Raw genomic sequence first — 144179 nt, 5'->3', positions numbered from 1 at the left:
CTATCCTTATCTTTTTATGCTGAAATTGAACATAAGAGACTAGACTAATATCACTCTGAACAGTGAATAGTAGTATTGCTAGATTTTATATCATAAGGCTATAGAATTAGCATTGGGTTTCTTAGCGTCTCCTCTTCTTCAGAGTATCTGTTCATTACATTGTGCATTATATAATCTGTTCCCGTAAACTGTTTACAAAGTCTCCACATGTGTGAATCTCTACATGTATAACTATCATCTTTGTACTATAGGGAAAAACAGATCAAAACAAGACAACAAAACAAACTCCTAAAAAATGAGAAAAAATATAAAACCACAATATTAGGTGATCTACAGTAGCTACTATGATGGTTCTTGTTATTTTCAATAGGATTGTCTATATCATCAGGCATAGTATAATTGAGCATAGCATTACATAGCACATTAATAAAAACACAACTTTGGAGACATTGTAGGACTTCAAAAGCAGTTAATAATCAAACCGGAATGGGTATCATTACATCTTGTCATCTTTAGAGTACATGCCTTTACTCTTAGACTTGATACTATCAAGAATATCTAGTTCAAATAAAATCAGTCAAGGCAAAACAGCAGTCTAACAAACCAGCTTCAAACAATATCACTCATAGTAAGACAATGTAAGTAATACAGGGCTTCAGTTTAAGTTAGTAGGAAATTAAGGATAATTACCATGTTATAGCCTGCTATTTTTGGGATAGCTGTCTGTGCCCTTAAATCTAGTACTGGTAGACAGAATGGAACAAAATAAAAATCAAACTAAACAGAGTGAAAAGACTATTGTGGCTTTTTAATCCTGATACACTATTAACAATGTCCTCTGCCTTCCTTTTTTAGGCAATTCCTCACCTTTCCCTTTCTCAGGGTGCTTTGTATATTTTGGGTCCCACTAGTTCCTTTAGTTTTTAGATTAGGGGGCCAACCAGTTATTTATCTGATTGGTGCTGAACCTTGTTACCCGTGAGCTGATCTTGAACTGTATTCCTTTGCTTACTAAAGCCACAAGGTTTTCCTTCCTTCTCGCTGTGTAGTTCTACACTGTACAAAAGCGTCATAACTTTCCAACCTATCTGCGACTGCTGGATGAGTTGAACCTATTTCTCTCTGGTTCCCTGTTACATAGAGCATCATTTTCTCATCTTACTTACTTATTAACCCTCTTTCGGGTTGCGTATATTTCCTTCAGAGCATCTCGATGGATCCTGTTTCCTAATCTACTCTGCCTGAGTTTCTTTTTGTTAGTGAATCAAGGCTATCTATATTAGAGATTCTTTGCCTCATCTCTGCTATTCTATTTTTCTGCTATTATTTGTCCACTTTTCTCCTTCATTCCACTGTCTGCCTGTTCCTTGAGGCCTCTCTTCCACTGTGGGTGGAATCCTGGTATTTTTTTTCTCTTTCTCTAGAATGTCCTTCAGTATTTTTTGTAAGGTTGAATTGGTGGCCATGAACTCCCACAGTTCCTCCTTGTCTTGGAAACATCTTATTTCTCCATTAATTTTGAGAGAGAGTTTTTCAGGGTACATCAACCTGGGTTGGAGGTTATTTTCTTTCAGGGCTTTTGACTATTTCCCCCCAGGCTCTTCTCGATTTGATAGTTTATGTTGATAAGTCTGTCGTTATTTTGATGATTTTTTCCTTTGTAGGTGATCTATGTCTTTTCTCAGACTGCTTTCAGTATTCTGTTCTTGTGGTGGTTTTCTGGGATCTTGATTATTATATGTCTGGGTGTATATCTGTTTTGGCTGTAGTTGGTTGGAGTTCTGTATGCCTCATTTATCTGGATATCATTTCTTTTTCCTATGCTTGGGAAGTTTTCCTTAATTATTTCTGTGAATAGCCTTGTAATTCATTTGTGGTTACTCCTACTTTTTCACTCATATTTTTTATTCTTAAGCTATAGATCCTCTTGTCATCTTTTAGCCTTTGAATTGTTACTTCCTGGTTCCTTGTTATTTTTAATAGGTCTTTTCTTTCAAGATCATACATTGTAAATCTCTCTTCCAATTTCGAAAGGCTAACTTTAGTTTCTGTCAAGGCATTTTGCCAGCTTTCAATGGAGTTTTTAATTTCCTGGTAATCTCTTTTGATCTGTTTCATGTATTCTAGATTTTGTTTATATTCTTCACCAAAGGTTTTTCTTTCTTTTCTGGGTTCCTCCATTCTTCCATCTGTGTCTTCTTGAGAGGGGATTAGAATTTCTTTAATTAATCTTTTTATATCTTGCCTCATTTGGATTAGAATTTCAGTTTTAAGGTCATCTATGAGGTCACGAATGTATTTCTTTATGTCTGCTAATGTTGTGGCCAATATTGCATAACTGCTGCAATGGTTCTCTTCTGTATTCACTTCTCCTGGACTTATTTTCCCAGAGTCAGTGGCTGGAGGTTTGTTCTTGTTTCTTTCTCTCATCATGTTTCTGATTTCTTTCAGACAGGTGTGTGGTGGAGGTCTCAAGCCCTTTCTGTATTGCTTACAGTTTTTCCGAAGTGTGCTGGCTGGGGTTTTGTTGCCCTCCCCAGTTTGCTGTTATCTGATGTGTCTGCAGTGACTGTGGGCTAACTGCTCTTCTCTGAGCCATCAACTGGCAAGTACCTTCAGCAACTTAGGCTGTGCTGAGGCTGAAGTCACAGGGTCGGGACAGTTTCATCCCTGGCTATTGGGTCCCAACCAGGGGTGTGACTCAGCCCAAGCACATCCCACCAGTCCTCTCTGATCCAGGGACAGCTGACTGAGGTCACCACAGTGCTGTACTCTGCCCCACTCCAAGATATCTTCCAGCAGGCCTCATCCACCATGGGACTCAGTTTCCAGCACTCACTGAGAATTAATGCAACTCTCCACCTTGGCTACACTCCATGCTGTGCCACGACCTCCCACCAAGGGCCCAGAACTCAACAACTCCTGTTATCGGTGGTCTTGGTTTCAGTGCAACTTGAATCATCCAACTCCAAGGCACTCAGCATAGCGAGGGATGGGTCTCAGTGAGCACATCCGGCTCCAACCCTCCACCTGCATTTTCTTCCTATTTTTCTTTTTCCTTCAGTTTCCTCCGGGGGTAGTAAGAATCCCTTTCCACTCATCTGGACCTCTCCATGTTTTCAAATTCTAGCGTCTGAGCTGTTTTTCCCAGATAGGCTCTCTGCCCAGCTACCTAGCAAGCCACCATCTTCTTGTCTCAATCCAGAAATACTTCTTAAGATCAACTATGCTAGAACACTACCATTATTTTGGGTCAATGATCCTGCACCATGATTAAGGTTAGCTACAAGTGACAGAGAACAAAAATAACTAGTTTAAACTTGATTGGGTTTATTTTTCTCTCATATGTGGAGTCCTAACCAATCTTGAGTCTTAGGCTGACAAGGAGTCTCCACCATCATCAGGGATCTAGGCTGTGCCTAACTTTATCATTTTACTACCTTTAAAACATGCCTAACACATCACGATCCCATATGGTTTCTTGAACTTCAGTCCTTATGTTTATTTCCAAGTTAGCAAAAGAATTGAAGATGTTTACTCTCCCCTTTATAATGATGCTTATTCTTGTAGTCTATTGATGAGAACTTAGTAAAAATTTCATCTAACTGCAAAGGGGGTTGAGAACTGTCAGGCATCAATATACTCCATTAAAGTTTGTAAGTTCTGTTAGAAGAGAAAAAGGAGAGCATGGATATTTATTTACACACTTCATACACACACACACACACACACATTCTTTCTAAGGGTGATAAACCCAAATCCCCAACTAGTTATTACACCCATACCAGCTATGTCTTAGACCTATAATGTTCCCCCAAACCTTTACGTATTTGGATCATAGGGCCACTGGTAAGTTCAGTAGCTGAATATGTTATTATTAAGTGGAACCTGGTTAGAGGTGGGTCACTGGGGTGTGGCCTGGAAAGTGTGTTCTTGTTCCTGGCTGCTGCTTTCTCTCTGCTTTCTGACTGCTATGATTTAGGCAGTTTACTTGCTTAGCCCCTTCTACCATGCCCCTTTTCCTTTGGAATCAGTTAACTATGGACTGAACCTTCAAAAAACTGCAATCCAAAATTAACTTCTCCTTCTTTAAATTGAGGGTGTCAAATATTTTGTCCCAGGGAGATTCTCTCTCTCTCTCTCTCTCTCTCTCTCTCTCTCTCTCTCTCTCTCTCTGTCTGTCTCACACATAGTACTAGAGATTGAATCCAGGGTCTACTGAGCTACATTGCCAGCTCTTGTTTCATTTATTTATTTATTTATTTATTTATTTATTTTTGAAATAAGATCTTGCTAAATAACAAAGTTGCCTAGACTGGGCTCAAACTCACCATTCTCCTGCCTCAGCTTTCGATAGTGGTGTCATTACAGGTATGTGCTACCATGGCCAGCTGGAGCTACCTCTTAAAGACTAAAAGAATAACTTATGCATATTCATGTTCTGAAAACCCTATGAACACATAATTTGAAGTAGAAGCACAGTGTTAAGGTAGTTTAGTTACAAGGGAGGATGGGAAAAAGTACATTTATCCTAGAAGTCTTAAAACAAAGTAAAATCAATGGATTTATCTTTCTAAGGAAGAATTGTAGAATAAATATTGTGGCAACATTGTCTGTAATCTCTGTCACAAACTTCAAATCATGTATTGACTTTTTAAAAATTTTTGTTACTGGGGATAGAACTCACAATCAGGTGCTTACAACACTGAGCTAAATCCCCAGCCCTCATTCATGTGTTGACTTTTATATATGCATATTGAAATGTTCCATACATCAGGACATTAAAATGTGCATTAATTTTGTCTTTTAATATTTCAGACAACCTATGAGATTTCTGGAAAACCAGATTAGATAAACTATTTCATGGTTGCGTTATTGTAACTCTTTCCCTGACATATGATGGGTCACTAATGAATTCTGCTTTGAAATAGATTATGTATTCAAGCCTGCAACTGTTTTTTAAGGAACATCTCAGCTCACCTCCACACCAAGATGGTTTTATAATACAGGGTAGAGTTAATATTAAATCAACCCTCCACTAGGTTAAGTGGTTAAGCATTCAAGCATCCAAGTCTATTTTTAATCCTGTACTCGATGCATGAATCATCCTGCTTTCATATTCACTCCTTTTTCTAAGGAAATCTACCAACTCATGGTCTCTATGTGAGCTAATCAGGACTCTTGATTTCTAAGTGACAGAAACTCAAATCAAACTAGCTCAAGCAGGAAAAGATTTTTTCTACTGGCTCACATGATTTAGCAACCTAGGAATGGCTGGTTTTATGTGTTCAGTCATTTACAAGATATGTATAATAAAAAACTATAGTAAATGTTTTAAAATTTTAAAAAATATTACAGTGAAAGGCACAATGCCATCAGTCCCTCTCGGAATGCTCTCCCTTGATTCTAACACACTCATGCTGCATTCTTGCTACTTTCTGTAGCAGTTGTGAAAGTTTCCTTTCATGAGTATCTTCAGTTTCACTGTCCTGACTGCACTGATATCCTAACTAGGTTGAAACAAGTTACTTTTTATGGTCATTGTGACACTGGAGAAGAGACAGAAGTAACATAGTGGCAGATCTAGTGAATAAGATGGATGAGGACACACTATAAAATTTTTAGGAATCTGCTTTTATATTGGATGATACTCAACAATAGTACTCACTGTGTGACTGCTCATACCTCATAAATACATGAAAGAGGATTTCTAGAACTGCTTTAGAAAGTGGCAAAAATGATGAGGTAAATGTATTAAAGAAACAAGGGGTGTGCTGAGGGGGATTGATGGCAATATGTTTTTTACTGTCAAAAGTTTTTAAGTTTAAACACTCACTGTATATTTCATTCTCAGCTTGTGCCTACGTGGTTATTCAGTTTTCTGTCTATGATGTATATTGTCTGGTGGCCTTCAACCTGCCATATAAAAATCCTCAGTCTTTGTGGTCCTTCCATAAATCTATCTCCAGCTTTAACCCATGTTTCTTTGTTACAAATATTTTGATACTTTTTTCCTTTTTTGCTTCCTATTTATTTGGCCAAGGCATTTTCCACTGCCTGTGACCCTATTTTCAGATTTCAGGAAAGATGCTCTTCTTGGATTTCTGCCCATTGGAAAGATTTTTGTTTCCTGAAAGTGTGTGTACATGTGTGTATGGTACTAGAGATTGAAACTAGGACGTTTTCTACTGAACTACATCCCCAGCCCAGTTTGTTTGTATGTTTTAAGACAGGGTCTTACTAAATTACTGTGTTAAGGTACCCAGGCTGTGATCAAACTTGTGATATTCCTGCCTCAGTCATCCATAGGCTAGGTTTATAGGCATACACCACCACACCTGTTCACCACTGTCTTTAAATGCTATCTCAAGCATGACTATAGTGCAACTACTATACATTTTTACTGTGTATCTACATACTGAGCTAGACCATATATAACCTACAGTCAGACATTTTTGTACTCTGATTGGTTGATTCTATAGGACCTACATAGGGCTATAAGTGCCAGCTAAGGACAGGATGAAGATACAACCATGATGGCTGACATGGAATCTGGCTTACATACTCGAGTAGTTTGCTCATATCCTTTGGGCCTGTGTGGGCTTGATTCTGGATGGATAATTTTCTTCTTTCGATGGATTGCTGCTGGCCCTACTCAATATTATGACTCTGTGAGAGAACCCAGCTTATACGGGTAGATCTTGACACATGTCCATGGTAAATCCTCAGCATCCATCCAGTTTCTCCAGGGGTCAGATTAACAAATCAATGAATTCATGATCCTTTAAGGGTAGCACTAGTCACTGCTATTCTCCTGGGATGTAAGATTGTCTGGGTAATACCTTAGCTGCTGGGAGGGGTAGGTTTCATCTGTTTGGCCTTCTCCACTCCAGTAACTCTTGGCCCTATAAAACCTAAGAACCCAATGTCGGTGTCAAATCAATCGCCCAGCACACTAATACCAAGTATACATTCAGGGGTTAGGAGAGTGATCATTTTGTGGGTCCATAAACCAGTAGGAAAACTGTAGCTAGATTTTTGGCTCCCGTAGGCCTCTGCTACAACAGAGTGCCATGATGATATTCTGGAGCTCAACGTCAACTCAAATCTTCTGTCTTAAAATTCTCAAATTTCCTTTATTTTACCCTTTCCCAGTGTAACTGACACCTGAGTTAACAACCAGTTCTTTGGGGAAAGTTCTGGGGAAATTGCCATGCTGTAAACTACCTGTAGTGTTATAGGATCCTTTCTCCTGGGAACCTAGATACCAGGCACCCTGGCCACCTCTTCAGGCAGTGGGTTTGGGTTTCGAAAACCAGTTCAAATCCAGGAAATGGGCAATGAATTAGGACTTTTTATTAGCGTGACATACTTCTTTGCATATACTTTGCTTCCTTTTGATTAAGCAGCTCCCTGGTTCAATGCCCATCAGTTTTGCCCCTAGGGAGCTGGAGCTTTTTAACTATCTTCACAATTCTCTGCTGGTTAAGCTTCCTTGGCAGCAACTCCAGCCTTCCTGGCCATAATGATAATTGCACCCCTATGGCTTCTGGTGATTAAGCACCACCACCTGCCTTGCTTTTGAGTCCCATCATTGTGTTGTTATCAAAAAGCCAAGCTTTGTGATAGCCTCTCTGTTTTTACTCAGGCCAGCATGCAGAGGAAGCCACCACCAGTGTTTTAATAATGTAGATAACCATGTCACCAGTGGCTTTTTGATGGCCTTTGCCAATGATATGTCTTTTTAGCTTTTCATGCGCATAACCCATTGATGGATGTTTTGGCCTGTCATAATGTATGTATTGGCATCTGCAAACTTTTCTCATACTCTTTATTCCTTGTTCTACCACTTGTTGTGACACTTTAGGCATTTCAATTTAGCTGAGTACGTACTACCACTTTCTCTGAATATCTGCGAGCCATCTAGCAATGAGTTTGCCCCATTTCCTAAGGTTCTTGCCAGAGTGTCCCAAAATAATGATATGAAGTCAATCCAGTGTTCATTTTCTGCCTCATTCATCAATCACCCTCAAAATCCAGGGCACTGTTATTCTTCTAGCTCTTGTCAGTACCTGCTTAATTGCAACAGGTCTTGCAACTCCTTTGGAATAGGTCTCTTTCTGGAACCTTATCAGAGCCAGCACTTCTCTAGTTAATGATGCTTGCATAAGTGATTAACAAGGAGGAGTAGGCTAATTCTGAAGGCTCTCAGTGTTCAAAAGAGCTGGGTAGACAAAAGTTACTGGGGACATGTGTCTATCCCATGTTTCAGAGTCCAAGGTTTCTACAAACAAGGCTATGGCCTTGGTATAATAGAACGCCTCAGCTGAGTCTTCAAACATCTTTTAAGGCCAATGAACATAGCCATTATATCAGTTTTGTCCTCAACTTTTTCTGCTCTTCCACTGCAGGAGATAAGTTTCCCTCTGTAAACTACCAAAGAAGCTTTCTGACCTTCATAGCCATTTTTCAATTGTTCATTAACTACACTCGGTTTTTATTATCTCTGAAGGGTGTCATTGAAAGATTGTGATTACCCCACCAAAGGCCATTGCACGAGCCAGATCCTTGCACTAGCCAGAGTATGCCCCTCTAACAGAACTTTTGCCAGACCACCACTAGGTGAAGTTTTAGCAACAAGATTGCAACATTACGCCAGGAGTCATCTTAGTACCCAAAAGGGGTTCTCAATGCTAGTCAAGGGGGTGAGTGACTCAGTCCCTACTCCCTGCTCCTTTTAGTGATAACCAGGGACTAAACCCATACCACCTTTCTTCTGCTCTCTCATACTATATCTGGCATCACCATGTCACTTCAGGTCCCCTGAGAAGCAAGTGGTGAGATGAAGTGAAGCATGCAAAAGGTTAACACGGGAAAAATAAACAGGGATGGAAGCTCAACAGAGGAAGTCTTCAAATAGTGATATATATCTGACACTTGGTTTTTAAAAAAAATGTGAAGGAGGAAATGGAATCTGGCAGAGAGCTTCAGACTGCAGTGCAGATCTGACAAGTCTCAGCCAACACAATGGGGAGCTCTGGACAAAGATCATCTGCCAGTGAAGACCTATGTTCAGCAGAAATGATCACACATTGCTGAGCGACATTCTGCCATCATTGAAAGAATAGGGCTTCTCAATTATGTGCTGAGACAGATCCTGAAGACACTACAGGTGGAAGCTGCCAGCTAACTGCACAATTTGCAGCTGATAAACAAGTCCTTTATTGAAGGGAGATACAAGTGGCATATCTCCTTGTTTGCCACAGTAAGCAGAAACAACAGATGTCCCTCTCATTTTCATCAGTAATGTGAATACCTTCTATAGTAAACAAATAAGTCAGAAAGAGATATTCTCCAAGTTCCTTTTTAAAAGCAAAACTGCCTTATCTACAACGTGCACTGAGAAAAACTAGATAAAAAGTATAACTGCCATTTCTTTAGCACCTGCTGTTTTTAAACAACAAACAAGTGCCTGATATAAAATTTCTTTAATCTTTATACACCGCCTTGTCCTAAGGTCACTTTAATTTCCAAGAATGTGCCATCTGACTCTATTGGCAAAATTGAATAAAAGCCACTACCTTCATGACTCAGGTTCAGGTTCTCTCTCAGCTCCTTTTCCCCACTATTTTATTTTTTGAACACCAAACTTGTGTGTGCTTTTGGCTGACACATACACCTGGATTTATCAATGAGGTTCTAAGTTTCTTTTTGTTTTGTTTTTGTAGCACTAGTGATCTAAACCAGGGCCTCAAGCATGTTAGGCAAGCACTCTAACACTGAGATATACACACCCCAGGTTATAACTCTGGTTTCTTCTCCTTTTGACACCTTAAATTTCCTCTTCTTTTCCATCTGGTATTCCTTCTAGGAGTCCCATCCTCCAGATGTGACAGTCCAGACTCCATTTTCTGACCTATATTCTAATATCTTCAGGTATTTATGCTTAGCCATGGGTATAAATTGTAACCATATTCAGTTTCTTCCTGCCAAGGGATTATCCTCACTTGGTCTCCATTATGTGACATGCAATAAAAAAATAAAATAACCAAGGTATATATCATCATACCAGTTTTACAAGTAAAGAAAATGAGTCCTGGAGAATTTAGGTAATTCCTTAAACACTAGTATATTGCATTTATAAGGACTCCCAGTTATTGTTAAGAAACATTATTTAAAACATGAGAAATGGGGGGGGGGGATTTAACTGCATGTTTTCTAGTTCTACCTGGAGTGACAGAATCACTCAAGCACTGTTGTATCTAGGGTGTGTATCCCTGTGTAATTTTGCTACTATTTAAAGATTCAGGCTCTGCATTTACATGTTAATTTTCTGTCCAGTAAAAAATTTTTCTGTCCAGCCAAGTTTACAGTTTTATCGCTCCTTTGAGTATCAACTATTTTGTTTTTTAACTTTGTACTTATTTCAAAGTATTTTTCCTGATGAACTATAAATATTCCAGTGCTCAAAATGCTCTTTGATTCAGGCTTACCATATTATTGATTTTCCCATTCACAGATTAAATAACAGCTTTGACACATGCTCATTCTGTATTTGTATGAAGGTCCTGATTTTAACTTTTGAAACTCACTCTGGCATTATAATGTTTGATTTCAAAACCCTTGGCTTTTCCATATCCTTGATTACATTTGAAGATGGTAATGGCACTAGATGGAAAAGAGCCGTGATTTTCTATGATTGATGGAATTGGGTGAGAAATCTTATACTATATCTCTCCTCAAGTCAAATTTGATTCTTGGCTGCATTTTAGGAAACAGTTTTCTTCTGAGCAGAGATTTCTGGAGAAAGAAACAACTCAGGTATCTTGACCATGAGTTCTGCTTAGAAAATTGTTCTTTGAAGTTTTGAAATCTTGAAAAAAATCCAAAGTGCTTAAAGCAGAGCCTTTAACTACTTTTTGAGGGCTTTTTGCTTTGAGAAGACTCTTGGAAGTATAAAAGTAAAGTCAAAGTCCACTTCCAGAATAGACTAGGATTGGCTAATCCATTCTACTTAATGCAAAAAATCATCTTGATTATGAGCAAGGTGATATGCAGAGAGCTTATGCTTATTGGACTCATGGAAATTATCATTGCCTGGCAAGATACTGGAATTCCTTTTTCTAGTCCTAAAATGTAGAATTGTTAGGTAAAATATGAAAAAAGTTTTTTAAACATAGTTGAGCTTAAAGCAAATTCCAGTGAGTCAAGGTAGTTGGAAGAAACTAAAACCAGACAGCTTTTGAATATTGGGCTAGGCATGTTGGCACATACCAATAATTCCAGCACTCAGGAGGCTGAGGCAGGAAGAGTGTCATGAGTTAGAGGCCAGTGTAGGTTACATAGTGAATTCAAGACCAATGTGAATTATGTAATGAGACTGTCTCAAAAGAAAAAAATAATATTGGTCCTGAATATACACTACAGGGACTTAGAATCTAGGGTACAGAACCCAATCAAATCAGGAAACTGGACCTTGGTTCTCTAAATATAGGTAGGCGCCATGAAGGGACTTCCCTACTGTTGTAGTCAGGGGTTGTACACAGAGAACAATTCAGATCAGGACATGGAGTTTATAATATTTTTATAATGGTCACCGGAAGTTAACACAGGAGAATGCAGGAAATCTATCTGCAACACCAACGACACAGATTATTTAGTCAAGAGTCTAAACCCCACGGCAATGTCCCACATGAGTCCAGATAAAAACCCAGAGCTCAGGACAACGCCTCCACAAGTCCAACTGGAAATCCAGAGCCCACAAGAAGGACTCACGCCAGTCTCTTTTATGGATTCGTGCCGGGAAGACCCAAGGGTCAGCAGTGGAAGCCAAAAAGTCTATGCCAGCAGGATGAAGGAGCTGTGCTAGTGGGATGAGGGTTCTACGCTGGAGCCGAGAAGTCACACTCACAACAAAGAGCGGGGCTGTCCTGAAAGGCACCACAGCTGTCCTCAGCGACACGGAGGCCCCGAGCTCCTCCGACAACAAGCACAATCAGGTATGTGCCAGGAAGCAGCGTGAAGAGTTCATCCTGGAGACCAAGCAGCACATGTCTTCCCCTCCGGAGCCAGGAAGCAATGCTTGATGTGAAGACCAAAGCTTCTCCAAGAGAACCAACAACTCAGACAGCAACTCATAGAAGAACCCACAATGCCTCCTTCACGCCTCAATCCCTCCCAACACCTCTCTTCTTCTCCATCTATTTATCCTGGCAACCCTCCTCAGGTGGAGCATCTTCTCTCAATGCATGCTGGTGTAATCCAGCTGGCGTTAAGTTGACCACCAGTTCTCAAACCATAACACCTACCCTTTATCAAAGAGTAAGTGTAGAATGCACACAGTGTGGATAGTCGGGCCATTGATAGAAACAGACTTATCTATAAGAAACTGAAGTCCCTAGTTTGAGTTCTGTCTTGGTGTAGAAACAAGATTTTATACCTTGGTATGGGAGTATCCTCCGCTGAGAAACTTAATTAAAAATTGATCCTGAATCTATGAAATTTGCAAGATTAGAGCAGAGATAAATGTTAAACCATCCAGTTGTAACACTTCCTTGATCTGGGGTATACAGAGGACTCATAGGGAAGATAATTCTCACTGAAAGTGAGTTCACAGCAAAAAAAAAATTAAAAAGCACATTGGCACACTCTCTCTTGTGAGTATTAGTTAATGCTATTAATCAAAGAATCCATTGCAAGGAACCACAGAAAACTCTAACAAGTAAATATGTTAACCATCCTGTCCTGTTTTCTTGAGTCAGTTAAAGATGAACTTTTGCGTCTTAAAGTCATTGGGAAGAATTTTGCCTCAATTTGGGTACCTCAAAAAGCAGACTCTGAGACAAGAATTCAATTGTTAGTATTTATCTGAGAGTTACACAAATCATCTATAGGCAAGGGTTTGGTGGGAGTTGTGAGAGTTGCAGGAAATGTAAGACAGATAAAATATGTTTTTAAGTTAGGTATTACAACAAGTATCTGGAGTTCAACCTCGTAAGGCAACCCTGAAGGAAATGTGTAAAGCATACATACAGAATTATCCCATTAAAGGGTTAAAGAATTTAGGACATAAACAGTCAGGTAGAATTTATAATGAAAGGTCCCAATTATAAGAGTTTTTGGCTGAGAGTTTATTCCCTGGCACTTCTGGCTTGGCGCACAAGAACAGAGTAGTCTGGGAGGACCACAGATTCAGGTGCAGGGATGCAGGCACTGCCCAGTGGATATCACAGGGAGTCCTATGAAATGATGCCTGCCAAAGGATCAGGTAAAGGGTGCTAAGAGTATCTGTGAAAAGCAACTTTTCCCCATGTCTCTGGCCCTTCATGCTCATTGCCTAGGTGGGGATGGAGGGGATGTGCACAGAGAATACAGTCCATCTCAGAAACACATTTATAAATTTCTTTTCCCCCTGACTATCTCCTCTGTTAGTCCTGGGAAGCCTTTATATATAGCTCTAGGTGGCACTGGCTGATCTGTTCTTCTATACATTTCTGTGTCTATCCCGAAGCCTTAAGGGCCTTTCTTTTGCTACCCAAACCACTCAGGCTCTTGCAACCCAAACACCTTTTCTCTCATAAGTATCAGCTTTACAAAAAGCTTCAAAAGGCTATTTTGTAGCAAAAATTAAATGATATTCTTTTCTTTACATTCATTTTATAAAGGAAGGTCTATGAGGATAAAAAAGGTATTACCTATATTAAAAACACATTGATTTACATATCAAAATACTGTCCTGATATATCAAATACACGGACAATATGTCATAATTTTGTTTTCTATGAATCACCTTAAGTTTTGCTTTGAGTCTCTATTTCCATGAGGCAGATGATCTCATTGAAACAGCTACCCTCTTACTGTTACTTGAAAATCTAGGAATTTTTTAAAGAAAAAGAAAAGAAAGGTCTTGTGTAGCAAAGAATTTGTTCTTGACCAACAAGAGTGGCCTGGCCTTTGTCAGGCTCCTAGAGGTAAACTGTAAGTCTTTCAAATTTATGGTGAAATGGGAGTGTTTTTGTTACTCACGGTGGACCACTTGGGCTTCACCTGCTAATTTATGATGTGGAGATGACTCACTCATGAAGAGTAACTCATGATAAATAGTCATTCTGTGGAGACTGGACTCACCAGAAAGACCAGCAGTGTGATAAGGGAATAGGAACTGGAGATTGGACTATAATTTTATCAATCATAACTACATCATAAAGCCCCAGTAAAATCTCTGGACACCAAAGCTTGGGTGAACTTCCTGGGTGGGCAGTATACATATAGAATTACTTATAATGCTCCATGCTCATTGTTACACAGCAGTGTCAGAAGAGTAATATGTCCTGAGGACAATGGGAGCTTCCAGTTAGGACGTGTCTAGACCCCTCCACCACTCTGTCCTATGCATCTTTGGTTAATTATGATGAAGACTTTTCTTGACACAAATGTAGCTATGAGGATCACAGGTTTCAGTGAACTCTGTAAATCTTTTTGGTGAATTTTTGAAACTAAGAGTGATTTGGGGGAAACCATTAAACTTATAGTTGGTATAAGAGTCTTGGTTATATCCAGCAGTCTGGAAGTCCATGCTGTCAGCCTCACAGTTTGGCTAACTCTGTGTAGCATTTTACCTTCAGTTCATTGTGGCTAATTGGCCATTGCCAAAGATGAGTTTTCCTTGAGGTGTCGTAATTCCTGCTTTAGTGCCTGCCTGGGCCACAGTATTCGCAGAGGTGAAAAACCTGCATAGCTAGGGCCTAAGCTTGACTGTCTTCTTTGTACTTACCCTTTTGAGTGTTGCTACCTCCCTGAGGTTTAGCCAAATACCAGCTTTTCTTCTTCCTTACCATCAAAAGCATTCATAGTAGTACAGTTCATAATAGCCCCAAAGTTGAAATAATCCAAATGTCCATCAAAAGCAGAATAGAGGGGCTGGGGATTTAGCTCAGTGGCATAAGCGCCTGCCTTGCAAGCATGCAGTCATGAGTTCAATCCCTGGTACCGATAAAATTTAAAAAAAATAAAATAAATAAAGCAAAATAGAGCCAAGTATGGTATTATATGCCTGTAATCTTAGCTATTCAGGAAGCTGAGGCTGAAGGATAGCAAGTCCAAGCCCAATTTAGGCAATTTAATGAAACCTTATCTCAAAATAAAAAAAACATAAAAAGGGCTAGGGATGTAGTTCAGTGCTAAAGTACTTGCCTAGCATGCATGAGGCCCTGGGTTCAGTCCCCAGCACTGAAAAAACAAAAGTAGATAGATAAGTAAATTTTTATTTGGGATATTATACAGCAACAAGAATGAGCAAAGTAAATGACATACATCATGAAGAAATCTCGTAAACTTAATGTTAAGTGAAAGAAACTAAAAATGAAAGTATAATAGGCATGTGAGTATCCATAATAGGCAACTATAAAGTATTTTAAGATAAGTGTCATAATTGCTATTCAAGAGGATAGTGACCGAGGATGTACAAGGGAGCTTCACAGATGCTGGAAATAATATTTTTGTTGACCTGAATATCACTTACACGACTTTTCACTTGGTAAAAATGAATGGAACAGAACAGTTACAAATTGTGAAATTTTTATGTTGTCTGTTATATTTTAATTAGACATTTACATAAACATAAAACTCCTTTTTCCCAAAGAGACACCTCTCTCCGGTGAATTCAGCATTTAGAAAAAAAAATCAAGATGGGAAATATCTGTCATTTTAAAAAATTTGGTACCAGGAATTGAACTCAGGACCTCAGGACACATGCTTGCCAAGCAGGTGTTATGCCACCTGAGCTATATCCCCAGCCCTGCATATGTCTTCTTCCGAGGGTTACCAATTTATCTTGGCTTTTCAGCATCTATTCTAGTTTCATTACTAAATGTCCCAGGTACCAGAAAATGTTACCCACCCCCATATGCTGGGCAAACGGACATAATTAGTGCTATGGTTTGAATGTGTTCCTCAAAGTTCATATACTGAAAATTTAATCTCCAATTCCAAATGTTGATAATAATTGTTTTTTTTTAATTTTATTTAAAAGGAAAAAGAGAAAAAACAAACAAAAAAAAAAGCGGTGTAAGGGTACAAGTAATACAGAACTACAAAAAAAAAAACAGTAAGAAATCACCAGTTAATAGATTACATATTATCATCTTAGAGATAGTTGCTCAAGTCACAGTATCAAAGTATACAAAGTGGACATTCAAACAGTGAGACTGCAAAAGTTGTGTTCAATGATCCAATCAAAAACATTAATATGGTCAGCTATTTAACACCCTTAAACACACTTGCTGTTGTATCTTTTACAGCACTTTTTTTCCTTCTCTTTTTTACAACAAAATTTACACATTTTGGGTTTTATTACTCCTTAGTTCTTATTACTTTTTTTCGGATAGATAAAGTCAAATATGGCAAAACAAAGCTGTCAGTCAAAACCAAGGATAGCCATAGCACATGATGTAAAAACAGAGTACAAGGTTATCAACAATGGTTACCATAATGTCTCTTGTTTCCTTAAAAAGAATTGTCTATCTCATTAGGTATTATGAAGTTGAACAAAACAGTAGAGAACAAGACCAATAAAACTTAAGCAGTGCAAACATTATAGGACTTCCAAAGGAGACAATAGTCAAACCAGAATGGGAATCTTAGTGAATTTGAGCTTTTTCTTCCCTTTTTTAAATAAGGTTGGCTAGGGGCTTATCGATTTTATTTACTCTTTCAAAGAACCAACTTTTTGATTCGTTGATTCTTTGGAAGGTTTTCTTAGTCTCTATTGCATTGATTTCTGCTCGATTTTTATAATTTCCTCCCTTCTTTTGGCTTTGGGCTTGACTTGCTCTTCTTTTTCTAGCTGTTTGAGGTGTAGCATCAAGTTATTTATTTGTATTCATTCTGATTTCCTGATGTGGGAACTCAGTGCAATAAATTTTCCTCTGAGGACGGCTTTCATTGCATCCCACAAATTCCAGTAAGTTGTATCTGCATTTTCATTTTCTTTTAGGTATTGTTTAATTTCTTCTTTAATTTCTTCTGTGACCCACTGATTACTCAAGAGTATGTTATTCAGTTTCCATGTGTTTGCAGGATTTTTGCAGGATCTTTTATCATTAATTTCTAATTTCAGAGTGCTGTGATCCGATAACATGCAAGGGATGATTTCAACTCTTTTGCATTTGTTTAAATATGTTCTGTGAGCTAATATATGGTCTATTTTAGAGAATGATCCATGTACTGCTGAGAAGAATGTGTATTCTGATGTTGTTGGGTGGAACATTCTGTATATGCCTATCAAATCCATTTGTTCGCAGGTGTTATTCAGCTCTGTTATTTCTTTGCTCATTTTCTGTCTGGTTGACCTGTCCCTTGGTGTCAATGGCGTATTAAGGGCTCCTGTTACAATTGTGTTACTGATAATTTGAGTTTTCATTTCTGTTAATAGTTGTTTTATATAACTGGGTGCTCTGGAGTTTGGTGCATATATATTTAAGATAGTTATCTCTTCCTCTTGGAGTTTTCCCCTAACGAGTATGTAGTGACCTTCTTTGTCCTTTGTGGTCATTTTGGTTTAAAGTTCACGTTGTCTGCAAACAGAATGGCTTCTCCTGCTTTTTTTTGGATTCCTGCTGCATGAAGTATTGTTTTCCACCCTTTGACTTTCAATCTGTGAGTATCCTTCTGGGTTAGATGGGTTTCCTGTAAACAGCATATGGTTGGATTTTGTTTCTTGATCCATTCTGCTAGTCTGTTTCTTTTGATTGGTGCATTGAGACCATTTACATTAACGGTTATAACTGTTAAATGCTGGTTTATTGTTGACATGTTATCTCTCTGCTGTTGCATCTTTATCTTTCTGTTCTGTTTAATTATCTGCTTTGCTTAGTGGTTTTTGCCTTTGTGTATCTAAACTGTCTCTCAATATTTTTTGCAGGGTTGGTTTGGTGTTCATGAAGTTCTTCAGCTGTTCTTTGTCATGGAAGTATCGTATTTCACCATCAATTTTGAATGATAGTTTTGCAGGATACATGAGTCTAGGTTGGAAATCATTTTGCTTTAGGATCTGGAATACTTCACTCCATGCTCTTCTTGACTTTATTGTTTGTGCTCAGAAGTCTGCTGTGATTCTGATAGGTTTTCCTTTATAAGTGATCTGTCTTTTCTAACAGCTTTTAATAATCTATTCTTGTGTTGGATTTCTGGAATGGTGATTATTATATGTCTGGGTGTAGTTTTATTTTGGTTATGACTATTTGGAGTTCTATAGGCTTCACTGATCCTGATGTCGGTTTCTGATCTCATGCTTGGGAAATTTTCAGCTATTCTCTAAATATCCTCTTCACATCCTTTATGTTGTCTCCTTCTTTTTCTGTAATCCCTATATATTATTTTTATCCCTATATGTTATTTTATCCCTATATGTTATTTTAATCCCTATATGTTATTTTAATCCCTATTATGTTATTTTTCTTTGCATCATCTTGCAGTTGTTGAATTGTTGTTTCCTGATTGCTTGTTATTTTTAAAAGATCTTTCCTTTCCTGTTCACTAGCTGCAATCCTGTCTTCAATGTCTGAAATTCTATCTTCACTTTCACTGAGGCGGTTTTTACAACTTTCAGTGGAGTTTTTTTTATTTCCTGTATATCTCTGTGCATCTGCATTATGTATTCTGTTTGTTTCTTATATTGCTCGTCTAGGGATTCTATCTTTTTGTTTAGTTCCTCTAATTTTTAACTGTGTTTTCTTTAGATATATTCAGAATCTCTTTCATTTCTTTTATCATTTCTTCTTTTACCTGGGAGATTATTTCAAGTTTGAATTTCTTTAAAGCTTTCTGGAATTGCTTGTTAATTTCAGTAGCTATTGTGTCTGATATTTGAGGTGAATGGCATATTTTCTTCTATATACATTGCTCCTAGGGTTTCTTGAGATGGGCTGGAGGCTTGAGTTTGTAATTTGGTCTTTCCTTTTGTCATTTTCCTATATTTCTGTGTTTCAAGTGTTATTTGAAAGCTTCCTCAAGGTCTGTTGGAAATCCCCTTCTATGTTCGCAGCTCCTGAGACTCTGGCACCCCGTTACCCCAAGCCACTGGGCCTGTAGAACCAATGGCCCTCTTCTGCCTGTTTAGAACTCCATAGTTCCAGATAAGCTGGGCTTCAGGGACACTGTGCGCCCCCATGCTTGTTGGAAGCTCCACAGTTCTCCAAGCGCAGCCGGGATGGGGAGCCGGATGTAGGTGCCTCAAACCCACTTATCCACTTCACTGCACCCGGAAGCCTGGAGGGTCCCAAACAGTCTGGGCTTTGGGCAGAGTGCGCTGAGCACTTACCACAGGCTGAGGGGCCTCTGGAACCTGTGATGCTCCCCTGCTTACTGAGATATCTTCAGTCCTCCAGACACACGGGGAGCATGTTGATAATATTTGGAGGCTGGGATTTTGAGAGGTGATTAAGTGATGTTATGAAAGTGGGGGTCCATAATGAAATTAGTGGTTTTATAAGAAGTGGAACAGAACTTTCCTAGTGGCACATACTTGTAATCCCAGCTACTCAGGTGGCTGAAGCAAAGGGATTGCTAGTTGAAGGCCAACTTGAGCAACTTAGCAAAAGACTATTTCATGATAACCTTTAAAAAAGGGAGCTGGGATATAGCTCAGTGGTAGAGCACTTGCTTAGCATATACAAGGCCCTACTACTGCCAAACAAAACAGCAAAACACAAGACAGAGGCTTGAGCTGATACTCTCCCTTTCTCTCATCATATGATACTCTCTGCCATGTTATGACACAGCAAGAAAGCCTTCATGAGCATCTTGGTCTTGCACTATTAGGTCCCAGAATAATGAGAAGTAAGCTGGTTTTCTTTGTAAATTACCCACTCTTTGGTATTTGGTTACAGTAGCCTAAAGTGGATGAAGACAATCACTCTATTTTTGCTTACAAATAAAATACTGTATAAACCCTTCTCTGAAAAAGTGCAAGAAAAATATTGACTAACTTTCTGGAATAGGGAAGGAAGAAACTTTATGATCTTAATACATTGTCCTGCTGCAATACTTGTAAACTTGTAGTTTACTCATCATTGCAAGCAAAAGGTTTCTCTGGAAAATCAAAGACATGCCACCTTGAGAAGTTAGAATCTACATTAACCTAAAAATTCAACACACACACACACACACACACACACACACATCCTAGATCCACAGGGAGATACTCAGTTGAAAAGTTTACTTTTAAAAAGGTCAAGTTATTCTCCCTGAAATTCCTATAGACAAGTGATTTTAGAGATAGCAGTCTCCTGAGATCGAAAGGAAATAGTATGATAATACAAATAAACCTTCATGCAACCCTGCTGTGACATTTGATACAAGAGGGAATATGACTGAAAACACACAACACCACTCTGGCTTTTCTCAAACAAAAAGGAAATTGTCAGAGACAACTATAACTTTCAAGGGCAAAACCAAAACACAGGGAATTTCCATTTATAGTTCAAAGTATGATGATGATGGAGGTGGGTGGTAGCAGTGGGCTGCAGAACAGTTACCAAACAGATATATTAAGATCAATCTTTGCCAAATTGCTCCAAAATGGAAAGCCAAAGAAGATAAGGAGTAAGAAGACCCTGTTTAAGTTAACTTTAGTCAATAACTCTCTTAAAGTGTTCCTTTAAAATCTTCTATTATACAGTGATTAAATGTGCTCCCACATATCTCTGATTAAAAATGCTTTGTGGGGCCCATTTCTCCAATCCAGTACTATAGTACTGAATGTTCCCTCCAAAATTGCTTTGGGGAAAGCAATCTCATTTCAGGGAAATGAATTCAAAAGTGTTTCCCTACAAGGGTTGAAGGAAATTCACACCTTCAATCCACAACTCGGAAAATATCAGACTTTAGATTGCTTCTGGAAGTTTGCAAAATAAATTCAAAAAGAGGCTCAATATTGAATGAGGTAATCTTTAGACAGTTCACATATACACTTAGTCTTTAAAACTATCATTACTGGTATTTTTCAGGAGAATGTGTGTGTTATCCAAGTGAACTATCCGAATAGCTTCTTTTGTAAGTATTATCTTTTATAAAACTACCTCCTTTTCAGAGAGCAGTATTTTAACTTTTTGCCTTTCCAACTATATGCTTACATTCTCAGCATGTACAACTTAGTATTCAGGCACAAACTGAAAAAGACTCCATGCAGGTTTCTGAATCCTTTCTGCCTTGTTCTTTCCTCCAATATTCACCTAGCATACACACATCCCACTTCTGGACAATCCTTCTGGACTCATGAACAATGATGTGTATTGGGAGAGATTGTTTGATCTTATAATCCACTAGGAACAGGCCCCTCACAGCTTCTTTCATACATGACCATGTTTTTCTTTCCTTTAAATTGATTCTCTGTCAAAAGCCATAGCTTGACATAAACTCAGGAAACACTATTAGCATATATGATTCAGTTAGAGTTCCATTATATCTAAATCCTGTTTACTCTCCTGTCCTTATCTATGTTCACCTGAAATAAGGACTAGGTACTTACCCATATTTTCCTGAAGACATAATATCTATGCTTTTCATTCATTATTTGTTTCATCAATAAAAAGTTTTGACCACTCTTCTGTATATATACATATATTTATGTATAAAATATATGGACATGCATACACAACACATATGTAATAAATATATATAATACATTAGAGAACTTTTAGAAGTTTGAGCAAATAAATATAAATAGAACTCCAAATACTTTTTGAAATCATCAGATAGAAAAAGCATGACTCAGGAATGCTGCCTCAGAGAAATTCCTTTAGACTTTAAAGATGCAAATAGGTTAAAAGTAAAAGCATAGACAATAGATAACTGTGTTAGTTGGCTTTCTGTCACTGTGACAAAATCTTGGAGGTAAATGACTTAAAGGAGGAAAGGTTTATTTTGTCTTATAATTTTACAGGTCTCAGTCCATGACCAGCCAGACTCCAAGATAGAAACATCATGATGGAAGGGTGTGGTAGTGCAGAGATACTCACTGTAAGACAGCCATGAAGTAGAGAAAGCGAAAGCACATGCAGTGGACTTCCTTCTCTATCTGTTTTTGTTCCATTCAGGCCTTGACCCTATTTGATGGTGATGTGCACATTCAGGGTGGGTCTTCCCCCTCAGTTTGCTGACTCACATGCCATTCTTCTCTGGAAATAGCCTTAAAGACACACCCAGAAGAGTGCCTTACTAATCTTTTTGTCATCTGTCAATCCAATCAAGTTGATGATCAAGATTAACCATCACAATACTATACTAACACCAATGAAAATAGAGCTGAAGTGGCTATGTTAATATCAAAATAGATTTCAGAGCAAGGACTGATGTCAGGGATAAAGAGAGTCATTTTATAACGATAAAAAGTCAATTCATGAAGACTATATTGTGATTAAAAATGTTTATGAGCTTAATAGCAGAGTTTCAAATTACCTAAGCAAAACCTGATAGAAGTGAAAATTGAAATGGGTAATTCTACAGTTACGGCTAGAGATTTAAATACTTCATTCTTAATAATCAATAGAATAAGAAAATAGTAAATCAGCAAGTATATACTATGACCACAATGGTATTAAATTAATAAAAATGTTGATAAATATTTCTGCAATAAATCATAGGAGAACCTAAAATATATTTAAACCATATATAAGTGAAAATATGACAAGTTAAACTTTGTAGGATACATCTAAAGCAGTACCTAAAAGAAAGGCTATAGTACCTGTATTGTTATATTGTTATGTCCTGTTTTATCTCAATCTCTCCCTTACTCTTGAAAAAAATTATTTAGTTATTTCTTATGTTTGTTTTAATTAAGGGGAAAATTTAAAAAAATTAGTAGGATATATAATAGTAACTCTTTTTGATTTCCTATTAAATTGTTTTGAAGTCCTGTAATACTCCCACGATCTTGTTTTGACTGATTAGACTCTGTTCCATTCTGCATGATAGTATCAAGTTTGAGGGTATAGGGAACTACTTTGAAGGCAATAAGATTCACTAAGATGCCCATTCTGGTTTGACTATTGTTTCCTTTGGAAGTCCTGTAATGTTTACAATGCCTAAGTTTTATTGGTCTTGTTCTCTACTGTTTTGTTCAACTTTATAATATCTAATGAGATAGACAAATCTTTTTAAGGAAACAAGAGACATTGTTGATAACCATTGTTGATAACCTTGTACTCTGTTTTTACATCATGTGCTATGTCTATCCTTGGTTTTGACTGACAGCTTTGTTTTGCCAAATTTGACTTTATTCTCTCCCCCCCAAAAAAGTAATAAGAACTAAGGAGTAATAAAATCCAAAATGTGTAAATTTTGTTGTAAAAAAGAGAGGGGAAAAAAAGAGCTCTAACGGATATAACAGCAAGTGTGTTTAGGGGTGTTAAATAGCTGACTATATTAATGTTTTTGGATCATTGAACACAGCTGTTTGTAGTCTCTCTGTTTGAATGTCCACTTTGTATTCTTTGATACTGTGATTTGAGCAACTATTTCTAAGATGATAATATGTAATCTATTAACAGGTGATTTCTTACTGGTTTTTTTTTTTTTTTGTAGTTCTGTATTACGTGTACCCTTACACCGCTTTGTTTTGTTTTGTGTTTTTCTCTTTTTCCTTTTAAATAAAATTTTAAAAAAGAGAAAGGCTATAGTACTATATTAGATAAGTAGAAAGATCTCAGATCAATAACTTGGACTTCCATGATGGGCTACAGAGCTAAATGACTATACAATCCATTGAAATTCTTCCTCTGGGCACAATCCCAAAAATAGCAGGCTATACCATGGTAACTATCCTTAATTTCCTATTAACTTAAACTGAAGCCCTGTATCACAAACATTGTTTGACTATGACTGATCTTATTTGAAGCTTGTTTGTTAGACCACTGTTTTGCCTTGACTGATTTTATTCGAATTTGGTATTCTTGATAGTATCAAGTCTAAGAGCAGAGGTAACTACTCTGAAGATGACAAGATGTAATAAGATACCCATTCTGGTTTGATTATTAACTGCTTTTGAAGTCCTACAATGTCTCCAAAGTTGTGGTTTTATTAAAATAGCTATGTAATGCTATGTTCAATTATAGTATGTCTGATGATGTGGACAATTACATTGAAAATAGCAAAAGAAAGCATAGTGACTACTGTAGATCACCTATTATTGTGGTTTTGTATGTCGTTTTAATTTCATGTTTTTCTAGGAATTTGTTTTGTCTTGTTATGATCTGTTTTTCCCTATAATACAGAAGGGATAGATATACATGTAGAGATTCACACATGGGGAGAATTTCTAAACAGTTTACAGGAACAGATTATATAATGCATGATGTAATGAACAGATACTCTGAAGAAGAGGAGACACTAAGATATCTGGTGCTAATTCTGTAGCATTATGATATAAAATTTAGCAATACTGTTATTCACTGTTCAGAGTGGTATTAATCTAGTCTCTTCTGTTCAATTTCAGCATACATAAAGATAAGGACAGGTACTACGAAGAGAATGAGACACATTATGGTAGCCATTATTGACTTCCCCAATGTCAGGTCTTGAAGACCTAAAAAGCCTTCATCATCCTGTAATGATTATATTAGTTTTATAATGTTCAGTATGTATTCAATGTGTGTGAAGATGGGGATAATTATTTAGAAAAAAACTAGAGACAATAAAATAGACAGTGAAGATCTCCAGTGAACTTGCTTTAAAATCCGTGTTTCTTAAAATTGTTTCCTTATGATCTGTTTTGTTCTGTTTTGTTATTTTAATCTTACCCTCTTTATAATAAAAAAAGAACTGAAAGCAAAGACAAGAAAAAAAAAGAAATTGTTCCTCTGGATTCCCTTTTTGGAGATTCTTGCTCAAATTCTTATTATTGGCCTCTTTCTATGAGTGGTACTGACAAATGGGCTATATTACTTTTTTCCACACACCAGCTAGAAACAAAACCTCTACCCCAAGAACCTCTTCCCCTAAGAAGCTTGAGCAGAAACCAGTATCAGGCTGAAGAGAGAAGATACCTAGGAAAGGCAACTTAGGCTACCTTCTAGTCTGGGCAAAACAGTGTTCACTGTGTTTTAGTGATCCAGTCTACTTCCCCTGGGCTGAAATGCCCACTAAGAGTTTTGGGAAGCCAAAGAACCTTAGAATATGTGTTTATCAGCTTTCACTACCATCACAAAATACTATATACTAGATGATTTAAAGAACAGACATTTGAAATTTCACAGTTTTGAAGGTTGGGAAGTCCAAGATCAAGGTGGTGAAAGATATGATGTCTAGTGAAGGCTTTCTCCTTGGACTTCAGATGGCCGATTTCTCACTCTTTCATCATCACTCTTCTCCCCTCCTTCTCACCCTCCTCAAGGCTCCTTACCTTGTACAAGTCCCATAATAAGAGTCTCACTCTTATGATCATTTAATTCTAATTACTTCTCAAAGGTCCCACTTCCAAATACCATCTGATTTGGAGTTAAGCCTTTAACATATGAATTTTGGCAGTACATAAGCATTCAATCCATAGGGTATTCTTTTTTTATTTTAAAGAGATCAAGACAAAAAATGACATACCAAATAGCTTTCTCAGAAATTTGTGACACTGCAGGATGCTAGTATAGAATTTTGGACTTTAGTCTCAGTTGTCATCATTTCCTTCTTGAAGATCCAGCAACCCATATTATGGGGGACCCTTGCAGTAAGTCCCCATTTTCCTGTAAGATGTTACAGCACACAGAGAAAATAAAGAGCAAGAGACAAAATGGTGATACAATGTGGATCTGGAATGACCAGTTGTTCACATGGAGCAAAAGGCCACGAGGCAGCCAGAACCTTGGTATTTATCAGTCATATTTACATCAATGAAAATGGTGAGGGGATTATCAGATGATTCAGAGGGTGGTAATGGTGTTAAGCTAATGAGGGTCCTATGAGGAGAGATGGTGGGTTAATAAGTTTGTCCTTTTCCTTAGGTGAAACCTTTTTTTTTTAACTACTCTGTTCTCCAGGAACCAAGATGTTATCAGCTGATATACTCTTGCCCTGAAGCATGACAGCATCACTGGACTGTTGAGGGCTCAACGGTGACCAATGACACACAGAGTTACATTTCCACATACCATAGCCAGCTTGCATAGCAAGATACTAGGCCTCCGACAAGCCCTAATCACAATTTAATTACGAAATTATTTTTCCCAAAATTATATAGAAAGGCCCTCAACACAATTATGTGTCACCTTGGATAGTGGAAGAGAAAAGAAACTCTTTATTAACTCAGGATACATAATGACATTATAGCCTTAGGATACTATCCTTAAAAAGATGAAAAGGAGATAGACTGTACAAGATGATGAGTGGAAAACAGAATCACAGAGTAGCTCAATGCCAATAGAAGATATGAATTTTTTGGTCAGTGTTGGGGATTGAACCTAGGGCCTCATACATTTAAGGCATGTGCTCTACTACGGAGTTACACCCTAGCCCCAACACTTGACTTCTTTAGCTAATATGACATTTTGTATCAAAGGTCTTCATGCCCTAGTTCTGCTACCAATCAACAAATTCAGACAAATTACTCATTTCTTTGAAGTGCAATTTCCATATTTGTAAAATTAGAATAATCATATTAAGCATTTTTCAGATTTCTCATGAGACCAGAAGACTTTTTGAGGAACACAAGAAAGTGCTCTCTCACAACTAATGTTGCCACTCATGTGGCTAAGTGTCTCCTCAGCCATCATCTCCCATCAGAAACACATGTCTGAGACATTTTAACCCATAACAGCATTCTTACACTTTGTGCCACTTCTCTCTCCTGGTATAAATATTCAGACATCAAGCTGAGGTTAATTGCACTTTTACCTGGTCTGAATGTTTTCATGAATTTAATTATATAAACTCATCTTGTCAGAAGGCAGGTTAGACTCAAAAAAGAAAAAAATATCTCTCTCATAAATACTTTGCTTAAATATTTACTTGAGTATTTTAGGATTATTAAACAGAAAAATCTATGAATTCATTAATTTAGTATATATTTATTGAAAGGCCACCAACTACTGTTTTAGACTCCAGATAACAAGTAGCACAACAGAAAAATGTCCCCTATATTTAAAAAATCTATTAATTCATTACTGTAATATATATTTGTTAAATATTCACCAACTACTATCCTAAGTACCAGATAACAGTAAACAAAATAAACAAATGTCCCCTATATTTTATCATGGTACATACAACTATAATAATATAAACTTCTCAAAGACTGTTGGCTGTGTTCTAGAACTCCTGCTTAGAATGGTCATTGTCTCCATTCTCAAATAAAATTGATATTTAATTTATATTCTGACAGTGCAGACTAATGAAAGTATCTTTAGCTCTGTATATTTAGCTCTACAGATCAATTAATCTGGAGTGCATTTATTAAACTGAACTTCAAGAAAATGACAAAGTACATGAACATGCTGAGAAGAGAAAGAAAAATCTCTTTGTGACAATCATGAATTTTTTATTCTCTTTAAAGGTTTATTTTATAATGTCAGAAGGGAGGAAACATCATGAAGTTAGAATATGTTACAAGCTCCAAATCTGCACCAAATATATCTAAAAGAGAATAAAAGCAGTTCAGAAGTTAACTTGTAATCTGACAATCACATTGATAATTTATAATGCAAGGGTTTGCTCATCTTTGCAGGTTTTAGAATCAATGTGTAGCTGATTTGCTTGACTTTCAAAATCAAGCTCTTCATTTCATTTTGACAGGGCCTATAAAGTCAATTTCGTTGCTAGTTATGAGATTTAGGCATCTATACAAATCATATCAAAACTAGCAAAAGTTTAGCTATAATTTTTTTACATGGGGGAGGATGTTTGGGTTTCTTTCCTCAGTGAGTCCTTTCATACTGTACCATATAGCAATCTGAGGGTGCCAGCTTTATATTTCACTGGGCCCTTGGCTTCTACAAGATGCTGACTTACTTTCTGGGTAGAATTAAGTACCAGTTAGAATCAGCTGGTATTTGTGTCAGAAAGTTAGGTTTTCCCAATATCTATTTTATCTTTCTTCTAAGGAAATAGAAATTGTTGCTAGATAGATACAGCATCAAAACAAAGGTCAGCAGTATCTTGGAAGAAATCTCACAGGCACTGAAAGCAATAGAATTTGTATAGATGATAAGGAAATTTTAAAACATTGGGGGGAATAAATGCTGCATTTTGCTACCTGTAGAAACTTCCTTCATAGGGGACAGACCCTGGTTAGAGCCAGAAAGACAGAAAAAAAAGGAAAGGAACATAGCTATGTCGAGAGTATATCTCTTGCCTATGGTTGGTAATTTCAGTGCTCCACATAGCTGCAAAAGCCAACTGCTTTCTGCAACTCCATAAGGCAGTAGTTTAAAGAAGCTGCAAAAAAGGAAGACAACGAGATAATGCAGTGATTCCTTAAGCACTTTCCTTCTTGACTAATAAATGAGAGACAGAGCAAAGGTAAAGATCATATTAAGAGTTTCAAGTTCCCACCCAACCCTATTAAGAAGACCGTAAAGAAACAGCTATTAAGTTGAACAAAAGGAAGACAAGGCAGTGTGGAGAACAGTGAGACAATGAGAGAATTTACCTAGAAGATATCAGAGACTATGGTTACTCCTGTGAGTAACTGATAAGTAAAAATAGACCAAATGGTATTAGAAGGAATCGAAAAGGCAAAGATACCAAAAGCTGGACTTACAAATGCCTAAGATAATTAGAATCCCCACACAGTGTTAGGGTCTCCAAACTGCTCAGCAGCAAACAGGTTATGAAAACTGAGCAATCTTTGATAAATGCCCACTGCCAATGTGGCCATAATAATCAATAGAAATGAACTTTCCAGAAGGCAGGTAGATTCAAGGATTACAATGGACAATGGACAAGGAGTTCCTTTAACAAAGGACTGAGGGTTGTCAGATGAGCTAACTAAGAACTTTAAAGCTAGGACAAGGAGGTTTTGCATTTCCAAGAAATGGGTCTTAACAATTATTATAAATCATAGCTGAGTGGTTCCACTTCTCTCTCTTCAGTAACAGTGTTTCTGTCCTTGTTAGCTTACTTTCACTCCAGCATTATGTTGTGGATGAGGCACGTCCTATTTTTTATAAATCCCTGTCACAAAGAGATACCTCTGAACCTAATACAGGGGACTGATTACACACTACTCAAAGATCCGGCACTCTGAGATGTAGTTACAGGACTGAACTTGGAGTAATCTCTCCTGGTGACTACTGAGTGTGTTCCATGTGGGGGGCAGGGTGTGTGTGCTGGGGGGTTGGGGAGAAGAAGGGCTCATATAGCTGCTTGTGTGGACAGAACAGCAGAACGGTAGAGGTTAACAGTTCTCCCCAAACACCCACTTGCCATTTCTATAATAGAACTTTGAGCAGCATATATGGCCACCTACACTTAAACTTTATATTTCAGTCTGTCTTGAATTATTTCAGTCTGTCTTGAATGTGGTCATAGGACTAAATTCTAGTCAGTAGTATGTGATATAGTGGTATGTGCAACTTTCCTGCTCCTGGGACCCTAGCTTTTAGCAGAAAGCTTAGTGTCACTGGGCCTTATACATAATATAACTTTTGAATGAATGAATGAATGAATGAATGAATGAGGAAAAGAGGCAAATAATTATGTTACACTGGTAGAATTACTGATCATTTTGCTTAATGTCATAAATTATCAATGTACTTTTGACTATAAACTAATATGCTTCATTTGTAGTTTTCTAGCTAAATACAGATAATAAGTAAACCTTGTTATTATTATTCACTATTATGCCTCAGCCTCATCTTTTGGTCATTATCCATCTTATTAATTTTATGGGTTCAAAGCCAGTTTATTTTTGTTTCCTTATTGAGAAATGTGCTTGGCAGAACAGAAAAAGGAGATTTTAATAAACTATATAACTTGCCCTTTTCTTCTAACATTCCAATGAGCATTTTAAATAGAAGTGAGGAAAAGATGTCATAAAATGAAAATATGAGTGAACTTTCAAGCATCTCAATCCATAGGCATTTATTTTTTTCCCAATTTGAAATCCTGATTTATTTAGGAAAAATGTAAGTTTTTTCATGCTTAGAAAACAATCACAATTGTATTCAAGTTGTGCATTATGTCATAGAAATTCACAGTTCATGAGAAGATTCAGTATGTTAGTCCATGAGACTCACGGAAGTCATGTAAGGGAAATGGGTCAGGACACAGACTCATTTCATGGGAAATCTTGCTCAGAGCCTTGGCCAAATTTCCCATCCTAGCCATGGAATTGGGACTAGGCCTAGGTTTCTAATTCCTAAACCCATATGAAACTAGTGTTTAATCCATCCTAGTTCAAAATAACTATATAGTTTATCAGCTACTCCAAAACTACCTCCTGACCAAAGAATGTAGTTGCATTTTGGCTCATGATAAAGTTCCTACCTGATAAACCCACTGTAAATTTCAAATATCATAGGTTGAAAATATATTCACTATTCTTAACTTTCAACGTGGTATACTATAGAGCATTAGTTGCTTTCCCTCTTGATCCCTCATTATTTACTCCATGGCTGACAGGGAGGTATGCTTGCTGTTAGAGGGTATCAGAGCACATACACAGGCTGGAGTGTGAGGAACCCTCAAAACTTCAAATATGGTTCCTAATGAATGTATATATGCTTTGCATCATCATAATTTTTTTTAAATTGTAAATTGAATCATGATATCAGGGACCATCAGTATATTGAAAACTTACTACCAAGTACCTGATTTACCTTCACCCAGTTATTCCCTCACATCACTGCACTCATAATGACTCAGATTACTGAATGAAATCTAGAAATAGTTCTGGTATTTTCACCACATTATGATTTGGAGTATGGGATTAGGCATAAATAAATGATCTTTTTACATAACAAAGAGGACATTTAAAATCCTACATGAAATTTTTCCTTGTAAGATTTCACTTCAAAACTGAACCCAGGGCATTGCATATGCTAGGTAAGTGCTTTCACACTGAACTATGTCCTCAGCTTTGCTATTTCATTTATAACAATTGAATGTGTACTTACTCATTTTTATTGTGAGCTTACATATTAATTTTCTTTGGACACACAGCTCTTTCCTTTCCATAACTTTCCTCAGCCCCTACTCTCCCAAGTATTTCCAGACTCAAAGCTTCTAGAACACCAAAGAGATGAGATATAGCTTTATTTGCTAGATTCCACTGTGCTATTTGTTATGTGGTATTTTTTCTTGAGTAGACTGGAAATACTGTGAAGTCATGGACTTCATGACATTCATCTTTGTGTCCTCAGAAACTGGCCCCATAAATGTATGCTGAATAATAAATGAATCCTTAAGGCTATAGGTAAATGATATTTACTGGCTCTGGTGTTCCTGGCAGGGGGATAATTGCATTGGGAAGATAGGCACCAAATTCCTATTACCTTGGGCAATTCTCTTAACCTAAATTTTCATCTGTTATGTCTCTTTGTACTATTACATGTTTAGTGGAAAAGGAAGCTGTGCTTAGAATGACCTCAAGATCATTTGGCAAAGAAAACAGCTAAAACAAGCCATTTTGTGTGTATTAAGGAGGTTATCTATAGCCTTGCCATGGACAAAGAATACTCTCATCTATACTGTTTTGTAAGCAGTACTGATACTTATGCCATTTGAGTGATTTAAGTGATGTTTGAGTGGAGAGATTTAAATACTGTCTCTGTCCATACTCACTATGACACCTTATGTTCTCTAGGTTTCTTTCCTTTTGTGGAATTATAATTAATTTAACAGAGGCTTATTAAGCATCTATGCCTTAAGTACTTATTCTATGTTGAGCACTAAACACTATGCATCAGTTAGGTTTTAGTAATACAACTATAAATAATTTGGGTTACTTCGACTTCTGTATATTGTCATGCTGTTCAGATCATTCATTTCTTTATACCCATTCTTTCATGATACAGTGTATAATTTGAGATTATTCTGTTTGCAAGTGACCAAAAATTTCTCTGAGGCTCTGCAACAGGAGAATGTATTAGTTCATTTTATTTAATAGTGTGTAAATTAGAAAGCTGGTTTTGGATACTCTGCGATACAGGAGTTCAAATAATGTTCCTCTGAATTAGTTGTTTATCTCTGTGTCTCTGTCTGTCTGTCTGTCTCTCCATCTTTCATGTCACTTCCTTTGGAGCTGGCACAATTCTTTCAACAGTTTCTACTGTATTTCTGAGTTGCTGTAACAATTCTGGATGTTATATTCTCTCAGGAAAAAAAGTGAGTATGTGCCCCTGGATGTCTCATTGAATGTATCTCTAAATCTGACTACCTCTAGCTGAGTTGTGCTCATTCCTGAGCCATTACTGTGGTGTGAGAAACGTGAGGCTCTCATTGACCAGGACTGAGTAATACGACCACCCCTAGAAAGAGTTGTAGGTTACTTCCGCAGATGCACATACACTTCAAGAGGAGAGCAGTCTCCTCCAACTCTCAGTAAAAGAAGTCTGGGACAGTGTTTGAAGGTGAAAGGAGGGAGAAAAGAGTGAAGGAGAAAGAGATGGAGGCCAACTAGTTATTTTATGAGAAACCCATTCCCACAATAACAGCATAGCTCATTGATAAAAATGAATCTCTGATAGCCTAATCGCCTCTTAAAGGCCCAACTTCTTAATACTGTTGCAATAACGAATTCCACCATGAGTTTGGTTATTTTTATTAGTACATGTTTTCACTATATAATGAACACATTCATCATGTGTGATTTATACATGTACGTAACACATCTCAATTCTTTCTTCTTTTTCTTCCTCGCTCTTTCCTCCAATCCTTCTTCCCTCCATTTCCATTTTTTTTCAATTATTTTTTTCCTTTAAATCACTTTTCACTTTCTTCCTTCTCATACTCCACCTGGTTTCAGGGAGGGACATTTAAATCTTAGCATCAACTAAGATGTGAGCTTTAGATTGGGTTCTCTGGAGGCAGATTTTGAGATGGTAACTGAATGCAGTTTATTGAGACACTCCCTTAGAAAATACACCTGAAAGGAAGTGAGGAAGACAGACTAGGACAAAAGGAGAGAAGCTCCAACCTATGTCACATAGAGGTCTGACATTGAGTAATTCATCAAAGCTGTCCCAGGACAAAAAGCGGTGCCTGGCCTCTATATCTATGCATCAGCCAGTAACTGGCTAAGGTCACTTATTATGAGAGTGCATAACCTCTGTGTGGAAATTCCTTGAAGGCAAAGATAACTCTTAGTTAGGGACATAGATGTAAACTGTTAGGAGCCAATCGTTAGGGATAGGTATATTGCCCTGAAGTAAAGATCGTGGTACCCATTCTGCACGCTCTCTACCATTGCTAAAAATCTTAGCGAGGTCACTCTTATGAACGCTTCTTAGTTCATCTACCTACTCATTTGGTTCTATTTACCTACCCAAAATAGTGTTCCTCTTGTGTGTCTCCTCCTAGCACTCATTGGATCTATAGTAATTCTGTTTTGCTGGCTCATTAGAAGAGAAATTTTCTTAAATATCTACTTTTGATTTCTTCGATTTGGAAATTGAAGAAAATGGGCAACTGTCAGCAAGAGTATGAGAATTCTTTTAGACTACTGTTGAAATTATCTAGCATTAAGGGGAGGTAAGTTGAAGCAACACACTGAATTTATTTAGATTTGTTGAGCATGTTTTGTATTTGAAATGTATCTTTGGAAAAAAGGTAGAGATTAGTGTGTACTAGTGAAATTTACATTGCCTCCCAAATATTTTTATTGTTATAAACTTTGACTTCAAAAAGAGAGAAATTGAACCAATTAAATTCTTCCTTCTCAGAGATAGGTTGTCATTTCTGAGGTGACAGCCTTGGTAGCAATGAGCTAGTGAGGAATTGACCTTTTCCCGCTGGATGAAGGCATAGGTGGTCAGGACTGCTAATCAGAGTAGGGAAGGGATGGGAAAGAGCTAATCATGTTCCTCACCTGGAAAGGCTGAAGTTGGTGCCTTCTATCAGAGCAGTTCAGAATTTTCTGGCTTGTTTGAAAAGAGTCCTGTTGGGTGTAGGTGATTCATATTTCATGAGGAACATTAATCCATTATCTGATCCCAAGTACAAAATTCTTAAATCAGAGAATAATGTGAGACAATGAGTGTGTCCTGCTATGGTTCTGGGAGGGAGACTGTGACAGAAAATTGGTATCTCTTCTTTGTCATTTGTACCCAGTTAATAATATTATGTTCTCTCTTTCAATGTCTTAGCATAAGTGGGCTCAATTCATTAGCTCCTTGGGGTTATGACAAGGAAAATCAGAATAGGCTGTCCTTAATTCTTCTAGCAAGCTCAGAAGGCATTCTGATTTCTGATAGGGTATTAGCCAGGACAGGAACAAATACTAACTAAATGAATGGTGGGAAGCAGAGTAGTTAATAGAATAAATGCAAAGAATTACACTACTTGAGACTTGGGGCCAGGGCCAGGGATTTAGCTCAGTGGCACAAGCGCCTGCCTGGTAAGTGCAAGGTCGTGAGTTCAATTCCTGGTTACCCCCCCAAGAAAGATTATGAAAGACTCCTGTTTTATTGAGAATCACAAAGTCACAAGGCAAAAATCTAATTAGAACTGGGGATCTGCCCTTTTCCCAAAGGGAAAAGCAGCACGCAAGCGCAACTTCCCATGATACCACCCCCTCCACAGGACAACTGCAATCGCCCATTAATTCCAAGGTCCCAGACAAGACTTATAAAACAGCTGGCACCCCAAATTCAAACTGTGTGGCATTAAGCAGTCTGAGTAGTCCAACACTGACAAGGTTTTCTTAGGCTTATACCATTAGAATGGACAGTAAGGGACCAAGGGAGCCCCTCGATAGAACCCAATATCACTCTGGTGCAGAAGGGCTGACTCTCCCCAACATTCACATAACTACTTAGCAGCAGCAGCAACCAACACTGAGCCTATGTTATGGCAACATTTCTCAAGATGACCAGCAAGCCATTTTGACAGACTGCTTTGGATCCCTTCCACAGTGGGTATGTGGCTCTGGGGCAGGAATTCATTCTTTCCAGAACTGATGCACACTCTTCATAAGAGTTTTCCTTGGCTATCCACAGTTCTCCCACAAGCACGATCATTCAAACATTTACAGAATGGTCATCTTCAAAGACAAATGTACTTGACTATGAGATCCGGAGCACCCATCATATCCTTCATCATTTAGAAGCAGGCAGCCTAATGAAATGGTCTATTAAAGTCTCAGCCATATTTTTAGCTTTTAGAACATAGCTTGTGGAGTTGGGAGCGACACTACATGTTAGTTCCACAAATAGCCTCCATTCTTGCCACCATAAGTGACCCCAGGTGAGACCAGAAGGAGAACTGCCAGGCTGAGCCCACATCATGTTCCTGGTCCACTGCATAATAAGCCAATAAAATAACTGGCACAATATGTTTTCAAATGGTTACATTAAGATAGGTTATTGATACAACAGGTGAGGTCAACTATATCTGAAATGGTATATAAAATGTGTCTGATACAGGTGAAGAGAATACCTGCCAAATTCTACCATGTTCTAAAGAAAGCTGCTAGGCTTTTCTCTACAGGACACACCAAGGAGTGGCAAAACCAGTTCTATGACTATCAAACACTTCCTGCAAACTAAGTAAGACTGCAAGGGAGATGTTTATTAGTTATCATCTTTGAAGGAGTGTTACAGATATTTTTTTTCCAACTGGGGAAGGGTAAGCCAAGTAAGGGGCCCTCTGAGAGCTGAGTTAGAAGTGTCTTGACGATGTATTACCCCCACCCCTACCTGCTTGTTCACAGAACTGTAGCTGGAACAAACTGGAGAGATCAAACCTGGAGAGAGAGTTTTGAGGTAAACCTGCCAAGTTTCCTTGGAATCTGGGTGCCTGCATCAATATAGACACTTGCTGCTGGCCTCTTATCAGAATACTGAATTCGGGAGGCTTGCTGGAGCAGCAACAACAGGGCATCATGTCTGTTGTTCAGTATTGCAGGAGCATATGAGTTTCCCATGGATCCTATGAGTGTCACAGAAGAAAATAAACTTCGAATTCTTTGCTTGTAGCCTAAGGTTCTTGAATGGGTGAGGGGATCCTAGCAGTAAGAAACTGTGGGTATTCCACAAGAGGCAGGGATTGAGAAATTAGAAGAGATACAAAGGGCTCCGAAGGATCACTCTTATCTCTGAGGGGGCAGGATTTAGATACCGGTTACAGGCAAGGCATCCAGAACCATGAGAATTTGTAACTCCACTGAAAAGTAAGAGAAACCAGGGGCTGAGGAGAAAGGGAGCAGACAGAGGAAAGATCATCACTTGTGTCTTGGGATGAGTTACTGAATCTTCCCAGTGTAAACCAGAGAAGAAATAAAGAAATGAACGTAGAAAGAGTCAAATGTAGATTTCTGCCAATCCACAGTGGACAGAGCCATCTTATGACAGTTTAGTGAATTATTAACTTGGCCAGTTCCATTCCCATCCTCTTCAGCCCTGGAGAAAAAAGTCATGGTTAGCAAGATGGAGGAGATAAAGTAGATACTTGAAGGGCAGAAAGAGAAGGATTCCCCCAACCCTGCTTCCTTAATTTCAAGCTTTTCATTGGTAGCAGGATTCAACTTAGAGACAGGATAAGATATAACTTCAAATCAAATTGAGTTTTGTAAGAACAGAACTTTGTGAAGCAACACTGCTGTATTTTTCTGTTTTTGCCACGTAGTAAGCAAAAGTCTCAGTTCCATACTACAATAAGCATTTATTTTTCACTCATAAATTTATAAATGGCTGGGGCATCTCTGCTTGGCATGAAAGTGTGATCTTGAAGCAGCTTTTCTACAAATATTTTAGCATGATGGTCTTTATTACATGAGGTGTGAGGCACAAGAGAACGCCCCCCACCCAATCATAATCAGCTTGCACAATTAGTGCATATGGATGCTGGAGCTGCTGTTTCAAGACACGGATCTAATTCAGTTCTAATTCACGTTTCATTGTCTTCCCCAGTCTGGAGAGAGATTGGAAGCTCCTACAGGGAGAGGGGCCCTTCCTCCCCACAGCAGCAGTTGGATGCAGTTTGCAGTTTCCCCCAATTGCAAATCCAGTGTCATGAGACTTCCGCAGAGATGCCAGCATGAGTAGCTGCTTCTCTCTGAGATCTGAGGTTTACTTTCACAAGACCTTCCTCTAATTCTACCTGTAATAATTCCAGCATTTTTCCTTCATCCCCCTTGCTCTAGACATCTTATCTGCCTCCTACAGTTTCTACCTCTGTGATACAGTGCATTCTTCTCTGGAATTTTCAGTTATTTAATAAGTTCTACATTAAATTTTTTCTGTTAAAATGATCAGGGTGCTTTGTTTCTTGACATCTTGACTGAGTCAGTGGACTAAATTGGATGCCTGTGAGATATCTCCAAGAATTTCTTTTTTAGTTTGCAAAGATGTGAAACAGTTGTATGTGAGGCAGGGATGGAGGCGCTTGTTTTGATAATGGTTTTATGCTTTGTGGTTACTATATTTTGATGTATAATAAAACTATAAAGAAATATAGTTTTTAAATTTAAAAAGAATTTCCTCTTTGCTGAGGATGTAGCTCAGTGGTAGAGCACTGGCCTAGCATGCATGAGGTCCTAGGTTCTGTTAACACAATGAAGTAAAATTTCCTCTGAGATTTTTTTTCACGATATCCTCTCTTCTCTGTATTTCTTTCTTTCAGAAATTACTACGATAAACTGTCGGGTTTTTTTCTCATCTATTTCCAAACAAGGTAATAGCTCTCTGAGGTCAGAGCATATTTGTTTTTGCAGTACTTGGCACATAAGAAATTCTAAACAACACATATTTGAATAAATAAATGTGCGAGGAAAAATAAATCGGGAAAAGGAGTGATTAGCATGAGATTTGAAAGGCTCATGTAGCACCAAAATGAAAGAGAAGTTTAGATGGTGAAGGAAAACTGTGGCTGCCAGCTGTAAGCCCATCTCTACCTACAGGGGAATCTCTTGATAAATGACGCGAACCAACAACAGAATGAAGAAAGGGCATTTAAGACTGCAATACTGTCACAAGGAGGACTGGGAGGAGCAAAGGGCTGGAGGATTCCCAGCGATGCAAAAGTGTGTTGGCTGTTCAAGCTTCTGAGGAAATGGCCAATCCTTAAGGGACGCCTCTCACTTTGGCACCTAGTCCTGCCAAGCCCTTTACCAGTTTCACTCCCGGTTCCTCCTCCCGCCTTTAGAGGAAACAGGTAAAACCCGGAGAACTGGGTCCCACCTTACGGATCGTTCTGAGCACGCGCGTTCCCAGCACGCTTGCGCAAGCGCAGTAACTTCGTTCTCGTAGCTGGTACTGCCCATTTCCGATATGGGGGAGCATTTGCTCTGGCTAATTTATCACCTTCCTTGTGGTCCCCCGCCCTCCGGTTCCTGTGGGAGAAGCCTCGCGAGATTGCCTACAGCAGTCCCCAGCGGCGCCATCTTTGTGCCTGGCGAGGTACGGCGCCCGACGGAAGTCCTAAAGCCGGCGGCAGCCCTAAAACTGGCGGCTCGCTTGCCAAATTCTCCCCTAGACCGGATCCAGGAAATACTAGGCGGGCCTCGGTGGGAGGGACGCACTGAGGGCGGAGGGAGGGAAGGGGGCGGCGGCGGCTCACACCGGATCCGGGCTCAGCGCAGCGCGCACCCGAGGGGGGTCGGGCGGGGAAGCGGCGCCGGCCCAGACCCCCCGCCCCCGCGGGAGCGGGCGACGGGTGTGAGGGCGAAGTGGTGGCAACGGACAGGGAGCGGCGTCTACCGGGTGAGTGTCTGCGGGGAGGCCCGGCACCTGCCTGAGCCTGGGCGTCGTGGGTACCCTGGGTTCGTTCTGGTGACCCCGCGTCCGGGTCGGTGCTTGTGTGCGCTATCGCTGGTGTCCAGCGGACTCGGCTCGGCCCGAAGCTGGGGTGGCCACCGGGAACTGCAGGGCTGCCGGAGGTCTGCGCAGGGCCTGGCGCGCTCGCGCCCGCCTGGGACGCCCCAGGAGGCGGAGGGGAGAGGGAGTGGCTGGGGTGCGGGGTGCTTGCTGGCTTGGCATTCTCCTCTCAGTGGAGGGGATGGTGCTTTTCCTCGACTCTTCCTGGACAGTATGAAGTGTAAGCCTTTGAGAGCGGGCTTCAAGCCCCAGCAAGATGTTTAGAAATGAAAACTGTCAGCACTAGGGTTGAGTCTGTGGAGGGTATTGAGACAGTGGGGAAGGTTAGTTATAGTAGCAATTGTTGCAGAAGTGCTTTGCAAATAATTGTTGGCAGGTGTTGAGTAAGGAGACAGTATTGTCTGCGTTCATTTAAAGATAACGCCAACAGTCCTTTGAGATCCTACAACGGGTTGGAGTTTTCCCTGCATGGAGTTGTGTAGTTAGCATCTTTTGCCTGCCCCTAAAGTACATAAAAGCAGGATGAGAGGTGGTGGTGGTAATGATGAGATGGAGGCAAATGAGGTATAAAGTGAGCTAGCTCCCTATAAAATAAAGTTCATAGTGTTAATATCTTAAAATGTAAAGCATTTTCTATCGTCACTGAAACGTAATTTCTTGAAATTGTTTTTAAAAATTTGCTGATTTTGGTCTAGACAGGGGTTTCCAGTTCAGTGTGTTCCTCAGTGATGTTTACTTATCATAAAATAATTTTGCCATATATTTGCTTACATTTTCTAAAAGAAATACAGGTTCACAAACTGATCTTGCTTTGCACAAGATCTTTGCTTTGTTTTGGAAGGATAGGAGTTTACTTTCTTTCCTTTAGGAGCGATTTGTAGTAGTATACAAAAACATTGTAAGAAAAAATATGTTGATCGAGGCATGCTTTTGAGACGCCAGTTTAGTTTAGCAGTGTTAAATTATAAAATGTCATCGTCATCCCTGGTGTTTTTTTTTTCTTTAATTTTTTATGTTTTTATCGGTACCAGAGATCAAACTCACGACCGCCTGCTTGCAAGGCAGGTGCTTATGCCGCTGAGCTAAATCCCCAGCCCCATCCCTGGTGTTTTGTAGTGGTGTCTTTTTGTGAATACTGGAATAATGCAAGCATATATGTATACATAGTTTTACATCAGCCTGTGATACGAGATTTTACAACTTTAATCATCCCACCTCTCCATTACCCCTTTAACTGGCTTTTGAATCAGGGAAAAATTAGACTTCAGTGAAGGTGCATGTTAAACACTGTATATAATTTTCATCGTTACATCCTACAGACTCTAATCTATGTTCAATCACCTTGAATTTTCTTCTTTATGTTTATTTGACACATTCTTTTCTTTTAATTATAGGGCATACTGTACAGTTTGTGTTGGAGCTGGCACTGGGTATATTCAGGCACTGGACTTGGTGGGTAATGTGCATTTGTATTTGATTCTTACAGCTACTATGTGCTAAAATGTTATTATTCCTGTTGAACAGCTAAAGACATTAACCTCTAGTATTATTCTGTAACTTACATAGCTGGTTAAGTTGTAGATGCAGAATTCAAACTCCTGTGTCTGATTCTAGAGCGTGTGTTCTTCCTGTTGTACTTTGCATAAGTTTATGTGCTGACTTACACATTGCATGAAAATGAAATTTTTGTTACAAAGAAATCTTTTAGTTCTGTTGATAATCTTGAGAGCTTTCAGTGTCATTTACTCAAGATAATCTCACAATTTTTTCTTTTTATATGTGTTTGTTTTCCAGCCAGAGGTAACATTTGAGCAAAATTCTGCTGATTTGTAAAGATTCCTGAGAACCCATAGTGACCTATCTGAAATTCAGATGTTTTCAGTAACTTTGCCTCCTGTTACAGCATACCTAGGATGCTTCAAAAATGAAATACTTCGTTTATGCAGATCCTGAATAGTATTTGAAATGACATTACTGTAATGAAGTAGCAACTATTTGTAAGCATTTGAATTAGCTTTCTGGGCGTTTAGAGGGATACACACCCAAACCTCTACCTTCTCCAGCAAGTGGAGTACTTGACAGCTGCTTCTGTTTTTCTTCTTTTAAATTGTAGTACAGCAGTTTTGGATTCAAGTCATGGTTTGCAGAAAATATGGCAGCTGTCATGGGAACCAGCATAATTCTTTATGGGGGTAGGAACTGAAAAACCTTAGAATGGTATCTTAGGCAAGATCTGAGATGTTGGTGAAATAGCAGGAACATTTTGCAGGTTGTCACTTTTGTCACCCACTGGTCTCTGCTGTGCTGGTGCTGACTCTTAACTCTCTGCTTAAGAGAGAGGGCCCACATCTGGAAGAACAGCTGTAGAAATCAGTATGGGGGAAATACTAGAAGCGTTCATCTGCCAACCGGGTCATTTGGTTAGGTTTACCTGTGTGTTTGTCTCTGACTTGAAATTTTAGAAAAGCTATTAACACAGTCTGAGATTTTGTGCTCCATTTTTTAAGAAGTAAATTGTTTGGGGGCCTTCAGAGAAGTATCCCTGTCTCAGGGAAATGGAAAAAGAAATTGAAAACTCTTGTGTTTTCAGTATATGTCAGCATGCATGTATGGCATGGAGTGTGGGACTGTGGTTTGAATAATGCCTTGAAGTCTTCACGAGCAATCTTTGGTCTGAATGAGCAAGTTTTTAATTATAGTTATACTCTTAAGAAATAGTTAAATATACTTCATTTACTTATGAAAGTTATTACTCATGGTATTAAGATTTTAAAAAAACCTGACAAATGATAACATTAGTAAATGCTTAGTGAGTAAATAAAAAACCTTTCTAAAAATGATTTATATTGTCAGTATAAAGCAAAAAAAGCATCAGAAAGTCACCTTGTATTTATTAAGTTTATTTTCATATCATCTGCATAATAAACCTCAAATTTTTGCCATGGTCACAAATACTTGTTTTAAAGTAGAGTGGCCCTGATGAAATATTTCCAACTCTCAAACTGAATCCTAAATATTAAATCACATTTATTAGAGTTTAATTCATTGACAGCTCTATTACTTTTTTGTCCAGCTCAAAATTTCTCACCTTATTTTCCTTCCTTTCTTTCTTTCTGAGAGTGTTCCTGTCATTACCTGGATCCTTCCCTTAGTTCTCCTTTGACAGTGAAGTTTTTGACAGGGATGCTAGCAGAAAGATCAGCAAAACTTCTCTAAGTTCATTGCCCTTCTCCAAATTTCCATGCAGCAAGAGATCAAGAAGGATGTGGATATGGTACCTTAACCCAGGCCATTTTTTTTCTTGAAAAGGAGAGTGAGAATAACCAGAGTGAAGGAGGCAGTGTCAAGACACCTGCTGTAGTTTCTCTTTTTCCCTCTCCTTAAGCATTAAAAATAAAGGTTTGTAACAGCTCATGTGCTGCTGGAGCAGGCGCTGTTCCCAGTTCCTCTTCCTCAGCCCACTCCACAGACATGCATTTTCCTCTTTTCAACTGCTATCCCGCTCTTTTTTCCCAAGTAGGTTTTGCCTTTCTCTTCCCCATCTCCTCCTATACTATCTCTGCCTTTTTGCCCTGGTTACATGCTTTTCCTCCTGATCTGCCTTGATGGGGGAGGTTGAGGCTGTGGTCCTATGGAAGCTCACACCCCAATTAGAGAAGGAAAGATTTCCTTTTTTTGCTTCCAGGACTCAGTGGGATAGGGATAGTTGCCTCCTAAGATGGAATGCAAAATGGGTTTTCCCATAGAAACATTGCCTGCACAGGTTTGTTTTGTCAATTCTTTGTAACCTTATGGATGTTCAGGCTTTTCTGGGCTGGATTGGAAATCTAGTCCAATGACTATTGTTTGTATGAAATCTAAGACCTGAGGTTTATAGATGATTTTAAAAACCAGCTGGTGTTCCAGAAGTTGTTGGAGGTTGCCTCCTGTTTTTTTTTTTCAAGAGCAAGATGGTAGGTAGCTCATCTTTAGCTATTTAGAATTAAGTTTGTTAATGTGGATCAAATGGCTGTCTTGGGAAATGCACTAAACAGATAGGCTTCTTACATTATCAGTGAAGAATTCTGTACTTAAGCATATGTTTTGAAATATAATTTAAGTTCAGTCCATTTCAGCTTAATGTTTGTTGTTAACGTAGATCTTACAGTATTGTTGAAAGAACAGTTTTAGCTTATAAAAGGAATATCTTGTTCCCACAATTTCTTGCAGATGTTTTCAAACTTTTCATAGGCATTGGATCTCTTACAGTTATTTTATCGTAGTTTACTTAGTGGTAAATATGGACAGTGTCTTTTTTTACCTGAATATTTGAAAATAAAGTTTTATTAATTTGTTGACATTATATACTGTCACCCTTGTGGTGTTGAGACAATTAAGTGAAAGATTTCAAAGTGCTAAAAGCAAAGCCAAATGTGTTTTAAATTTGTTTCGATAAATGTGTTTAATCTTAGCTAGGTTGAAGGAAGTGTTTCTAATAAAAGGCAAGATGGTTTGTTTTTTCCTTCTAACCACTGTCTTATTTCAAAAATGAATTTGACTAAGCATGCCATTCATTGTAGTTTAAGTTTACTGAATTCTTTACATATAGTGTGGTGATTAAAAACAAGGTCTCTTGGGGTAAAATGCTCAGATGTTCCAATCTTCTGACATTAACTAGCTGTCTGTTCTTGGACACATTGCTTAATCTCTGATCTGTTTCCTCATTTTTTGAAATAGGGATAATGTAATATCTACCTCATGTGAGCACTGAGTGAGCTAGAAGACGAATTGTATTTAAATGTGACTAGCAATGGTAAATGCTCCCTAGAAGTTATTCTTACTACATTGTGATTACTACTGTTACTATTTTAGTTACCTTGTGAGATGATACTCATTCTTTCCTAGTGGTTATTTTCCTTGGTAGTAATTTCTTTCTTTTCTTTTTCAATTTATTTATTCATTGAGCCAGGGTCTCATTATATAGTTCAGGCTGGCCTTGAACTCACTGTGCAGCCCAGGGTGGCTTCAATCTTGTGGTAATCCTCCTGCCTCAGGGTTGGAATTACAGGCATGTGCCACCATGCCTGGTTCTTGCTAGTAGTTTCTTAAAGGAAAAGTTGTTGAGGCTGCCAAGGAAAATAGTATATTAACTTCTAGATATAGCCACACTTGGCCATAATGAAAGAAATTTGTAGAATATTAAGCTAATTTATTTCAGTGGCACTATTCCTATCATGTTAGATATAAAGAACTATGCCTTTTTGATATATGAGCAAAAGTAGATTGAGTAACTGTGCCTTCATTAAAATTTAATGGTCTTGACATCTATGAGGCTAGAGTCTGTTAACGTAGATCTTACAGTATTGTAAGAGGGAGCCTCAGTTTCTAAATACTAGTCCATAAATATTTTAAATTCTATATTGAAATCATTTTCCTGCAGAAAAAAGGTCACATAGCGTTTTCAGATTCCCAGGCCAACCCAATATACCTGAATTTGAATACTGACAGTACTATAAAAACTTCCGTGTATGTGTAGCAGTATCGCAGCAAGAACACAAAGTGCATCAGGTACTAAACGATGATTGCAGTCTTGCAGATGATTTTCTGCAGTTTTGGCAGGGATTCCCACATCTTAGGTAGTAAGTTTTCTTACCTGGGGAGCCTGAGGATACTGGGACTGTGAGTGCTTGTCTGTAGGCAGCTGAGGCTTTTTTACTGACTTAACTTCTCAAAAGACCATACTGTAGGATACATTGGTAAGAGACTATATGCCCAGAGTGCTTGCCTTCAAAACTCTGTTCCATTACTGACAGAATGTCTCATCTGTAAGATATAGATGAAAATAGTGTCTTCCCTGCAGGGTTCTTAGGAGGATTAAAAGTGTGAATATGTGTGAAGCCCTTAAAACATCCCCTAGCCCATAAGTGAGTGCATAAGAATATTTATAAAAAATTTAATATATAAATATTTATAAGAATATTTATAAAAACAAATGCTGTGTATTTATTTTAATTAAGCTTCACTGTTTTAGAACCTCTGAAACACCCTTTTCTACTTGGTCATCCACTGCCTACATCTACTGGACTTAACCAGCATTCTTCTTTTCATTTTCCACTGGTGAATCATTTTAGATATTTCCTTTTTATTTCTGTTCTTTTTTGAAGCTCTTTTGGGACTGATTTTATTTTTATAATGTTGGAGAAAAAGGTAGCATTTAAAGCATTTTTTCTGTGAATCTGCATCATCCCCAGTGTGGAACTTGTGTGGATGGAGATAAATTAGTTGGTGACTGTGGATATCTGATTGGCTCCAGATATTTTTGGCAGTTTTTGCTAAGTCATTTCTTTATAGGTAAACTTTACTTTGAAATAATTTAGAATTGACAATTTTGATGTTACTGTTTCCCAAACTGCACATGTTACTGTTATCTAAACTGCACATTTTATTCAGTTTCATCACTTTCTTGGTTACTTTTCTCATTGCTAAGACAAAATACCCAACACCCAAAGTTAAAGGAGGAAAGGTGTATTTAGCTTACAGTTCATAGAGGGTTCAGTTCATAGTTGACTGGCTCCAAGACAGGGTGTCATGGCAGAGGGGTATATCAGAGGAAAAAGAGTTCATGGTGGGCAGAAGACAGCAAAGTAGTAAAGAAACAAAGCAGCAAGCTGTGACAGCAGGGCCCTGTGTGTCTCTCCACGCTACCCACCTTTAGCCTTTGCCTTATCCACTCCCAGAACTATGGCAAATCCAGTGGAGTAATTTAGTAATTACACACTCTGGATCCAGGCATCTCTGAAAAGCCATATCTAAGAACACATGAGGCTTTGGGGGAGTATCTAGACCCAAACTATAACAATCACTGTCCCACTAATGTCCTTTTTCTAGTCTAGATGCCATGTTACATATAGCCACTAAGTATTTTGGTGCATATTGTGGTTTCTAGTTCTTTAGTGAATACATATCTGTAACTATAAATCCATTTTTTGATTTATTTTTCAGTTTTCTGTAGGTACTCAAAAGCCAGGTGTTTCCTTTAGAGATCGCAAAGGCAGGAATTCATCTTGGCACTGAACTCTATAGTTTGAAATAAAATGAGAATCCTATGATAATGGAAAAAAGCCTATGGTTTTGAGGTTGAGACTAAAACATTTCTCTAATTTAAAAACTTTTCACAGGACTAAATGATTTACTTTATGTACTGTGCACTTTTGATGGGTTTAACTTCAAAATGAAATCAATCTTTTGAAATTGTTTTTCTCTTTCTTTTCTGTCCTTTTTTTTTGTTTGAAACAGGGTCTCATGTAGTTCAGGCTGGCTTTGAACTCACTCATGAGTGCTGAGATTACAGGCATATGCCACCATGCCTGGCTTTCTTGAAATGTTAAGCATGCTTCTTACTTTGGATATAGAAGTGATTTGTGATTAATTAGAGAGATCAGGTTTTTAGGTTTTAAAATCTATTTAATAAAAATTAGTATTGTTAGTATAATAATTTAATATCAACAGTCTAGCATGTTTGTGTATATATCAGCTTTAAAAATATCCTTGGTTCCATATTGTGACTATAATTGATTTTTAAAAGTCGTTTTCTTGGATACCAAGAAACTATATGGAGGGGAGCACATTGTTACTCTTAAATTGTCACACATGCCTTAAATTGGATGTCAAAATCTTTATTTAGTGTACACAGAATATTATCTTTAGGCTACACATCTTGAACTTTACTTTTAAAAGTCTTATCTTTCTTGCCACAGAAATAACTTTTGGCTATCACTCATGGATGACAAAGATATTAATTTTGAGTCATTTGGATGAAAATATTTCAGTTGAATATGGTGTGCATTGAGAGACCCTGCCAATAAACAAACTCTCCTGGTGGGGTGGAAATCCCCTGGAACTTAGAAAATTGGAAGGGGGTGGACCTAATTAAATAACTTTGTTTATACTTATTCAGAGCTTTTTATGACTTTGAACAAATCATCCAACTTCAAAGAAAGTTCGTCTCTTTATTTGTAAAATTAGAGGGTTTGGCTAGATGTTTCAGTCCTTTGATTAGTTAATTTCTAAGATTTAAAAACTTATTTAACAAAAGCTTGCAAGATCAAGTTGCTTGTCTGAGATCACTATGAATCAACACTTGTTACTAAGTCTAGATGTGTTGGTTTCTCCTGTTTGATTCAAATAATTTCAGACCAGTATTACTGTAAGTTTGAGAGTCACTAGTTGGTTTTGACACCTCCATGAATATATTTGGTAATTAGCATAATGATTTAAAAATGATTATTTGATTTTTTGCAAGCAATGCATTTGAGACTTTTTTGCTATGTTGTTACCAAACAGCTTTGAAAACTATACTCCCCCACACTTAAAAAGAACCTAAAAGCCGTTTACTGAGCTTTAACATAAAGTACACATTATCAGTAGTAAACAGTCTGGTGAATTTTTAACAATTAAATATATGTGAGTACCAGTAACTATTTCAACTAATTGAATATCATAAGCACCTGAGAAGTCCTGTTCACCACCCTGTTGCCCAGCCATTTTTAACACCAGAGATTAGTTATACTTCCTTTTGTACTTTATGTAAGTAGAATCCTTAGCTCTTTTGTGTCTTTTGGATCTGACTTTTGTGCAAGTTAGTCAGTAAAAGGTATCTATATTTAGAGTAATTGTATATTATTCATTCTTATCACTGTACACTATTCCATTATAAGGATATATCACTACACATGCAGGTTGATGGATATTGTTGTTGAACTAATTACCAGTTTTAGGAGAATGTATTTGTGACCTTGGCATAGAAAAAGATTTCTTAAACAAGACTCCCCAATGATAATTATTTCTTTTAGTGTTCAGATTTGAGGGGTGGGAGAACAAGTTTATTGAAATATGAACATTTACAAAGTTTTTTAGAGTGTCACTATATAGTTAAAAACTTTTGCTCTGTAAATCTCAGGGAGAACCAGTATTTTGAGTCATTTGAATGAAAATACTTCAGCTAAATCTTTCAGGTAAATATTTGTGCTCTCATAACTATTTTGAGTAGAATTCCTTAAAAAATGTGCCATGTACTTCCTTGCTTTTTGACTGGCTGATTTGTAGGGTTTCTTAATTATATGCTGAAAATGAGCCTTTGCTGGTTGGAAATACATTCTCTCCTTGTGTGGTATGCTATTTAATTTTTCATTGTCTTTTTGTAAACTACAAATAACGTCAATATTTTCATATGTTTTATATGATTAATTAGATTCAGTTTAAAATACTGTTTCTTATCCCATGGTCTTGAAGATACTTTATCTCATCTTCCAGAAGCCTGAAAATGATTTTTTTGTGTATCTTGTGAGGTAGAAGACATATTACTTTATGTTTTTGTAGTTTTTTTTTTCTAAATGGATAATGTTAGTGAAACAGCATTGTGTCTTTTTCTTAATATTGTGAGAAATCAAATGTCCATATCTATTTGTTTTCTTTTTCTCTGTCCTGTTCCAGTGGTCCATCCTTGCTCTGATACCACATTGTCTTGTTTTATTAATAGCCTTGTAATAAGACTTGATAATTTCTCCCACCATCTCCTTTGAGAAACTATGTTGGCTATTCTTACTCTTTGCATATTTATATAAATTTTAGTATCATCATGTCATTTTCCACACACAAATACATGAAAACTCATTGTTTTGATTGAAATCGTGTAGGCTCTATAGAGAATTGGCATGTTTATAATACTGTTTTCTGCTTTTGTGAATAGGATATACTACTCCATTTATTTAGGCCCTCATTAACTTTTATCAGTGTTCATAAATTTCTCCAAAAAGTCACTCATGACTTTGGAGTTTAATTCCTAGATATTTGATGTTTTTTGATACAATACAAATGTATAGACTTTTTTGTTTATTTCTAATTTATTTTGACCTTGTAGTTATGCTAACTTTGATTACTTTTGGTAGTTATCTTTATATTTATTATATATTCCATCTTCTCTACCAATGAAGAAAATTTATTTCTTTCTTTTAAATCCTTTATACTGTGTGTGTGTGTGTGTGTGTGTGTGTGTGTGTGTGTGTGTGTGTATGGTTATGTGGATTTGAACCCAGGACTTCATACTGAGCTACCTCCCCATCCTTGTTATTGTTATAAAAATCCTTTTGTTTTCAGACAGGGACTCAATAAGTCTCTTAAGTAGCCCCAATATGGGCTCAAACTTGGAATCCTCCTGCCTCAGCCTTCCAGAGTGCTGGGATTATGAGCATGCACCTCACACTCAGCCCACTTCTTACACTTTTCTTTGATTCTTTTCTTCACAGACTAGTACTTTGGTTATAATACTGAATAGAAGTAGTATTAGTGGGCATCATTCTTGCTCCCCATTTCAGTAGAAAACATTTCTCCATGAAATATGATGTTTGCTTTAATGTTTTCCTAGATAAGAAAATTTTATTCTATTCTTACTTTGCTAAGAGTTTATATCATAAGTGGATATTGAATTTTATATGCTTTCCTAATATTAAAATAACCATGTGATTTTTGTCCCTCATCAAATTATATTAATTTCCTATTGCTAAATCATCTTTGCATTCTTTTATTTTACTTTGGAATTTTAGATCTCTTTAACTAGTGAGTTTGGCCTCTAATTTTTTTTTGTTTGACCTTGTCAAGTTTTTTTTTTTCTTTCATTATTTTCTTCAAGACAGGATCTCATTATGTAGTTCAGGCTGGCCTTGAATTCACTATGTATCTCAGACTGGCCTAGAACTCACGGCAGTCATTTTGCCTCGCCTCTTGAGTGCTGGAATTACAGTTGTGCACTACCACACTGGGCCCTTGTCAATTTTATACCTGTCTTTCATTCTCTGAGTTTATGTTTTAATCGACTTTTAAGCCCAGTGTGATGGTACAAGCCTAAAGTCTCAGTACTCTGGGAGGCTGAGGCAGGAGAATCCCAAGTTGAAGCTCAGTTTGGGGAACTTAGAAACTTGGCAAGACCTTGTCTTAGAACAAAAAGCATTTTAAATGGTGTCTGTTTTGTAGCTTAGTGCAGAGGCCCTGGTTTTGATCCCCAGTACTGTGTTGGAAGGTGTCTTTAAATGGATGATAGAATTGAGCAATGAATAATTTTTTTTTGTGGGAAAACTTTTAACTACAGTTTCAGTTTTTAAAAACAGTATTCTTCAGTCAGTCTTATTTCTGCTTATGAGCATTTCAGTAAATTACGTGGTGCCTCAGTTCAAGAATGCTTTTGTTTGCAAACAGTTTGGTTTGAAAACAGAACGTTTGGCAGAATTTTGTTTTTGTTTGCAAACTTTGCATTGGGTGACAAACACAGCCGAAGCCATCTTTCCAACACAAGCAGAAATGTGGCCGTCTTTTCCAAAATCATAAAAGAAATTAAGTTCATGAACCAAGGCACCATGTATATTGTTATAAAAATTTGTCTATGTCATTTTAAGTTTTGAATACATTTTTATTGTATTTAGACATATCATTGAATGACAGCAGAATCCTTCATGATGGTTCCCTTTTTTATTTATACAATTCAGCCATCTTGAATGTCCAGGTTAGTGGATTTTAATATAACATTTCTGTCACCCTGGAAAGAATCAGTGCATTAATTAGCAGTTACTCTCATCTCTTGCCCTGCAGGTCAATCTTAGGCAGTCACAGATCTTTTTATATCTATAGATTTGCTTACTCTGAAAATTTTATATAAATGGTGTTATACAATATATAGTCTTTTATAACTGAGCCTCTTTCACTTAGCATAATATTTTCAAGATTCACCTGCATTGCAGTGTGCATCAATACTTTCTATTTTTATTGACAAATCATATTCTGTTTATGTATACCATGTTTTATTTATTAATCAATTGATGGACATTTGGGGTTGTTTTCCTTTTGACAATTATGAATAATGCTGCTATGGACGTTTGTGTACAAGTTTTTGTTGAGAAATTTGTTTTCATTTCTCTTAGGCCTTTTAAATTCTTGATACTAGATATATGCATCTTTTTTCCATCTGTTTTTAATGAATAATTTTACCACAGGCTTAGTAATTGTAGTGGTTTCTCCAAAAACTTTCAACTTTGTTGACTTTGTCTTACATGCATAGTTTTATGTCTTGTTAATATCTGTTTTTATACTTATTTTATAAGGGATTATTTTCCTTTATCTTCTTGAAATAATTAGATAGGTATTTGCGTGTTTATTTTCTTCCTATCATGCATTTAAAACTACACATTTGTTTCATTTTATCTGTGTCATGTAATTTTTGATATGTAATATTTTCATTAATTTCACAGTATTTTCTAATTTCCATTGTGATTTTTTGATCCATGAGTTATTTAAAAGTATATTTCTTAATTTCCAGTAATAATGATTTTCTATGTATTTTCCTGTAATAGCTTGGTGGCTTTTATTACATTTTCTTAGAGTGATTGAAATCTTTTACAGCTTCATGAGTTCTAGCTTTTGACTGAGCACATGCTCAGTTTGTGTAACTAAGCACTTGTAAAACATAGTCTCTGATTTTTAATTATAGAATTTTCTATATGCTCATTGATCAAGTTTGTTAATTCTATCATCTGTAAGTATATAAATAAATCCTCCTGATTTTTATATTCTTATCTTTCAGTTTTTGAGAAAGTGATTGTAAAGTATGCCAATATGATACTGATTTGACATACTATATATTTATTTCTCCTAGTAATGTTGTCAACGTTGCTTTAAATATAATTTGAAGCCATGCTATGAATTGTATGCAAATTTAGTCTGTTCTGGTAAATTAAACCTTTTATTGTGCAGTGACTCTTTTAAACTTTAGTGATGCTTTGTCTATTTTATCTGAAACTAATATAGCTATGTATCTTCATTCTGGCTGTTTCCATGATGCATATCTTTCTATTTTAACCTTTTTTCTTATGTTCTCATTGGGTCGCTTGATAACGGCAAACTTTGCCAATGTGTTGTTAATTTAGTCTTATAGTCATTCTCTTTTGAAATAGTTAATCAATTTACATTTAACCTAAATTTAGTATAATTACTGGTATTTGTAGATTTATAGCATTACATTTTTGTTCCCCTAGCTGTTTCCTTTTCTCACCCTTTGACTTATTTTTATATCAAATCATTAACATAGTATTAGTTCAGATGTATTAGTGCGTGTATTACTAGTTTAGATATCACATATACATTCTTCATTCTTTTTATGATTACCCTGTAATTTCTACAATGCAGTTTTTACTTTTCAAAGCAAGTTCTTTCTAGATATTTTTACCTTTCTCCTGATTGAAACAAGTACATTGAAATGGTTTATCTACTTCCTGGCACTCATGGTGTGGTTGTCTTATAATTTAATCATCTGTGTATATTTTAATCTTCACTAGACTTTTTAAAATTAATTTTACTGGTACATTTTAGATCTACATAATGATCACATTCATCATAGACAGTATTCAGCTATACATGATACATCTTTTTTTTGAGACAGGGTCTCAGTATGCAGTTCAGGCTGTTCTTAGGCTCACTTTGTATCCCAGGCTGGTCTTGAACTTGCAGCAGTTCTCATGCCTCAGTCTCCCAAGTGCTGGGATTACAGGAATGCACCACCATGCTGGCAACATACGATATAACTTGATTCTCCCCCCACCGTTCTCCCCTCCCTTAACTTCTTTTTCCCTCCTTATTTATAGGTTTTGTTTCTATTTTTTCCTTCTGTTCTCCATTTTCCTTTTTCTTTTCTTCCTTTCCCCTCCCCTTCCCTAGTTCCCCTTCTCATTTGAACATTTTCTTTCTGTTTCACAATATCTATTACACCTTTTGGTCCTTGTTTACAGTTTTAGATTCTCACACCAGTGAAACTGTGCAATATTTGAACATATGGGTCCAGTGTATTTCACTTAATAAGAGTATGGTCTCAGGATGCATCCATTTACCTAGAAATGTGAGTTTATCCTTCTTTATGGCAAAGCAGTACTTCATTGTTAACAAAAACCATATCTTTATCCATTCACTGGTTATCAGTGTTCCTTTAGATTTTTTCATATGCTTATTTATACTTTGATTGTTCTTCTCAATTCCTTTCTGCATCTAAGTCATTACATCTTGGGTTACTTTTCTTTTGCCTTAAAATTTCTCAAGGAGTGTCCACTGGATGTAAACTGTTCTGATTTGTTTGAGAATGTATATAAGTTACATTCTTGAAGGATATTTTTTCTTCACTGTACTACTGGGTTGGCATTATTTTCTCCTTTGAGCTTTTATTTTTCTGATTGAGAATTAAGTTATCAGTCTGCCTTTTAAGTGATATTTTACCTCTGAGAATGCTTTTAAATTTCCGTTGTTGATTTTTAGTTAGGAATTCATTGAGAATGTTGTTGATATTGAATGATGTTGATTTTACATCATTTTTGGAAAATTTTCAGACATACAGAAGCTGTCTCTGCTTCATTCTGTGTGTCTTTTTCTTTTGGGATTCTAATTAGTGGTTGGCTATTGGACCATTTCATTGGTTCACCGTCCCTACTGCCTCTATCAGCTGTTAAATCTGTTCTATGAATTGATTTCAATGTTTGCATTTTTAATAATAGAATTAGCCTATTTCTTTTAAAAATCTATAGTCGTATATAAGAATGTTTGTCTATAATGGAAAGCATATATGACAGAGGTCCCATAAGATTATATTGCCTAATGATATCATACTTACCCTCAGTAAGTTAATTTAAATTACCTAATGTTCTGTAACCAAGTAAGGATGGCTTCTTTTTGAGTCTTCATGGGCAAAATTTACTTACAAATGTCAGTGTCATGGGCACTTTTACCTAAACTTCCGACTTACTCCCTAGTTCTATATAAATTTTGTTTTACATCTGTGTACTCACTTAAATAATTATGTCTTAGTTAATTAAAAGGTTATTTTTTCTCTTTCTCTCTCTCTCTCTCCTCTCTTTCTTCTTCCCTTCCTTTTTCTGTCTGTATAAATGTAAGTGGGAAGAAACTGTTCAAAAGGAAAAAGGAACTAGGGTGGGTGAGAGGGGAAAGAACTGTCGGGGAAAGGGGGAAAATGCAAGTCATTTATACAATTAGTGTCTCTGAGTTCATTAAAAAGGAAGGCTTGTGTTAATATTGATTGGAGAAAATGTTATGCCTATATCTTTTACTGTGAGCAACTACCTTAAAGATAACATATAATTTATTAACTATTGTTAGTCTCCTATTATTTTATTATGAGATTTTGCTTTACGTTGTTTCCATAAAGTAAAAAACAATAAATGTAAGTAAATTATTTCCTGACCTACTCAGCAACATTTTGAGTCTCTTAAACCTTGACCAATTTCTGCATTTGACAGTGGGTAATTTGTTTACATTTAAATTTCAGCTATATATAGTGTTTCATGACTCACAGAATATGAAATCTCACTTAATTACTATTTAAATTTGTATGCATATTTCCAAAGTTTTTTCCCACTCATAGAAAACAATACTTTCCTCATTATTTTTTTACCATCACGACTTGTGTGTCAGGGTACCTGTCTCAGCATACCTGTAAGTAGATATAATACACATCTGCTCTTGGGAAATAGAAAAAAGAGGCTGGTCTAAGATTTTGAAATTTGCCACCATATGAGAATCTCAACCTAATGAGTAAATGTGGTACATCACCAATTTACAGTCTTTTTCTTCTATGTAAATTAATTCCCATGGCAGACTTTGAGGTAACTGTAGGATAATTAGGTCTGGTATTAAGCAGAGGATTAGGAAACAAGGCCTAGGAGAAATTAAATAACTAGCCTGTGATCCCACACCCGGTAGATGATGCGTGTTGTCTATTATTATAGCACATTTTATTCCAGCTATTATGGCTTATAGGTGTTCAATGACTTCTAATTTTATCATTTTATGCCTTCTTTCTGTAAACCATGTATCATGACTCAGTGACTCATATGCGAAGGATAGAAGCAATTGGCAGACTATTCTTAATACTCTATCCTCACCCCTCCACCTCACCTGATTTCTAGAATGTAGTCCCAATGGCCCTGAAATGTGCAACTCTCTCTGACCTGCTAGCAGGCTTGATGTGTCACTAGTCCTTATTCATCCCTACATGTGTGATCCTTTTTCCTCTTTACACATGCCTCTATTTTTCTAGTTCTACAAAAGTTGCTGCTTCTCTTTGCTCTTTCTTGTCACTCTTATGGTTAAACTCAAACTTTGCTACCCTCCTAACTCCCTGATTATCTTTTAGGCTTCCTTATTTTGCTTCTTAAAATGCTCCCAGTGAAATTCTAGCATAGATCTTATTTGCTTTATCCTTTTCGGTCCTAGGGAGGGCAAAAGCTAACTTGACTCAGTCTCCTTTCCCAGCTATAAAGTAGTGCTCTGGTCCTTGTGGTGCTTATGCTTCTGAATGTTCCACATGGCTTGTTCTCAACATCTTTGCTACTCCCTTGAGCAGTTATCTTACATTAAGCTTGTGGAAATAAGTGGGGCTGTTTATTGGGAGGGTTTTCAACCATATGTTCAGTCACTGCATGTTTCAGGGCATCAAGATAATACCTCCTGAGATTTAGTAGTACTCCATTTTTACCTGAGAACCATTTTTTGTTTATCCTGGTTTAAAGAATCTTTTCTGGAAAGTTCATATATCGGGTTTCTCCCTTGTCCCACTCATGAATCTGTTTTGCTTTAACATGTTGATATAACTGTTGATTCATATGAAAATCTTTTGAATTTCCTTGTTGAAGATTCCATTTATTTATTTATTTTTGATTTTTGCGACACAGTCTCACTGTGTAATCCAGGTTGGTCTTGAACTCACTGTGTAGCCTAGTCTGGCCTGGAACTCAAAGCAAACTTGTTTCAGCCTCCTGAGTGCTGGGATTGCAGGTGTGTACCACTACACTTGGCAGTGTCCTTTTATTTTTTAACTCTGCATCTTTTCTGTTTTTGACTTTATTTTATTTTTATTCAATGCTTGTTTTCCTGAACTCATATTTCCTTAGAAACTAGTTCTCATCATAATACAGAGTATACTTTTTTACCTGTTCAAAAGAAGCTTCAGGATTGGATATCAGCTTCATATTTCTGTCTTTTATCACTGTTTTCTAATGATTCTAGCAGTGGAACCTTGTGCTGCTAGGTAAGTGCTGTACTACTGAGCTATATTCCCAGCCTTTGTTGCTGGTTTTTTTTACAGCTTGTGCCAAATAACTTTTGAAGTATTATTTGTAATACACCTTTTCTTCTTAAGGTCAGCTCCAAGTTGATAAAATATTGTTTTGTTGTTTTGTTTATTTGATGGTTGGGATTGAACTTCAAGGCCTTTTCACTGAGCAACATCCCTGTTCTTTTTTATTTTTTATTTTGAGACAGGATCTTGTTTGTTTTTGTGTTTTTTCTGTTTTTTGGTGTTTTTTTTTTTTTTTTGAATCAGGAATTGAACTCAGAACTCTGCACTTGCCAGGCAGGCACCGTTCCACTGAGGTCAGCTCCCAAGGCAAGGTCTTACTAAGTTACTAAATTTCCCAGACAGGGCTCAGACTTATGATCATCCTGCCTCAACCTTCCAGAGTGCTGGGATTATAGGCATGTATCACCATGCCTGGCAATTACTTTATTTTTAATTTTATTTGTGAGAATTTCCAACTATATACAAATAAAAAGTTCAGTGAATGTCTCATGGATGCTATAGTATTAGCATTTTACGATACACATTTCATCTTCTCTCTTCTCATATTTTTCTAAGAATTTAAACCATATCCAAAACATAGTTGACCTCTAAATTAACATGCCTTTAAAACAATATCTTTTCTTACATAACTACCATGTCATTATAGACAACACACCTAATAAGAATTCCTTAATAGCATAGTTAATACTTAGTCCATGCTTAATTTTCTCCAGTTAAAAGTCTTTCTTAATTCATAGTAAAAGCCCCTACTGCCCTTATTCATGCTCAGAATGTCCTTTTCTGGCAGGGCATTAACTGGTTCTTTTTTCCTTTGTCTGTCTGTCTTTGTTTTTCCTTTTGCTTTTTGAGACAGGGGCTTGGTATATAGGTTAGTCTGATCTTGAACACACATAGTAGCCTACGTAGTCCTCAAATGTATGGAGATCCTCCTGCCTCATTTCTATAGTGTTGGGATTACAGGTGTGCGCCATCACTCCTGGCTTCTTTGTATTTCATATTTTCTGAACATTAAATTTAGAGGCTTATTTAGGTTCAAATTATATTTTTGGAGGGGCACACAAAAGTTCTTGCTGTCACTTCATATTACATCACATGTGGAAGCACATGGTGTGCTTGGTTCACTTTATCAGAGGATTCTGGTGCACAGCTGGATACTTTCATGAATCCTATCTTTTTACTCAGTGATTTTATCATCCATTGATTACTAGTATGTGAAATAGTTAAAGATTGCAATTTTTTTGTCTTTTTCGTTTTTATCAGTACCAGGGATCGAACTCTCGACTGCCTGCTTGCAAGGCAGGCGCTTATGCCGCTGAGCTAAATCCCCAGCCCCTTAAAGATTGCAAATTTATAATTGATTCTAATTTGGTCACTTATGCCATCAGCTGAAATTTTTCTATATGGAAGAATTTTTTCATTTACTAGGACTGTTTGGGAAAGCTGTAATATCTAGCCAGTTCTTGAGTTTTAAAATTCCTAATTGCGAAGGCAGAGACTATGCTTTCTTTAACAAAAACTCTTTATTATTAATTATGGTTTCTGAGAATGTAATTTTCTTCCTTTTTGATGAAGTTCAAGTCATTCTTGAGTGATGGATTAGTGAGTTCATGGGCTAGAGTATTGGGAGGGTCTCTGAGTCCTTAGTGAGCTGTTCGGATTCTCTTGAAGAGGCATAGGGTGGCAGAGAAAGTGGGAAGACTATACCTCTTTCATTACTGCAGGGTTGCAGTAAGGGTGTGGTATGTGCTTGAGGTGTGGGAATTTAAAAAGTCCTCTCCTTCACCAGAGACTAAATCATTCTCATTATGGAGTTACATAAATTTTAAAGACCTAACCCCCCCCAAGGGCCCCGGCACAGTTTTGTAATCAAAGTCATTACATTTTAATGACCAGCATATCTTGGAAAGCTGCAGGGACCCCTGATGGTGTGCCAGGGATCTGTAACTAAAGCTCTTGCTAGCTTTTCCTGAAGGTAGACTCTTCAGCAAAGCTTTTTGTGCTCTCTGCCCTTTGGAGTTCTGCCTTAGGCTAGAGGTGCTTGAGAAGGGATCACAGTGGCTCTGGAGGCCAGAAGAAATTTTACTTAGCATTGATGGAGCATAAAGTTCATTCACTGACATTTCATTGAGTAAAGTGACTGCTTGCATTTTCAAGACCGTTTATTTATATGCTGCATCACTCTGTCATATTGTCTTCTTTAAAGTTTTCAGTTTTGAATCTTACCTTTTTTGGCCTTTAATTTTTTAGGACAGCATCTTCATCCTTTAAGTCACCGTGAATTGTAGTGTCAAACTACACAGGGTGATCAGTTGAAATTTCAATTGAAAAATTGGAGGTAAGGAGTATATGTGTGTCTTTTAAAAATGACTCTATCGGTTAATATGTTTCATGTTTATCACTCTCTGCATGTGTAATTCCTTACCCTTTATGCACTCAAGAGCAAGGGTTTTTTTAAAAAGAGACTCATGGATTTCAGGTGTTTGGATTAGGACAGACAGCTACTGCTGGCTGAGCAGCAGTGAAAAGTACAATTTCTTTGAACAGTTCCTTTGCTTTTAGAAACTTTATCAGCACTGGAAGGGTAATTTGGCATTTGATTTTGAATAAAAGGGGCCACTCTTGCCCAACGCCTAGATCCCCATTGGTTGTAGCTGGTAGAGCTTGGAAGACTTGCCCCAGAAAATGAATACCTAGATAGTGTGGTTATCCAGATCCTAGCTTCCTAGTCCAGCTTCCTAGTCTTTATTATAATTTTCAAGTTCTCAAATCAGCATTCCATAACTGACTTGAACACATAGCAAATTTAGTATTATTATGAACAATTGTTTAAATGGCATTGTAGCCATGATTCTTGGCTTTGAGCCATTGAATAGATCTGTATCAAGAAACACTGTATAACAATATCAGTTTTGATTTCTAATAGTTTATCTTACTACCTTATGAAAATGGTTCCACTCATGTTTAACACCTGTTTCCTAGAATAGTATACATGCACGTATGTTGTGAATTAAACACAGGACAAGATGTCATGAGGCCTGTTTAATCATTTTGTCTGTTTAGCAAGTTTTCAGTTCTCTGTAGCCTTTAGCTATCTTCTTGTGTAAAATAAATTTATATTGGGGTTGGACTCGGGCTTTCTCAGCATCAGCACGATTGACATCTCAGACCAGATGATTCTTTGTTGTCAGTTGCTGTCTTGTGCGCTGTGGGAAGGATTTCCCTGGCCTCTGCCCACCAGATATCAGTAACATCCCTCCCCCAGTATGACAACCAAAAATGATTCCAGGCATTGTCAGATGTCCTACAGAGAGCAAAGTTGCCCCAGATCAGAAACCCCTGGGTTAAACGATGTGTTACACTTCTTTCTAGCTTTGTTATTCTGTTTGTATTTGAAACAAAACAAAACTTATTCTTTGCAGTCTGTCTTATATTTTGCCTCTTCCATGATGTTTTCCTTTCCTTTCTCTTTTTGTCCTACTGTAATTGTTTCTTTTTGTGACTTTATTATAGAGCTTGACTCCACACTGTTGTAATTGCCAGTGTATTTCTCACTTTAAGAGCATGGGCCTTCTCTAGCTCTTAAGTGTAGATTTTATTAAATGAATGAACAGTGGATTTAGTAATATCATCAGCTTAGAAATCACGAAATCATATTAAGTGCCATTTCTGTTAATCTTTCAAACCCTACTGCTACAAAATTTCTATAGAGTTTCTGAGTTAACGAGACCAATTCCTCATTTGTAAACTACTTTAGATATATTAGAAGACAGGAGCTTCCTGTATGTATGTGAAAGAGCTACATGAACATGTTAGAGGCATTTGAGAAAAATTCATACAAAATTCCTATCACAAAGAATTAAGTTTCTTTAGTGTTTGAGAGGTTTTTCAACTAATTCCATTTTTACTAACCAGTTAACCTCTTTACAATCAGAAAAGTAAACACGAAAGGTAATAAAAGATTTTTCTTACATAACCTAACATACGTCACATTATTGTAAGTCAGTATTTCTCAAACCAGAGTAAGAAATACATTTTAATTATGATCTACTGCATATTCACATTATCTGATTTGAAATATTTGGATTAGCATTTATTGTTACTACATATGAAGCACTTTGATTTTTTTTAGAAAACACTATTAAGCAATAAAATGTGGAGAAGCCCTGTTTCTGGCATATGTCACAGAACAACAGCTAGTTGTCCTAGCTTTGTTTTTAAATAATGACATGTAGGCATTAATCCAAGAAAGATTTTGAAACACTTTAATCAGAACAGATTAGGTTTCCAGCTATTTTAAAGTCTTATATTTTGTCATTTATACTATAGTATATACAAGGCACTTCTTTGATTCTTGTTCGTGAGATTTATATTCATAAAACCTAGAGAACAGTAAAAAGTTAAGTACTGTAAGTGATGATAAACATATAGTAACTTTTATAGTCAGAAAGGGAAACAGCTGTACTGATTGACATTTACAGTAGAAAGTAACATGACTGGGGTAGATTTTGCATTGTCTTATCAGACAGTGGAAAACTTATTGCCTACGGTAGCAATAGCATTCAAGAAAGTGCATATTTCTTGCTCATACTTGAAGTTCATTTTTTGGACAGTATTTTAGAAGTAACTGGGAAATTAAAAAAGAAAAGATAAGGTAAAGTGTGGAAAATGTGTGCTATATTATTTTAGCTACACAGTGTTTGTAAAATGCAGTTTATTGAGGAGACTAATGAGAAACTTGTATGATGATGGCTCTGATATCAGCTGGTATTTGCCCTAAATTACAATGTGATATTGAATTACTAGGTTTATTGAGAATGCATGTTGCAGATAATCTCTAAATGGTGGAAAGAGTACTCATCTAGCAAAATAAGTGAATAAGGTTACTAGTCTATATATAAATTTCGTGAAATAGAAATGGTTTGTGTAGTAGTGTATAATAGTTTAAAAATGCTATTTCAACTATGTAATTAAAATTTACATGTCTGTAGGCCGGAGGCTTATTCCTCCCTGTTTTAAATGGACTAAGGGGTTCAGGATGGTAGTTATAACCAGGTGGACCACAAAACCCTTAAGAAAATACTCAGTAGACTACATTTTTGTCATTTTGAACTGTGGCTTTCTTCTATAGAGATATTTTCTCATCACTGATACACAGCACCCAATATGCATAACTTAAAGGAGAAGGCATTTATTTTCTCTCATAGTTTCAGAGTTCTCAGTCCATGTGTGGTCTGCCAGTTCCAAGGGACAATTGGCATGATGGAAGAGCCTGGCAGAGGAAAGCTGCTCACATCATTTCAGCCAGGAAGCAGCAAGAACACAAGACAGAGCCGGGGTGGGAGATATGTACTTCTGAGTCATACCCCACTGTGAACTGCATCTTCCAATCAAACCCCACCTCCCAGCAGCACATTCAGTCCACCAAACTCATCCGTGGATGAATCCACGGATGAGTATGGCACCGCCGTGATGCAATCACCTTCTAAAAGCCCTGCCTTTAAGCACATGAGAATTTGGGAGGACATTCTGCATCCAAACTACAACAATAACAACAAAAGATCTTTTTTAATGCAAAAGAAAAAAAAAAGATTCAGTTTAGATCTACCTGCCATAAAAGTATGGTCTGGCACCCTGTCTGTGTTACTTTAGGGTACCAGAAGTCAGCTAGCTTATGCCATTTCCCATACTGACTTGGGAAATTAGCGGCTTTTATTTTCTCAGCTTTCTAGACTACTGAAAAGAAGGTGCTTTCAGACCTGGCAGTGTGAATAAAGAACCTTTATAAAGGGCTCATAGACCATATAGAGGTGTTTTTTCCCCCTAATCTTAAATAGATTTATTTTTTAAGAATAATTTTAGTTTTACAGAAAAATTGTGACTGTAGTACATAGATTCTCCCTATATCCTGCATTCAACTTCCCCGTTTATGAAGTTTATATTAGCAAATTATTATAATTAATTGAAAGTCCTTACTTTATTCAGATTTCCTTGTTTTTTAATCTATTGTGTTTTTTTTCTGTTTCAGGATTCCATTCAGGAAACTGTATCACATTTGGTTGTTATATCTCCCGTAGGCTTCTCCTGGCTGTGAGAATTTCTCAGACTTTCCTTGTTTTTGATGACCTTGAAAGTTTTGAGGAGTAATCATCAGGTATTTTACAGAATATATATTGACTGGGAATTATCAGATGCTTTTCTCATGGTTAAACTGGAGTTACAAATTTTTGAGGGGAAAACCACAAAATAAAGTTATTTAACATCTTCAACACATCATTCAGAGTATATACATCAACATGACTTAATCACTGTTGATGTTGACCTTGATCACCTGGCTGAAAAAACTTTTGCCAGGTTTCTTTCCTGCAAAGTTAATATTTTTTTTAAATATCCTTTCTGCATTGTACTCTTTGGAAAAAAAGTCACAATGTGTACTTCACACTTAAAGAGTGGGAAGAATAGCTTTACCTTGAGTGTAGACAATCTGGATAAATTATTTGGAGTTCTTTGGCATGGGAGATTTATCTTCCCCCACCCTCCATTTATTTAACCTTTACAGTGATAACTCGATTCATGAACTCAATTCTATGATTTTGGTCACAAACCAAGCTGGATGAGAACTGAATCAAATTTCCCCATAAAGTCAACATTGAAGTTAACCACTGATTTGATTCAGTTCTTGTTCAATTCAGTTAGTGACCAGAATCATGGAAAGAATAAAGTTCTTGAACCAAGGTACCACTATACTATATATCATTTCAGACTTGTGAATAGATACTTTATACTTTGGGAGTCACAATCTTATCTATTTTGGTGTTTGAGTTTTTCCAGCTTTTGCCATTGGAAGCTGTTGTAGGTGGCTCCTTTGTGGTTTTGTTGTGTCCCTGTTGTCATGGGATTTTTTTTGAATACTTCTGTGCTCTTTGATACTGCATAATGATCCAAGTTCATCCTCTATATTCCCTGACCGAGTTCTAGAATCAACCACTTTGTTAGAGAATACTATTAGAAATCAAGATCTGAGTGCTAGGTGTAGTCATAACTACAGGCATTTTTTCTAGATTCTCTTGGCTGGAGTTCTGGGTGTATACTATTATATAATTGTGTGTATTATAAATATTTCTATGTATAGGTTGCAGCTGAAAAACATTTATTTGAGGTGTGTTACATTTAATCTGAATCAGCTTATCTTTTTTCTAGGGGTTGTACTTGAAAATGTTCTTGGTAATTAATTTAATGTAAATATATTGGTGTCCTATCTTTTGAGATGATAATATAAGATTGACATAGTGAATGTGACACTTTCAATATAGTTTCCACAAAATCCTATAGGATGGCTGTTTTATAAATTATTTGGAAGGTATAGTTAGGAGACATAGCAAGTGTTTTTTTATCTCTCCCTTGTTATTTGACATCACCTTTATATGTATGCATGAAAAATCCTGAAATTGTAACTTTTACTTCTGCCAGTGAAAGATCTTTTTTATACTCCAATATCTGTCATTTGTCATTGCCATTTAACTTGAAAAATTCAAAGCCTAGTTCAAATATTCCTCTGTTTTAAAGGCAACATTTGCTTTAACCATCTTTAAGTATATTGTAAGAGCTCTACCAAAAGGTACAGGAGAATAATGCTTAAGAACATAGAAACCAAGTTTGTTTGCTCTTTTTTTTTTAAAACTTTTTATCGGTACTAGGGATCGAACTCACGACTGCCTGCTTGCAAGGCAGCTGCTTATGCCGCTGAACTAAATCCCCAGCCCCTTAAAACCAAGTTTGTATACTAACTTTGCTACTTGGTAATTTAATATTGTGATGGTATACATTTTATTTATACTCTCTGAGCCTCAAGTTTACGATGTATATATGTATATATGTATATATGTATATATAGGTGACATTATTACCTCTCGTGGGATTATTTTGGGTACTTAGCCTCCAAAGCAGCAAGAAAATGGATGAAAGTTCTAAAACTTTATACTTGCATGCATACTTGATTTTGTCAAACTGTTATTATTGGATCAGACTAATCAGAAATGATTCATTTTTTTAATCTTAAAAGTCCTATAACACAAGACATACTTTTCTTCAAACCCTGGACGTGCTTACCTCATCAGTCTTAACATGTTAGCAGTGGGTTGTCAGTTGAGATATTATTACTGCCTCTCTAAGGGCTGCTTGGTGTTACTTGGATATCATGGTCAGGGGAAGAGCAGGATGCTAAATACCTTTCCTGTTTTGAGACAGTGTTATACAAGCAAGAATTATTGTTCCCCAAATAGAGTAACCTGGGACTGGTGATATAGCTCAGTCAAATAGTGCTTGCCTGGCGAGCGCAGATCCTGAGTTCGATTACTGGCACCAAAAAACAAAGTAGAGTACCCTGATATTTAGCACATTATATGTATTTACTTAGTTTTGGTTTTTTGAGACAGGGTGTCACTCTATAGCCCAGGCTGGCCTGAAACTTGTGATCCTCCTGCCTCAGCCTCCCAAGTGCTGGGATTACAGACATGTGCCACTGTGCCTAGCAGCACAGTATCTTTCAGTCTCAATGCAAAAATGTGTTGTGTTTTTGTGTATCAGTTGTGATACAACTGTACTGTTGTATCACAAATCCATCAGGTATAAAATGAATGAGGAAAGGCCAGACCTCAGTATCTGGGATCATGATAAAGTGTAGGAAGTAGCCAGACTGAACCAGATTTGGATTTTCTAAAAAAGAGTATAACTTCAGTTTCAGCTAGCTGTTACCTACATTTGCTAGATGGTCTCATTGTTCAATAAAAAGCTAGATATCTAAACTTTATGTGAAGTCTTCCAATTTTGCAATGTATTTCAGTTATTTTTAGCTCTGCCAAGGCTAAACTAGGTCTGTATAGGCTAGATTTTGCCCACAGATGATTGGTTTACAACCTCTGATGCAATTATTTTAGGAAATGGGCTAAAATGCTGGCAGAGGTAAAGCATTCTGATCTATAATGGCACCAATCCTGTGTACTTGTGCTCAGAAAAGGCTGTGGAAACAAAACACTTAAATATCCATGTGATTTTTTTAGAGCTCAGAAGGTTGCGGCATCTGAGCTGAGGTTTCAAGGAACTTCCTATTTGGCAGGAGAATTTTGGGGGAGAAGTTTTAGCAGCTGCTTTCTTAAGAACAGACTCCACTGTTCCTGGTGATGCCAGTACTCCTGAATTAGGAAGTGGATGCACAACTCAAGAAAGCTCCCAGGATTCCACTGCTAAGCAATAGAATATAGGCCTTGGGCCTTTGTCTTGTATTCAAAGCTTAGGAATCCCCCCACAAGGTGACAGATAGTAAGGGCTCAACCCTGAGAATCTCCTGGTTCATGTGGCCCCTGAGCTATGTGATGATCATCAGGTTTATATTTTTTTGAATGTAGGGTGACAAGTCTCTACAAGCCACAGCTGTGACCATCTGGGATTTAGAGGGAGTTTCATGGTTGTCCCGGGCATTTGGCATGTCTGAACATAGCCTGTACAGCTCAGGTAGTGCTGGAATCCTCTGCCTCATTTTAAAGGCTGAAATCACCATTTAAATCATCATTCAATACTTTACTGTATAAAAACCAGCAGCCCCTTATAATGTTGCTAAGCAAAATCAGTGTGTATCTTGCATATTTGTGCATATATTGCTATCTACAGACAAGAATAGATTGTGTTCAGTCTACATTGTAGCCGTGCTGTAATTTGATAAGATACTAAACAGCAGTGTTTTCATTTTAGTTGCTTTCTGTCGGACTAAAACAAAGATACAGTACTATAAAATTTTAAAGAAAACTGACATAGCCTACATGGCATAACACCAATTTTGGCACGAGGCACATTATTGTCGGTGTATACCGCCCATATTTATTATTTAGAATATTTCTATTGATGAATTATAAAATTAATGAGTTTTATTATATAAAACAATTAGTACTTGACAGGAAATATTTTTAAAAATCCAAATTTTTTAACATCAACTGGTTTTGATGTACACAGTCAAAAAAATAACAAATTTCTGTATGGACTACAATGAAAATACCAATACAACTCTACAAAAATCTTTGCTTCAATTACCATACCTAAGGCAGTCTACACACATCACAACAGCATGTTCCATATACATGTACTGCTTACATGACAGCACATGTGTTTTTGCTTTCCTGGTATTTTTATAGACATACTAGACATCTTGCTGTTTTGTCATGAGGTTCTTACATTATACAATGTGTAGTTAACAGGAACATAAAGTATTAAATTCTTCATATGTATTGCATGTTTAAACATCAACATATTCTTACCAGCTGTGTACTTGTTTACAAAACCTAAAAGATAACATCAGAAGTAAATTCTTATATAAATTACAATGAAAATACCAATAGAACTTTACAAAAAAATCTTTGCTTCAGTTGTCACGCCCAAGGCAATCTTTATGCATGACAAATGCATGCTCCATGTGCACTTCTCACTTATACTGACAGAACATGTCTTCTCCTATGTGACAGGCCATTCTTGTCACCTCTCCTCAGGAGCTCACCTCAGGAGCTTCCTACTGTGTTGTACAATGTGCACTTAGCAGGAAAATAAGATGCCATAAAATAAACTATCAAATACGTAATGAGCACTTAGCATAGACATCAGTATTGTCACATCAACTGTTTACTTACAGAACCTAGAAGATAACATCAGAAATAAAGACCTATATGAACTACAATGCAAATACAGACAAAAGTCCAACACAGAAATCATCTTTGCTTCAACTGTCACACTCAAGGCAGTCTTCACATATGAAAACTGCACATTCCATTCACTAGTTGCACAACATTGATAGAACGTATGGGTTGTTTTCCTGTAGGGCACAGCTGACATCTTTTTGCTTTTCCAGTTATCACAGTAGGTCTTTGGGATTCTGCACCTGGCTGTTCACCTCTCAGCTCACCAGTGCGCTCCACAACTTTGTTGCATAGTTCCCTGGGCAGAAACATTTTATTTTTCCTTTGCTATAAATGATCCCTTAAGAGATCCAGTCCCAATCATGTAAGAAAATTTCTCCATGATATTTTGTACTTGTTATTTTCTTTGTGAACTATCAAACTATTTATGCCATACTTTTAAGATCAAGTAAAACACAACTTTGGCCATTGCTTTGTGTTTCAAGTCACATCATAGTTACTGTATAACTCATCAGCATGTACTCCATCTTTAGTTTTGTTGTAGAAAGTTACCATCTCAGGCTTTTTTTTGCTGAGTTTCCCTATCAGTAGTTCCATCATGCTGCAGTATTGACATCAGCAGTACCATTTTTTCTGTATACGACACCAGTATTGTAATATACAATTCTCTGTTTTGAAATTGCAACATTTCATTTTGAATTTCTGCTTTGTTCATGGGTACAGTTCCTACACTGGTCAGTTAGTGCTGTTACCAATATAACATCAATTGGAAACTGGTAAACCAGTTGTTGAATATTACATTCCAAATAGTTTGGGTGATGAAAGCTACAAGTCGGTTTGCAACATCATTTGATTTATTCTTATCCAAATAAAGACCTGATGACTGAGTTCCAGGATATATTTCTAAGTTGAAAGCATTATGAGTCTTTGTGCATTTATAAGGGCATAAGTTTATGTCAGAGTCTGAAGGTCTTTTGGAAATATACTGCCTGAAGGTACAGCAACCATGAAATGCTGTAAGATGCTCATCAGTAATCATGTATTCAGATGATGTATGAGTTGCTTGACAATTACCACAGATCTCTCAAACCATGAATGAATAGCAGCTAGATTATCAATTTTTTTCTTTCTTGGTTGGTGGTTTTGTGATGAAACCCAAGGCAGTTTTGAAGGAAACTAAATCTCCTCATGTCCTCTCATTCTACAGACTTCAAACCCACACCCATTGCTTTTCCTTAAGTCTTTTACATTCCTGCAGTGAGCATGGCAGAGTTCTGCTAAGCACAGCAGACTTATGAATGTTTTCCGTTTAGCTAGTGAGTTGTCATAATAAATACATATTTGAATGTGACTATTGGTACATACAGAACATTTGATTTGTATTTCAGCATTTGTATATTTCACAACATCTTGTAGCATTTGGTCTGTTGCAAACAATTTCCAACATTGAGTGCCAATGCTGGCATTTTGTCCAGTAGGTTTCACCCATGCCAAAATCCTCACTGTATTTTCAGATCTAGTTTTAACATTGGATCATACCATTTGATTGCATGACCATTTTGTACCATTTCTAGTAGTCAAATAATGTACTCACATTGCTGTTCTTTTCCTCTGAATTAAGGAGGTCTGCATTCCCTGTGTCTGTAGCAGTTGTTCCTTGTTCCATTTCACTGTTCCAGGAACTTTGACTCCAATGGCCAATGTCAAAGTCTTTATCATCCTCCTCATCCATGCATGAATGATCTGATGATTAACTTTCAACCTCCTCTAAAACTTACAAATCTGGTTTTTCATGTGGCATTCTATTGAACTGGGCTACTTCTACCAGAAAAATGAAAAGAAAACTTTTAAAAAACGAATCCTAAATGCACAGAAATTTATCAATGTACATTTCGTGGGTAAAACTCACCTGTTGCTGCTTTGGATCACCTGTTGCTGCTTTGGATCTCCTGTACACACCATGCCATTCGTCTTTCAAGTGAATGAATACAAAAATAGGTTTTCACTTTTCCCAGGTGCAGCTATTGTGAGTCACACCCACATTCCATTTATGATAAAATATGTGTTTATATATCAGAGAGTAGTGTGGGTGTATTTTACCTCCTGTGATGCTCAGGTACACATAAGTAAAACCTGTTAGAGCATTGTGTCGGTTAAAAATCCCAGTTTGAGCCTTTTTCCCACATGCACACACCTTGACATTCATCATACCAAGTGGGTAAATAGGAAGATTGCTTCATGTATACTAAGAGGCACAGCTGGTTACTACTATACTAAAGTACAAGTTTGTAGTAGAAAAGTATGGGATGAATTTTTGTAACCCAGTGTTATGCCCTATGGATTTTAATTTACTGGCTGGACTATTTTATGTTTGTAAACAATCTCTTATTGGACAAAAGAGAAATCACTTTTTTTTTTGGTACTGGGGATCAAACTCACGACCTTGCTCTTGCCAGGCAGGTGCTTATGCCACTGAGCTAAATCCGCGGCCAAGAAAAATCATTTTTTTTAAAGTTGCATAAGAAGTAATCTTTAGGAATTTAAATTTGAGTTTTATATTGTACTGTAAAATACAAAGTGACTTTCTATATCAGTGCTTATATGGTGAGAACGTTCCAACTATAATTAAGATTATATTCATAATCCTTGAGATGAATACGCTTTTATTAGTTTAGATTCTTCTGAAAAGTCAATCTATTATCTTTTCAAAAGGGAGTTATCTTTGTGAGTATGCAAGTTGTTGGTTTTGATTCAAAGATTCCTTTCTACTTTTAAAGGCAAGTATTTTAAAAATATTTTTTTAAAAAGACCACTTCTTCCCTCTGGCACTATCTCTTGTGTGACCTAAAATAGTGAACTTACTTGTGCAAGAATTCTTTTCTATCTTCTCAGCACTGTAGCTCCTCACATACTTATTATACCTTCCTGTTTAGATGATAAACCAATAAGGGTTTACTATCTTACTTTCCTAGGCAATGAAAGAAATGTGTTCCTCATTGAGAATGTGACCCTGATACCTGCCAGTGACATAGTGGAAGAATCACACTTTGAAGAAGGCAGACTTGGATTTGAGTCATTCTGCCATATGCTCATTTTCTTGAGTTCATTTTCTTACTTGTATAATAGCAATTATTTTGCTGTCTTTGAGAGCAGAGTTGTTTAGTGAATAGTAGCTAATAACAGTGATAAAATTAATAGTAACCTTGTCCTGGAGGCTAACAAAGCTATCCAGGAGCTGGCAGCTCCAGAGCGCTCTGCAAGTATATGGAGCCCATGCTCCTGACACCTGAAACTTTCAGTTCTTACTGGTTCTGGTTTTCTTTTCTTCTTTCCCATAAAGAAAGACAACCGTATTGCCCTTGTATTTTAAACACTTGTAATTAAGGTTAGGAAATGAAAAAAAAAAGACATTTTTGGACCCACCAGGAAATCTTCATTTAAGACCTTGGATGCTTCAGAAGCTCTGTATTGAAGTTTTGTTGAAGTTTCCATGTGGTATTCTGAATGTTGCCAGACCCTCAAATATTGTGAGGTTGTTTCCTGGTAGGAAAGCTCTTACCATCTCTATGAATATAGGCAGATTTGATTAAAGTCAATCTTACCATTAAATTAGATCTTTCTTTTTCATTTCACTTACTGTGTGTTGGATACCTAGTCTGTGTTAGGCTCTGTGCCTAATCAGTTGTATACTCTCAAAGGAGATAGGAGTCAAGTCTCTTATCAGAATGTTTGGAACCAGAAGTGTTTCAGGGCTCAGAGTTTTGCAGATCTTTGAATGTTTGCATAGACTTTACTGCTTGAGCATTCCTAATTATAAAATCCTAAGTAAAAAATGTTCCAAAATATGAAACATTTGAGTGTCAACATGATACTGAAATAGTTGAAGATTTTCAAATACTTTGGAGTTTGCATTTCTGGATTGGCGATGTTCTACCTATATTCAGTTAAGGAATCTAAAGCTTGTTGTTTAAACAAAGTTCCTAAAATGTTGAAGCTGTGCTTTCCAGTAAAGTAGCAATTTATCTAAGTGCCTACTGAGCACTGGAAATGTGGCCGACCTAAATTGAGATGTGCTGTAAATATAAAATACAGAAAATAACATAAAAAAGAAGTAATGTTTTGGCAGTACTTGGAGTAGACCCCAGGGGTCTCACAGTGAGCTATATCCCCAGGTCTTTTTTAAATTTTGAGACAGGGTTTCAGTTAAGTAATCCGTTTATTCAGGCTGGGCCTGAACTTTGCAGATCTTCTGCCTCAGTCTTCTTGAGGGCTAGTATTAAAGGAGTGCACTGCCACACCCAACTGCAGATTTTTATATTGATTACATACTAAAATAGTATTTTCAAATACTGGGTTAAATATTTTCAAAATTAGTTGTATTTTTTACTTCTTTAATGTCATTAGAACATTTAAAACTACATGTCTATATATATAAATTTTTCTTTATATTTCATTAGTACTTCCTTAGAACATCAGTGTTTGGCAGCTTTATTTACCTGTCTAGAAGTTACGTAACTAGTGCAGATTTATAGATTTATTTACTGTGAAAATGCTGGTTTTAGTGAAAACAAGGGATAATAGCAGGCAGTGTTTTGATGGAAAAATATAGTAAAAATCTTGTTTCAGAATAAAGATAAGGGAACACTATGGGCTTGAAATAATTCATATTTTAAATGAAAACCAGAATTAATCAGAATCTCTTATCATATCAAGTTTGTCATCCTTTATGACAATAGTATCTCATTATATGTAACTATCACATTTTCTTACCCAGTTATCTGTTGATGGACATAAAGGCTGTTTCAAAGATTTAGCTATTATAGATTGTGTCGCCATAAACATGCATGTATGACTGTAATATTGACGAGTTTAATTCTTTGGGAACGTCAGTCTTAGGTAAATGAGTACATCTTGAGATCATAATATTAAGTGAAATAAATCAGGCATATATGCTCATGTATTGCATGGTTGCTCTTATATGAGGAATCTGAAGTATAAATCAAGAGCAAAATAAAAGATAATAGGAAATGGAGGAGGTATTTTTCAGTTAGGAAGCAGAAGAAATTGGAAGGAAAGTAGATGAAAAAATAACAATTGAAAAAAATGGAGATAGAGCTTTTACAGATAGAAAGGGGACCAAAAGATGGAAAGAGCATGCTGGGAGAGGATGGGTAGGGGACAAGAAGAAGTGTTAATACATGTACCAGGTCCCCATGATAGTATACACTGCAAACATGTACTAATAAAGATTTTAAGAAAAAGAATCTCAGAGCCAGGCTTGCTGGCATATACCTATAATCCCAGCAGTTGGGAGGCTGAGGCAGGAGGATCATTGTAAGTTTGAGACCAGCCTGGGCTACAAAGTGAGCTCAAGGCCAGGTTGAACAGCATAGTGAGACCCTGTCTCAAAAAGAAAAATAAAAAAAAACAAGAAAAAGAATTTCAGTATATCAAATTTGGAATACTTTGAAGGGTAAACTGGGAAAACGTACCCATTGACTTAGCCTAAACCTTATTTTTGTCCTAAGCATTTACGAATTATCCTTTATAGGTGAGCTCTGTTCCCCTAGTATTTCCAGAGACAGGCAAGGTAGGGGGTAAGAGTCATCTAAAATGTTCATCTATATTTTTTTCTGTGAGTGTGAACAATGTTCGACCTTCCATGTCTCATTTTTTAACAGATATTTGACCAGACCTTGATCTGAGTTCTGGCAATACAGTAGTGCATGAGTCGTAGCCCTTTAACATGTTTACAATGGGACAGTAATTCATACATCTCACTGCCAGGTGGCTCTGAACCACCAGGAATGTGTTATGGAGCTATAAGCTTTTAATTTGGAAGTAATTTCAAATTTACAGAAATTACAAAAATAACTGTACTACAAATAACACGGTATACCCTTATCTGGAACTCACCTGTTGTTAACGTTTTTTCATTTGCTTTGTAGTTTGTTTCTTTTCTGTGTGCATATATGTATAGATATGTAAGATACATAAGACACATATACACATGTAAGATATAAATCTATATTTTTGTAACATATTTGAGAGTAAATTACATGCTCTTTACCCCTAAAAACTTCATTGAATTCCTAAAACTAGGAATACACCTCTTTACAACCACAGCACCATTATCAACCAGTAAACGTACTAAGTGAAATGCATTTAACAATGATAGAACACTTATGTCCCATCCACATTTATTTTCTCAGTTGATCTATTAATTTGTATTGTAACATTCCCCCCATTAGTACATGGCTCTCTCTTAACATGAGATGTTTTTCTAGCCTTTGTCTTTTATGACATTGACCTTTTTTTGTTTTCCTCCCTCACCTTTTAAGAATAGACTGTTTCTCATTTTGCATGTGTCTATTTCTTTGAGTAGTTTCAAGTTATATTTTCCTGACTGGAATACTCTAAAGCAATATATCCTCATGGTATCACATCTGAAGATGAGTGCTGTTCTTATAGCCCTTGTATGTGTTTATTTTGGTCACCTAGGCCAGACAGATGTTGGTTTTTTCCTCTGTGACTAGTAACTTTAAGAGAGATACTTTTAAGACCATGCATCTATCCTACTCTTCATCTAAATTTTCCCTCAATTTTAGCATCTATTGATGATACCTGCTTAAAATAGTCTGTACTGTGACAGCTACAAAATGATTTTTCCAGCTGTAACACTCCTCACATGTTAACTATTGGGATTCTTCTCTAGACAAGGGCCCTACCTTCTCCATTTTATGCATGTGTGTATCTTTGATATGAACTTACAGATTCTTCTTTGTTATAGGTTTATAGTTCATTACTGTCTCTTATTATTGTAGTGTTCAAATGTCATAGGTTTAGCCTTTGGGAGCCTCTTCAAGCTGACTTGTGTCCTTATTCTATGGTCTCATTACTTTTTGAGTACTTCTTCATACTCTGACTTAACAATGTATTCCACAGGATAGTGGGGTTTTATGTGAAGGCCTTCAAGTAGGAAGGCTGTTTCAGTGTGGTATATTCAGCGTTGCTGGGAGAGTGAGCATAGCCTGTGGTGACAGCATACTGAAAGACCCTGGAGCCAGTACAGGCATGGCATAGCGTCTGGGAGAGGTGTAAGTAGGAGCTCCCTCAGAGGTGATTCCACCACAACTGACAAAATAAAAGCTCAGTAGGACTTGGAGAAGTAGGTTGGTGGGAGGAAGGAAGGAAAGAAGGAATCTCTGGCAGATGTACAGTCATGGGCTAATCCCCTGAGAGAAAGCAGCACACTTATGCACAGGCCCATTCATAGTTCTGTTTGGTTGGATTATAGAATGAAGGGCAATGTAATCAGATTTGCATCTTTAGAAAATACTTTGGCAGAAGTATTTTTGCAGAGCTAGGAAGAATAGTAGGAAGTTGGTGCTATGTTTGTGAGAACACTATTCAGTTGTATCGTGAATAATGGAAATTAATGCTTTTTGACTTCTTGCTTACCACTTAAATTTCATTATACCTATTGCTTCCATCTTTCAGCTGAAGCTTCTGAGGTGTTCAGAGTGGATATCTTTCCTCAACACTAAAACATGACAGAACCAAGGTGCAAACTATGGTCTCCTTGATTTCACACTATTTAGTTGGTTTTATGAGACTTAAAATAAAAGTCAAGGATGACACCATAGTTTCTAATTTAGTTAACTAAGTGAATAGTGGTATTGTTTATGGAGAGAACAGAAAATGTTTAAGGGTTGTTGTGAGATGCATATCTTTGTAGACATACTGGCTTGTATCTTTGATCATATCCACATGATACTGTGTATTAGAAAGTTGGCTCCATGCATCTGGAATCTCAGAGAGCAGAGTGCTTAAGAAAGTAATCTTAGAATTACTGGTTTGTAAATGCTATTGAAACCTTAGTAGTGCATGTGATCCTGAGCAGAAGGATGTAGAATGAGATGAGGAAGAATTATAGGAAAAATACTAGGGGAAAGCCAACATTAAAATAACTGAAGAAGTAAAAAGGATAGCATAATGTCAGTGGCTAAAAAGAAAAGAAGCAACATTGGAAAGAGTGATCAATTGTGTCAGGTTTCAAACAGTTAATTATTAACTAAAATATAAACCAGAAAAATTAAATGTTCTTCTTAAACTTTAATGTTCTCTGTAGTTCTCTGAGTTGTGACAAGTAATGACAGATTTAAAGGTTTTAAGCCTATTTGCAAGAAATAGAAGATTTGGTGTGGAACAAGCCTATCTTATGTGTAGTTTAGACCTGTATCGTAAAGGTTTGGTTTCCATGTGTCTTATGAAGAGGCAGATGCTTGCTTTGTAGTTTTTAAAATATTTGACCATTTAGCGAATCAACACAGCAGGAATATTATGAAGTTACATGGTATTCACTATGTATTTTTCAATTTTAAAAATGCAAATACAGATTAAGAAATGGATTGGTTAACTGACCCTTGATGATGGCATTTGATTTAAGATGCAGTATTATATCATCATTGCTTATTTATTTACTTGAGTAGTACCAAGGAGTTGAGGGTCAGTATTGTCTACTCAAATTGTACCAGCAAATCCTGCCATCTTAGTGTTTATTCCAGTGGCACTAGAACTGAGATAAAGCCTAACTAAGCAAGTCTGGCTAACCATGAGCCCCCAGCATAATTTTGAAAACTAAGATTGTACATTCTGTTTTTGTTTGCCTAGTTGTTTCCTTTAGACAGTGTATTTCCTTAGACTTCAAATTTAAATCTTTTGGCTTCGAAGTACAAGAAGAACGTAAGGCAGGTAGGACAAATGGCCTTTGTGGGCTACTGTCAAGTCCTTAGTTCTTTATTTCATTATTCCCGACATCAGAGCAATTACTGTGCTTTCAGAGGAGTGATGTGGTACCAACAGGGTAGTGATGGTGAATCTTTTAGAGACCTAGTGCCCAAACTGTAACCCCAGATGCACTTACTTATTGCAAAGTGCCAATACTGCAATTAAACCTGAAGACTAAGTTTTAGTTTAGAAAGAACAACTGTTATCCAATGCTCAGCTGCTGGGGTGACTTAGTTTGCATGCCGACAGAGGGCTGTGCGTGCCTGCTGTGGCACGTGTGCCATAGGTTTGCCACCACTGCCCTGGAGAAAACATGAGTAATTATGCATAAATAGGATTTCTCAAGCCTAGAAATGTATGATTGCTCAATAATAATGTTCTTTACTTTCAATTTGCTAATTTTTTTCTGGCATTGGAAACTGAGAAGTTTTAGCTTTGTTTGAAGCCACCCATTCATATATTGTAGCAGAAGAATCTTTGGCCAAGTTGAATATGTCAATTTAACCTTGTAATTAGGTATAGTTATTTTAAGTTTGTTGATTTTAAGATATTGATAATATCTGCATGAATAAAGCAAAATATGCACTTAGGTTTAACCATATTTTCTTTTTTAAGTAGAAATGACTATAGTATTGGAAGATCATTACTTTTGGAAAGCCAGTTAACATCCATTTCCTAAGAGAAACTTGACCACCATTTACTCTGGCATGGCGCAAAGCAGCCCGCAGCTTGATATTCAGGTTCTCCATGATCTCCGGCAACGTTTCCCTGAAATTCCAGAGGGTGTGGTGTCTCAGTGCATGTTACAGGTAAATTTCCTATCATTAATGGAAATGTTATAGTTGTTCTTATTAGATTTGGCTTTATGTTATATTAACTAAAATTACATTTTCAAATGTGTGGGCTATATTTAGAATAGAATTCTTAGTCTTGGCCCTGTAGATGTTTTGATAATTCATTGTAGTTGGGGTCTGTTTTGTGCATGCTAGAATGTTTGGCAACTTTTTTTGGCCTCTAGCCATTATATACCAAGAGCATCTCCATCTCTGTGATTTCCCCCTCACACAAGAAAAGATTTTTCTGAATGTCCTATATGCGGTAAAATCTCTCCCTGTCAAGAACCACTGACATTTAAAGAAGAGTGAAGGCATAGAGAAAAATATTTTCCTTGTTTTACCACTTTCTGAATTTTAGAGGTTTTTTGGGGGGGTTATTATCAGTCTCAAAATCCTTAGAGTTGAAGTTGGTTTTGTTTTGTTTTCATCTTTGGAATCCTGAGGCTTGAACTCAGGACCTGCTAATACTAGACAAGAATTCTACTGCTGTTCCGTATTCTCAGCACCTACAGTTGAATTTTGAATCTAAACATTACCATATTAATTTCTTTAGGAGTTACACTTTTGAGCCTTTTTTGAAAGTTTATAGATAATTGACTCTTTTTTTAACTGTTTCTCTAGTTGCTTAAATCCTTAGTAATAATTAATTTTAAATGTAAAGCTACTTTCTTGAGTTCAAAATGTTCCGTTTGTCTTGTTTTATGCTGAAATGAATCTCTGACCTCTGAGATAGAATGTCAGACAGGCCCATTCTTCCCTCTGTTGCATTTTGTATCATCCTTCACAGGATCTTAATGTGCTTTCGGTGATGGACTTCCCTGTTTGCACTGACTTTGGAGAGTGCTACTTCCACTCTACTCACTGGTCTTCTGCACATACCGTCAGTATTCATGTTCACAGTAACTTACTAAAGTGTGAGCAGCAGAGGAAATAACTAAACCAGTATGTTCGGAAGGTTAATTACAAAGACTCACAGAACAATTGTGATAAAAGAAATACTCCCTTTGTTTGCAGATCCTCTGTGTGTTGGTTACTTTTTTCTCCTTGCTGAGACAAAATACCCAATGCCCAAAATTAAGGAAGAAAAGGTTTATTTAGCTCACAATTTATGGACATTTCAGTCTGTAATCAGCTGGCTCCATGGCAGGGGGGTGTGACAGCAGAAGACAGCAAAAGGGAAGGTGCCCGAGAAAAGACTCTTTCTGTCCCATATATTGCACATAGTCTACCCACCCTAGGGTGAGTGTAACACTCAGACCCATAGTTCTAGAATTGGACCATGAGTCACAAACTCTAGAAGCCTGCCCCCATGACTGCATGAGGCTTTGGGAAAACATTCAGACATAAACCATAACACCCTCTACTAGGTCTATTGCTTTTTGTGTTTCAGCTTACAGGAAGGCTGAATCTCCATTCTTTAGCCCCATTTTGGACTCTAGAGGAACACAGGTATTACTAGTGTGAAACCAAGCAGGAGTGAGTCTTCCAATTGAAATCACTTCCTAGCAGTCATTTCCTCACTTATCCTAGGACTCCACCTAGCTCTGATCTTATTTTATTTTTGGCTTACCTGCTTTTTTCATGGCTACTTAAGTAGACTGAAGGAATGGAACTTTAAATTCAGCCCTGTGAACATTTGTTGATACTTCACATTGTTCTGCCTTTCACTGTTTCTTCCTCTGAGATTAGCAGAATATATTGGTATAAAGGTTTACCACCTAGTTTCTTTGCTCACATTAAAATATAGGAGATTTAGTAATTTGTATTTACAACAGACCTTTCTGTGGGCTGTCATCCCTTAATTTAGGATCACCTTTTTAGGAGGTTGATTGTTTTATCCTGTGTCCTTATAAGAATGATAGTGTCTGTCTTAGAAGTTCTGACTGCTTTGTCCAACAAAATAATTTTGGATCCTTTAGCCATTTATTCTAAGACACTTTTTTTAATCTACTTTTTTCTTTTTGAAGACACTTAGCAACTTAGGTAAGACATTTGATTCTATTCTAGTGGTACTCTTTTTATAAGACTTCCAGAAAGATAACACTTACATATCTTACATTTGTGATTTTAAAATTTTCTCCATAGAAAATTTATGCAACTTGTTACTGAAGACATGCATTTGAATAGGTTGACAAATAGACTTTTTATCATTTGCAAATGGGATTCTTTTTGTGACTGTACTAATTAGGCTTCCTTAGTTTTGTGAAGAAAATATGAAATATCAAGATTATCAATACAAATGTCAAATGGTAAAATGTCTTCTGTCCTAACCCATAGGTTTATAACAACTTGGAGATACCTTAATTTTTCATATTTTCCTTCAAGTATCTACCAGTAATACATTTTAGTTGGCAATCAATCTGAGTCCTTTCAAAATATCTCTTCTTTACTCAGCATGATTTTCAATCAAGATAAAAACATCAAACCTCTGAGTTCTGTTGTTCTCGTCTTAAACTTCAACTAACACTTCTTTTTACATTATTTTTAAAAGTATTTTAGGAGGCCAGTGCTTTATCCATTAGGTTGACCATGGCTGACTAAAGGTATTTTAATATCAAAAGGTTTAAGGAAATAAAACTTACCTATGGACTTTGAATATAGCTGGTTGTTTTTTTTTTTTCTGTTGGGGGGCAGGGTTACCAGGGATCGAATTGATGGCCTTGTGCTTGCCAGGCAGGCACTTGTGCCGCTGAGCTAAATCCCCAGCCCTAAAGCCAATTATTTATATTTCTAAGAATTCATTTTGCAAGGATCTGCTTAACTGCATTGTTTTTTTACTTCCTGAAACTTCAGTTTAGTAATGTATTTTTGGAAACGTCCTGTCCTTTGAAATTGCTGTGTGGAAAACAGTATTTGGACTCGAGATGAGGAACCTAGAACTGGCTCTCCAATTAACTCATTGTTGAGCCATGGAACTCTGCCTCAGGCATTTCGGTCCTTAGTAGTAGAATCCAGTTAGAGTAGATGATAAGCCCTAATAGTTCTTCTGACTAAAATTAATAGCATTGTATCTGTTGCTTTAGGTTTAACCTCATTTGGTTCAGCAGAAGTTAAATATTTCCTTTCATTTTTATGTAAAATGTACTCTTCCCTAAACCAAATATGTGATATATATGACACTATCCAACTGTATGTTTCTTATCTACATAACTAGCAATATCATAATTGAGAACCTTTTATGGATTATATCAAAGGCAGTAAGTGCTGTTTTACTCTAATAAAAGTTCAAAATTGTGTAATTTAATGGAAAACTGCCTTATAATATATTAACATTTTAAAGTAAAAACGATTCATTACTTTGATTACTATCAATAAACTTCTAAAACCTCAGTTTGCTATTACTGCATATGTATAACAAAAATTCAAATCGTTCAATAATTGTGAAAGTACAATAACTCATCATGCAACAAGTGAAAGCTTTTGAGACTGGTGAAGTCAGAAAGAATTTCGTTAAAAGTCAATACCACTTAATTAGCATTAACTCTAAAAAAATTTATGCAGCCATAGTTCAAAATGTACAGTTGGTTTTTAATGGTTTGTTTTGCTTAAAATTTTATAATAGTGCAAGATGAAGTTATGTAGAGAAAACTTGGATAAACGAAAAATGGAGGCTACTTTAGAATTTTTATCATTTTAACCCTTCAAGAATTTTCTCCTTTGACAGTTTCAATGTTTTTTTGAAAACAAAAATGGTAATTTTTATGTTTATCAATATAACAATTAATGATGGATATTACTTATATATTGCAGCAATTGTGGTGAATGCAAGATTAGCCCAACATTTTAATTTGTTGAGATGCAACAAGTATAAAATGAGTCCTGGATTTGGAGTCAGAAAACTTGGGGTTGAGTCACAATGTTCATTAGTAGGTACTTTACATTTCTGTAGCAGTAGCAGTAGTGGTAGTACTAGTAATGAGCTAAATGTTTATACAATAATGTGAACTGTTTGGGGTCCCTTTTTCAGGATAGATGACCATGAATTGTTTTGTGGTTAAAAATACTGCTCTACTTATCTATGACAGTAGTGTTCGTGTAACACTGTGGCAAAGCCTAACTTCTCCTTTTATTGTCTGTTAATTTTGCCAGTGATACTTTTACCATTTTCTCCCCTAGAATAACAACAACCTTGAAGCCTGTTGCCGAGCCCTCTCCCAGGAGAGCAGCAAGTACTTATATATGGAATACCATAGCCCAGATGACAATAGGATGAATAGAAATCGCCTTTTGCATATTAACCTGGGTATCCATTCTCCTAGTAGCTACCACCCTGGAGATGGAGCTCAGCTTAATGGTGGTCGAACACTGGTACATAGCTCAAGTGATGGACATATTGATCCACAGCATACAGCAGGTAAACAGCTGATATGTTTAGTTCAGGAACCACACTCAGCTCCAGCTGTTGTGGCTGCTACTCCCAACTACAATCCATTTTTTATGAATGAACAGAACCGAAGTGCAGCTACTCCACCTTCACAGCCACCTCAGCAGCCATCTTCCATACAAACAGGAATGAATCCATCTGCTATGCAAGGGCCTTCACCACCGCCGCCGCCACCTCCTTCATACATGCACATACCTCGGTATAGTACAAATCCAATTACTGTTACAGTATCCCAAAACCTCCCTTCTGGACAGACTGTACCAAGAGCTTTACAGATTCTTCCACAAATTCCAAGCAATCTCTATGGTTCTCCTGGTTCTATTTATATTAGACAGGCATCTCAGAGTTCATCAGGAAGACAGACTCCTCAGAGCACGCCATGGCAGTCCTCACCACAGGGCCCAGTGCCTCATTATAGCCAACGTCCTTTACCTGTTTATCCGCACCAACAGAACTATCAACCTTCTCAGTATTCTCCTAAACAGCAGCAGATCCCTCAGTCTGCTTACCATTCACCACCTCCCTCTCAATGTCCTTCCCCCTTCAGCTCTCCACAGCATCAAGTGCAGCCTTCCCAGTTGGGCCACCCAAGTTCCCACGTGTTTATGCCACCTAGTCCTTCAACTACTACACCCCATCTATATCAGCAAGGACCTCCTAGTTATCAGAAACAGGGAAGTCACTCAGTGGCCTATCTCCCATATACAGCATCTAATTTACCCAAAGGTTCCATGAAGAAGATAGAAATTACAGTTGAACCTTCTCAAAGACCTGGGACAGCAATTACTAGGAGTCCTTCACCCATCAGTAATCAACCGTCTCCACGGAATCAGCATTCACTGTACACGGCCACCACGCCACCTTCAAGTTCTCCTTCAAGAGGGATATCTAGTCAACCAAAACCTCCATTTAGTGTTAATCCCATGTATATCACATATACACAGCCAACTGGACCTTCATGTGCTCCGTCACCATCTCCTCGGTTGATACCAAGCCCAACTACAGTGTTTAAAATTACTGTAGGCCGAACAACAACTGAAAATCTTTTAACTTTAGTGGACCGAGAAGAGCGTTCTGCAGCACCAGAACCTATTCAGCCCATTTCAGTGGTACCAGGCTCTGGGGGAGAAAAAGGAAGCCATAAATATCAGAGAAGTTCTAGTTCTGGATCAGATGACTATGCGTATACACAAGGTAAATTTTAACCCTTTTATGAAGTTTTTAATCTTTGTGAAGTGCCATCTCCTTTCAAAATGAAACACTTTATAATATTTAGTACTTATTAAATGTTGGGTAGTACCATTACTATTAAGAGGAAGTGCTTCAGAGTAATTGCTGCAGATTTTCATATGTGAAAGTATAGGCATGATAACTGACCTAGTAACCATTTTAGGGAGAACACTGGGAAAATATGGACAAATGAATGAATATTGTTGAAAATACACACTACAGAGTAGAAATATGTTCATACAGAGTGGATTACAATTTATCAAATGGAAAGAATCTGAATCTAATGAGAGTAACCTATAACATAACTATCAGCAAGTAGAATTAGTAACTGGGTGCATTAGTGTGTATGCCTGTAATCTTAGACACTTGGGAGGCTGAGGCAGGAGAAATACAAGTTTAAGACCAACCTGGGCAACTTAGTATGGTCAGCCCTGTCTCAAAACAAAATAAAAAGAACTGGGTATGTAGCTCAGCAATCCTTGAGGTCAGTCTCCATTACCACCTCCACCATCCAAAAATGGAAATAGTAATGAAGAATATTATTAGATGATCTAATAGAAGATGTAAAAAAATATAAAGGTGACTAGACATGTTTAAAAGTCTGTTCAGATTGTTTCAACATATCTGAGATTTCAGTATTCTTTCAATATACAGGAAGAGTATTGATTGTAATGATCCTGAGCCTTTTAGGACAAAATCGTGTAGTTAAAGAGAACTGTAGGAAAACTACAGATGTTCTTATAGAAACTAAAGATGACGGGACAAGAGATATGTACAGGTAATGTCATTTTGCGTAGCAGTTAAGAGCTAAATTAAAGCAAATATAGAGGCAGAACAGCATTAGAAAGACATTCAAGTAAATGTCAACCCTGAAGTTTGATGAGTCTTTAATGCATAAGCAATGCATATAGAAATGTTCTGGTCATTTATTCAGTGTTATTCTCTGCCATGACTTTATCTGTAATGCTGTAGCCTTGCTGTTACATCAGCGAGCAAGGATGGAGAGGTTAGCAAAGCATTTGAAATTTGAGAAAGAGGAGCTAGAGCGGCTGAAGGCTGAAGTTAATGGTATGGAACATGATCTGATGCAGAGACGGCTCCGAAGAGTCAGCTGCACCACGGCGATCCCCACGGTAAGGAAGGCGTTGGGATTTGTTGATACAAAGATGGGGACATTGGCTGTCTAGGCCATTTGTTTTCTTTTAGATTCTCTTCCTCCCAGTGTATTCTGTTTGTTTTAAAACAGTGAGTGCAAGACTTTTGTTTTCAGTAGTTTTAGATCAAAATAGAAAAGTGTATCCTGGCCAAAAATTTTAGAATTTTTCCATGTTTCATTTATTCTTATAGAGTTTTCTCAAACACTTAAAAATTATTTATTTCAGTACTTTAATTCAGGTGAGTTAAAATGAGATAAATATGAGTTTGGGGAAAATGTTGACTAGACAGTATGTTAAGGCAAAGCAGTTTCATTAAGTAATTACGGAAACTGAAATGAAGCTCCTAAAGGGGGCTGCTACTGAAAATTTCAAAACTTATCTTCTCCAATCTGGTGATTTCACAAGCTTATGATCCAATCTATGATTCACATTTCAACATTCATGTATTCAATAAGCATTTTCTGGATACAGTTTATGAACATGGCACTGTGTTAAGTGCTTAGTGCATATCTACCAGTGGGAAAAACAGAGACAACAACAGATAATTATAACACAGTATGGTAAGTGCTGTATGTACTTGTGGGTAATGAGACAACTCATGCATTAACTAGTTTCTGAATAAGGTCAATGTACTTTTATGTTCTTTCATCTGATCTTCCTGAAATGCCCCTATAAAGCCCTGCGTGTGTAAATCTGTCATTCTGCAAGGCTCACCTAACCTCTTCTTTTCCCATGGAGCCTGTCCCCTCTAAATTCAGGATAGTCTCTCTAGAGGTCACAGGTCTAGAGAAGTGGAGATACATATGTGCTAGGCCTCTTGTGGTCAGCGTGACTGCAGCTCCTTTCTCAGCAGTTTTAATTGAAGCTTCTGGCTTCAAAGGGGATCTGTGAATTCCCTGAAATTATATTCAGTTTCATATATGTGATTACATGAAAGGTAGATAGATCTATAGCTTTCATCTGATTTTTATAAGGTTATTAGATGCAAGAGAAAAAGAAGGTGAGGAACTACACGATAGTTCTGTATAGGCAGAGAGGAAAGGGGAAGGCATTTTTGAAGGGAAAAGAACATGAGGCAATAAAGGTTGAAGTCACATCAAGGACTGACTCTGGAGGCAGTAAATAGAGATCCATAGCTTAAGCATGAGATTTCTGGTGAGTTTATACAGATTTATGTACATAAAAAATGCAGTTTAGACCTTGAACACTGTGTCTGGATGTTTGAACTTTATTCTGCTGCTAAAGGGAACTAGTGAAATTTTTTAAGGAAGAGATTTTTGAGAACCAGGCATATTCTTTCCAACATTGACTACCTTGCTCAATTTAGTCAGTGTTGGGAGAGTTTTAATTATATTAAACATTTGGGAAATTTCAAACCTAAAAGTGATGCTAAGGTAAATCAAATCTCTGCCTTATTTTCCTCATTTGAAATCTGAATTGAACACTGTGATTGCAGAATATTAAATTACAGCCCAAACGAGAACCCAATGATGGTGGTTGGATACTTTGTAGTCCTTGAGGTACCTATACAGCATGAAAATTTCTTTGAAGCCTAGAAGTCATTTTCTTTGAATTAACCCAATAAGCTTTGTGTAGCAACTACTTGTTGCATGATAATCCTGTTAAATAAAATCCTATTGATTTTATTTTTAATTGGAAGTAGAAAGCTGTTTCAGTGTAGCATGGATTAGTGCTTCAAGAAAAGCACCCAGATTTTAGATTTTTTTTGGTGAGTCAACTTCAGAAAAAAATTGGTGAAACTGCTGCCTTGAGCTATAATGTATTTTCAACTTTTTATTATACAGAATTGCAAAGACACAAAATAGGTAGAGTAATATAATGAGCCCTATATAACTGTCTCCTATCTTCAAAAATGTGTGATAAAGTTTCAGTGTGATTGGTTCGTATTTCTGGTTCCAGACCTAAAGTAGCGGGCAGTTGAGTGTGCGTGAACAAGGGACAGGTGTATGTGGTAGTTAAGATGGTGAGCATGCTTCTGAGTCAGATGCGAATTTAAACCCTACTTTTGCTATTTGTGTCACTCATATATCCTTAAATGTAACACTCACTGTGCTTATTTTCTTCTCTGTAAAATGTGTGTAGTAAAATACTCATCTTACGGGGTTTTCTTTAGAATTATGTAAGAAAGACAACATTAACCAGTTTACTTGACGCTTAACCTGTAATTGTTCTTAATAAATGCAAAATATTGGAAACTTTCTGTACACAAATTTGAGACATTTTGCAAAACTTTGATTTCTTTTTAACTTTAGGAAAATGCATGATGTAAGCATATACATACTACTCAAGAAATAAATGATTTAACCAGAGTCCACTTTTTGTTCATTGAGGTGCATTTGAGGAACCATGACATAATGAAAAACAGGGTTGGAGTCACAATAACTTTGGTACTCACTGCTTATATTTCACATCTTTACATTTAATTTTTCCTTATGTATAAGGGAAATCTGACAGTATAAAATACTGTCAGCATACTGTGACAATGTGGATAATGTGCCTGAGTTGGAGGAGGTGCTCAGAAATGGCTATCCTTGTCACCACATTTGTGATTAGGAACAATCAGTAACTGACAGTTATACTAATTAGCAAATACTGTTACCTTCAGGTTTTCCAATTAATTTATCAAGTAGTATATAAAGAGTTGTTAGAACTGCTTGCTACTGGAATGCACATTAGTAACCAGTTATCTGTGCAGTTGCAGAAACATTTGAGTAGCCAGAAGTGCCAGATGAATGCTAGCATATTTTTTTTCAATCTGCTATTTAAAAGGCATTGTATTAAGTGCTCCAGAAGATGTCATCTTTTACAGAGTTATGTATGTATTCGTGTGTGGGAGAAAGGAAAAAGTTAATATAAGACATTAAATCACAGTGTTGACCAGCTAAATGGTAATGATGTAAGCACTTTCTGAGTTTGGAGATAGACATTTTAGCTCTTTTACTAATATGGAACAAAGATGAGACAGTTTCGTGGGGAGAGGGACTTCTAAGTTTTGCCTTGGAGGATAAAGATTTTAATAATCAGAGATCTTCCAATTGCCCTGTCCCCCATTCATCTTATTCTAATTCAAGTTTTGGACTACCCCACAGCTTTGAATTCCAAATGCATAATTGGTGCCAAGGAACCATACAACATAAGTGGTCTTTAATGTCCCTGAGACAAAACAGTTGACTCAAGGTATTTCTGACACCTTTGGAAAAGAACTTAGGATTCCTTAGTTTGAAATGTTAAATACAAACATCCTATTATCTTACAAATAACTCATACATAGCTAATCTTGAAATCTTTTCCTCCATGAAAATATAGTATACATTTGACAACTGCCAGTAACTTTTTAGAAATAGCTACCCATCTGTATTTGAGAAAGGACATAGAAATCTTCACAGATACACCATGTGTACTGCTAGTTCTGTTTTCTTTGGAAATATGCCTGTTGAGGGCATTTTTTGTTGAAGCAAAGGTGTAGTGGCTTCTTGACTATAAAACACAGTATGAATTTTCATGTTTAAGTTACAAAGCTTCACTTTTCAGGGCCACCGTGGCTGAAATGTCTCTTCCATAAAGAATAGATTCTTTTCCATATTCCTAGGATGATACACTTTTTGGATACCTTAACTAAATGCTTTATTTTTAGTATAAATAGTCAAGTGCGTATTTTAAACTATTTTAGTATTGCCTAGTAAGAAAGATGTATTTTATATATTAATGGTACAGAATTTGCCTATAGGGATGAGGAAAGAAAAGCAATTTTGAATGTATATTGCTAAATGACTTTTTTATCGTTTTTTTCCCTGTAGCATTCCAAGGGACTATGACTCGTATTAATAACTCTTTTATATCACTTGTTTAAGTTTTTTTTATCTATTAATGGGTATTCCTACTTATTCTGATAATACCTTCTGACAGCATTTTTGTGAATTAAGATATCCATTCTGCTCATTTTTCTTCACTGTTCCTACATTTAGCTTTTAGCAAAATACATGTTTTAAAGAGAATAGGACATTTGTCTTCCTATATCAGCAGCTAGGATTTCTTTATATAATTGAAATCACCCTTTTAAGTAATACTTGAGATGTACTGAAAGCTTCAGTACTCATACCTCTAGAGTGCATACATTTTTTAGTTTTTACTGTCCATGTATGTAAATAGTAAGGAAATTAAGAATGTCATGAGAAGTAAATGATTCTGGAAAAGTATACCTGAAGACCACATTTCAGTGGCTCATATGTATTGCTGGAAAAGCTGAAGCAGGAGGGGAAAGTGCATTTGTTCCTAACAATTTCATTTACTAAACTAAATGCTTCCTTTATAAAAAGAAAAGAAAAGAAAAAGACTTTTATATGAATTCTTGGCTTTACAAATTATTAACTTTATAACTTTGGGAAAATTAACCTTTATTACTTGCCTGAAAGGATTATTGGTAGATGAATAAGACAATCCTAGTAAACTCAGTACCTGATGCTAAGTACTAATTAAAATTAGTACTGCTCTAATTGTTAGCAGTCTAGGCAAGACTAACATCATGGACAGTGCTTAAAGGGTTCATTCTGAAAATAGCCATTATAATGGAAGTATAGAAATATTCTGTGCTCTGTGATTACATGGTATTATCTTGTATGATAGAACACAGTCCAGTATTGTGGCCTGCCACTGTATGCAGCTTCTGTTTGTATGTGGCCATTCTGATGTACCTACTCATTGTACGTGACTGTTTTTAAAAACATATATGTAGGACTTCTTAAACATGCCCTCTTACGGACAGAGGCCTTATTCTTGGTAATACCCAATCAGAACAGTTAACATAATACATAGTTCTTAAATGTTGGGCTTGATAATGACTTTCCCACAATTGCTATTTTGGGTCCTTTTTTACTAGCCTGAGGAAATGACAAGATTGAGAAGCATGAACAGACAACTCCAGATAAATGTTGACTGTACACTGAAAGAAGTTGACCTCCTTCAATCTAGAGGTATAGAATTGATTATTTGGTAAACCATAAGTAATAGTGTGGTATTTTAAGCTGCTTAAGTAGCAATATTGGTGGTTTTATAGATTTACGACATAGTTTTTATCTGTTATAAGATTACAGTCTTGGTGAAAAGATTCCCTCTACCCCATGGTCATGGAACAGATTCGGGGGATCAAAAAACAGTTTTACTCCGGTAGTTTTATCATTAAGTTTCTGTCACTTAAAGTGACCTTTGTTACTTTACATTTATCCTTTTGCCATTTATATTATTTGGTAGTCAGCTAAACTATCTGTAAAAACAATAAAGATGCCAATTCAGAAGATTAGCCTTCTCCATTTTAGGCTTTTGAGTTTCTTATAGGAGTATACTACAGTAGAAGCTCTCTTACCTTTCATTTATCCAGCTCATCAAATTAAAGATGGCCTTCATTTCCTCTGGAAAAAAAGACCAGTGTCCAGGGCTGTTGCACCCTCTTGACCAGTCGGTGACATTCTGGAATGGCCATGTACCGTTCTTCCAATTCATTGCATTGTCTGCTTCTCAAGGGTGGGTTATGTCCCTAGCATTTTATTGTCATTTACTTTATTTCTGCCATTAATGTTTCATAACTTGATATGAATTCAGGAGAAAGCCTGTCTTCATGTACAAAGTGAAGGTATTTTTTTTAAGATTCAAAGACAAATCACTGAAAGAGAGGCACTATGAATTGGGGCAAAAACAACTGAAAAAAGTGGGATTTCATAAAAATCTAAAAAGATTCTATACTCAATATCCTTTCTCTGTTTTAAGAAAATAAAAATAAAATTACCAGGAAAGAAAAGTAGTTCCTAACATATATATCCAAATGGTTTTTTTGTTGTTGTTACTCTGCTTGCATTCCTAGGTACTATATTCAAACTAGGTCTTGTCTGTCTTTGTAAATACAAGTTTGAAGAGTGAAATGATAGCCAGACGCATTCGTTTATATGTTGTCTGTAGCTGCTTTTGTGCTTCAAGGGCACAGTTGCACACTTGCAGTAGAGATTGTATTACAGGTCCACAAAGTAAAATATTTATTATCTGGCCCTTGACAAAGAGAGTTTGCTGACCCCTAGTTTAGGTCACCGTGAGCATGGATTATGTAAGACAATATGGAATTTCACTCAAAGATAAGGTCTCTTACTGTTTTGTTACATTAACACTGGTGTGTAATTTTTCTTCTGCATTTTAATCAGCCCCCTTACTGTTCTTAATTATGATAGCTAAGAGAGCTCCTACGGTATTTTAAGAGTATACAATAGAACATCTCAGTAATACAATATCTCATTGCCATTTTCAGGCAAGATTAAATAGTGGGTGAGATGAACCCAAAAGATATGGAACTGTGAATAATAAATGGAAGAAAATTTGAATGTGCCTGTTCAGCTATCTAGGCAGGTACCCTTACAGTTATTTTCAGAATCTTAGTCATCATGTAGCCCATTAGCTTTAAGCAGTGAATTACTATAAGTAATGTGGGGATTATGTGAGCAATTGCTACTATGTTAAAGAAGATTGCATCAATTTATTTTTTTTTACTTGTGTGGTCTTTGAAACAAAACAAGAGACACTAATCAAACATTTGTTTAGGATATTTATAGTAAGCCTTAAGGGATCTAAAAATTAGAACATAACATCAGCTGTAACTTAACTAATTGAAAAAATAGATATGCAACATTTTAAAACATAAAAAGACCAACTAAAATATCAAGTGACCTTATGACTTATGAGCTGCTACTATAGGAATTGTTTTCAAAAATTGTCTTAATAAAACATTTGTAATTGCAAAGAGCTGTGTTTTGAGTGTGTACTGGGCAATGACCTTACAATGAATTTTTTTTGGTTAGTGAAGCATTTTATATACTGTTTCATACTGAATTCTACTTCTCTGTATTCCAGAAACCTTTCTATACTGAGTTTTCAACTTAAACTTTTAAGTTAGAAATGAAATTTGAATTTTTGGAGGGCAACATTTAGACTTGGGGAGAAAAGTCTGGAAATCAAAAGATCCAATATAGTTAAACTGTTGGTAATATATAGCGTCTTCTGAAGAAGCAAGGGCACATTAAAAAGCTTAATTAGAATTGTGTAAAACAAGCAGAATATACAGATAGGTGAAGGTAGGACACAAATCTCACATTGTATCACAAGAGACCTCGGCAGAGTCACAGTAGGAGATATGGCTGAAACAAATACTAGACCAGGGAGTGAACATTTTAAGAGAGGTGATAATTTTGTGGCAGAACCAATTCTCAGGGACTATTCTATCTATCCTGGAATTAGGGACGTATCTTTTATTATTGGCAAGTCTGCAGACATCATTTAACATGGAATTTAAGATTCTTTTTCTTGAAAATAGGAATCCATGAACTGCTGATGCTTCATATTTATTCAGGTTGCTAAGGTATCTCAAGATGTAACTTGATTAATCTTTATATATTGGACTTCTTCCATAGATGATTTTATAATGGGTTAAATTTTAAGGTAAATTAAGAAGGACAAGAAAGGGAGCTTTCACTATTTTATCTTCTTTCTTATAGTTTGTTCATTAAATCAAAATAAAGTAAACAGGTAACCAGGTCAACCATTCTTTATTTTTCTTCATTTACCTCCTCAAATGGCCCCTATGCTTAATCCTATGGTGACAGTCTACAATTCAAAATATTCCTTCAGGCAATACATTGTAGATACTGGTGTAGTTTTTGTGGACTTTTTCTCATAATAGAACACTATTTCATTTGGAGAAGGATTAGTATAATGTTTGAAACCTTGAGAAACATTTTCTTTACAAATTTCATTTATGTATTTCCTTTTTGAGGAATCCTAAATTCTTGGTAATTTTTTTTATAGGAAACTTTGACCCAAAAGCCATGAATAATTTTTATGACCACATAGAACCTGGCCCAGTTGTACCACCGAAACCATCTAAAAAAGGTAAGTAGAGACATGCCACAAACATAGAATTAAATAACAAAATTCTCTGACACCTCACATAAGTATTTGAAGAGCTGTCCATTTGTGATGCTCATTAGCTTAATCAACATAAAGTTATCATATTAATATTATTGAGGTGACAAGGAACTGTCTCCAAACCAACTTGTAGAAAACAAGTTGAAACAGTGTATTATATAGCTAACATGAGTTTACTCAGCACTGCTAAAATTGTTTCTTATAAAGCAGTGTGAGTCTTAAAGTCAGATACTAGAATTAGTTCTCTGGTAGATTATTTTTCAGGCAACAAAAGAGTCTTTGTGTACTCAAAGTTAGGTCGGGACTCAGGTGTTTTCTCATCAAAGACAAAAATAAATCTCTTGAAACAGATTTGGAAGAATTATTTTCACATGCTTGTTACATAGAAATCATTTAAAGACATCAAATTGTTCTCTCTGGTTCTATGGACCAAATTTTAATTGGCATTAATTTCAATTAAACTGAAATGTTGAGTCGCTGAATATTAATTAACACTTTCTGCCTCACTCTTATTGACAGCCCATGTTTTATAATTCTCAAGAGTCAACTAAATTATGCATTTCATGTTTTAGTCCTTTAAATGCTTTAAGCAACTCAAGATAGTTTAATGATGAATACATACTATATAGTGGAGAATGCATTTTTTTAAAATGTTACCCAAGGGTACAACATTAAAATCTCATCAGACTTATTTTGAAGTAGAGATTGTATAAATTCTATCTAACTAGCATAACCTAACTTACATAAATTTTGTTTGCATAGTTTTCCATATATACTCAATAGAGTATTTTTATATTTCATTTATGAGTTGTAACAGGATGTGGTCTTTTTATTATTTAACAGTATTCATTGATATATCATCAAATCCACATTTGAAATAGCCAATGACTTTTTGAAATAAATGTCACTTTATGTTTTGGGTTTAGAAAGTATGAGTCTTTAAATGTGATTTTGCTTTATAAGTATCACTAGAAATCCAGCAGATGAACCTCATTTAATTGACTCAAAGGCTGTCATGGAAGAATTGCACTAAGGAAGTGCATCAACAGTTGCTACCCTAGGAACAGAGAACAACATTGAGAAACGGTGGACAATATGTCTGCCATGTGTCACCTCATTACCATAAACTCTGAGGTATGGTCTAAGGAGTCCTATACAACGACACTGGTATTATTTTCAAAGTTCTAGAAAGGAGTTGAGGACAGTGTCAGACCTATCTGGGCAAAGCCAGAGTCTTTACAGTAGTGACATTTACGGTTTTATGATAATTTATAAAAGCTTTAAATGTTCATATAAGATCGGAAGATCTAAAGGTAGTGATCTATGATAAAACTAAATAAAAGAAAGCAAACATGAAATAGAAAAAGAAAGAATACAAATTACCACAATTGTATATCTATTTTTCAGTATTTATATGTAAACATAATACTTATAATCTGCATATGCCTCTTAAAATCAACTGATTCTAAAATGAAATTGCAAAACCACAAACCAGCTTCAGGACTTAGTATAATGCTACAGTAATCACAGAGGAATGAAGAAATGGAATGTTGGGAAAAAATGGAGTCCAGATGTAGATCCCCACTTATGCAAACAAGTCAGTAGAGAAAGAAAAGTCTTCAAAATAGGGCTGAAGAACTAGATATGCATGTGGGTGAAAGCCAAATTTTTATGTGCCTTATATAGAAAAATTTGAGTTAGGTTATATAAGTAAAAACCCATAAAGCTTCCAGAAAAACATGGAATAAATTTGCAACTTAGGTGTACATTAAGTTTTTAAGACAGAACATGAGAAGCAATAAATTCAAAATTTCTGCTCAAGAGATTATTAAGAAAATGAAAATATTCATAACATAGATATCTGATAAAAAAACACTGGTATCCAGTATATTAAAAAAAACACTCAGACTTCAAAAAGGAATAGACATATCATGAAAGACCATTCAAAGGAAAATTTCTTGAGATAATGGTATGGCTACTCAGAACCCAGGTAGTTGTGGTTTTCTAGTGGCAGTGTTATTAATATGCCATTCTGATGTCTTTCATTTCAACACATTGTATTTGAGTTTTGAAGGTCATTTTGGCTATCCTGTTTGGCTAGAATGATGCAAGGCTTACATTAATATACTATGATGTACTCTTATTAATGTGAAGCTTTAGCTGTCTCTGAGTACTTTTATACTAAAAAGTTTTTTTTCCATCGCTCATTTAATTCAAATAAAATTTGCTAAAGCCATTATTGCAGGGTCCCTCTGAGTTAGTTGTAATGGGTCCAGCTACTGCCAATTTGTTAAAACACATAATGGATGTTTAGTACCTCAATAGATGCTTGATCCTACAGAGTGAAGACATGACACCTTATCCAAGCAATTTGTTCTGTACATGTATGCAGTTTTAATAAAACAAACTAGAAAGCCATCTAAAACATAAATCCTATTGAAATAGTAAATTTCTATTTTCAAAATTTAGTTGAACTCTAATTTCATAATTAGTTAAAATATAAAATGGTACTGTTAATGAGTAGATTTTAAACCTCCACCTTCTTCTGTTAGAAGTTTTAAACAATATAACCTATTTAAATTGTGTAATTTGGGGAAAAGCCATTTCATCACAGATTTATAAAAAACTCACTTTTATGAAGTGAAATTTATTTTGTTAAGTACTTGCATATTCTCATTTTGTTTTTTAAACTAATTTGGCCTTTTCTACAAGTACACTAATAACAGCAAAACAAACCAGTAAAATGCTAACAGCTAGTAGAACTGGTTTGTTTGAGTGTCTTGCAGTAAAGATATATACTAGAAATCTAAAAACCTAGGTCTGTGTGAACAAGTATAATAACTAGAGAATGACAAATAAAACAGAAGGAAAGAGAAAATGTTGGATGGACTTCGCAGTTAAGCAATATTATGTGTGCACCATGTGCACTCCTCAGATAACTTGGCAAATCTCCCGGCTCCCTCTTTGGAAACTCACATGGTGACAAGAGCTGACCTTGGTGTCCTACGACCTGAGGACTGGACCTGGTGGCCTTGGTCACCTGACCCTGCTCAGATCTAATCTGTGCACCACAGAAGCCGAGACAATAGGTTCAAATACTTGTATCTGTGGATTTGTCAGGTTTTTAAGTCAGTGAGATGAAGCTGTGTGGTGCCACAAAAGTACTTTACAAATCAAAAAAATAGAACTTTGCCTTATTCTTTGGAGCATAAGGAGATGTTTACTTTGCTCTTATTTACTCTGATAATGGAGTATAGAGGTGCCTGAGCTGCCATGCTTCCAGTTGTAGAGTGGTGATTTCTAAAAGTGGGTTGTACTTTGGGATTTGAAATGAGTTTAGAACTGATCAGCAAGTGCAAGATCTTTCTTTTGCTAGGGCAAATAATGTGGAGTCTGCTGTTGTTCACTTAATATAAAATGTTGCTTGGTAATAACCTGTAAATTCATAGAAATAGCACATTGCCATGATATTGAAATGCCTACAATTCTTGTCCATGTTGCAAAGTGTCTGCCAGGCTTTGACACACATAGATAATTGGAGTTTATGGAATTATTTGGGAGTACTTGTTTGTCAGCAATAGTATTATTTTGAATTGGTTCTGACTTTCCAAGTACTATTAATTTTTTTAACGATCAAATTTATAGTTGTACTTTATCACTACTATTTGTGGTGGTTATCCTTTTTTTACTCTGCAATTTTCTTTTATCTGGTGCTTAATCAGATGATCACTGAAGTATAATCCCCCAAATTTTGCTTTCACATTGACATTAATTGCCATCACTGAATCTGTACCCTTGTTCCACTAAAAAGTGGGAATTTGGGGAAAAACAGGGCATTTGTTCCAAGTAACTGAAGAGGATGAAAAAAACTTGAAAGAACCCCTGCTCTGCATAGATTGTAAACGCAGCATTAAATGTAGCACTTTCCCTCACAGGGGACCTAACGTAACATGAAGTAATGAGAAGATGTAAGTGCACTCAGTTGTGTAGCTTACACAAGCTGTCCTTGTGAACCTGTACCATCTTACTAAAGAATGAGTTGATCCCTTCTTACTGGCTTTGCTTCTTCTTACGCAGACTCCTCAGACCCCTGCACAATTGAGAGAAAAGCTCGAAGAATTAGCGTGACCTCCAAAGTACAGGCAGATGTCCATGACACCCAGGCAGCAGCTGCAGATGGTTTGTACTTGTGTGTCCAGAGATCGTGCAGAATGTCCAAAGCTACATGTTAAGCTATTGTAGAGCTATCAGACCTTGATTTTTTACATTCAGAAATTATTCTTTATACTATCCAATGGAAATATAATGTAAGCCACATATCTAATTCAGAATATTCTATAACCACACCAAAAAGAGAGGTGAAATTAATTGTAATGTATAGTGAGATATTCGGTAATCCTTATTTTATACTAAATTTTCAAAATTTGTTGCATATTTTATACATGTATAGTACATCTCAGTTTGGACTGACCACATTTATTTCAAATGCTCAGTAGCTACCAAAATTGATAGATCAACTCTAAGGAAACAGTAGATTAAAAGGAAGACCAAATAAATACTTTAAAAATGACTTAGAAGCTCTAAATTTTATAAACTTCTCACTGAAGTTTTATACTGCTTCTTCAACTTTATCCTGACATTCAGTTTCAGTGTCAGTTTCAGTGGCATTCAGTTTCCAAAATATGCTTGAGTTTGTGCAAGTATTCTACTGATTTTTTAAATTTTCATTAGTACATACTTGTAGTACATCATGATTACTTTCATCATGGGGAGTTGATGCATACGCATAACACATCTCAATTCTTTCTTATTCCATGTCCCTTCCAACTCTTGGATGCCTTCCCATTCGTTAAAGTGCTATTTCCAATTCTTTCCTTGTTTTTTCCCATCCCCTTTTCTCTTCCTCCCATCTTGTATTCCCCTTCCCATTTGAAACAGGTCTCCCTGCTTATTATTATTTCTTATTTTGTTGTTCATTCATATTTTGACTTTAGCATACAAGAGAAACCTTGTCATATTTAAGCTTGTGTATCTGATTTATTTCCCTTAATGTTATGGTCTCAAAATGCATCCATTTACCTACAGATGTCTCGTTTATCTTCTTTGTGGCAGAGTAGTACTTCATTGTATATAAATACATATTCATTATCCATTCTTAAAGAATATTGTAAAGCTCGCTCAAAAGATCCTACCTAAGAACAAAACATAAACAAGACATACTTTATATAGTTTTTTAAAAAACCCTTCCTCTTTTAGGATATTTACCATTGGAAGTAGAAAATGGAATTTTTCATCTTTACACTACTACAGAAAAATTTTAATTTTTAAAATACCAAGTTGCATACTTATAAGCAAATTGCCTTCCATACTGTACAGAGAGTATTGATTAAGTTTTTTATTTGTGATATTGATGAGGCTTTTTCATTTTCATGGAAAATTTAGCCTGTTAAAATCCATTTGATAATAATATGAAATATTTTTAGTTTCTTTTTAACATTTTAAATGTGCCATAAAAAAGATTGTATACCTGTTAATAGGGTGTGAACACACATCTTAAAATAATGCTTCTCTATGATGAATGAGGAGTGTCTTTTTTAGGACCAAAAATAACTCTATTCTTAGATGTCTTTTCCCAAAAAAAAAATTTGGTAAATTGTATCAGAATGACTTATTATTCCAAATTAAATTGTCATGATATTAAACAGGAATCCCAAGATATCCTGAGTTAGTCATGTTTAGAAAAAAATGGTGTCTTAGAATACATTATCATTGTAAACATATACATCGCCATAATCCAAAGTTGAAGGCTAGCTACATTTGGAATTAATATAGAAAGGTGGTAATGGCTAAAAGTAATGCATTTTTTCCTCAGTAGTAAATATTACTTCATGAAATAGAAAGTTTTTTTAATGTGTCTTTTTAAATTCCAGAAACCAATATAAGGTTGCTGGCCAACTATCAACATTTTTTAAAACTATCCTTTCCTATCTTAGAAAAAGATAAATTTGAATTTTGAGAGCTTATTTATTAAAAACCAACAGTAATAATGTGTGATTTTTAAAAGCTGTTAGGTTTTTGGGCATATTTTTTTAAAAGACAAAAGCTGCTATACAAGAGAGGACGTCTTCTGGGAACAGCATAGTAAACATTTTTCCCATAACAGAAGTCTTCAACAATGCATTTTTTCTTCTTCCATAACAAGACAAAAAAGAACACTGTACTAAATCTACAAGTTTTGGAGTTGTAAGGCAAAAGACATAGATGGGTGATCATAGCAGCTAAAAGCGGCCGTCAAAACAAGCCCACCTCCTATTTATGGTCATAGGAATATACTAAAGAACCCAGTAATTTTCTTTCATAGCATACAACTAAGATCACCTCTCTGTTTATCCGGAGGTAGGGGTAAAGTTCAGGGTCTAAACATCAGTTCTCTTTACCTGTTAGGGAATGATTATACCAGCCATTTGTCACGAAAAACAAATTGACAAACCAGAAGTCAGCTAGTTAATTTTCAGTGAAAGATATGCTTGGCCCCAAACAGTATCTGACAAAGCCTTCCCCCATCTGTTTATCTATTTAGAAACATTGCTTACCTTAGATGTTAATCTTATTTCCAATTCCTAGTGAGGGTTTCCTGTGTTCTATAGGTGGATACACTTGGGCTCCTGACCCTGCCCAGGTTCCAGGGTGAATTCCACCTGAAGATCTTTAGACCCCATTCTCAACAGGCACCATTTCTAAAAGGCAGGATTTACCCATAATTAACTCCAGGAGGAGAGCATTTTTGTACACAAGGTCAGAGAAAATGAGACTTAAAAGGAATACAAGTTTTAGTGATTTTTTTTAAAACTGTGGAAATCAACATAAGGTTGCTAACCAGCTATAGACCTTATTCTAAAACTAATATATGAGGAACATTTTATGCCTATAAAGTAGAAAGGAATCAGAGTAAAAGACAGTGTTTTGTAACAATGAATTTCAGCTTTCTGAAATCTGTATATGGTATGGTAAAACTGTTAGGAACCATCCCTGCCATTTATAAACTATTAGTATAAAACATGCATATTGTTAAAGGTCTCAAGGTAAAAGGTTCACAGTTTATGAGTCATTTACTATGGAATGGAAAGTACTTGAGATAAAGCATTAAGGTAGACTAAGTTGCAGGGAAAACGCTGGGTAGAACTGACATGCTATAAAACTTTCTTTCATTTGGCTGGAATAAAACTTATCAAATACCATCTGTTGGGGATGAACTAGGAAGACAGTCTATTCTGAACTTCTAGCCATCTTCTTATAGCAAAAACTAAATTAAAAAGCGAACTCTTGGAAACAGAGCTTTTATTCAGTTAATACTTTTCCAACAGTTGTGTTTACTAACTGGCTTACACACTAGATAAGGCAGGAAATCACCTTACTTGCCTTTTTGGGTAGTTTTCTCAAGTTGGATTGTACTTGGAAAATTTTTCATCCATTTTCCCCTCTTCTGTCCCTTTAATTCTCACCACCCTCAGAGCATCTGTCTGGCTCCAATCCGAGTCCTCGGACACAATCCCGGGATGAAGACTATGAAGGGGCTCCGTGGAATTGTGACAGTTGCACCTTTCTCAACCACCCAGCACTAAATCGCTGTGAACAGTGTGAGATGCCACGGTACACTTGAATTCAGAAAAGCCGGCGCCGAGTTGGAAGCAAAACTTGGAGCACCCACCGGAAGAAAAGGAAATCTTGGGAATGTCTTCATCTGCCCAGCCTTTTCATTTCTGATTCCATGGGGGGAGGAGGAAGAATAGGACCGTGACCACTGGGCTCACAAAAGGAAAAGTGGGGAGCTCTTTCTTTTTTCCTTTAACTCATTGCGGAGTAAGAGGTAGAAAGGGATACTTGAAACCAGGAAAGGACTCGCTCCTGAAAGAATGTACACAGAGAAGTTAAGAGCTCCTCTGTGGAATCCCAATCATTAAAGTTACTGCTGAGTGGCCCTTATTTTTAAAAGTTGAACCTTGAATCGTGGTATGAAATGTTACAGTTTATGCAGGCAAACTGTGAATTCCAGAGCAGACTTACCTGATCGCATCTCTGTGGGAAACCAGGGCTCCCTGTGCTTCTTTCTGCTGCTTCCTCTGAAGAGAAGGATGGGAAAAAGCACCCAACATACTTTTTTTTTGCAAAATAATAAGGGTATTTGTAATTGCTGCTTTTTTTCAGGGGTAGTTTCAAAACACACATACAGATATTTTACAATGTGATTTGTAGCAGTCAGGACTGAGGCAGATTGTGCCCTTTGTCGGAAGGTACAATCAGAGGCAGTGAGATCCCTTTGTTTGTACAGTGATTCATCAACCTGTATGAACACTGGTAATTAAGACTTAATTATGCCACATAAGAAATACATTTTTTAAGTTACTATATGTTTTTTAGGCCTTTACTTTCAAAAGTAACCCTTACAAAATATGATTTTATAAATGATATTCTCATAAAACTGCACTTTGCTAATAGCACAGTGAATGTATGCCAAATGCGAGTCCATTCCAGAATTCATTTGGAAATCTTCAGCTCAGCTGTAGTTCTTAAGAAATACTTGCATCAGGCCTTCCTCTTCCCCTTTTAATTTTGTGATGAATTCATGACGTTTACAGCACAGATAATGCTTTGTGCCATAATCCTGATTTAGCTGAAAAAATATTAACTGTTCAATAAAGATTTATTTGCACATGTTTATAAAACATGAGGGAAAAAGTAGTTGGCCAATATCAAAGTTGTATACTGCATTATTTGGGGAGCAAGAGAAGGCTAGTCAAAAGATATTACTGGGCTGGGGATATACCTCTGTAGTAGAGTGCTTGCCTGGCATGCACAAAGCTAGGTTTGATCCTCAGCCCCCCTCCCCCTATACACAAGAAAGATGAGTACACAAGTTTGAGACTTTTATATTTAATGTAACTGTTCTCAGAAATGATATTGAATTTGTTCAGACAATTCAGGTAATATTTAAGCACTATGAAACAGAAGTTAGTATGACTCACTAGAGTACATCACTGAAAAATTATTAACATTCAAATAAGCATAGTTCAGAATTGAATTTTGGAAAAACAAAACCCATCCCATTTTGGTGAAAATGACAGTCAAAAAGTGGTAGGTTTTCCCATCCCAAAGGTTTCACCTGAGGTTGTAACCTTAGGAATACCAGGTGCCCCCTGTATACACACACACACACACAGACACACTCACACACGCACACACACACACTCTGTGCTGTCATGGTAGCCTAATTTAACGGTAAAATCTGACAGACCTGGAAAAACAAGCTGCACTTAATAGCATAATGAAACCAAAGGCATAACTCATCATAGTTTTCCATCAGAATCATAACTTCACACATTGCCTACAGCTTTGAAAACCTTGTTTTCCATCTATGGAATAACTCCCCAAAATATATTCACTTCTTTCCCAAAGTAAGCATGGTTATGTAATTACACTGATAAAACATCTTTTAATACAACTGTGGCAAAACTGAAAATAATGGTGGGAAAGCAAATGGGCTTAAAAGCACGAACAGTGACCTTTAAATGATTTTGTTAACACTGGTTTCTGTCAGTCTCTAATAACAGTCTATTAGTCCTACTGTTCTGTAAGATGCCTTTGCCTTTGTGTGGTTTCATATCTCGTTAGTGATGATCAGCACCACTTGACATTAAGAAACAGTTTAGGGGAAAAATATTTACATACCTATATATACTGCTTGGTGTTCTAGCTAAAAAGGTTTACCAGTATTCATAGTGATACGCTAAAGTGGTGGCAGTTGTCAGTTGAAAATGAAAGTAGCATGTCTGAAAACAGTCTGATACAGTACTTTATTAAAACCATGTAGATGACTTTAAAACTTGCATGAAAATACACCAAGGTTAATAAACTGTTATCATACAGTAGATGCATGGTTTCAGCCCTTTGATGCTATATCCAGCCAATCATTGCTTTCACCTGCCAGGAAAAATGAGGAAACAGCCTGCTAGGTGTAGAGGGTGGAGTATGAAACATCAAAGATCGATTTGAAGGAAGTTTTATACACATTAATTTTTAATTGTGCACAAGTTTCATATTCCAAAATAGGCTATATTCAGTTTTGAAAAGTGAGCAAAAAGTAATTTGACACTGATAATTTTGATACATTTAACTGTGTCCCATATAGACTGCTTCTTGCCTATGACCAGTTTTAGTAAGAATTCACCCAACTTTCAAGGTGCCTTTTTAAAAGGATCTCCTAGTCAGTTTGGTGTGCATAAACAATTGGTGTATGTGTGAGGCTATAATGGGATGATGCCTGGCTGCTGGGGTGCCTGTGTTTTTAGTTAGCTGGTGCACTCCTTGATTGTTGTAAGGGGCTTGCTTTTCTTAAAATACATCTGGTTTGATGTACCTGGTAACCAACAGACCTGACTATATGTTTTACATTACATTAATTCACTGTTTATTGTAAACTGGGTTTTTAGAAAGCATGTTTGCCATTTTGTGTAAGTATATTGCCACTTAAATTTTTGGAGTTCTTAAAAAGTTTAAAGTGGTAACAGAGGAGCCAGAAGTTTTCTAAGCATTGTAAAATGTATTGAATTAATATTGATCTAGTTTGGGAGACAGTAGAGGCAGGGGTTTTAAAGAAACAAATGCATTGTAAAAATGTAGTTTTAGAACAGATTAATGATGGTGGGGAAAGTGTTGCTAATTTGTTTATTTCCCTAGAAGAAATGGGAAGTGTGATAAGCAGTTTAATTTTTAAGGAGCTGGTCTCGATTTTAGTACTTTGTAATTCTAAAAGAAATCAATGTTTCCTTAAATTTTGTCATTGCTTTGTCACAATTATTTAGGGTTCATATCCTTTCTGTGGCAACTCAATTTTATATAGTCTTTTAAAAGGTAATTGTAATGTCTTTCTGACAGTATAAACAAAAGCAAGAATATAATGCATAGAAGAATTGTCCTTTAAAAATATCCATGATGTATCCTGGAGTGTGAAGATGTCCCTTTATTGTTAAAAATTGAATTATTTTAATATTGTACCATTGTTAGACCTTAAATAAGTCTATGTTACAGTGTGTGTCTGTATATCTGTAGAGAAAGGAAAACAATTGAAATGTTACTTTAAAAAATCAGAATAAATTGGGCACTGTCTGTGTTGCACCACTACTGTATCTTTTTGAAAGAATTAACAGTATTTTCCTATTGTGAAAGTTAATTCTGATGATGTTTTCACATTCACCAGACATTTTTTTCTGTATTATTTGCATCCCAAAATATTTAATACAAATAGATTTTGCATGGCTTGGGCATTCAGAGATTAATAGAATGACAACTCAGTTTTAATTTCTAAAGCCATGAAAGGTTGCTTTGAGACTGAACAATTCTGAATTCTTATTTATAATGACAACCAATGTCCATGTTTCTCTCCCTACTGTAAAAGAATTGATCAGTTTCTTCATTAAAGCAGTAAGAACTTATTAAATCATGTAAATATCATGTGTCTTTTAGATTTCTGTGTATGCTGTGAATGAAATTATTTTGAGACGAAATTGTACAAAGGCATTTTGAAAGGCTATGCATGCATCGTACCTCCAAAACAATACATATTCAGAAAGTCAAAAATTCCTGCAAAATAAATTAATAAACTAAAAGCAAACACTACATTTTGTATCTTTTCTGTGTAGTTAGAAATAATTTACAGTATCAAATTAGTTCTAATCCCAAATAAATTTTTGAATTCCTAAACCTAAGCATCACATTTTGCTTTATTAGAACATGTAGTAATGTTATCTTCTTTAAAAGTGTACTTTATTCTGACTTAAAAATTTGATAAAAGTGTAAGTTCTATATGAAACTTAAAATGCAAGTTTTTCATTCCACTTCATACTTACAAGTGAATAATGTATTTTTAAAAATCTGTCATTTATTAGCTTTTCAAAGGCAAAGTACTTGAGGTCCTGACACTCATCTTGCCTAGGATCTATAGAAACCTTGCCAGTTTTTACACAGAAACCACCATAGTTAGAATATAGTAGGTAACCTTTTATATGATTAAATACATTTAAATCATTTCTACTCATTGTAACATAGAAAACATTGCAAACATACAGAAATACCGAAAATTGACATAATTATATCTTATGTACATAAATATTAGTATTTCATCTGTGTTAGCACCACTCTGCTGTCCAGATTATTTTGAAATAAATCCCAGACATAAAAATTGATTTGTAAATAATCTCTTAAGTACATTGTACTCATTAGACCTTACAAAAATTACTCTTTTTAAAATATTGACTATATAGTGTTAATTTTCTCCAATTCCACAGACTTTTAAGCTTTTTGAGTCAGAGAATTAGACAGCCAGAACACAAAAATCTATCTCAAGTATATATATATATATATATATATATATATATATATATATATACACACACACACATTCTCCCTATCAAGAACCCAGTCATTTATTAACTAAACTATCTTCATAAGAAAAATTACCAGCAATTAGTTACCCACCATCACCTCTTACAGTTAAATGATGTATAGAAAGAACATCAAAGTAATATTAAAAGTAAAGTGTGAAATAGTTTTCTTACTCCCCTCGCTTCACTGAGCTACATTCCCAGCCTATATATGTTTGTTATTTTCAAGTTCAGATTCTCAGCAAAGTTGCTCAACTGTCCTTCTGAACATTGGTAGGTGTGCTTTTGACCACACTTTCTTGATAGGACATAACATGAAGTGTGGAAATGGTCAAGTAACAAAGCCTAGTTTTCCAGGCTTTTGCATTGTGGTTTGGGTACAAAACCAAAGTTAGTACATTTGATAATTGCTTTTTTTTGACTTTTGCAATTACAAGGCAGTTTTAAGATCATTTAGTTACCTTGATCAAGAACTGCCGATGTAGCTGTTTCTAAACCCCACTCCCCAGATTTGCTTTCTTTTAAATTAGGAATTCAGTATAGTAAGTCTGTTGAGTTAACAAACATTCAAGTTGTGAACTTTCCAGATAACAATGAAACTCACATAACAAACATTTGTAGATGTGAACAAACCCCATAAGTAGCTCACATATCTGCTGGACAGTGTCACAATTGTACTGCTACGTGCCTACTGTGTAGTGCAATAGTGTTCAGTAGTACAGTGCTCAACCAGTCCATGATGTCCAAAAGCAAGAGGAAAAGCTGCCAGTACTGATGTAGAGGGGATGGCTAGGAAGTACAAAGCAATAACCATGGAAAGAAAAGTGAAAATAATTAAGAGATTGGACCAAGGTGAAGAGATGGTAGACATGGTTCCTCTTACAACATGAACTGTTGGACTACTGGCACAATTCTAAAGAATACAGACAAGATCATGGAACATGTGAAGTGTTTTTTTTTTTATGCTTTACATTGTTTATGTCAAAAGTACATAAGACTCAGTTTGTTGTATTTAGGAGTGAATCTTAACGAATTTTCTCCCTCAGTGGAACCCATTTGTAAGTCGGGACATACTTAGCCTGATTTTATTGTGCATGATCTAAAAATAGATCCTTATTTGAAAGATATTTGCAGTAGGGAAGGAGAAAACAGTATATTGAAATAGCTTGCATTCCCTGTCCACTATTTGACAATTTAATGGTCGCACATGGTAGAGGGACTCAGATTTCACGATTGCAATTTTAGTTTCTCTTCCCAAATTCAACTGACATAAGCAACATTTCTAAGAGCTGGGACACAGGGAAGGATGCTCTCAGTGGGGTCAAGGAGTGACAGGAAGCAGATGGGGACATTCTGAGAGCAATAGCAACCAGTCCCAGCCAGGTCACAACTAGCTGTCTGCAGGTCAACCTAAAAAGCAAGACCAGCATTCCCCAAATTGGGCAATGGGCAAATGGAAGGAAACATGCTGGACAGGAAGCATGTGGATTGCAGCATTTGCATTGGGCTCACTTTGGTACAACAGTTGACTTAAAGCACTTATGGGAAGTTAGCCAGTAGTGAAGGGGCATAAGATATGAAGTAACTTCAGGCTGACCCAGTGAACATAGAGAAAAACTTATTGGCTCCCTGAGGACTTTAGGGGGTGGCCTCAAAAGCACAATGAAGCCCTGAATACTACCCTCTGTTCCCTGCTCATTTGGTGGCCCAAACCAAATGCCCAGCAAAGTGTGACATTTTCCATGCTTTCTAATAATTTATAGTCAAGTAATTCATAACCAAGAAAAACCTACAGAAAGTGTTTATTTTCATTTTAGTCATATTAAAATTTGAGCATGGGAATTTTTGTGGTTTTATTTTGTTTTTGTTTTTGATTTTTTGAGCAGGGTCTTACTATGTAGTTTAAGCTGGTCTTGAGCTCACTATATAGTGCAGGCTGGCCTCAAACTCGCAGCAATCCTCCTACCTCAGTCTCCCAAGTGCTAAGATTACAGGCATGTATGATCACACCTGGTTCCATTTGGCATTTACAAAAAATCTGCAAACATAGAAAGATACAGCATTTTGAAAATAGGATCTCATTCTACAGAATCAGAGCAGAATAGAAAACTTTAATGTCTAATACTGACTAGAATTTGCAACAATATTGTGTTTCTCAAAAAGATCAAATCAAAAAATTACATTTAGATAAAAAAATTTACCAAGTTCTAAAATAGAAATATAGATAGTAAACTCGGAAAAAAATTATCAATGGCTAAATCTTAGAATTCAGAGGAAAGGGATAAACAAATGAAGAATTGATACATAAGAAATGTGAATTCTACATCTAGTAAATACAGTGAGGATACCAAATGGAACAAATGCAGCAGATAATAGAGAAGCAACAAATAAATGTAACAGTCATGCAGCAAATAATAAAGCCTCAGTCAACAAGACTGGCCACATATACAAGAATGGTCAGTTAGGATTAGAATGAAACTGAAAAAGTCCTATCAACTAGTAAAGCTGGTAGCTGTTCCAACTATGAGACAATATATTTCAGGTTTGTGGTGATGATATAAACAACCTGCCTAGCCAGTCTTTTGCATATATGGCTAGTCATGGCAACAGATACTTATAATTCCAACATTGAGGGTGGCTGAGACAGGAAGATTGCAAATTTGAACCCCATCTGGGCAATTTAGTGACTGTTACTCTGTTTCAAAAGAAAAAGGAAAGAAAGAAAATAAGAGACTTGAAATGTAGCTCATTTTGAAGTCTCTGGGTTCAATCCCCAGTACTGCCAAAAAAGTATAGCACATAAAATCATGTGTGTATATCTATCATATTTGATCATAAATGACATTTATTTACTATGTTACTGTTTTTAGAATGTTCTACTTATAAAAAAGATTGCTGTAAAATTATACTATGTTATATTGGTAGCAGCCTTATATATCTCAAGACAAGTGGTAAGCTCTGTAATATTTACAAATAAGGAAATCACCTAACACATTTCTCAGAATAGACATGACTGTAAGAAACATGGGGTTGGGAAGATTGAAAATGTGTTGGCTACAAAGAATAATAAAGTTGGTATTAGAATTCTCCTCCCTCAATATAACACTCAAACACAACTCTTTGATGTACCAAATAGAGAAAGTGACTATTACAATCACCTGGATTAAATCTCCAAATAATGAAACTTCATTCTTCATAAGAGCTAACTTATCCCCAAATATCCACCAGACATTTATAAAATAAAAACTTCAATTTCTGGGCAATCCAATCAAGACCCCTCCTATCTCTCAGGAGCTATTCCTATTCCCCATACCTTTACTCCAATAAATTTTCCTATTAAAAAAAGAAAACAGTCTCTACAGATGACCTCATGGGACCCAGAACATGCAAGGGGTTGGGCTAGACCCAGGCGCCTCCTGCAACTCCAGCCGTCTCCACAGATGACCTCATGGGATCCAGGAACACCAGCCAAAGGCACACAAAGGCCGGGATAGACTCAGGCCCCTACTGCGACTCCAGCTATCTTTGCAGACAGCCTCACAAGAACTGGGAACTCCAGCCAGAGGCATATAGGGGGCTGGGCCAGAACTGGGCCCCTCCCATGTCCCCTGCAGTCCTGGCCACCTACCTCAGGACCTAGGAACTCCAACCCATGATGCACGCCCCTGCAGTCCCACTGCTGCCATCAGGGACACCCACCTCCTGGACCTAGCATTGCTGTTGATCTTCGACTCCCACACCTCCCCCCAGAACCTTGGACTGCAGTGGATTAACCATGCAGAATGGAGGGGAAACTCAGTAAGAAGATCTCAGCAGGCTTCCATCAATGAGGTAAGTTTGCCCGTAAAATAGGAACAGAGTTTGCCACCTTTAGTGGGTAAACAGGAGCAATAGAGAAGGCCCCTCTAGAAGTAAGCCATAGGCAAGCTTCTCAAATGGGTGGTTGAGTCCTTCCTTCACACAGAGAATATCAGGTAGGTTGAGGAGGGTACCAACAAGGCCTCCCCCAATCTGGAGGAAATTAAGGGGTCTGGTGGGACACCCAGAGACACAGTAGAGTCCAAGCCAAGACAGACACTATAAACAGGGAGATCTGGTGACTCTGTACAACCTGAGGACATAATAACAGTGGGAACTAGGGATTGATTTCCATCAGTACTCCTAGGCTTGTAAGCCTAGAAAAAGCATAGGGCTCACTCAACAGGCCCTGCAGGGGGAATTCAGGTGACTGGCCCACCTCTTCATTGTGGGGCACAGCAATTGGACAAGCATCAACCTTACAGTAGGACCCAAAGATACACAATACCAACAGTTGACACTAGTGGGATTGAAGGACCAGATATTAACCCAAAAGGGGAAAATGGCAAAATGAAAAATCAAAATATAATCTCAAACATCTAGTCCATCAGGAGCAAGTACAGGAGACATTGAAATAGAGGACTTCAAAAGTAACACACCAGAAATCTCTGAAAAGATAGCAGATGAAATAAAAAACAAGTCCATGAGACTATAAAGGACATCAAATTAGAAGTAATCTCTCATGTAAAAACAGAAATAACCTTACTAAAGGAGTTGCTCAGTATAACTAGAGAAGAAATAGATTAAAAAAAAAAAGTACAGGAGCATGGGAAACTGATTGAAACTTTGAATGAACAATTTAAAAAACAAACAATTCATGAAAGAAACTCAAAGAGATATCCAAGAAACAAAAAAATCCTACTGAAAGCTGCCAAAGCCATTTAAATGAAGCTTTCAGAACTTGAGGACAGGATCATAATTAGTGATCATGAAAGGGTAGAGTTTATAAAAACAATAAAGCAGCATGAAATGATAATCCAGCAGCTTCAAGATGATACCAAGAGAAACAACAGAAGACAAATAGGCATCAGTGAAGATGCAGGAGTCAATGCAAATGACATAACTAAAATATTCGCAGAAGTAATAGCAGAAAATTTCCCAAACATGGGAAAAATCTGATATGCAGATAAGTGAGGCATACAGAACACCAAACAATCACAACCAACATAAATCTACACCCAGCCATAATTACGATCCCAGACATGCAGCATAAAAAACAAAATACTGAAACCTATGAAAGAAAATACACAACTCACCTATCAAGGAAAGCCCATTAGAATCACGACAAACTTTTCAGCACAAACCCTCAAGTCAAGAGGAGCTTGGAGTGAGGCATTTCAAGTCCTAAAAGAAAACAACTTTCAACCCAGACTGATGTACCCAGAAAAACTTTCATTCAAATTTAATGGAGAAACAATATATTTCCATGACAAAGAACTAGTGAAGAAATTAATGTCCACCAAACAACCCTTGAAAGAGTATTGAAAGACATACTAGACAGAGATAATAAAAATGACAACAGTCCCCAGAACAACAACAGAAAGAAACCACCAGGTAGGACAAGCAGTTAAACAAGGGGAAAAGCAGAAAGCAAACAAGTTGAACATAACATGGCAAAGTCACGCCAGTACATGTCAGTGATATCCATAAATGTAAATGGCTCAATTCACCTATCAAAAGAAACACATTGACAAAATGGATCAAGAAACATGATCCCAGAATACACTGTATACAAGAAACACATCTGACCCAAAATGAAACTCATAGATTAAAAGTCAAAGTCTGGAAAACAATATTCCATTCAATAGGAACCCAGAAAAAAACAGAGGTAACTAATCTATTTGCAGATAATGTGAACTTCAAACCTAAAATGATTAAAAGAGATACTGAAGGTCACTACATACTCATTAGTGGAAAAATTCAAAAAGAAAAACTAACGATTATAAATATATATACACCAAATACAGGGGCACCCAACTATATAAGACAAATACTAATGGACATGAAAAACCAAATACACAAGAACACAGTTATAACAGGGGATCATAATAGCCCATTGTCACAAAGAGATGGGTCAACTAGACAAAAAGTCAGCAGAGAAATAATAGAACTGAATCATATCTGTGAGCAATTGGACTTAGTAGATGTCTACAGAGTGTTCCACCCAACCACATCAGAGTACACATTCTTCTCAGCTAAACATGGGACATTCTCCAAAGTAGATAATATATTATCCCATAAAGCATTCTTAAATAAATGCAAAGATATTGAAATTATCCCATGTGCACTTAAATTGGAAATTAATGGCAAAAGAAATTGCAAAACCTACACAAATACACAGAAATCAAATAACAACCTTCTGAACAAGCAGTGGGCTACACATGAAATTAAAGAAGAAATAAAGTAATACCTACAATTCAATGAAAATGCAGAAACAACATACTATAATCTGTAGGATGCAATGAAAGCAGTCCTAAGAGGGAAATAAATGCAATAAATTGTCATATCAAGAAAACAGAATGAGCACAAATATAAAACCTAATGCTTCATCTCAAGCTTCTAGAAAAAGAAGAACAAGTTAAACCCAAAGCTCATAGAAGAGAGGAAATTGTAAAGATTAGAACAGAAAGCAATGCAATTGAAACTAAAAAACAATACCAAGAATTAATGAATTAAAAAAACTGGTTTTTTGAGAGAATAAACAAAGTTGACAAAGCTCTAGCTAACCTTACCAAGAAAAAGAAAGAAAAACCAAGTTCATGCAATAAGTACTGAAAGGGATAATTACTACAGATTCCATGGAAATTCAAAAGATCATGAGTACCTACTTTTAAATTCTCTACTCACATAGAGTGGAAAACACAGAGGAAATGGACAGATTTCTGGGAACATATGAACTACCAAAGCTCACCCAAAAAGATATAGCAATTTGAATAGCTCAATATCAGCAATTGAAATTGAAACATAAAAACTTACCAATAAAGAAAAAATCCCAGGTCTTGATAGATTCATGACTAAATTCTACAAGAAATTTAGAGAAAATTTGATGTCAATATACCTTAAAATCTTCAATGAAATTGAAAAGGAAGCAATCCTCCCTAAATCATTCCTAGAGGCAAGTATTACTCTGATAGCAAAACCAGAGAAAGACCCAACCAAAAAGGAGAGCTATAGGTCAATCTCACATTGTTGCAAAGATTCTCAGTAAAATACTGGCAAACAGTCAGCAAATCATTGAGAAGATTATACATCATGACCAAGTGGGATTCATTCCAGGAATGCAGGGATGATTTAACATACACAAGACAATAAATGTAATACACCACAACAACAGAGCCAAAAACAAAAACCACATGTTCATCTCAATAGATACAGAAAAAGCTTTGATAAAGTCCAACACATGTTCATGATAAAAACCCTTCAGAAACTCAGAATACATGGTGTCTACCTCAATTTCATAAAGGCCATCTATGACAAACCAACAGCTAACATTATGCTTAATAGACAAAAACTGAAAGCTTTCACACAAAATCAGGAATAAGACAAGGATGTCCACTATCACGATTCCTATTCAATAAAGTTCTGGAAACACTAGCCAGGGCAATCAGACAAGAGAGAGAAATGAAAGGAATAAAGATAGGAAAGGAAGAAGTTTTTTTATTTTAAAGAGATTAAGACACAACAGGACATAAAGCAGATCAGAGCAGAACAATGTAAGCAACACAGCATTTCACCAGAAGATAACCCATTAATTAACAGTAACTACCACAATGTCTATTTCTGGGAAATTTTCAGCTATTACTTCTGTAAAGAATCTCTTGATATCATTTGTGTTGTCCCCTTCTTTTCCATTTATTCCTATCAATCTTGTGTTGTTTTTCTTTGCGTAATCTTGCAGCTGTTGGATTGTTATTTCCTGATTCTTTGTTAATTTTAAGAGATCTTTCCTTTCCTGTTCACTAGTTGCAATCTTGTCTTTGAGATCTGAAATTCTATCTTCACTTTCATTTAGGTGGTTTTGACAACTTTCAATGTAATTTTTAATTTACTGTATATTTCTTTGAATCTGCTTGATGTATTCGGTTTGTTTCTTATATTGTTCATCCAGGGACTCTATCTTTTTATTTTGTTCCTTTAATTTTTAACTATCTTTTTTGATGTGTTCAGCATCTCTTTCATTACTTTTATCATTTCTTCTTTTACCTGGGAGATTATTTCTAGTTTGAATTCCTTTAAAGCTTCCTACCATTGCTTTTTTATTTCAGTTACTATTATTTCAGGTTTTTCAGGCATATGGCATATATTTTGTTCTATGTACATGGCTTCTAGGCTTTCTTGGGATGGGTTGGATATTTGAGATTGCATTTTGGTCTTTCATTTTGTCATTTTCCTGTATCTCCATCTTTCAAGTGTTGTTCCAAAGCTTCCCCTGGATGTGTTGTAAATTGTCTCCTATGTCCTGGCCTCCTGGGACTCCTCTGGTAGCATAGCTCCCTCTTTGGTCAGCGAGGCCCCTGGATTAAAAGAAAGTTACCAGGTATGACTCAGGCAGGCCTAAAGCCCCCTCAATCTGCATAGCTACCGCCACAGGCAGCAAAGCTCCTCAGACCAAAAGAAGGCCACCAGGTACAGTCCATGCAGGCCCAAATCCTGTCAAGCCCAATCTAGTATGGCCACAAGCTGAGCAGGTCCCCAACCACCCAGAGCAAGGATCTCAAAATCTCCCAGGGATGGGATGTTGTGCAGGCACCCACCTCCTCAGGTGGCAAAGCTCCCAGGGCTGAAAGAAGGTCAACCACATGGCCAGGCAGGCCTCAAACATCCTCCACAGTGCAGCTCCCTCTTCCAGGTGGCGATAGCCACAGCAGTGCTCTCCAAACCAAGAGAAGGCCACCGACAAGGCCCAAGAAGGCCCCCACAGCTCAGCTCAGCTCCTTCCTTCAGATGGCCATTGTGCATTTTTGATGTATAATTTTTAATAGTAGTTTTTAATGATCCTTTGTATTTTTATGATTTCAGTTGACAATAACACTCTACATCTTTGGGTAATTCTGAACATTAAATGTTTTTATATTGAAGGCACTTATAATAATGCCTAGAACATTTTAAATGCCCAATGTCAAGAAGTATTGTCACTGTGCTATGATTACTATTTTAAAACTATCATTACACATATATGAAGAAAACTGACAGAATTGGGAAAATAATTCTATAATAATGTTTAGATAGTTCAATATAAACTTTTAAGTAATAAATTATACATCCAGGCATAAGATCAGTTATTACAGAAGTGAAACAATATTATAGACCATCATTCTATCCAACAATAGCAAAATGATATTCTTCTCTAGCTTTTGTGGAACATTCTCCAGGTTAGATTATGTTAGGCCATACAACAAGTCTCAATGGATGAAAAAAAAAAAGAATCAAATGGTATAAAATATCTTCTCTAATGACAATGGAATATTATCAGCAATCATTTTTAAAGAGAAAAATAGAAAATTCACAAAACACTGTTTAACAACTTGGGATCAAAAATAAATCACAGGAAAATTTAAAAAATTATAGATTAATGAAAAGGAAAACAGCATACTGAAACATGTCTACAACAAAGGGAGTGCTCAGAGGGAAATTTATATCTGTAAATGCCTACTTTTTAAAACCAAAGTTCTAAAATCAATAACCTAACTTTGTAATTTGAAAACCAGAAAAAAATCAAACTAAGCTAACAGAAGTAATATGAAGGATTAGAATGGTGATAAACAGAAAAGAGAGAACAAATAAAACAAAAAATTTGTTCTTTGAACATAAAAGCAACATAAACAAACCTTTAACAAAAAGCGCTATAATTACCTAAAATCATAAACAAATGTTCCAATATTATAAACACAACAGAAATTATAAGGGTTATAATATAATGAGCAATTATACACTAATAAATTAATAAAGTTCAACAAAATGAACAAATTTCTAGAAGCACACAGGTTACCTGTCTAAAGAAGAAATATAAAATCCTAACAGATTTACAAAGACTGAATCAGTAATAATCAAAACTTTCCTCAAATTATTGAGGATGTAGCTAAGTGACAGAGGGCTTGTGAGGCATGTGTGAAACCCTAGGTTCAATCCCTAGTACTGGAAAAAAATAAAACAAAAAGCACCCATGCATACACACCAAAAAGTTTCTAAAAAGAAAAATCTGACTACATGGTCAATTGTACCAAATACTTAAAGAGAAATAAGTACCAAATCACTCATCCTTTACAAACTTTTACAAAAAAGAAAAGTAGAGGAAACATTTCCTATTGAAGTGAAAGGTTAGGACCTGGATAAAACTAGCTATTTAAAAAATATTGAAATGTATTGAAAAGTTCACTTCTACTTCATGGTGACAAACAAAAACAAAACACATCATTCACAAGTATATTAATATATAAAATAGTGATAAATGTCGCCACAAAATTTACCAGACCTTTATACACAAAACTAGAAAGCATTTCACAGAAACTGAAGATTTTAAGAAATACATTTTAGACTAAAATACTTAAAGATGACAATTTTCTAAAAAGAAAAAACTGATCCAATCTAATTCTAATTAGAATTTCAAGCCGGGCATGATGGCACACACCTGTAACCCAGCACTCAGGAGGCTGAGGCTGGAGGACCATTGAGGATTCGAGACCAGCCTGGGCTACAAAGTGAGCTCAAGGCCGCCCTGAGCTGCATAACAAGACCCTATCTCAAAAAGACCAAAAAAAAAAAAAAAAAACCTCAAGTTTCCTTTAATGGGAGGCTTTTCTTAAATTGGTATCAAATTCTAAAAGACTTGAAATCATTAAAACATTTTTGAAATGAAGAAAAGATTTTGGAAGGTGATCATAATATTACATCTCAAATTAATATACATTTATAATATCTTAAGTAAATAAGACATTATTTACTTTTTCAGATTTTCACATTAGGGAGACAATATGATGTTTATTCACATGAATCTGATTTATTTCACTTATGAGTATGGATGATTATGGATTCAAGTTGCATTCATTTACCTATAAAAGTCTCTGGTTTATCCTTCTTTATAGCTGAATAATACACCATTGTATAAAAAGACCACATCTTTTTATCCATTCTTTGGTTGATGCACATCTGGATTGTAAAACTATTAAAGTATCTTAACTTGTTTATTACAAAATTCTAGGACACACACAGACAGTTCCCAAAACCCTGCAAATGGACATCTCACAAGAACTCAAGGAAGTTTTTGACAGGACAGTCCCAAACCTAAAGCCAGCTTAGAAAATATAAAAAAGGACACCCAACCATCCTTAAACTATTTCTATTATGTTCCTTCATAGTAGCCTACTCCTGGATGTAGGATGTAGTTTTTTCCCTACTTGTACTTGACCCAAACTAACATTGCAGAGCTTGTTTTCCTACCTATAATAAATGTAAAATCTTTCTTATGCTTGTCTTGACCAGTTCTTTGCCCAGGACAGAAACTCAAAATGATCTAGGAAACTCTAGCAGTCCCAAACTCAGCTATATTATACCAAGTCAGATAAAGTTATTGTAAGAAAAGCATTGGTTAATATCCTTCATGACTATAGATTCAAAAACACTCCACAAAGAAGTAGCCAACTGAATCTAATAACATTCTAAAATGATTATGTACCATGACTGAGTGGAATTTATCCCAAGAATGTTAAAGGTGGCTGTTTCAAGGAAAGAAAATCAATGCAATACATAATGTCTTGTTTGCTTTTCTCATAGCTGAGACAAAATACCTGACACCTAAGGTTAAAAAAAGAAAGGTTTATTTGGCTCAGCTTGTGGAGGTTTCAGTCCATAATCTGCTGGGTCTAAGGCAAGGTGGCTCATGGCAGAGGGCAACAGTTTATGGTTGCAGAAGATAGCAAAAGTAACAAGAGCAAAAAGGGAGAAACATTGAGAGAAGACTCTTTCTGTCCCTTATATTGTATGTAGGCCACCTACCCTAGGGTGAATGTAGCACTCACACCCATAATCCCATCATTGAATCATGTATCAGTCATGATTTTTTTAAGCCTATTCCCATGACTTCCTGAGGCTTTGGGGGAACATACAGGCATAAACCATAGCATTCTTCCCCTGCCCCCACAAAATTCATGCACATCCTTTATGCAAAAAACATTTAGTCCATCTCCAAGAGTTGCCAAAATTCTAACAGTTTCAGCATTTCTGAAAAGTCCAAGTCCAAAGTCTCTTCTGAAATCTGAGGCAAGCTCTTTTCTGTGAGCCTCTATACAAGTAAAAAGTCACACACTTCCAATGTTCAATGGCACAAGATATATATCACCATTCCAAAGTTACAAACAGGGTGATACCAAAGCAAGTCAAACATACAGCAGGGAAAATATTAAGTGCTGTAGTTCCATATGGAACATCTAAAGCAATCTGTGGTAAGTTGTGAGTTGCAAAGGGTTTGTGTGGCTGTATACTTACACCACATCCAGTGGTTATAGCTCCCATGGCTTCTCTCTTGGGCCCACATTTCTCCCTCCTCACAGGTTTCCTTAGATAATCTACATTCCTGGCTTTTCCAAACTTCTGGGGTCTCCATGCACTTTGGGGTTATACTCACAGTTCCACAAGTTGCCCACTGAAGTGCACACTAGCTGGCTTCTCAAACCTTCTGAAATCTGGGTGGAAGCCTTTTTAACCTCAGAACTCTTGCATTCTCCATGCACCTCAAACCAGTACAATGTTGGTGATACCAAAGTCTTATGCTAGCTGAAGCAGTAGTCAGACTCTCTTGTCTCTTGGTTGTAGAGCTTAATTGTCTAGATTACTGGGGATTCTGAACTTGATTGTGAGGAACAAATTCTCTACGCTGCCACTATTCTGAAGCCTGATATGACCACTACCATTCTGGAACGTGGTGTGCCCAGTATTGCCATTCTGGAACATAGTGCTCTGCAGTTTTCCCCTGGAAGCAATGTCTTTCACTTTTTCAATTTTGAGGTTGCAACCAAATTCTGTCTTAGTTACTTTTCTCTCATTGCTGAAACAGAATACCCAATGCACAGAACTAAGGAAGGATTTCTTTAGCTCATAGTTTTTAGAGGTTTCAATCCATAATCAGCTGTCTCCAAGGCAGGGAGGCATGGCAGAGGAGCAACTGTTCATGGTGGCAGAAGACAGTAAAAGCAACAAGAGCAAAAAGGGGAAGAAGAAAGACTCTTTTTGTCCTTATATTGTAAGAAGTCTACCTGCCCTAGAGTGGATATAGCACTCATAGCCATAATCCCAGCAGTGGACCATGAATCAATCACAGATTATAGAGGCCTGCCCCCATGATAGCATGAGGATTTGGAGGACATCCAGACATAAACCATAACATATTATACTAATAGAAAAAAAGAGGGAAAAACACTACAGATAAATTCAAGTGATGCAGAAAAGAAAGTTGAGAAAACCCAATACTCTCCCATGGAGAAAAAAACACTCAGAAAATATGTATAGAAGGGAACTTCTGCACATGATAAAGAATATTTATAAAAATTGTATAGCTACCATAATACTTAGCTGCAAAGACTAACATCTTTTCTCTGGTATTCACTAGTATTTCCAGTACGCTCAATATTGTACTGCAAATTTCCAGTCAAATCAATTAGAGAAATAAAAGACAACCATATTGGAAAGGAAGCAGTAAAACTCCCTTTGATTGCGAACAAGATGACTGAGATAGCCCAGCATTGATCTTCCCAGAGAAACTAATTTGAAAAGCTATTCACACATTGAACTAGTATCACAAGAGGTAAGAAAACCAGGAGAGAAACTGCATTGCCTGACATTAGCATAATAAGATACACTCAAGGAAGCTGGAAGAGTTGTCCATATTATGCCTCCTCCAATTTAATATTCCTCCCCTTCAATTTCTGGCAGCAGAATGGAAGGAAATAAGCCAGGACTTTGCTTTAGAGCTATATCAAGACCCAGCCCAAGAGCACAAAGGTCCCTGTCCCCAGGGCAGTGGTCACAGATAGAGCATCTAGACCTGCCTCTGAACTAGACAGAGACTTGAACCCTGGTGGAATAGACTCAGGTTCTGACCTGCATCACAGCCATCACCTGAGATTGTACAGATCCTTGCAGCTGACACTCAGGTGTGACTCAGTTTACTGTAAGCCTAGGTAACCAATGGACTGCTTTCACCTCTCTTCCTCCAACCTTTGGCAGCAAAGGAAGGACTCACCCCACACACACACACCCCTGGGCCCCATCTCCCACCACCATACACACACAGGGGACTGAGGCAAGAAATTGAAATCCAAGACTCAGAGCATGGCTAATGAAACCTAACAACGGACACATCTTAACAGTTCCTATCCTTAGACCAGTGACTAAAGATAGAGTCTGTGGACCAGCCCTAGTGCTACTAGTTGGAGACCTCTTGCTTCAGTCTTTAGCTAGCACTGGACTGGTCTCAGCAGGACATGTGCTCTAGATGTGACCAGCAATGCAGTGTTGGTGGAAATCGTATTGCCCACTATCTTAGTTACTTTATTCTTATCGCCGAGACAAAATACCTGAAGCCCAAGTTGGGAAAGGAAAGGTTTATTTCTTACAGTTTTTGGAGGTTTTAGTCCACGCTCAGTTGGCTCCAAGACAGGCAGGCATGGCTGGGCTGCCTTTCATGGCAGTTGCAAACAGCAAACAAGAACTGGCAAAGAGAAGACACATCTTATTCCTGCCATTACATCACATCCTGGCTCCACCCCTTTGTGGGTAGAGCACTGACACCATCAATCCAAGCACTAGATAATGAACCATCACAAATGAACAATGCAAACTCATGAGGCCTGGGGAACACAGACATAAGCCATGACATTCCATGGCTGGCCCCAGGACTCATGTACATCCTTTATACAAAAGACATTTAATCTACCTCCAAGAGTTGCCAAAGTCCTAAGTTTCAGTATTGCTAAAAAGTCCAAGTCCCAAGTCTCCTCCAACATCTATGGCAAACTCTTAACTGTAAGCCCCTATACAAATGAAACAAGGTTAAACATTTCTGAAATGCAAAGGCACAAGATAAACATTACCATTCCAAAAGTTACAGGCAGGGGAATATAAAGCATTGGAAACAAAGCAAGTCCAACATCCAGCAGGGCTAACATTAAGTCCTAGAGTTTTACACTCAGCATCTAAAACAATCTGGTTACAAGCTCCAAAAAGCTTGGGTGATTCCACCTCCATGGCACTTCTGGTGATTTCAACTCCCGCAGCTTTTCTCTTAAATTGGTACTAAGGAGTGGGGTCGTTTGCTGTGACTATACCTGGCCATGTTTTTCAAGAAGCTTTGGAAATGGCTTGTGGGCGGAGTTTGGAAAGGTTCACACATGTCACCTGGTTGTGTAGAGCAGGAGCAGCTTAAGCTGTTCTGTAGAAGAGATTCTGGTCAGAGCTCAGGAGACCAGAAGGCTGATAGAAAGCCTCATGGTAAAGACCAGGCTTGGGAGGTTTCTGCTGGGAAGGACTGCATTGGTCATTGGACTCCACATGATGTGTGTTATGACTTGGCAGAAAGTTTGTCTACATTTTGCTCCTGCCCAGAGACTTTGCCTGAGACTAAGACAAAGGGCAATGTACTGGTTAATCTTGAAAAAGAAATTAAAAAGCAATTGAACATTGAGGCTGTGGCATGGCTATTGTTGGGGGCTTTCAGCCAGCTTTATGTTTCAAATGGAGAGCAAAGAACCCAGCAGGATAATTTAAAATGCTGTGGGCTTGGCCAGAAGGAAAATTCCAGGAAGGCTGTAGATTGTAAAGACAGAGTTGAGATTTTGATTCCTGAGGAGAAACAGAGAGATAAAAAAGATGGCCCCAGGGCATCCCAGGAAGTGGGTCCCCACCCTGTGCAGCCTCACAGCAAAGGTGAAAAAAATTTGCTCAGAGTAAAAAGCTACAGAGTGCCATGCTCCACAATGGCGACAGGGGCCACATGAGGTTCCAAAACGGCAACAGATGCACGTGAGGTTCCACAATGATGACAGAGGCCACATGAGTATCCAGAATGGCGACAACACAGAGAAGTTTTTCATCACAATCAGGTAAACAGAGCCCTGCAATCCAGGCAACTGACCCCTACAGCCAAGGAAGAGAAAAGCCTGGCTACTGCTTCAGCTAGCAGCAGACCTTGGTGGCATCCACAAGGTGCTGATTTTAGGTGCAACGAAAATGCATGAATTCTGAGGGTAAGACAGCTTCCACCTAGATTGCAAAGGGCCTGGGAGGCCAAGCAGTGTGCCTCTGGGAGGGAAATTTGTGAAGAAGTTAAGGCAAAGCCCAAGGTGCAGTGGAGACCCCAAAAGTTTGGAAAAGCCAGGAATGTGGATGATCCAAGGGAAGCTGCAAAAAGTGAGCAGAGAGGATTTAAGAGAAAAGCTGCAGGAGTTGAAATCGCCAGAAGTGCCATGGAGATGGAATCACCCAAGCTTTTTGGAGCTTGCAACCAGATTGCTTCAGATGCTGAGCGTAAAACTCTAGGACTTAATGTTTGTCCTGCTGGATGTTGGACTTGCTTTGTTTCCAATGCTTTATATCCCCCTGTTTGTAACTTTTGGAATGGTAATGTTTGTCTTGTGCCTTTGCATTTCAGAAATGTTTAACCTTGCTTCATTTGTACAGGGGCTTACAGTTAAGAGTTTGCCATAGATGTTGGAGGAGACTTGGGACTTGGAATTTTCAGCAATACTGAAACTTAGGACTTTGGCAACTCTTGGAGGTAGACTAAATGTCTTTTGTATAAAGGATGTACATGAGTCCTGGGGGCCAGCCATGGAATGTCATGGCTTATGTCTGTGTTCCCCATCCTCATGAGTTTGCATTGTTCATTTGTGATGGTTCATTGTCTAGTGCTTGGATTGATGGTGTCAGTGCTCCACCCACAAAGGGGTGGAGCCAGGATGTGATGTAATGGCAGGAATAAAGTGTGTCTTCTCTTTGCCAGTTCTTGTTTGCTGTTTGCAACTGCCATGAAAGGCAGCCCAGCCATGCCCGCCTGCCTGGGAGCCAACTGAGCATGGACTAAAACCTCCAAAAACTGTAAGAAATAAACCTTTCCTTTCCCACCTTGGGCTTCAGGTATTTTGTCTCAGCGACGAGCATAAAGTAACTAAGACACCCACTCTATTCCATTCACAACTCTTGGCAGCACAATATGAAGAGTAACTGTTTAATGGGAGAAAGAAAAGGTAATGTAGGTACCAAGTCACTGTATAGAAACCTGGGGCTACTGCTGCCAAGGTGAGGCCCAGAACTAGGCAGAATCTTGTGGTGCCTAAACATAGATCAGTGACAATGGCCAATGTATTTAGGCTTATCCTGGCCCCACGTAGAGGCTTGCAGTATGGATTATCCTGTTCTGGCAGTCCTCCAGTTAATTTTGAATGACACAGCAACTACACATTTGAGACAAATCTGAACTTGGGACTCCTTCAATGTTAACACTACAAAAAAACATACTGACAGCAAAATTGAGGTAAAACTGGACTTAGCATGCCATCTAGTGCTAGAGAGCAGAAATGTTCTCAGGCTCCGAGAAAATGAGCCAATTGCTAAGAATTTCTGGAAGGGTAGATACAAAGAAAGTCAGATAACTATGAGAGGAATAAATACCTAATCTTTCAATATGCAAATTGTGATGTTTACCAACAAGCATTAAGCATTTTCAAGGTACGTTGGGCATGTTGTTGCATGCCCCAAACCTGACAATTTAGGAGACAGTGGCATGAGTACTCAAAGAAAAGAAATCTTGGAACCCAAGAACATTGTTCTTAGCAATGCAATGCTGTCCTTTAGAAATGAAGAAACAAGAACATTCACATACAAACTTTATCACAATTAAAACTGTCCTATGACACATGCTAAAGGGAATTCTTCAAACTAAGAGAGATGCTAGCAAGTAGGAGAAAGTAGAAGCAAGAATAAAATTCACTGATAGTGGTGACTACAGATGAGTTTGGAAAAGTTTAATATTGCCAAAATGGTGCATAAACCATTCATATCTTTAGTATGCAGATTGCAAAAACAAAACAAAACAAAACTATTTACATTAATATATTAGCAGGTAGGCAATGTATAAAGATGCAAAATGGGACATCAAAATTGAAAATTGAAAATGTGGGCAGGAATAGGATGCAAGTACAGATTTTTTATTAGTATTTTTAATATTTTTTGTTTTGTTTGCAATCGATGTTAAGTTGGTATCATATAAAATCATGATATTGTCAAGTGTGTTTTTGTAGGCCTCATGATAACCACCAAACCAATGATAATAAGAGCTGGAGATGTAGCTTAGTTGTAGAATGTTGGCCTAGTATATATAAGGCCCTGGATTTGATCTATAATGGTTGTACTGAAAATAATAACAAATCAGATCGATCCAAGATATATAGCTACATTTTGAAGTGAGTAATCATGGGAAAGCACAAGAAATCAGCAAGAGAGATTAAAGACATGTAAAATATAGAGTCAGAGGATGACAGCATATAAGGACAAAATACCCAGGATCTGCTGTGGTATGGACACAGATGAAGCAAGATAAACTCCCCTTTACATTGGTGAGTGTGAGAGTCCCAGAAAACTCTCAGCGTGTATGCAGGTAATTCTACATACTCAAAATTTCACAATTGTCATAAACTTTCACACTACTTTGACAAGTAACCTAAAATCTGCATAGTAGTCTTACTTTCAAAAACAATCTTGTATTATCTTCCACAGAGCATCCAGGGTTTTGTGGCCAGGAGCCATCATGAAAAGAAATCTATTGCCTGACTTTGGAATGCTCTAGAGGTCAGAATCTCATACATATGCTCATCTCTGGGATTCCCCAGATATTGCACTGCTTATGGAATAGCTGCCTTGTGAAACCAATTAGGCCCAGCACAGGAAGTGGCCTAGCCACTTCCTGTGAGTTGGCACCATGTGTGGGCTGCAAGCAGGACAACCATATGCCAGCTCCTTCCTGTGGGTCAGTGCTACTTGTGGACCACAGGGAAGAGACCAAGAAGCCAGCCACTTCCTGTGAGTGCGTGCCATGTGCTGGCCATGGGGAGGACATCAGATGCGAGCCCCTCCCGGTGCATTGGCTGAGAGACAAGAAGTCCTGTATCATTTTCTTTGTTTTGTTTTGTTCTATTTTGTTTTGTTTTATTGTTTTGTTTTGTTTGATTTTATTATATCTGATGGCATGGGCAGATATTTCAAAGATAACAAGATATATCATGGTAGATATTTGGATTTGCTGTTGTGTTGTTTTGAAGTCCTGTATTGTTTTCATTGTTTTGTTTTTGTTTATTCTGTTCTGTTCTGTTTAATTTGATTTTCCTATATGTGATGCTATGGGTGCTATTTTGGGGACAACAAAAGCCACTGTGGCCATTGTTGACTTCCTATTGTTGTGTTTTGAAATCCTGTGTCATTCCACTGTTTTGTTTTGATTGGTCTTATTGTATTTTATTTTGCTTGGTTTTATTATTTTTAAAATTAAAAAAATTTAAAAAAACTATATCAGGTTGCTGGCCTGAGGCCAAAGGTATGATAAGCTATATGCAGACTTGTGCCAGTGTTAGGATGGAGGACAGTAACCTCATGGTTACTGCCACCAGTGCTCAGGTGCCTGTTACTGGCAGGGTCCGGAGATAGCACTAAGGCTCCTGCTGTTGCCCTGTAGGCAGTGGTATACTCAGAGGGATATGAGCAAGTTCATGGCTCTGACTTGTTCTGCCTCTGGGCACAAGTTATAGATGGAGGAATGCAGATTGGGATAGAATTCTACTTCTTTGAGGTAGGTGTCAATTGTTATAAATTTCCCACTTACTACAACTTTTTCTGTATCCCACAGGTTTTGTTATGTTGCTTTTATATTGATTTGTTCCCAAAAGTTCTGTTTTAGTCTTCTTTTGCTCCTTGATCTCTTGGTTGTTCAAAAGTACTTTGGAAACTACATAAATACATGGAAATTAAAGTTTTTCTATTTATTTTTTCTAGTTTTATCACATTATAGTCAAAAAAGACGACATAATTTTAGTTTTTCAAAATCTATTGAGACTTGTTTGGTAGCCTACAATATGACCTATGCTGGAGCATGGTCCTCATTGTATTCAGAAGAATGTGTATCCTGCTGTTGTTGGATTAAATATTCTCTAGACAACTGTAGGTCCATTTTCATCTTGGGTACAATTTACTAGGTTAAATGTATATCTGAATGATCTGCTTATTATGGTTTTTATCTAAATGTTTCTCCAAAGCCACATAGGTGAAGTTTTGAGCCGTGATTGAATCATGAGGGAAGTAGGGTTACATGTGATATCAGAGGGGCTTGACCCAAAAGGGTATATATCCTTCCCTGGCTCCCTTCTTTGTTCTCTCCGCTTCTTAGTTGTGATGGTATGAACAGTTTTCTTCCACCCAGGCCCTATACCATGCAGTTTCTATGTTCTAAACAGAACATGGACTGTAACTTCTGAATTGTGAGCCAAAATGAACCTCTCCTTATTTGAGTTTTGAATGTCAGTTTTTGTGTCCTAGCAAAGAATGATGCTAGGAAAACTGAATATCCATATGTATAAGATGGAAAGTTGATTCCTATATCTTACCTTGTACAAAATTTAGTCCAAAATGGATCAAAGACATAAGTATAATACCTCAACTTTGAAACTGCAAGAAGAAAACATAAGGGAAATATTTTAAGCCAGTGATGATGAATCTTTTAGAGACTGAATGCCCAAAATGAATCCACAACCCATTTATTTATCACAAAGTATCAACACTGAATTAAGCCTGAAGAATGAGACTTTAGTTTAGAAAAACAACTTACACATTAAAAATAAAAAACAATAACAGATCTTTCAATGATCTAAGCATCCTTCCAAGGCACACGTGTCATAGGTTCATCACCACTGCTTTAACCCATAGACACAAGTGACAAATTCCTGAATATGACTCTAATAGCATAGAACATAGAAGGAATTGATAAATGGAATCCTGACAAGTTAAAAATCTTCTGCACACGACAAAGGAAACAATCAACAGTGAAGAGATATCCTATGGAATAGGAGAATATCTTTGTCAGCTACTTTTCTGTTTAATAGCCAGACTAAATTAAGAACCCAAAAACTTAGTAACAAGAAAGCTGAAATACTCTAATCAAATAACTAAGCAAATGAATTTAATGGACACTTTTCAAAAGAAGAACAAGTGGCCAATTAACTTATCAGAAAGTGTACATCTTTAACTATCAGGGTAATGCAAATCAAAACTACATTGTGATTCTCTCTCATCCCAATCAGAATGGCTCACATCAAGAACACAAAAACAATAAGTGTTGGCGAGGAAGCAGGGGAAAAATCAGCCTTATACACTGTTAATTAAAATATAAATTAGTATATCTACTGTAGGATTTAGCATGAAATTTCTTTAAAAAATGTAGCTACTGTATGATCCAGCTATATAACTCCTTGTTATACACCTGAAGGAACTAATGGCAGCATACTATAGAGATATCAGCATTCCCTCATTTATCATGGCACAATTCATAATAGCTAGCTATATAATCAATCTAGGTGCCCAGCAACAGATGAATGGATAGAAGAAAATGTCGTATATATGCACAATGGAGAATTATTCAGCCATAGAGAAGAACAAAAGCATGTTGTTTGCAGGAAGATAGATGGAACCGGAGATCATCATGTTAAGTGAAATAAGCCACACTCAAGAAAAGAAATATCATATATTTTTCCCTCATATATGGAATCTAGGTGGAAAAAGAGATGACACAAAAGTGAAAGGGAGACTAGTTCACAAGAGAAAGAAGATAGGAAGGGAAGTTGAAAACAATGGGGATTATGTGTGTTAAAATGTCAATGCAATCCAGTATCCAGTATAATATACTTTAATAATATTTATTTAAAAGCAATCATTGTAATAGTTACAAAAATAAGGTAACTAGAAATAAATTTAATCAAAGGCATGAAAGATGTCTTTCATCAAATGTTAAACTGAAGTTATAAAATATTGATGAAAAATTGAAAAAGACAAAGAGAAATGCAAAAACATCCTATATTAATGTCTTGGAAGAATCAATATGACCATATAACACAAAGCAATCTATAGTTTCAATCTAATCCCTATCAAATTACCATATTATTATTCACAGAACTAGATTTTTTAAAATGCTGGTTATATGTAATCAAATAAATTCCAAAATACTCAAAGTTATCTTCAGCACAAAAAGCAAAGTAGGAGGTGTTATATCACATGACTTCAAAATGTACTATCAACTGTAGTAATCAGAACAGCATGGTATTGGCATAAGAACAAACATGTAAAGCAGTGTAACAGAACAGATGACATAAACATAAATCCATGTACCTGTAACCAACTAATTTTTAATAAAAATGGCAAACACACATATCATTAAAAGACAAGACTTTTTAAAAAAAATGATGCTAGAAAAATTGGATATGCACACACAAAAGAATGAAATTGGACTCCTCACCAAACAAAAAATCAACTCCAAATAAGTTAAAGGCTTTCATGTATGATTGAAAATTATGAAATTTATAGGAAAACATTGAGGATACTAGAATGCATAAGAATTTTTGGATGAGACCCCAAAATACAGAAAGTAAAAGCAAAACTAAATAGGGTCACATCAAGGAAAAATCTGAACATAAATCTGCAAGGGAAAAATCAGAATGAAGAGACAATCTACAGTATGGGAGAAGATGTTTGAAAACTATATACCTGACAAGGGATTAATATCCAGACTACATAAGGAATTTAACAGCAATGAATCAATAAACAGTCTTGTTTTAAAGTGGCTAATAGACCTAAATATATATTTCTCCAATGAATATATATAATTTACTAACAGGGATAAAAAATGCTCAAAGTCACTAATCATCAGGGAAGTGCAAATTAAAACCACAATATCGTTTCACGTATGTTATTATGGATATTATTAAGACAAACAAAATATAACGTCTTGAAAATATGAGAAAGTTAATTCTTATACACTGTTGTAGGAATGCAAACTGCTATACTCATTATGGGACACAATATGAAATTTCTTAAAAATATTAAAAATAGACCTACTCCATAGATCCAGCAACTCCAGTTCCAAATCAACTAAAATCACAACACTTTCATTGCAGTACTATTCCCACTAGCAAAGATAGGGGATGGACGAATAAAGCAATTGTGATATACACATACACAAACACACACAGAGGAACATTATTCAGCCTTAATATAGAAGGAAACCTCACCTTTAGCAACATAGATGTATCTGGAGGGCATTGGGTTAAGTGAAATAAACCAAAGAAAGAAAGCCAAGTCATGCACGATTTGTCTTATACATGGACTCTAAAATCGTCAAACTCTGGGCTATGAATGTAGCTCAGTGACAGAGGGTTTGAGCAAAGAAAAAATAGTCACACTCACAGAAGTAGAGAGTACAGTGATGGTTTCAGGGAATGGAGGAGTGAGAAAATAAGCAAGGATAGGCTGATCGTGGCTTTCTCGTTTGATATAGTTTTCAAGGCTGATTATTTCCTGGCTAGGTTTTACTGTTGTGAAAACATAGCATCACCTCCAAGTTTCCTATTGCTTGTGTGTGCACTCACGTGTGTGTGTGTGTGTGTAGTAAAAATACGTAACACCCTCTAGCAACAGATGAATGCTGTACCTCTAGTACAGGTCTGTTAGCTTTGCGTATTATGCAGTATAATAGATCTCTAGAAGATACTGCGCACAGCTGAAATTTGTAACCTTCAGGCATCCCTCCCTATTTTCTCCCTCCTTCCTTCCCTGCCATCACTATTCTCTTGCTTTGTGGCTCGTCTGTAAGGCAGGTGAGGCAAGAATAGGCTGGCTGGGGCTGCATTGTTTAGTCTGTAGTTTTCAAGGATGATTGCTTTCTGGCTAGGTCTTATTGTTGAGAAAAGGGGAATATAACTGTGTCTTCTTTAGATATGTTCAGCATCTCTTTCACTTCTTTTATCATTTCTTCTTTTACCTGGGAGATTATTTCTAGTTTGAATTCCTTTAAAGCTTCCCGGAGTTGCTTCTTTATTTCAGTTGCTATTATTTCAGGTATTTCAGGTTTATGGCTTATATTTTCTTATGTGTGTATCCCTCCTAAGGTTTCTTGGGGTGGGCTGGAGGTTTGAGATTGTATTTTGGTCTTTCATTTTGTCATTTTCCTATGTTTCCTTGTTTTAGGTGTTATTCCAAGGCTTCCTTTGGGCCTGTTACAACTCCTCTTTTATGCCCTCAGCTCCTGGGACTCTGGCCACCCAGTTCCCCAAATTAAGAGAGGGTCACTGGGGGTGGAGCAGGGAAGCCCAAGCCCTGCTGGGCCAGTGACGTGTGGCAGGAAGCTGTGAAGTTACTTGGCTGGTGGGAGCAAGATCCCAAACTACTGGGCTTGGGATGGTGCAGGGAAACTCACCTCAGGCCGCCTAGTTTCCAGAGTTGAGGGCGTAGGCAGTCCCAATTCTCTGGAGCCAGTCGAGCATGGCAGGAAGCTGGGAAGTTGGTGCAGGCAAGCCCAAGACCTGCTGGGCCAGTCCAGTGTGGCAGGAAGCCATAAAGTTCCCTGGCCAGCGGTCAGGAGCAAGGACCATTGTGGAGGTCAGTCTGGAGATTTCTCAAAAAGCTTGGATTGGAAGTCCCATTTGTTCCAGCTATTCCACTTCTAGGCATATTCCCAGAAGAACTGAAAATATCATACCACAGTGATATATGTGCACCCATGTTTATAGCAGCACAATTTGTAATAGCCAGATCTTGGAAACAACCTAATTGTCCATCAACTGAGGAATGGATAAAATGTTGTGGTATTTTTATACAATGGAATACTACTCAGCTATAAAGAATGATCACATTGAAATATTTATAAATAAATGGACACAGCTTGAGACCATACTCATAAGCCAACTAAATCAAACTCACATTTATAAATGCCAAATAGTTTCCCTAGTGTAAGAAATGGTAAGAATACATAAAAGTATGTGGTAATCATGATTCCCCATTATATTGCTTTGAAGCCTTATAATGTTTTCACTCATTAGTTGGAATGATTTTATTCTGGGCTTTTTGATTTTATTATCTGTGATAGTATGAACAATTTTGAAGAAAAGAAGACATTATAATAGCTAGAGATTACTTAATATCATGGTGTTTTAAAGTCCCACCAAGCTTCTTTTCTTCTGTCTCCATTGGTTTTATCATGCTGTATCTTACTGGATTTTATTACATGTGATAATATAAACAAATTTTTATAGACAAGGAGGTAATATAATAACCGTTGTTCGTTTTCTGTTGGTTCTGAATACCCTGTAATACTTTCATTCTCTTGAATGGTTTTACACTGTCTTGTTATGTTTGATACTATAGTATATGAAGGCATACTCAAATATTTCAAGGAAAGAGACACTATGATAGCTACTGTTATGTTGGATTGTCTTGTGGTAAAACACTATGTTGCTTAAATTGTTCTGTTCTGACCTGTGTTGTTATGTCCTCTTTTATCTTAATTTTTTTAAATAAAAAAAGAAAAGTGTAATATATATATTGATGGTCTCAATGGTGAGGGTAGTTTCAAGATTAAATATGTATATGGCTCTTTATATACCAACCATACCTCAATAACCTGATTTTAAATTAAAGGCATTGAGAATCTTAGTTCACTTATTCTACCTGTGGGAGTGAGATGATTTGCCAAAATATTTATATATGCTTCAATTAAGCAGATATCAAATAGTGAATGTAATGATTATTTACATTTAAATATTAATATATGAGAGCATTAGATTTTAAACTGTCATCTTTTAAAAATAGTACTATTTATTCTACAGAATTAAATATATCATGATGTGACTTGGATATTATCACATGAATTATAGCCAGCTGAATATAGAAGAATTTCAACAAATTTTGAAGATATATGAATTTGTAGTTAATCAAGATTGATCAGCTAATAATAATGCACTGTTAAATTTAAAGCAGATGAACTTTAAATTATATTCTAATGAATACTCTCGTACATGTAAATTCTATCTGTTGCATAATTAAGAGGTTTTTAAAAATTTTTTCACAGTAGAAGACCACACCGCTATTCTTTTTCTATGCAGTATTCTGAGAGGAAACATAGAAATTGAAATTATGTTGTCAATTAGTTTGCTTCATCTACTGCAAACCTTGAGTAAATGTAAAATCATTATTAGCATTAAGTGAAATCTTAGTACTGTACCACAGTTGTATAAAATTTCACCATTGGGCAAAGCTGGGTGAAGTGTTCTTCGTATTCTGTTTCAATTTTGCTACTTTCTGTGAGTCTACAATCATTTCAATTTACCCTTTTAAAATGACATTACAATTTGTAAAACACTTCAAATTATCTTAGGCAACACCAACCAGATGTCTGTTCTCAGAAGTAATTTGTTAGCACAAAAGTTTCTTTTCAATGAAACAAGAGAAACTAGCCACGTAAGTATGTTAGCTATCTTGTGTATTTTTTTCTTTCTCCCCTTCCCTCACCACAGTTTGTCTTTTCTTTTGAACAAATTGTGCAAATATTGTGTAGACAAGATACCATGCCTATATCCTGTACTCTGAATAATTACCATGAAGAAAACAATATACAATATATTGACTACTGTAATTGTCCTACTAACCTGTTTTGAAATTCAGTTTCACTGTTGTTTTTCTTTTTAAAAATAAAAACATTAAAAAGCATTTGTTGAATATTAAATCCAAACTAGGTTTTCTAATTTTCCCCATGCTGCTACACTCCATCATTTTTAAGGATGCCGTGTAATATTTTTAAACATCTAAATGAGACCTAAGTGAACCTCATCCTAACACAGTGGAATCATGATCTAATTTCCACGTTTTTGAACCCAGTTATAGAGATGCCCTCTACATCATACCAAAAACAATTGTTTTATTACTCCCTTCTGAGTCATAGCCATTTTTAAAAACTAAGTGGTAATCAATATTTTTCAAATGCTTTGTAGATAACTAATCTTTGGCCAGAGATTAGAATCATTAGACTAGAGCAGCCTTTTTACTCTAAAACGTGTGAGCACTAGGATTTCGACTTGACATACCACTTCCTTCAGTGAAATACCTGATATTCTGCAGGCATGAAACAACTGTCTTGATAATTTGATATTGCCAGTTCCATGGAGTAGAGTTCTTTCCACTCCCCCACTTTGAGATCTTTAACTGAATCTTCATTCAAACTGAGCCATTGATTTGGTTGACTGACATAATCATCAAAATATAATATAATGGCTTGAAGTACCCTTACATTGTTAATCCTTTTTTCAGTTATGGCAAATTTTGTGGTGATGTTTCTATTTTTGGCACGAGAAAAGGTCAAACAAAAAAAATTCTTCTCATATACATACACATAAGCACACCTGAGCATTCTTTTCCAAGTTTGATTTTTTAATTTTTAAATTTTTTTTTAATTTTAAAGCGAATAAAAGAAAACAATAAAATGAAAAAAAGTGATAAGGCAGTAGAGAATCCATAATAGTTACTATAACACATACTGTTAACCTCTAAATAGTTCCTCAGACTACCAGAATTAGGCTTGCAAAGTCAATCAAACAATACAAGCACTAGGGTTGTTTCTTTACTTCAGTCATTATCATCTCAGTCTATGTTCCTCTGAATTAGCTGGTTGCTTACGGGGGTGGAGGATTCTTCTGTCCTAGCTCGTGCTGGCTGTCTCATGGGGTGTGTGTGCATCCTCCTTTCTGTTTCTCCCCAGATGGCAGGGACACCACTGGCACACGGAGGGCTGCATACCTTTCTTCCTGCTTCTCTCCAGGTGGCATGGCTGCCACTTCCATTGCAACTTTAAAAACTCTCACTCTTCTTCTTTTATTGAAACTGGCGTAAACATGTTATCTTTAGGTAGTAGGACTTGCACTTGGAACATTCTAGGTTTTTTTCACTTATAAGCAAAAGTAGCTGAGAATTTCTGCTGACATGGGGTTAGAACTTAAATCTTATAGGTAGATTTAAACCTTTTTCTACCTCCAGTCCTAACCCTTGATATTTGCACTGCTGAGAAACAATTTTAAAGAAAATGTTCATTCCATGTGCCCAATGAGGTTTTCTATACACTCACGTCTGTCTACACTGCTTGACAAATAGTAGGTGCTACTTCTTAGTTGAATAAATGTCTGCTAGATTGGGGTCAATAAGTAGAGGGGGTTTCTAGGGCTGGGGTGCTAATAGGAGTTATGTTTCATGAGTGAATAGTGGCATTAATGAAAGATATTTTGCCTTTAAGGAAAGAGAAGCTCAGTACAGTGAGCCAATCTTAGTTGAGGATTAAAAGGAGGTGATGACTTTGCCCCAGGGAGAGAATATTGGTTTGTCTGCCAATATCAGAGGAGCCTTGGCCTAAGCTGCCAAAGATATGTGCTATGCCTGAGAACAAAGCCTACATGTATAAACCAAATGTACTTCGCAGTGTTTCCACACCCAAGTACCCTACTCTACAATTCATCTTCTACTGAGGATAACACTGAAGGTATGCTCTGTGTCTTCTCTCTCTCTCCTCTTCTGATCCTTTTCCTGTTGTTTTATGGTAAAAGAAGTTTGAAAGGATCAGGAATGTTCATGATGCCAACGCTGAGAATTTTAGGACTGGTGGCATAGAATCCCAGCTCATCTAGCCATGGCAGACTTTGTCCTGTGGACAGACTTTACCCCTGTAAAGGGTCTTGGGGATTCCCAGAAATACATCGTAAAGCCCCATAAATGCCCTTCAGGATTCATTTGCACATCTTCCTTTTACTACTAAAAATTAGAGATATAGTTTATGGTATTTAAGTACATGGTCTCTGCAGTACATATGAGGAGTTATGTTATTTAATGATTTAAAATTATTTTATTCTCCACACTATCCCAATTTACTTCAGAATCCATACATATTGTCATGTAAGGGGCTTTACTAATCTTTACTGCAAAGCTAATGAGTGTAATTTTCAAGAGATATTTAAAAATAATAAACATACACATGTAAGTAAGTAGAAGATTCAGTGGAAAAATTATAGAGACAGCAAGTAAAGGGCTATCTTAATGACAGAATGAGGACCTGTTTCCTTAGTGAAGTTACTGATGTCATATACAATTACACAATTACACTTAAGCATACAGTCTACATGCTTTACATATGTAGACATTCATGTTGTATCCACCAAGTAGATCAATATATGAAGTATTTCACACATCTCAGAATACTCTTTTGTGACCCCACTAGGTTACTTCTTCATAAATGAGTATTTTAATTGATTACTATAGATGTTTTGCCCATTTTGAATTTTATATAAGGATATTTACACAGTATATGTATATATATATTATACACATACGTGAGTGTGTGAAGAAGATAGTTTTTAACTAAAAGTTCTGTAGCTTAGAAGACATTGGATAATGGAATTCAGAGGAAAATTTAGAATACAAGGAATTGTTTTCCCAGTTTGTTTCTAGATGTGCTCTTCTGAAAAAAAAAGGCAAAACCAAACCCAGGGCAAGCTATAAATACTTCTTATGGCAGAAAAGGTAAACACTCTGATTGTTTGAACAGAGGGATTTAGAGTATAGTCTTAATGGAGAAGAGTAAATGTTTAATATTTTAGTGTCACATGGATTTTTTTCCCTAGTGCTGAGGGTAAGACTTTTGGCCTCACATATGGTAGACAAGTGCTTTCACACAAGCCTGTCACATGGAACTTTATGCTGAGGCAAAAGGAAACAATAAAAGCTAGAATAATTTAAAGACTGTTACAACAATTTGAGAGAGAAGGCTGAAAACAATTACAATTGAGACATCCAATCTGCTCTAATGAATCCCACTGGTTTAGAATACTGCGTGGCATATTGTTGTCATTCAACACATATCTGTTTAAACAGTGCTGAATTAAATGAATGATGAATACATTTGAAAGAAGGTTTCTAAAATATATTTCTACCATCCAGAAAGCAAAATAAACTGAATGATAATGACAGTTGTTTGTCTGAACCTTCAACTTTTCCTTTAAAAATATTGTAGTTCTAATTGTCTCTCAAGCAAGTAGTCATAAAACAATATGAGCAAAATTCCCTAAGCAGCTTTGAAATATTTAGTTTTTAGGTGTTTTTCTGTTGATACAAGGACATATTTTCTCAGAAAAAATAGTAAACCAATATTATTTATTAACTGGCTTGATCTGGATAGTGTATTAATATGGAAGTACTTTAGATAAAAAATAGAAGTGTTATACATTTATTTTGTTCTGTAAGAAGTACTGAGTAAATTCTTATAAGTGAAACAATGTTAAAAATAAATACATGATATCATGGACTGGATCTTAGAACAGCAAAAAGATATTAGTCAGAAATAAAAACTGGGAAATTTCAAATGAATTCTAGTGTTTCATTTGTTTTGACAATGTAATATGGTTATGTAACATTATAACATTAGTGGGAGTAAAGGGCATATTTTTTATAAATTTCTCTGCAATTTTTCTATAAATTTAAAATTATTCTAAAATAGCTTATTAGAAAAATAAAGCAAAGAACCCTACTAGTCTTTGATGGAAACAATCATATATATTTGTCTATAACATGACTGCCTATAACTATCTATAACATTAGATAGAATTAGTCTTGCTAGCCAGTTTACTGATATTAAGGGAGGAAAAAAGAGAAGGCCTGCTTATGTCCCCTTTTTATATCATAGGAACATATACTTTAAGAGACTCTTGATTTTAAAATATATGGATAATAATACATTTAAACTAGTTTCAGTTACAGCCATTAAGGACAGTCAAAGAAGACAGTACAGGTGACATGAAGAATCCTTGTGGAGAAAGAAATGGCTCTGACTTTTGACTAGATTGATGTAAAAAATTTGCTATATATAATAAAAATCTTACTATAAAATTTACAAAATGGTACCACTTTGTAAGAAAATAAATGAAGGCTCCTCAGGATCTTTCTGTATTATTTGTAACAACTGCATGTGAATGTGTGGTTGCCTCAGAGTTTAATTTTAAAAATTTAAATACAAAACAGTTAAAGAAAAATAGTTGTGCTTAAAATATTGATAATGATACAGATATACAAGATGTCATACATATGAATAATAAATACTCAGGTACTTTTCAGTATGACCAGGAAAATCCCAATTTATAGTTTTTAATAGATAATATAATTGAAATGTTCATTATTCAAATGTTATACAAAAGAGTGTGGAGTGAAATTTGTCTCCCTCCTTGTGTCCACCACCTGTCTAGTTTTCTTCTCAGTCACATTTCCATATTTACCTGTAGACAGAGCTTTAAATTTTAAGGGCAATGAGTAGAATGTGAATCAGTTACATAAACTTGAATGAACAGGTGAATGACGTGTTGCCTGTTTTTGGGAGCACTACTGTTTCCTATAGATGCATCATGCTTCATTCTCACTATGGCACCACCATTTCTTTTTAACCTCCGTTTGTATGCTTTCCACAGACATCCAGAGCTTTCCTTCTCCGCTGAGTTTTTCCTCAAATATTCTCAAAGAATTCCCAACCTTAAACACCCTCCTCTCTTCATGAATTTTTTATTAGTAACAAAGTTGAAAATAATAGCTTCATAGGAGAAAGTTACCAAACACCAATTTAAGTGATTGAAGTTAACATCATCATTAATATGATCAATTGAAACCATGTGGTTCCTGATAGAACACTCTGAAAAGGAAACATTATTACATGTTATATTGCCACCAAAAATGCACAAATAAATTGAATTATAATATTAGAAAACCCAAAATAAATAAGCCTTCTACAGTAGTCTAAAAATATAATATTCTGACAGAGAAAGGCAGAACTACTCCATATTAAAGAGACGGGACCAGGAAATATAATGTGCAAGGTTCTGGGATTGTCCTTAGGTCACAAAAATGTGTTTTAAAATATTACAAAAATTGATAAAATTTGAATGCATTATGTGTTAGATCCTAGGATCATATCAAGTAATTGTCCTATCTTAAAAATTGTTCTATTTCAAGAAAATGTCTAACTCTTAGAACTAGATACTGTAGGTATTCAGGAGTAAATGTAGTTTCAGATTTTTCAGAGAAATATATGTTTGCATGGGGGGGAAATGTGTGGGTCTATGGATGGTAAAGCAAATGGAGCAAAATGATTTTTGAAAGATTAAAGTTCAGACGAGATCAGGCACATCTCCATTGCTTTTATCATGTTGTATCTTATTGGATTTTATTATATGTGATAGTATAAACAAAAATTTTATAGGCAAAGAGATAATATAGAAATCATCATTCATTTTCTGTTAGCTGGTTCTAAATACCTTGTAATACTTTCATCCTCTTGAATGGTTTCACACTGCCTTGATATGTTTGATGCTATAGTATACGAAGTTATACTCAAATATTTCAAGGAAAGAGACACTATGGTAACTATTATTAAGTCAGATTATCTTGTGGTGAAACACTATGTTGCTTAAATTGTTCTGTTCTGACCTGTACTGTTATGTTGTTATGTCCTCTTTTATCTCAATCTCCCCCCTTTTTAAAATTTATTTATTTATTATTATTATTTTTTAAATAAGGGGAAATTTTTTTAAAAATTAGCAGGATATATTATAGTAACTTATAGATATATTATAGTAACTTTTTTGATTTCCTATTAACTCAATTTGAAGCCCTGTATGGCTCTCACCATCCTGTATTTACTGATTTTACTCTTTTCTGTTCTGTTTGATATTACCAATTTTGAGGGTATAGTCAACTACTTTGAAGGCAATAAGATTCACTATGATGCCCATTCTGGTTTGACTATTATCTTATTTTGAAGTTCAGTAATGTCTTCAATATTTAGGTTTTATTGGTTTTGTTCTGTACTGTTTTGTTCAATTTTATTATACCTGATGATATACGCAATTCTTTTTAAGGCAGCAAGAGCCATTATGGTACCATTGTTGATTACCTTGTATTCTGTTTTTACATCATGTCCATCCTTTGTTTTGACTGACTGCTTTGTTTTGTCACATTTGGTTTTATTCTCTTCCAAAAAAGTAATAAGAACTGTGGGAGTAATAAAACCCAAAATGTGTAAATGTTATTGTAAAAAAGAGAGAAAAAGAAAGTGCTCTAAAGGACACAACTGCAAGTGTGTTTAGGTGTATAAGATAGATGACCATATTACTAAGTTTTTGTTGGATCATTGAACACAACTGTTTGCAGTCTCAATGGTTGAATGTCCACTTTGTATGCTTAATTTTATAACTTGATCAACTATTTCTAAGATCACAATATGTAATCTATTAACTACTGATTTCTTACTGTTTATTTCTTGAAATCCTGTATTACTTGTACCCTTGTACTGTTTTGCTTTCTTTAAATAAAAAAAGAAAAATTGAAGTTATATCTGTACAACAGTTATCAGAAAAAATCTTCTAGAATTTAAATTTGAACTTGTAGAATAAGCATACATATTTATCTTCTGCACATGAAGAGAACACTAAAATGATAACAGAATTAAAAGGTACTGAGAGGCAGTGGCTATTTCTATCCCCTCTCCTCTATCTTGGAAACCCAGGTGAGGGGTACCTGAGGTGGTTACCACTCCACTTGCTCCTGCCAGTAGCAAGGCAAACCACTTGGAAAGGCCCACAGACCAGAAGGAACGCCAGTGACACCATAGTTGAGATGGTCCCAATTAGGGTTCACTGAATGGACAGGGGAGACTAGTGGTGTGAAACTCTCAAGTAACAACAACAATATGAGTCTATAAGTGACTGAGACCTTCGCAGGATGAGCAACCAGCTCAGAGGGAATCCAGAACTAGACAGAAAACATTCCTGAAGAATTGACTTTTCCTAGAGAGGCCTTGATACTAGTGATATCCTACCTACTACAAAAACTCTTAAGGATCAGTACAGAACAGTAAATAATTTTTTTGAAATAGAAAATGAGAAGATGAAAAAGCAAAATGAAATCTCAGACTTCCAGCTCACTCAGAACAAGTCCAGGAGATATTGACATAGAAGAAAATAGAAATGTCACACTGGAAATTTCTGAAATGATAGCAACTGAAATAAAGAAACAACTCCATGAGACTATAGAGGAAATCAGATAAAAAAATCTTTCAGGTAAAAAAAATGAAATATCAACATTTTTAAAGGAAATGCTCAGTAAATCTATAGCAGAGATAGATAAGAAAATAGATGATGATAGAAAGAGGATGGAAATCATGAATGGTCATTACAGGAAGGAAATAAAATGCATTAAACAGTTCAGGAAATCAAAAATTCCATTGAAAGGAAGCAAAACCACTTGAATGAAACTGAAGACAGACTTTCAGATCTTGAAGACAGGATCACAACTGGTGACTATGAAAGAAGACCTCTTGAAAATAACAAAATATCAGGAAATAACAATTAAACAGCTATGACAGAGCACAAAGAAAAATAAGAATAATTGGTATCAATGAAAAAGCAAGAGCCAACACAAACAACATTAAAAAGCCATTTGAAGAAGTAATAACAGAAAATTTCCCAAGTATGGGAAAAGGACCTGACATACAGATAAGTGAGGCATCATAGGAACCAATTAGCCATAAAAAATAAATACAAAACCAGACATAAATAATCAAGATCACAGAAATTCAACACATGTACAAAACATTAAAAGCTTTTAGACAAAAGAGACAGATCAACTATAAAGGAAAGCCCATCAGAACCATGGCAGACTTCTCAAGAAAAACTCTCAAGGAAAGAAGTGATTGGAGTGAATTATTTCAAGTCCTGAAAGAAAAAATTTCAAATTCAGACTAATGTACCCTTAAAAACTGTCTTTCTAAATTAATTAAGAAATAAGATACTTCCATGACAAACAACAACTGAAGAAATTCATGATCACCAAACCAACATTACAAAGCATACTAAAAGATATTCTATACAGGGACAAAAATGAGTACAATTCCAAGAACAACAGAAAGAAACTATCAAGCAGGGCAAGTAATTAAACAGAGGTTGGAAAGTAGGGAACCAACAGCAGAAACATAACTTGAAAAAGAAAAGCAAATATATTATTAGTATCAATGTAAATGGCCTTAATTCACCAATAAAAAAATAGACTGACAGAATGGATCGAGAAACAAGACTGGATAGCATACGGTATACAATAAATGCATTTTAATCAAAAAGGAATTCATAGACTAAAATTCAAAAGATGAGAAACAATACTCCATGCAACAGGAGCCCAGAAAAAAGCAGGCATGACTATTCTGTTTGCAGACAAAGTGAACTTCAAATCAATAATTATTAAAGGAGATAAATAAGGTCATTACATACTTGTTAGGAGAATAATTGGAGATATAACTATCATAAATATATATGTACCAAGGAAGGTATAACAATCATAAGATATAGCAATCATATATAAAGCTTCCTTTATCTTATAAATATATCTCATAAATATATATGTACCAAACACAGGAGCACCCAACTATATGAGACAAATGCTAATTGACATGAAAAAACATATAAGCAATCACACAATTGTGATGGGGTACCTTAATACTGCCTTATCACAAAGAGACAGGTCAACAAAACAAAAAATAAGCTAAGAAACAACAGAACTGAATCAAACCTGTGAACAAATGCACTTAATAGACTTTTGTACAGTATTCCACCCAACAACATCAGAATAAACATTCTTCTTAGCTACATGAAAAATTCTCTAAAATAGACCATATACTAGCCTATAGAACATGTTTAAGTAAATGCAAAGGAATGGAAACTATCCCATGCATATTATCTGACTATAGCAAAATAAAATTGGCACTTGTTGGCAAAAGAAACTGCAAAAACTTTATAAACAGATGGCATTTAAAACACACCTTCCTGAACAATCAATAGGTTGCAAAGAAAATTAAAGAAGTTAAACAATATCTATAATCAAACAAAAATGCAAACACAACATAGAGAAACCTGTGAGATGCAATAAAAGCAGTCCTAAAAAGAAATTTATAATAGTGTATTCTCACAACAGGAAAACAAAAAGGGCAGAAATGAACAACTTAATGCTACACCTGAAGCTTCTAGAAAAAGAAGAGTGAAACAAGCCCAAAGCCCAAAGAAGGGAGGAAATTACAAAGATCAGAGCAGAAGTTAATGCAGTTGAAACTGCAGAAAACAATACAAAGAGTAACTGAATTGAAGAGTTGGTTCTTTGAAAGAATAAACAAGACTGATAAACCCTTAGTCGGCCTTACCAATAAAATAAAAGGAAAGGGAAAACTCAAATTCATGCAACAAGGAATAAAAAGTGTGGAATTACAGATCTTGTGGAAATTCACAAGATCATCAACACCTACTTTGAAAATCTTTACTTGCATAAGATGGAAAACACAGAAAAAATGGACAGATTCCTAGAAATGTATGAATTACCAAAGCTGAATTAAGAAGATATAAAACTTCTGAATAACAGAATATCAGTTGATTAAATTGAAAATGTAACTGAAACTTACCAAGAAAGAAACGCCTGGGTCCTAATGGATTCACTGCTGAATTCTACAAGACATTTAGAAAATATTTAATGCTAATACTCCTCAAACTCTTTAATGAAATTAAAAGGGAAGCAATTCTCCCACATTCCTTGAGGAAAGTTATTACTCTGATATCAAAACCAGAGAAAAATCCAATCAAAACAGAGAACTACAGGCCAATCTCCCTAATGAATATAGATGCAAAAATCCTCAATAAAATACGTGTATACAGAATGCAGCAAATCAACAAGAAGATTATACACCATGACCAAGTGGAACTCATCCCAGGAATGCAGGGATAGTTGGACATATGCAAATCAATAAATGTAATACACCATATTAACAGAGACAAAGATAAACATCTCTTGATCATCTCAATAGATGCAGAAAAATATTTGATAAAGTCCAATACTTATTCACGATAAAAAAAAACTCTACAGTATATCAAAATACATGGTCTTTACCTCAGTCTGATAAAAGCCATTTATGACAAACCAATGGTAATGAAAACTTTCACTCTAAAATCAGGAACAACAAAAAGATGTCCACTATCACCACACATATTCAGTATAGTTCTGGAATTATTAGATAGAGCAATTATATAAGAAAGAGAAATAAAAGGAATAAGAATAGGAAAGGAAGAGGTTAAACTCTCATTATTTGCAGATGACATGGTACGCTACATAGAAAATGCCAAAAACTCCACCAAAAAATTTTTAGAATAAACAAATTAAATAGCATTCCTGATACAAAGTCAACAGAGAAAATCAATAGCATTTCTATATACAAACAATAATTTCACTGAGAGAAAAATTAGGGAAACCATAGCATAAATAGCATACAAAATATGAAATAGAAATGAGGTAACATAGGATAGAAAATAGCTATACATTGAAAATTACAGCTCTCTTTAAAAATGTTCAAGGGGTATATCAAGAAATGGAAAGATATCCCTTGCTCCTAGATAAGAAGAACCAGTATTGTGAAAATAGCTATATGCTCAAAACTGTTATACAGATTTAATGCAATCCCATTCAAATTACCTTTACTTCACAGATATAAAGAAAACTTCCTTAAATTTCATTTGGTATCACAATAGACCTAGAATAGGAAAGGAAATTCTGGTCAACAAAGGCAAGGCAGAAGACATCACAATTCCTGATTTCAAATTATAATTCAAATCTATTTTGACAAAATCAGTATGGTACAGGCATAAAACAAACAAAAAGTAAACAAACAACAGACTGAAGCTTTGATCAGTGGAACAGATTACAACAATTAGAAGATGCAGAAATAGGGCTGGGGATTTAACTCAGCAGCATAAGCACCTGCCTTGCAAGTAGGCAGTTGTGAGTTTGATCCCTGTTGTACCGATTTAAAAAAATATGCAGAAATAACTGAAAACAAACTCTCATTCTCTTTGACAAAGGGGCCAAACATGTTCACTGGAAGAAAGCTTCATTAACAAATGGTGCAAAAAAACTGGCTTTCCACATGCTGAAGAGTAAAACTAGATACATGTCTGTCACCATGCATTCAAATAAATTCAAAATGGATAAAAGACCTAAATATTAAAACAGAAACACTAAATCTACTGGAAGAAAAGTGAGGTAAAAATCTTGAAGCTATAGGGGTAGGCAGAAAGTTCATGAACAAAAACCAAACTGCATGGGGAATACTTCAAAGAATGAAGAACTGACATTTCATCCTATTAAAAAATGTTTGCACATCAGAAAAAATCTGAAACACAATGAAAAGACAACCCAAAGAATGAGAAAAATTTTAGCCAACTATCTCTCAGACAAAGGATATCTCTCTAGAGCATAGAAAGAACTGGAAAAATGAAGCCCACCTCCCAATTCAAAGACCCAATCCAAAAGTGAGCATCAGAGATGAATACATACTTCTCAGATGAAGAAATCCAAATGGCAAATAAATATATGAAAAAACTTTCATCATCACTGGCATTCATGAAATGGTAATTAAAACAACACTGAGATTCCATCTCACTCCAGAAAGAATGGCTATCTTCAAGTAATCAAACAATAACAAATGGTGGAGGGGCTGTGGGGAAAAAGGGACTCTTCTCCATTGTTGATGGTAGTGTAGACTGGTGAAACCACTGTGGAAATCTGTGTGGAGATTTATCAAAGGAGGTCCCATCTGATCAAGCTATTTCCCTTCTGGGTATTTTACTAGAAGAATTGAAAACATCATACGACAGTGATATATATGCACGCATGTTTATAGCAGCACAATTTGTAATAATTAAATCTTGGAAACAACCAAAATGCTCATCAACCAAGAAATACATAAAAAAAGATATGGTACTTTTATATAATGGAGCTCTACCCAGTTATAAAGAAGGGCAAACTCAAGGATTTTATAGGTACATGGTTGCAACTTGAGACCATACTCATAAGTGAAATAAACCAGTCTCACATGTAAACACTGTATTGTCTCCCTAGTGTAAAAAAAAAAATCGATGACCAAATAAGACCCAAAAATACAACAGACATTGTGAAAGTGAAAGGAGAATAAACTACTCAAAAGAAAAGAATTTGGATAGGGGAAAGGAGAAAAGAAAGATTGGAATGAATATATATATATATATATATATATATATATATATATATACATATATATGATAATTATACTACTAATCTGTTAGATCATCTAAAGGAATATTTTGTGCATCTACTGATCATTTCTTCATGCCTATATCTTGATATCTGAGCAACTACTTTGAAAATAAAATAATGCAATATATTAACCATCATTAATGTCATACTATGATTTGAAATTCTAGATTATTGTCTTTATTTATTTATTTATTTATTTGCTGTTGTTCTAAAGGAAAAAGTACAAATACATACTTTGAACAGGACAGAATTGGGACAATGATGAAAAAAGACTACAAGAGATATCTGGTAGGCAGGAAGAATGAACTGATGAAAACAAATGAAATTGATTGCAACCTAGAATATAGGCAGATCTTCCCAGTGATGAGGCAGCCAACATAACTGCCCAGTCTTGAAGAAGTCTTAGATTCAGATTCTGTAGGTTTAATAGAGATTAGGATAGAGAAGTGAATGGGAAGGAATCAGATTCCTGCTCTCTGCTTCCAAACTCTAAGTCAGAGAGCTGCTTGAATGTTTAAACACCAAGCACAACAAAACAAGAAAAGTGAATCTAAGAAATAGAAAAATTGGGCATATTGGCAGCTTTCTACCAACCTAATCTGCCACATAGTAAGAACTGTTCCCAAGTGATCATTTTAGACTAACAACTAAGGAACATCAGGAATTTAAAGAAAGCTTGTCACCAAAAAGCAAATAAGGAAAAATAGAAATATCTACAGAAAAAAGTAACCCTGAGATCACATGTGAATTTATGATATTTGTTTCTATAAGAGAAATAGAAATTGCATTAATTAAGCTAAAACTTGATAGTGTAATAATTATTTAAGTATGGAGGAAAAGGTTTTAAAATTTAAGAAGACAACTGCTGAAATAGTATTTATAGAAAAATTAGAAGTTGAAATTTCCAAAAATACACAGCAAACTACAAGGATAAGCAAAATTGGAGAAAAATAAAGAGATACAGAAATTTAACCCATGAGGTCCAATCTTCAAATACCAAGTATTCCAGAGAGAAAACAAAAGGAGACACTTATCAAAAGAAACACAAGAAAATTCTTAAAGTTTAGGGAACATATGAAGCCTTACTAAGTGGTATTCAAGATAAAGATCAAAAGACCCACACACTCAAAGTGAACTTTTAAGGGGCAAAAACTCCTGAAATAGGAGATTAGGGTATGGCAAAGATGTCTGGGGAAATAAATATGATTTATTAATTACAAAACCCTGGAATAAATGCATAGTACGATTCGCAAAGCCCTGCACATGAACTTCTCAGGAAAATTTTCTTATTTTACTTTAAAGAGGATAAAACAGAATAAAACCAATCTAAATAAACCAGTGTAAGCGATACAGGAATTAAAAACCATTATTAAATCAACAATAGTTACCATAATGCCTTTTAATGTCTTCAAGATAGCTACAGATAACTTCAGATATAATAAAAATCAAACAGAACAGAAGAA

At 36.2% G+C, this 144179-nt stretch overlaps 1 protein-coding gene across 11 annotated transcripts; it reads left to right on the top strand.

Moving 5' to 3' along the window:
* Positions 1–38583: 38583 nt before the first annotated feature.
* Tab3 (TGF-beta activated kinase 1 (MAP3K7) binding protein 3) lies at positions 38584–102841 on the top strand. 11 transcript variants are annotated; one of them, XM_063243018.1, is made up of 12 exons: positions 38593–38840; positions 40349–40406; positions 58363–58450; positions 62141–62266; positions 76200–76390; positions 80168–80283; positions 80534–81995; positions 83004–83164; positions 88086–88179; positions 91049–91132; positions 95246–95347; positions 98680–102841. In XM_063243018.1, exons 6-12 carry the CDS (start codon positions 80230–80232, stop codon positions 98826–98828), a joined length of 2106 nt encoding a protein of 701 aa, XP_063099088.1. In that variant the 5' UTR covers positions 38593–38840; positions 40349–40406; positions 58363–58450; positions 62141–62266; positions 76200–76390; positions 80168–80229; the 3' UTR covers positions 98829–102841. The 11 variants fall into 11 exon arrangements, 9 of the variants coding, with proteins under 9 accessions (XP_063099089.1, XP_063099088.1, XP_063099086.1 ...); XM_063243016.1 differs by lacking the exon at positions 80168–80283 and having other exon boundaries at positions 38646–38840; positions 62190–62266; positions 76197–76390; XM_063243012.1 differs by lacking the exon at positions 80168–80283 and having other exon boundaries at positions 38646–38840; positions 76197–76390.
* Positions 102842–144179: the final 41338 nt, after the last annotated feature.

The sequence above is a fragment of the Cavia porcellus genome, unplaced genomic scaffold, assembly GCF_034190915.1.
Source record: "Cavia porcellus strain 051 isolate PalLab524CR breed Dunkin Hartley unplaced genomic scaffold, mCavPor4.1 scaffold_33, whole genome shotgun sequence".
Taxonomy (NCBI): Eukaryota; Metazoa; Chordata; class Mammalia; order Rodentia; family Caviidae; genus Cavia; species Cavia porcellus.
Note: the sequence above shows the minus strand (reverse complement) of the source record. Positions and strands in the feature narration are given on the sequence as shown.

Coding starts and splice junctions, on each gene's coding strand:
- Tab3 (XM_063243016.1), top strand. CDS start 76,289: ATGGCGCAAAGCAGCCCGCAGCTTGATATTCAGGTTCTCCATGATCTC. Junction 76,391..80,533: donor TGTCTCAGTGCATGTTACAG/GTAAATTTCCTA, acceptor TTTCTCCCCTAG/AATAACAACAACCTTGAAGC. Junction 81,996..83,003: donor TGACTATGCGTATACACAAG/GTAAATTTTAAC, acceptor GTAATGCTGTAG/CCTTGCTGTTACATCAGCGA.